The sequence below is a fragment of the Gallinula chloropus genome (genome assembly GCF_964237585.1).
Source record: "Gallinula chloropus genome assembly, chromosome: 8".
Lineage (NCBI taxonomy): Eukaryota > Metazoa > Chordata > Aves > Gruiformes > Rallidae > Gallinula > Gallinula chloropus.
The window spans coordinates 26,647,450-26,791,628 of record NC_140093.1 but is presented as its reverse complement, the minus strand read 5'-3'; the positions used below and the strand labels follow the sequence as shown (position 1 = coordinate 26,791,628).

Below are 144,179 nucleotides of genomic sequence, written 5' to 3'. Positions count from 1 at the left end.
CTCAAGAGATGCTACATAACATTGAAGTCTTGCCCAAAACAAGAGTGTAAACAGCAGAAACAGGCTTTATACCAGGCCTCTTGAACATATCACTAACTACACTAATGCCTTCAAACAACAGTTTCTAATCTTTGCCATTTAATTACCACAGCTGTAGTCCCTACAAAGTTCAAATGAGCTTTGGCCTCTTAAAAATGTAAATTGATTATTGCAGATGATAATTAACATTGTCAGCCTTTTGACTTTTTAATGTCAGTGTTACAAAAGTACTCAGATAATCAAAAGCTTGATCAACATCATTCTCTCTTTCCACATTACAAGCCCTGATACCAGATACACAAACACCCTCAAACTGGTTTTACATGCATCTGCTCGAGCCTCTGACTTTTCTCATACCACTGACCCAGGTACCTTGCCCCCCACCACAAAACAGTTGACAACAACTGTTAGAATTTCAGTCAGTATCCTTTAAAACCAAATTAAAACCCAAAAAATCTTGCCATACTATGTGTACCAAATTGCCAGGTACTACAGCCTTACTTATTAAGGTCCCTCCCAATACTCTTTAATTCCCAATTTAATCACTTTTAACATACATGCACCTAGGAACAGAAGCCCTCATACAGCACACATCTGTACAATAACCACATGCTATGAGAATGGTTTACACCATGATTAGAGTAGTGCTACATATCATAAATGGTTCCCATTATTAGGAGCAATCAAACACATCAGCCAAAACCCATTATGTGTTTGATTATAAAGGCAAAAGATATAAGAAACCAGTAGTTGTTTGAGAGCCTTCTGGAATGCAACTGGCTTCACATATATAGAGCTTTCAACTGTTTGAACATTCTTCCTCAGCCTCTACTCTGCTTATTACAAGTCTAATGAGGCTTGAAACAATTAAGCTCTTACTCCTTTTTCTGTTTTGAAAATCCACCACCCACTTCAAGATGTACAAATTTCCAAGAGAGAATTGAAATGGACACTTGTCCTGCAGCCAGGCTGCCACGTGCCTGCATTTTTGTCACCTACTCAAGATAAATGTCTGAACTAAACATTCTTGGAATTTTGTTTGTTTGTTTTGTACTGACAAAGTGCAAAGCATTTTAAGTTTTATTTTTACTGTGACAGCCCCCCTTGCTCACTTGGCACCCAGAAAGTATTATGACTTCATATTACTGAAAATTCATGTAACAAAGTAAATATTTTAGAAAACACCAGTTAGAATGAAATGTTATGCTGTCTTTTCCTATAGCTATAGTTTGAAGTTAGAGAATATCCCTGTACCCTTGATCCCTCTGCAAAATGGACAGAACGACCCTGAAGTTTTGATTACATGAGGCAAAACCCAGCCCAATGCACTTCTTGAAAAAAAACCCAAAAAAACTCCCAACACACACACCCCTCCCATATCTTAGTAGATTTTTCTGAATAGACAGAGACGTGAAACAGCTCATTCCCACCTAGTGTGAATGCAGCAGTGACCTCCAGATTTTGCTGTTATCTGCATAGCACATCCTGATCTTCACATCTGCCACCTTCCCCAGAACTGTTACATACCTCTCACTGCTCTGCAAAAAATTATTTGTAATGGAGGCACTTAAAACACTGTGTAACTCTTCACTGACAGAAAAAAATCCCAGACAGGAAAAACTCTTTTCTGTTCAGGAGTATGATTTTGAAGTTAATTTGCCCATTGTCCCCACTGTTTTCAATGTGATCCACACTGTGGAGCAGCCTGAGTGTTCATGAACTTGTCTCCTTTGAGAAGAAACTAAACTAGGAGATCAGTTACAGGGAAGAACCCAGAGAACTCCAGAACATCAGTCTATGTGTCCAGATTAGACAGACATAGACCAATGACACTTGAAACAAAGTGTGAATCTCGGATCCTGAGCACAAACTGTTTCACACTACTGATAAACCTCAACAGACCCACACCGCGGTCTATGAAGATACAGTCTCAGGGTACAAACACAACACAAGAATGAAACAGAAACACTGTTTTTAAGGCAAAAGAAGGAAGCAGAAGCAAACAGTAAACCCACTTAGTATTGCCCACAAAATTTGGGGCAGAGGGGAAAGCAGGCATAACAGAAAAACAAGCAATGCCAGAAAAAGCTAACAAGTCTGAAACAGTGATTCATCCTGTTTCTGTTTAATATGTATGCAAGGAGGTGGTCAGCCACAGTCTGTCAGTGACAATAAGCTTTGAAACATCCAGTCAATTGCACAGCTCATAACAAAAGACAAGGTTCTGGAACAATTACAGAAGTAATTACTTTATAAAGAATGACTTTTAGATTAATCAAATGTGCTTTTAAAGGGCATAATGTGCTCATTCACAAAGGAATACTTAACTTTAAACTGAAAAAAGCACAACATTTCAGAATTTGGTTTAAGAAGTCATAAATTGTTTTAAAACATTTGTATTACTGTTACATTTGTAACTGTCTTGCTAAGCAAGTTAAATACCAACATAAAATGACTGCATAAAAGGCTACATCACAATGTCTTCTTTTTCAGTCTTTAAATGTCTTTCAAAGTCTTCTGTAAGAACAAAAAAGTTGCTCTGCCTCTCTTTGTTTGTTTCAGCATAAAAATTGAAAAATTTTATAGTTATTTTAAGTACTACTAAAAAGAAAAGCCCTTAAAATAAGCTTTTAAGCCAACAATGTCAACATAAAACTGAAAACTGTTTTCTGAAGGGTGTGGCAATTACTATTTAGAGTAAAATACTTACACTTCTACAAAAAACAAACACTAAACAAGAACGATTTTTGACACTTTATCCCAAATTAAATGAAAGAGCTTTCAGAGGAAAGAACAGAAGGGACTAGGTCAAATTTCAGAAATTCACTTTTCAGGGTATCTCCTACTCTGCCTCATATCTTAGGTATGAAGACGAGACACTAAGCATTTAGGCCTTCAACTGCCTTATTAGTTGGCCTACTGCTATTTAACCTAACAAAGAAAAATGCTTAAGCCCTGCAACCTTCCCATCCTGCAGTTAAAATAGTGTTATTAAAATTGTTTCATTATAATTATTAACTTGCAATATCACTGGAAGCCCTGCCAATTTTGAACCCATGCTTTCCTTCACAAAAAATAAATCATTCTATATACCATATTCCTTGTCATCATATGATATTACTAGCATTATATCTAAAATGTGTTTAAGAAACCATATTTTACCTGTCTAGTCTCCTACGTAACATCCACTTCTATTTCAAAGTGTTCAAATTATTCAGGTCAGCTCCAGTGAAACTGAAGTCACAAAAAGCAAGACTTCCTTGCCACGCAAGGACACAGCATGTAAAACCAACCAGCTCCCTTCAGCCACTCTCAGGGAGATAGAAACTTGGAAGTTTTAATTCAAGCAGAGGTCAGTCTGATTGTCCACACAGCCCTTTGCTCCTAGGGAGCTAATCCACCTCCACATACAGTGAGAATCATCTGCTCTGTCAGAAGTTCCCTCAGAGACAAAAGTGATTAAATATGGACTGGAAGACTCATTCTGGAAACTGCATTATGTATTTCAGGCACCAGCTCAACCTTCAAGCTGATAGAGTGCGCTGCAAGCTATTTATGGGTCGGGCATTACACAGCAGTGACTTCAGCAGCCAGAATCTGAACAAAACCAGCATTCCCAACTCGAAAGAAAAATAAATACTAGTTTACAAAAGGCTAAACAAAATCCTCTAGCAGCAGTGAGAAAGATTATTTGATGTACCAAAGTTTTCAAAGCCTCTTCAGTTTGTGGAAAATCAGAACAATCACTGCAAACAACTCTACACAGTGATCCAGGAAACTGCTGAAAATATATTCATTATGTGACTAATCTACCACTACATTCCTTCCTGATCTTTCAGTTTCTCCATTACCTTTGGTAGGCATCCACTATGAAGTGGTTTGTTCACATGCCTCAAAACCAAGGCCTCATCTACAGCGAAGAGGATTTACTTGTAGCAGATATTCTAGTGATAGTTCCTATTTCCTCCCCTGGAGACAACCATCACACCAGCCTTCTCATAGTGCAATGAAAATCATCTCCTGAAATGGAACAGCCTAATAAAAATCCTTTCCACGGTAACTTATTTTAGTCAAGAAGCTGATAACAAACACACTGTCAAAAGGAGTAGGTTTTGCTTGCATAAATTTTACAGAATAGAAATTTTGCTGGAACTGCCAAATCAGTGTAAATTTCGTGTAAAACACAGGAAAAGCAAGAACCTTTAAAGATTTTTATGATTTACACTTATGTACATCTACATTTTAGCAACTCTCCTTAGAAATTACTAAATTTCCTTCACTGAAAAGAAGAAAAAACCCACAAAACTATTCAGGATCTATACAGAAGCCCTAACAGCAATGCATTGCCACTACTGGTTTTGGTTAGAAAACCTAAAATCAACACAGAGATAGTCTTCTCTTCCTCTAAATTTATGTCACATATAATCAAACAGATAAAATCATTTGTGACCAAGCTAGAAAGAAAAATATGTCAATAGTTAATTTCTTTATTCAATGCATTAGCTGCTGCCAAATCTCCATGGTCAGTTAGTCAGAACTACTTTATCATGTTGTGAGGTGAGATAATGGACATCTGAAGTCCCTTCCCAGTTTTCTGGAAGGAAAGGGACCTGGAAAGGTTTGATAAATATTCTCCCCATCTCATAACAGATAGTAATTAGTAACCAGCTCTCAAAAGGCTAGGATGCATCTACATGTAATTCAAGTTGAAGAAGTAAAACAAAAATATCTCTTGCTGAAGACAAGGGGATGTCACAGTTTAAAACATGAAAATAAATATATCTCAGAACAACAGCAGAGTTCAGATTGCACTACAGTTAGTTTTAACCTCACAGGTGTTTAAGAGGTTTAATTAGGGTCTGGATTTTGGTTTTGTTGAGGTTGCTTGGGTTTGTTGTTTTGTTTTGCCTTTTCTTTTTACTTGACCACAATACTTAATTTGTATAATCCTACAACTGGGTTATTACACCAAAATAACACCCTTCTCTATCTGAGGAATTTCGTAATATAATTAGAACGAAAGAGTCGATGCCTCACTGAATCACTTCACCCAGAAGTGGGAAGCACAAGGACCCTTGCAAGTTTGGTATTCCATTGTTTGTGTTTCTTCATGGAAAATTTGTCTGCAGTTAGCAGGAGAAAGGAAGGACAGGAAGCTTGCTTTCTAATGAAACCCATTTCCAATATTATTGGTTAAATACACAAACAATTCAAAAAGATATATGGTCTGGTGTTTGTTACATTGTAACTGCTTCTGCTACTTGCAACTCTTGTAAAAGCCTCAAATCTCTTTGAATCAACAACACGCAGCTCCAGGCAGACCACCACTGTACCAGCTAAGGGAATTCCACCAAAACAGGGATCTTGAAATATACTTTATAAACACTTGAATAACTTAAACTCAGTATTTACCAAAACGTAGAAAAGTTCACCAAACACAGCTGAGGGACGTTTGACACCTGCTTCTCCTTTGACAGCGGTGCAAACTATTTGCTGGTTGAGATAAAAGCTACCCCAAGCAAGGCAATAAAGGGGATATACTGCTGGTAGATTTTGAGGCAGCAATCAGCTGTTTATTTACAGGATTTGCAGAAAAAAAAGCCGAAGGAAACGAGAGTAAAGAAATAAAGTATTATCAGAGCTAACGTGCATTAAGATGCCACTGCATTTAACACGGGTTTGCTGCAGGTCACTGATAAGAGAGGCCTGGACCCCGGGCACCCAGCGCTGCCACATCCCCCGCTTCCCCCGCGACACTCCGCTCCCGGCACTGCCTCCTCACAGCGCCTGGAAAGGCCTCGCCAGAGCCCAGTCCCGCAGGAAGGGGGCTGTGGGAGCGGCAAGAGGTAACGAAGCGCGGAACACGACGTGGCTTTGCCATTTCTGGGACTCGCTTCGCCTCCCCGAACCTCGCCCCGCTCCCAGAGGCTCCGGGGGAAGAGCCTCCCGCAGCGCGTCAGTTCGGGCGCACCGGGCGCCAGCCCCGCCACACACGCCACACCCGGACCCGGGCTGCGCCTTCGCGCCCACCTCTCGCTCTCCGCCGGGGAGAAGCGGGCGCCCGGGGCCCTCACACCGCCCCACAAGCCAGCACGGAGGCCCGCCCGATCTCTACCGGCCCGAGCGGGGCGAGCTGAGGGCGGGCGGGGAAGCGGCGCCGCCGGGAGGAGGCGGCATGGCGCCGCGAAGCCGCGCTGCCGCCTCCCGCTCCCCGCGCGGCGGCTGTGGCGGCGCTCGCCCCCTCCCCTCCCCTCCCTCCCCAGCACTCACGTTCTCCAGCGCGTACGGCAGCGGCTGCCCGGGCCGTCACGTGACATGACGTGGCCACCGCCACCACCACCCCGCGGGGAGGGAGAGCGCGCCCAGGCCTGCCCTCCGCCGCGCACGCGCTAAGAGGCGGCCGGCCCGAGACGGGCGCCGCCTGTCGGGAGGGCGGGAAGGCGGCGGCGCGGGAGCCATGGCCGGTCGCGGGGGGTTATGGGGAGGAGGTAACCGACGGGTCGTGAGCAGATACTGAGAGCTGCGGCCTGGCCCTCCCGTCCTGTGCCTCATAAACCTTCTGCCGAGGAGCTGAGGCAATGACTGAGGAGGAGGTGGGCGCCTCCTCTCAGCTCTACCCCCACCACAAGCTGCGGAAGGGCGTTGAGGCGATTACAAACTAGCGAAGATAAGGGAGGGGGTGTGTTGAGGGTCAGTGAGGGGCACACAGAGACAAATCCTGCTCAGCCAGGGTGTGCTGGTGAAGGTGCCCAACTTCTCAGCTGGAAGACTTTGTGTTTATCGTCTTAATGCTGCTAAAAACACCGGTTGCTGGTAGTACTTGCCATTAAAACGCATCATTAGGTTCCCTTTGAAACTTTCTTGGTGCACATGCAAAATAGTAACTAGTTCTGTAAGTTTAATCCTTCAAGCTTTTTTGGTTTGTATTTTTTTCAAGCCGTAAAGGCAATGAGATGAACACATCAGTTTCACTTGTGTAGAGTGCTGGTCACTGGTGTTAAGTATTATTCCCTGAATTTGATACAAATATCTACACTGGGAGCTCTGTTGTTAATGCTCAGTAGGGAATACACAGAGCAAATTACAAATGCCTAAAATAATAGGTTATCATAGAAATGTTGGCAAGCTGATGGTGCAAATATGTGACTAGGAATGAATCATGCGAAACCCATAGCCAAAGCTACATGTAGATGGTCCTGTTTTGCCATCGTTTATGTGGCACTAAGGTTTCATAGAACATTTTGGCAATTCCTACAAGTATGTCATAGGATTTATAAGAAAATTGTATTTTGCCCTTCCAAAAACAGCACACAGCTCAGCAGACTGGCAGGCATGAAAGGGGCTGAGTTCCTAGAAATAGGGTGGAGATCGAGTTAAAGGAGCAGACTTTGCCAAAACAAGCAACTTCAGCATAGTCCTCTCTTCCAAGAACAAACAGAAGCCAAAAGAGGAGGGTGTATTCAGCGTGTGCCACCATTTAGACGCGTTATCTTGAGCTCCTTAGTTCTGGCGCATTTAGATCTGTTACCTCAATTAATGCTAATCATAATAATTCATAGAAATCACAGGATGTGGGAGTTATAAATGCCTAGACGGAGAGATTTTTTAACATACACCAGGTTTTCTATAATTGGCACCATTTTCTGTAATAGCGTACTCCATTTCCATGTAATCATAATTCCAGTCCATAATTCTTAAAGATGCAGTATTTATTGCCTGAGCACAGGTCCAGATCTTAGAATAGAATCATAGAATATACTGAGTTGGAAGGGACCCATAACGATCATCCTAGTACTGCATGCACAAGTCCTGAGGTTGTGGTTCTCTTCTGAGACCTAGAAAACTAAGATTTCGTTCATAGTTCACTTCCTGTGCCAACCAGAACAATCATTTATTAATATTCCATCTTTTCAGGTCCTTATTGATATGACAGGGATAATAGAACTCACAGGGATGATGGGAGGCTGAGTAAATGAATGTGTGCAAATGCTCTAATTAACGGGCCACATATGTAGATAGATTCAAAAAAACAACAACACTGATCTTGCACTTTTTTCAGAAGTGTGGGATTTAATACCCATTGAGTTTCTAGAATTTGTTTCTCGTTCTGCACAAATTTTGCTAAAAACAACTGAGATCTGGACTATTTTATACTTACATAAACAGCTGGTTGGAAAAATCAAAACACCTGCTGCTCTCTTTCTTTAATCTCATGCCACCTTACGGTTTTCTTTTACATCCTGTCTGAATGTTCATGTTTCTTATCAATGAAATTGAATAAAATGAGAAATACTTTTCACAAACTACAACTTGTTTTTTTGATGGACAGTGCCAAAACTGATGAAATTTACTTCTTTAGCCTTGCTCATACATGTCCCATATATGCAATTACCCAGCTTTCCTCCACAAGAAAGATGTTCCTGAGTAAGAATAGCAATTTCACTTGGCTGAAGGGCTGGCACATGAAAAGGTTGAGTTCATGTAAGACAATATCCCTTTCCATTTAAGTAACTGTTAACAGTATAGGTTCTGTTTCCTAGTTATGGCTGGCCTGATTAGAAAGAGAATTCAATACTTGGAAAGCAAATAAGAAAAAAATAAACAAAAACATAATTTTCATAACCCATGTACACTTAGCACAGCAATGACGCATAGAGTTAGCGCTGCTTACGCCTTGCTGCTAACTATATAATCCATGTAAATATTTATAATACAGCTATTATCAGTGTAAACATACAGCTTAGTCATATGTTGACCCATAATGAAAAAGTGACATTGAGATCTTTCCTTCACTTAACAGCACAGGGTTTAAGCAGGGTTTAGGAGCAGTAGAGCAGGTCTCAGAACACTCATTTTTCTAAGATTTATACTGAGGCTTTTCAACATTAAATAATCGGGAATGCATGGATGCAAATTAAATCCATATCTGAAGGATATTTTTTTAATTAATGCTGGGAATCTGATAGCAGCATATTTGAAATGTTGTTTATGTTAATCTTGAAGAAACTAGTTAGGACTAGCCTGCAAATGTAAGAATGTCAAAGCATAGTTATAGTAAAGGAACTGTGACTATCCTAGACTGTCAATACATGACAGTGTTTACAAATAGTAGAAGAGAGAAGCAGTAACCCATAATTTGATACATGGAATATTATGAGTCTGTCAGAAAATTAACAAAATTCAGATAATTAAAGGATCAGCTTAAACATATTAGTAGTTTATATACTGCTGTTGTACCATTGCTACCATTCTGGTTCTGAAAACAGCATCATGCTTTGGAAACGGCGGAGGCAAGCTGTTCTGAGAGATACATAGGGAAATAGAATCTGATAACAAATGCTGCCAGTGAATTCAGGCCTTACTCCTTCAGAGCCTTTGATCTGGCATTCACCTTGTCTTTGCTATGTAGCCCACCCATACTAACTTTTCCTTAGCTGGTGGTGTACTGTCTCCAGTTCCTCTGCCATCATCACCAACACAATAACTTTGTAATACAGTGTGGACAAATGTAAAAAAAGGGAAAAATGTCGATACTTTCTCCCCAGGTCTTAGAGATAAAAAGGAGAGGTTCTTGATCTGTTCAGATAGTCTGCTGCAAGGAAAGAGAGAAACATCTGGTGGAAAATTAAAGAGGACATTGGTCTGAACATGGGCTGGAAGAAATAGACTAACATCAAAAACGTTTCACAACACTTACAGCCAAAGAGGGCCTCTGATCATCTACTCACCTCCTGCTCATTCAGGTACTTCCACATAGCATTGTGATTTCAGTTAAACTTCTGTGTGACCAGAGGAGAGCAGACCAAAAGGTGATGTTAAGGAAATGAATGTGGTGTGAAGTACACCAAGTAGATGGTACCAGGCAATCCCTCCAAGCAACAAAAGGGGTGTCTGAAAAACGTTCCAAAATCAAATAGAATATAATTTCCCATCACTGGTGAAAAAGTATAATGCAGAAAGTTATTGGTTATGGGGTAACAAGACAATAACCTCCTGTCATCTGAAATGGATTTAAAAACATGTGTATGCAAACATCTTCATTTTGCATGACCACAGAAATGTTAAGTAATCATTACTAAAACAGTCTGAAAATTGTTAACCATAATAATACTATAGGCAGAAAATATTGTGTGGAATACAGTTCTTTATTCAGTGGCAACATAATTTACATCTCATCATTCACAGTTTATACAAATCATGAAGTTAAAGTATATTCTGCTGCTGGCAGGGACTTGTTAATACTGTAGCTGTGAAAATTTTGTGATTATTTCCCATTTCTGTAAAGCATTCACATAACGGTTTCCATTATGGAAACATAGGGTTTGATCCAATTTTTTATGATTTTTTAAGTGCTTTATAGCAGGGAAGTAACAGTAATCTAGTGACATCTTTGTGTGCTTTGTTAGCCTGCAGGATGCCAGGACAGTGGAAACAACGTGTTCCCCCCCAGGGAGATGAAGCATCAATCCTTAGTACACCAGGGTTCCAGCTCTGAGTTGGGCTAATCTGGAGGCAATACTGGAGGCCTTTATCTGGCACTCCTTGTGAAGAAGGATTTGTCAAAGATAGTAAAGGAAATTACATTAAGCCCCTTTTGGAAGTCTTTTCTTTCTCTGTATTTTCTCATGGATATATGAGCAGAATTCATGTTTTTTGTCTTTTTGTTTGCAGAATGCTAACCAACCTGACTCACATACCCTGCAGAGCGCTAGAGAGGCAGGAAGAAGGGTGATACCAGGGAAAGACTGATCCTAAAACCTTACTGCACAAGTCAGTCTTTATTTCTGCTGTTGTGCAGCAGGGAGCTATATTTCCCTTGGAAGTTTGAATCCCAGAAGCAGTGAAGAGGCAGAGTATGTCATAATACTCATAATATCAAAATGGGAGTTGATCCTTTGTTTTCATTTTTCATTGTTTTTAACTTAATGGGCCTTCTAAAGCTGCCTTTAACACACTAAATTTTATTTAACAAAACTAAGCCCAGCAAAAGCATCTGTCATAGCCCAGAGTGTCCAGATAGGCCTTAACTGCCCTGACCAGCCTCACCTGGGCCCCCAGCCCATTGACCCAGGAGTCCTATTTAAGTCCAGCCACAGGCCTTCTGCCCATCTTTGAGTGGGACTGTAGCAGTGCTGGTCATGAGCTCTACTCTGGCTTTGTCCTGGGCTTGAGCATTGGCTTTCCTGATGCTCAAACTGATCCTGCCTTACTAGCTTTGCCTGTGACCTGCCCTAGTGCCATAGGCTGTTCTGCAATCTGGGCTCTTGAACCTGGCTGCCAGCCCTGGGCCTTCCCTGCCCGTTGCCTGGTCACCTTAGAGATGGGCTCTTTGGTCCTTCAGCAGGAATGGGGCAGGTGTGATGATCAAGGCAGGGAAGTTGAAGCAGGCACTTCAAAATTGGTAAGCTCTATCAAAGTGTTATTTTAATTTTCTTCATTATTGGTTCTGTTTATAAAGCATTTAGTAGAAGTGTAAAAAGGAGGATGGTAAATGAAATTAAAATTAGACTGGCTTTACAAAGCATTTAAGCATTTTTAGCACAGAAAATAACGTGTGAAATATAATCAAACTAAGTAAAAGTACTGAACCTGGGAGCTTGTATTTTCTAGCTGGGTTTTACTGAGGTTACAGAAACTTGATTCTAACCTGGTAAATGTATTTTATTTGATCAGCTAGTATAGATGGGAAATGTAGACAAGCTTTCAACTGCACAAGGGTTTATTTAGGTCTGAAATTGAAGCAGTAGACTTCAAAGCTGACTGAAAACTGAGGGTCATTTTTCTTGTTTAACTTTAGAGTATACAGGAGACCACACATAGGAGGCGAATGGAAATAACTGGTGAGTCTGCTGGGGATGATGCTTTTTCTTATGTACGTACAAGAAACAAGCATCAGTCTTTAGCTTGCTTTCAAATAGCAAATTTCACCTGTTTTTCTGAAAGTTCTGCTGTAGCCGTAATGGTCTCCTTAAGACAATGACAGAAGTGTGTAGATAGATACAGTACACTTTGCTGGTAACAACAGCCATTATAGATGGAAGCCCTCCTTCAGACCTGGGGTAGCAGTGGGAGATGCTTCCATGGTGTGCTTCTGTCACTGCCTTTTGTGACACGTGGCTGAGAAATGGTCAGTCATTGTGCAGTCACTGTGCAAACAGCTGCAACAGGTTGCTGTCCTACTCCTCTAGTTGATTTTCTACTCTGCTGAAGATGATTGCCTGTCAGTCCTCTGCTGAAAGAGCTTTCTAATTTTCTTTTAAAAAAAAAATCTCACAAGGCTTGGGGCTGTCTTCAGGAGCTGGGTGGGGCTGGAGCAGGCAAGATTCACATCATCCTCTACATGTGCTGAGAGGAGGCAGTAGGGCTCCCAGCTGGAACAAGTAATGCAGCCCCAGGCAGTCCTGTCCCACAGGCCATCTCCACAGTGGGAATCTCACACTTCAAAGGCCACTACTGGAACAAATCAGAGATTGGGGCAGAGAGTTTACGATTGGTGTGGAATGAGCACCGACAAGGGCATAAAGATAGTGCTTGGCCATCTGCATGGGTGTTTATGTGGACTTTCTAGGCCTTGTCTGGGTTGCCAGGGACCTTCCAGCTTTCTAGGTAGAAGGGCAAGTTTTTCAGGCATTAGTAGGATGAGCCCTCCCACTTCCCAGAGTCAAAAGAATTTCCATGAGGATTGCCCCGGGGTTCTCTTCATCCCCTCCCAAAAACTTGTGAGAGTCTGTTTGAAGCTTTTTCTTTCAGCAGCTGAATAGTATATATTCATGCTACCTGTCACATTTGTTTTGATTACTCATTCTGTTTGAATTTTGATATGTGTCCAATGAGGTTGAGAAATAGATTTTTTTTAATTACTTTCCTTGTTCTCTTTGCTGGCTTTCTATCTGTAAAAGAATGGTTTCTGGCAGCTTTTTGGCTTTTGGCATAGCAGAGTACCTAGTTCAGTTACAACAAGGTGACTCAGCATTCTGTGCAGCCGCTTCTGAAGTTTTCAGCCAGGCCTTTGCTTGATTAATGAGCATTGGCCTATTCTTGAGATAAATTCATGCTGGATTTTGCCCAAGGGCTATGGAGTGGGCACTCCAGGGAATTTAGTGGAAGAAATCTGTACTTGAAGTGACTTTTCTTTGAGATCTGTTTACTTAATGATTGCTTGCTTGAAGGTAATAGCACTGATAAGGAGGAAAAGCTGGTCAAAATGTAAAGAGCAGTGCATTCATTACTTCTGTGTTCTCCTGCTTGTGCACTAAAGCCAGTTGTCTCTGAGGCAAGATTATACGGCAGACCCTGTGCTGGGCCAAGGTCCTGAGGTAGGTGGGAGCTCACAAGATGTTAGCTTGTGTCTACACTATGCCTTTCAGCTGTGGCGTTTGTGACATCTGGGACTTGTCAGTGGGTAGTCCCCCTCCTGTCCCTGCCAGACCCACTTTGCTCAGTGGTGACTGGCATATCCATGTTGATACAGATCACCAACTAAAATATCCTCAGGTATTTTGGTGATTTCCTGAAAAATTGATTTGTGGCATTTTTACCTGCATCTTGGCCTTTCCCAGTAACTTCTGAATGGATTGACCAGATTCAGTCTCAACTACCAGAAATGTGGGCTGCTGACAGGTTGCAGGTCCATCACCTCCTGCAGCTGCCTCTTTTTTGGTGAAGAGAGCTGCTGTGTGCCATGTGATGGGAATGACCAAGGGTGTATGTGAGAATCTGTAGCTCAGCTTACGTGCTGGAGATGTGACAAAAGATACCAGGCTTGTCTAAGGACTGAACACTCTAGCCATGCCCTTTGGCAGCTGGGGAGGTGTATTGGTGGATCTGTAAACTCACACAGCTTTACTTGCCCAGACCATGTGGTGTTTCTTTGCCAGGTCAAACAGAGATGGGTAGGAGATTTCCCCATTGGGTTGGAAATGGGGAGGGGTATACATCAGGAAGTATGTAGGGAACGTGTGGGGGAGCTGGGATAGCATTATGATGGAACCTGGCATTCAGAGAACAAGCTATTAGGGGTAATGTTTATGCTATTCATGACTTCTACATCTATGTAAGAAGCTGAATACCTGTCTTCATGCACTAGTGGGGGTGGTGCTGCAATACTTACAAAAAAAATCTGCCAGGTGTATAGTCTGTGCAGTATTTGAGAACTTCTGTTGGTGTACCAGAGAAAAGTGCTTCTCTGAAGGAATTGTATGTGATTCTGCAAATCCCAGGTTCATTTGCAGAAGGAGAAGAAATAAATGGATGTGTGCACAAAAAAGTCGATATACTGAAATGAAGAAAGCAACAGAAAACAAAACACAATCTGTGTGTTTTAGAGTATCTGTCAATCTAAAGTAATAATAAATAAGTAAACAGAACCCTTTTAATTTGTGTAAGTTAATCCCTTTCAGGGCTGAATTAACTAAAGCATATCCCTATGAAATAACCTTCATTATATAAATCAGTGTGCTGATGGATAACTGAGTTTGCAGCCAAAAAACTGCACCAGCATAGGTGTGAAGTTTCCTGATCATCTAATAAATTGATAACTTTGAAGCCTAGTTGTGACAATTTAAATGTCATCACTATTAAACAAGTTGCCAAAATGCAAACAACCATCCTAAGTCATTAAAATGTAATTATAAAGGACAGCTGGGTCTCCTATCAATCTGGGCTGTGGGGACTCATAATGTAGAAAAATATGAAACTTTCACACAAACAGGATGAGGCTGCTGTATGTGCCAACCAGAGCCTACACAGGCAGCAAGGAAAGCATGTGTTTTGGGCATGCACAGTTACTGATGCTTATAGGTGGCTTGCATTACTGAGGTAGACATCATAGGAGCCAGTGACAGCATAACGTCCAGCAAATGTCTTCACCTTCTCTGCCATGTATGAAAAGTCCTTCTGCTTATTAACAGGGTAGGCTTTGCTAATGAGAGGCTGATAGGCTGGGTGGCAGTTACAATCTAGCAGAAACGACTATGAAGTGGGAGTAAATTGCCTCTATTGTGGAATGGCTGCACAAGTGTTGTAAACCCTGTTTTGAGAACCAGGTGGACTTTAGGTGATAATGAAGGTTTGCTTTTTGGCTGAGAGTAATAGAGAAAAGGGACTACCAGGCTTTGCAGGCATGGGCCTGATATGCTTATGAAAGCTGTGGTTAGTCACATTGATAACTAAGTTATTGAACACTTTATGGTTTTTATTCCCTTGCTTCTTACTTACTTGATACTTGGAAATGGCCATGGTGTGGATGACAACCCCAGCCCCTGCTCATGAGATGCCTTTCCTGCTGTGGGTGGTGAGTTCTAATTTTGTATCGTTTCAGCTGCATCCCAGTAGGTTCTGTCTCATACTCTGTGATGCAGCGTGTAGTTGATTAGATTTACTGCTGGTAGGTATGGTGGAAATTGTGGAACAAGCTAGAACTGTGGTACTGCTTCATTAAAATGGGAACCCCAGAAGGCCCCACAGTCTTTTAGTGTGTTATTTATATGTATTATGGAGCTACAGCAGCTGTTAGCCTCTGTAATTAGGCCCCATTTTTTGCTTAAGTGTTGTAAGGAAGGTGAGATAAATAGGAATTGCTGATAACTGGTAAAATTCTAAAAACCATCTTTAGTTATGTATTGTAATGCATGTGGTAAGTATTGGGTAGCTGCTTTTTAGAGGCCTTCACAAATTTTTTAGAAGTATAACGTTGTTAAGAACAGAGTGATTCTTTTTTTCCTGTAATTCAGCCTATAGCACATAACTTTAAAAAAAACAGACCCCAAAACCCAAACAATTCAAGGTATGTTCTGATAATTATACCAAAATATTTTAGGAATACTGAGGTATTGAACTCTCCATGTATCTTTTTCTACTATGAAGTACATCCTTGGAATGCCTTGGGGCATTCATTGTGCTGAGAAACTTCATCACTGTGTGCTATGGCTTATGGGTGTTCACAAGCCTTAATTTCCTTCCTTTTGTACACTCAGAAATGATCCAATAACTTGGTCTACTAGTGTAATTACCTACCTTTTACTTTTGTACACTGTAATTTTAGTTTTGCTAAAAGAATCAGTTAGTATAGAGCTTACACCATTAAAGTTTACCAAGTGTTTCTAGGAAAGCCAAGTTGAGAGACACCTTTCTTTTTTATGCAGAAGGATGCAGCCTCTCAGTGCACTTTGTTTATATTTTGACAGATTTGAACCACCCTACTCAAAGCCTCAGCCTGTCAACAACAAAAATAGGACCCTAACCTGCCAAATGTAGGGAAATGGATAAATGGAAGAACAATAAAAGTCAGTAAAGTAGGATATCTCATGCAGTGTGAATGGGTTTTTCATATAGCATAAGCAAAATTTTCTGCTGTTTGTTTCACGCAGCTACACGATGGATGAATAAAGTTCTGTCACCAATGCTGTTATGGAAAGCGTGCAAATTCCAGAGATCACACTGGCTAATGGATGGAATGGTTGTTTAGAAAAGAAAAAGAAGCTTTCCTGTAATTTCTATTCATGTCCCCTGGATGTGAGAGGACAAATTTACTGCAGGTTTAGGAAATTAAAATAAAATGTTGGATTTCCAGGTGCACTGAAGAGGTTTTGAAATTAACTTTGCAAAGGTGAAGCTACATGGTATTTCTCACTGCACAGTGAGAGTCAGCAAGATGACATTGTAAAATATCCTTAGTAACAGTTAGAAAGTCTGCAGGGGATAAGGTCAAAGAAAGGTTAGCAGCTGACATCAAATCGGAAGCCAGATGTGCTGACCCTTAATCATAGGCTTTTTCAGGCTTTTTTGGACTGCAATTCAGCATAACATTATTGAATTCACCTTTAGATTAAGCTGGTCTGCTTTGACATATACAAACCCATATGCAAGTTAATGGCTGTGGCATCCACTTAATTATGCAAGCTATGATAACAGATCAGTGAGGTGACCTCTGCAAACACTGGTTTTCAAGGTCCTTAACCATTTGCATTTTCAACTAACAGAAAGTGGCACTCCCCATGTAGGGCATGTTGGATCATTAGCTCTGAGGGTACAAATTAAATCTGGGAATGGTAATAAGCAGGCACACTGTGTCTTTTTCCTGCAATGTTACCTAGAGCTGATCCCAGTCAGAAATGGGTTACAGTGGAAGTCATCTGCTCACTTGCTGGTGCAAAATCTTTGGCTTTGCAGAGAAAACATTCTTAGAGACAGCATTCCTAGCAAAGCCATAGGTATTACTCTGGGCTGAAATTAAGCACGGTCAGAAACTTTTGAAGGATTGAAAGCTCTTACAGAAAACCTCCAACATATTCATAAAGATCAGGAGACAAAGTTGGGATTACATATGCAAGCCCTACCCACTCTGGCTTATGTATGATCCTGCAGTCTTTGCTTGCGAGACCCTTCTGCAGAGAATTTTTGCATTCAAACCAAAGCAAAAGAGGGCTTCACATGCTGCAATTTCTACTAGATTAACACATTTTTTTTTTTGGTTCTTAATGTAAGCTTAGAATAATGATATATTGATGTAATGTTATCTTTATTCAGAGGATATGCCTCTGACTTGCTTACTCAACAAACTGCCGAGTAATCGGTAGTATTAAGGTCAATGGCAACAGATCTGTCTCACTGTGCACAGAAGACATTTACTGAATATTGCACTGGTGTAGAATCAAACTCATTGCTGATTCCACTGAAATTACTTCCCTTTCATGCAACTGTGGAAAAGAATTTAGCCAGGAGCTGGCCAGTGGGCTGATGCCCTTTGCAGTCTGCGTTGTGTGTGATCCAAGTCGCATACTGAGTAAGGCAGGTATGCAGAAGAGATGGCATGTTTCTTGAATAGTATCTGACCCTCTTCCCAGTGCAGTGACTTCCATGGGAATTGTGTGTTCCTACAGTGAAGGACCTCAGTGGTGTCTGGCAACCCACCTAAAATGTTATAATCACAGCTGTTAGCATAGTATCCCAGTTCTCAGATGCTGAAACCACAGAACTCAATGGTCTGGTCTCTTCCTTTCACAGGGCAAGGGGGGGCATATATAGAGGTCAGGCTTTTCCCATGTCCCAGTTAAACCTGAGTTTATGCTCCTCCTAATTTCATCTGAATTAGGAGTTTCAAGCCAGCAGGCTTGTTTTCTGCTCAGAGGACATTCATCCGAGAGGCTGGTCCCAAGGAATGGAGCTATCAAGGAATACTGCAATCATAGATTTTCCAAAAAGTCTTGGCTTTTTAAAAAAGCCTGCTTCCACAGAGCCAAGTGTAGTTTAGTTCCCCTCACAAGCCTCTGCTCTATTTTTTGATGAGGGCTCTGCACTTCTAAACAGAGAAATTTCACTTGCAAGTCTTAAGACTTCAAAGTATACGCCCATTTCATGTAGGCATGCTTCCTCTGAGGTCTCATATGCAGAAGTCATAGACATAAAATACAGGATTTAGAGTGTGGCTCCCTTCCCCATGGTTCATATCGCTGCTTTGGGCCAAGAAGCACCATGTGAATCTCCAACTGGATGGCAGATAAATTAATCAGCTGTAATCCTCAGAAAGAGGGTGTCTATAACTGATGGATTTATTCTCACTGACTGATGCCAGTACTGGTGTCACCAGGTTCAGCTGTGAGGGAGGGCACAGCTAGTATCTCCATTCCATGGTTCTGAGCGTTCTCTCTGGCAGTACAAGGGAGTGGGGTAACTCCTACTGAAACCAGAACAGGCCAGTCAGTAGGTTACTGAAGGTGAGCTGTGCTGTAGCACATACACACAGGACCTGGGGTTGGGGGGTGTGTTTAGGACACTAATGCTGTTTAGCAAGCTGGACCAAATTTACACCAAATTTGCTGTAGCACTCTGATGTAACATAAGAAACTGGATGCTCTACGTGTAGTTTAATTAAAGCTAAAAGAAGACATTTGAAGTTAGTTAAATATGAAATCCTTTCATAATGAGAATAAATTCCTCTGGGATATTAATTTTTTTATTACTTTCCCCACCACATGGACAGCTTTGGACTGGAGGTTAAGAACAAAAGCTGGATGCTTCTGCTGAAATTTTCCATACAGAAATAATTACTGAGGGCAACATTTTAACTTATCTTTTGGTTCCAGACTTGACAACCCTTTCAGATGATTAGGGGGAACCAGACCTCTCCATTAACTTTTTTCAGGTTGTTCTGCAGACTCAGGAAGACATTATTTATACCCTGTTCATGTATTTAAGTTGATCTTTGTCGTTATGTGGCCAGAAACATCTGCTTTAAACAACAGAAGCTGAGATTATTAATCACTATTCTATAGGAAGGAATTAATTCAGTAACAAATTGCATAGCTATACAATCATGCAATAATTGGAGCCTTGCTGATAGCATGGATAAATTGAGGGTTTCATTGTATTGAGATGTCAGTCTTGCATCTGTCATCACTGCTAAACAATTTTAAAGGCTTAAAAAGCCCAAGAGGTGTCCTGTCCCTGTATGAAATTCAAAATTCATTTGTTCCTCTCTCGGGTGCTGTTTTTAGAAGTAGCAGAGGAAACAGGCAAATCAGCCTAGTGATGTTTATAGTTTAATCCTATGGAAGGGGGGACAAGTAAGGCAATTGTCAGCTGCAGAAATTGGAATATCCATAGTAGCATAAGGGGGTTTTCTTTTTGCTAAAGATATTCAAATTGGGAAACTGTGTGATACTTAAAGTGAGAAGGCAAATGGACCTGCAGATGGACACAGAAGGGGTGTCTGGAGGCAGCCTCTGAACATTGACAATAAAAGCAAGAAAATAATAGGGTGCAAAATATAATTAATAAAGAAAAATAGTTTGCTTCACAGTATTTTCACTAATTTTGTGTTTGTAACTTGAAACAAAAAACCACAGAAGTGATCCAGAGAGCAAACCTGGTGCAAACCTGGGAGATCTTTGGGGAGTAAATAAGTGAAATAGCTCTATGTTTACTTGCAATCTGGTCCTTGAACTAAGAGCCTGGGAAGAAAAGGATAACAAAGATAGAATTCCTGCAGGGAGTTGCCTTGTTTGTTAAAAAAAATATGTAGAATGAGGAAACATCAACTCTGTGTTCTGCAACTCAGCCCTTGAGTTTTAGACCTTTAGCTCTGGCTTTCTTCAAATACAGGATGCAAAGTCAAGAGCACGGTCCTGCCTGTCTGTGTGCTGGGCTGAGCAGTCAGTGTCTCTCCTAATCACATCCAAGTGATGTGAAGCCCTGAAAATCAAACAAAAATAAGCAACCTATTTTACCACTTGCCCCACACGCCCTCCACCTCCTTCTCTGCCCCCTCCATTTTATAATCATCCTGTCTTTGCCAGACTCCACAACTGGGCTCTGCTGGCTCCTTTCCCCCTGCCTAAATCTATCAATTGTTAAATGTTTTCCTCCTGCCTACACTGGAACATAAATGCAGGTGTGATCTATTTTTGAGACCATCTTCTCCATAGCTGCTCTCATGTCCTGGGTGAAAACCAGCAACGTGCTGTACTTTCACTGTAAGCACCAGCATGTAAATCTTCATGAGGAGACCATGGAAACAGGGTGCTCACAGGCTCTGTTGTTCTGGACTGTACAGCAAAGACAGTGTGTTCTCTGAATCTGTTGGCTACTAATAAGCCCTGGTATTGCTTTGTAAAAAAAATAAATAAATCTAATTCATGTAATAACATAATAGGAGGGAAGAATGCATTTATGTAAATTAACTTAAAATCCTCAAGAATTAATGTATTCAAGTGGTTAGAGAAGCTAGCAGAGGATCCTGGGCAAGGAGACCTCCTGTTTGTCAGCAGAGACTGTTAAATGGCTGAAGCTGCTGTAGCACTGCGCATGCCAAATAGCTGCAAAATCATTTTCACTGTAGAAAAATCACTTGCTGGCAATAACTCTGGAGTATTATGTTGTGTCCATGTCTTTACCTTGTTGTATGTATTGATACTATTGTATGTGAATGCATAGCAAAAGAGAAGAAAGGTACTTATTTTACTTATTAGCATTAGCATTGCAAATTACTTATTAGCATCTTATTGGGCAATTTTTCCTGCAACAAACTTTCTCTATTCTTTTTGATATTAATGAGAATTAGGCACCTGGATTTCTGTAAAACTCTGGCTTTGTGTCCACAGCTAACAAAAAAACGTTACTTGGTTTTAAGAAAATGGATTTGTCAGCTCTTTTTTAATTTAAATTTACAGGAGCAGCCTGTGAAAGAGGTGGAAGTCCTGCTCTGTTTGTGTTGCCTAGATCATGCTGAGTACAGCACTAGGGCAGCAAGGAGTTTTTTCTAATTTTAGCATACACACTGAGGAGACCACATGCCATTTATTTTAGAATACTTGGCTTAATTTTTGAGAAAACCAATTGCTTTTGACATTAATAGTGGCTAGTCAGATTCTTTTTATCTATAATTACAGCTGTAGGGTTTGCTAAGATGCAGGTCTTGGGGGGAGTACTGATGCTGGCTGAGAAATGGGAGAATGGAAGAGCTCAAACTCCTGTACAGAAACAGCAGAGCCCCTTTATCCTAATTGTGTTGTAACTCCTGAGGATTGGACATGATGAGGTATAAGTCTTCTAAAAGAGCTTTCAGAACTTAAAACAGCCCCCACTCTTCGGTGAATGTTTGATCTGCAGTGTTTGCCTCATGGTTAATAGTCTCTTTGAATCACTCTACTCACTGAGATTTTCCTGAATACAACTAACACAGCTTTTCCAGAAAAACCTATGGGCATAAATTAGTAGTTCCTTTTCTTTCTACATATGCTACACTTCCCTTTCTGCTGGAATATTTTCACTGTAAACAGAAACAGTTTACCTTGGCCCTGGAATTAACAGTAACTCTGATCTCCTCAGTCTACTAATGAAACAGCATGAACTGATATAAAAAAAACTCATATTTTTATCTTAAAAAATGAGCTCAATGACCAGATCAACACTGTACTTGGATGACAGAGTGCTTCCTGTCTTCTTGTTACGTAAGGGTATATTTCTCTGAGCTCCCCAGTCTCAAAAGACAGTTTTTGGAAGGAAGTTCCATATCTGTTAAATAGCAATTCTTCAAAGGACTTGCTAGAAACAATGGAACAGCACTGTCTCCCAGATTTATTTAGGGATAAATGTACACACTAGTTTGGTAAACAGCTTTTAGTTGCATATATTCCAGTTCCCTGCTTTGCTCAAAGACAGAAGTGGAACCTTTTTAGTGATAGTTCAAACTACCTCAGATGGAAGCTCGAAGATAAAAACCAAACACCATTATTTTTCTATAGCCTTTTTTTGAGCCTGGTGGATCTTAGACACATAATAAACCAACTGTGTGTATTTCAGCAAGTTAATCTCTCTGTGATTCTATAATAATTTTGTTTAAAAAAACATATTAGAAATTGTAGCCTACAAGGCAAAACTGGCTTTCTGGGACCAGTGTCTGATTTTCTTGCCCAATTATCAAACATTTAACTTACTAAAATATAAATAGAGAAACGATGTTCTTAAAAGACAGGTAACATTTCTTCACACTTAGGTGTCCATTTGTGTTTTGGGGGTTTTTTTAGCTACTATTGGCATTCCTAAATCCTCCTTTGAACAGAGCAGCTTCCACCAGAGTCCTTTCGATTTGTGTGCTTCTGGAAACAGGATCTATATTCTTTGGCATTCCTGGGCTTCAAAACCTCAAGTCTTCACACCCATTAAGCTATTCTCTGCTCTTCAATCAGATCACTATTTCTACCCTGAGAAATCAGTATTTCTAATCACCTCTTTGGAGCATCCAAGACACTGAGATGCTTAGAGGGAGGTGCTCAGTCCTGAGTGACTGGTGCCATTTCAGGTGCTCAGCATACCCGAAGTGCTTGCACAGGACTGGCATGTGTCATCTCTGGCCCTCACAGGACCTTGGTACTGCTGGAGGAGCACCTGCAGTGGTTCCTCTCTGCACCTTCAGCTGAGCCTATAAAATCCCTCCAGGAAGCAGGATCAGTATGCATTTTGGAGGAAGTTCTAGCTCATGACCTCTTAATTAAATTTGACCGTATTTAAGCAATAATAGTAATGATGTTCCAAGTAAGTAGCAGTTATTAACTTCCATTAGGCTGAAACCAGTTCTTCAGTGATGTCCCCAAAAAATGACTGTTCTAATTTGGCATGTATCATTTCAGTAATTACTGTGGTAGCGTTTTAAATGCATGTGGTGCCTTTCGTTTTTGTACAGCAGACTTGCACTAAGCAGAAGTTGGAGCTGAGAGAAATTAATGGGTTTTGACTGGACTATTTAGAGCAGGCTAGAAAAGGAAACATTTGAATAGTGGTAGAAAAGTGCTGTATTTTTTTCATGCAGATGGAACTCTAAACAATTGATTGGATTTTTGTCTAAGAATTCCTAAATTTGCTTTTTGTCTGAGATCAGACATTAAAATTGAGTCCTTAAAGTATGAAGAAAATTGAATAATGGGAAAATGGGATTTAAATTCTCTCAGTGCCTGCCTTTGCGTGATAAAATGCACGCCTGCAAGTTCATACTGCTCATCAGTGGGCATATATGGAAGTAATTATTTTTAAGTGCTTCATACACCCCTTCATCCACCCTGTAAGTCTTCCCCAAATGCAGATAAAACCTTTTGGCAACTGGGGCAAACGAAAGCATAAAGCACAGTAATTAATGTGCCTAAGTGTGCTTATGCCATATTTTTATATTCAGTGTTTAGAGGGCTCTCTGAAAAACTGCAGCTAATGATCTGCACTCGAATCAGCTACAGGTGCATCTGGAAATCAAGGGAAAAACAAATTCCTGAGCGTTGTACCCTACAACTTCTTGATCGTTGATGTAAGGTCTCCTCATGGAGGTAATGGTTAAAAAGCTTTAGCAGTGATTTGCAAGTAGGAAGAAGTAGCAGATGAAGACCAGTAACTACTGTGTCCAGTTAAGATGTGTCTATTTCAGACCATTCTAGAAAGGCCATTTGTTATGGTGCTATGATGACATTTCCTGGGGTGTTGATTCTCATACACGAGGCCTTTTGCATGAAAGGTGTAATGAACAACAGTGTGTAACTGGTAACACTACTACCTCAGTGTTTGCACTGCACACAAACACAGGGATGTGTCTCATGCATTGCTGAGATAATCTCATACCTCTCCTAAGCCGTGCTAAGCAAGTAATTTAATTTGTACTTTGAATCATTCCTTGTCCAATAGCTCTTATTAAAAGAGAAAAATCAGTGGATTCCTTGTTGCAGTAACCTGCCAAATATCCTTCCTAAATATTCCTGCTGAAATAATGTAGAAGTAATATCACTGCTTACATCTCTGTTTCTTAAATGTGGAAAACTATTTTACAAATGTGCATGTGAGGTTCCCTGGATGAAGGAAGCTATTTGTCTTCTTTCCTTGGTGTATTAAAGCACTACAGCACAGTGACTGTTGGAAGATGGAAACGGATGTCCTCCTCTGTAATGCCTCATTTGTTATGCTGTAACTTTGGAGCCTAATTGGAATCTGGACTTGATGGTACCTCTCATGCTATTCCATGTATTCCAGAGGCTTTCTGGGATACATTCTGTGTGAAAGCTTGTGCTTGGAATCTCAACATTTCTTTGGTTTGCCTAAACTATCTGCAAGTTGGACTCCACTGACTATTTTTCATTAAAAAAAGCCGTATATACAAAAGGAATAATAGGGATTTATCAAAATGACAAGTCCCAAAAAGTTGTCCACTGAAAGGTAATGGTGTAGTATTGCCAGTATGATCTCAAAAGACATGGTGTAGTCTAATGCTGTAATTAAATATTGTAAATCTTGAAGCTGTTGAGATGAACTTCATTTGGTTCTTCCTGTCTAGGAAGCAAAGGATAGTAGACTGTGCTTTCTGACCAAGAAGATGAAGCATGGGAATAATAATTTTAAAATTTAAATACAGTTAGATTACTAATCCCCACTGCATGTGCCATGAAAATGAATTTTCGTTGAACTGAATCCAACATCTAGTTCTGCAGTCTATTTCAACTGAGGGTGCAATTGATAATATGGATTTCGAGTTGGATAATGGCTCACAAATAACAGTAGTTCTTACAGATTTTTGTCATGCTGTCTGAGGCTGTGCACACCCTGCCTGTGGATGCAAGCATGGAAAGTGTGAAGAGCTATCCATGGACTTCCAGGTAAGTGCCATTGGTCTTAAAAGCATGAGCATGTGGGTGCTGCGTTGTACCAAGATCCATTTAGATGGCTGTTTGAGAACAGTGGCCAACATGTGGAGGCATATGAAAGAGTAAGACCCATAATCAGTGGTGCTTACCCAGAACACAGTCCCACCTTCTGCAGATCTCTACCTCATGCTGCTCTGGAGCTGGCTGTGATGTCTTTGTACTGCACAGAGGGGCTTTCCCCAGTTACTTCCTCCAGTGGCTTGTCAAGTCACAGGATCTCATGGCAATGATTTCACGGGTTCAGTGACATTGCCTGATGATGTAACTTGGTGTTTGTTTTGACCCTTCTAGTTTTCATCTGTGTTCTTTATCTTTTACACTGGAAGAATCAATCATTTTTAGCCTTCAGACCAATAATGATATTTCTGGAGATCTGTCACATCCCTTCTCAGGCATGCTTTCTCTATCCTGAAAAATCTTACTCTGCTAGTTGTTTGAGCATCTTTGATCTTCTACTCTTATCATTTACCAAGACTTTAATGCTGTTTTCAAGACCAGAAAGTAGAATTTTTCCACAGTAGGTGAGGACAAACATGCAGAATAGAATAAACATCTAAAAAACGAAGTTGTTCTTTTGTTCTCTCTCCTGTACATGGTAATTCCTAATATTCTGTTTGCTTTTTGAGTATAGAGCTGCCTCTTACAATTCCAATACCACCTTCAAAAGCAGCTGTGATTAACTCAGAGCCTGTCACTGAATATATTCAGTCAGAATTGCTTTTTCCTGCATGCAGTTACACTTACCCTTTTATTGCCCAGCATCAAATAGTGTCAGGAGGCTTTTCTGCAGTTCTTAGAACCTTTAGTAATTCTTTGAAAGATGAGAGACCAAGAAAGTATGTTCCCTTTATGATCAGCAGGCTGTGATTAAGTTTGATCCTATCGCACAAGTGAAAGCTCAAGGAACCCTGAATCACAGTTGGAGCCTGTGAAATGAGTCTGTGCCTTCTCAGGTTGCTGAAAATCAATAAATTTTGTCTGTTCTCACTGGACATGAGTTGGCTTTTTATGTAAGTTCAACTGCTAAACTCTCTGAAAAAACACAGTATTGCTGCTTGTTCTCTAGAAATCATTGCTTACCTTCATTCTATTATCCCGTTTTTAGTCCTCCAATCCTGATTAATACAACTGAGAAATCCATAATGATCAAACACCAGCAGCACATCCTGCTTGGAAATAATCAGCCCTTAGACCAGACTGCAGCAGAAGCACTAGCAGCAAAGCCAGCCAGCCACAGGTACCATCCTTACAGCCTGAGGAAGGATCTCTGACTTGATGCTGCGTGCTTTCCATGCAGCTGCTGACACAGTCAACGACCAAGTATAGTTTGCCCACCTCAGGGGGTGTAGTAGGAGCAGATGGGTCAGTGCAGCTGGGCTGCATTCACTCCTCCCCAGCAGAGTGAGCACACAAGTAGCTGTTTGATGCCTCAGAAGGCTGTCAGCTGTGGGATGCTGTAGGGATCAACACCTTTTCTCCTGGAACTGCTAAATGCCACTGTGGGCAAGGACATGCATGTTACCTTCTGCTTTATCTGTCTATCATAGTTAAACACTCAGACACCCAAAAGATGAAATAAAGCTAACTCTGACCAAAACCAAGACTTGCTGCTACCAGAGTAACTGTGGTCAAAACCTTCTCTCTGGCTTTCATTTTTTTTTTATACCCCTGTGGACTTTGCCCCAGTGGTAAAAAAAAAAAACCAAAACAAAACAAAACCCCCTGGACCTACAAAGTTCTTTTCCTTGGTCAAAAAGTGCTCGAGACCTTTGCTTTGAGCTGCACACAGACAAAAATCACTATAAATTGGATAAAAGAGTCTGTAAGTTCCCGTTTGAAATTCATGCTCCAGGCAAGTTTCTGTGGTGAAGGAGACAGAATTAAAGCCAAAAAAAAAAAAAAAAAGCCTGTGAAGCATTGAAACATTTTCTGAACACATAACAAGATGGAAATCTGAAGATAATAGATGCAGAGCTGAAGGTTGATTGGTGCAGTCTGGGAATTATCCAAAAATATTGCTTAGCTTCCTGTTAGTTTAGTGATACCTCAGAGGGATATCTGTATTCCCTAATGGAAAGCATAGGAATGATGCTTTATCTTTTCTGGCTGTTCTAAACAGACCTATGAAGGTACATAGGGTAGTAGAAAAATACAAAGAAGTAGATGACCTGTATGAATTAATAGTGTGGTTTTTAAGATGAAAGCTGGTTAATTGATCACTGGAACATGACTTAAATATTTCATGTAACGAATGTATGGGTTCTGTCTAAATGCTGATACCAGTAAAACACTTTCACACATGGACTGGAAAATAAGTGAGGTATGGAAATGATGACTTGGACTCTTCTAGATCCTGTTGCTGTGATAGAGGAATACAGCTGCTAACAATCAGATACGCTTACTGTTTGTAAAGTAATACATTTGATGATTCTAATTAGTCATTCCATATGTGCTCTTGATTTGCCTCAGACGACAGTAGAAGCCAGGGATGTAAGATTTGTTGTTTGCATTACAACCCCTCCTTTAACAGAGAAATTAAACAACTTGTTTACTTAAGTAATGATTTAACTAGTTTAGAGTCAACCACGCTATTTTTGAAGGAGGAGTTACGCAAGTTTCATCCTTCCTGTTGAATGTAGAAAAGTAAATACTACAAATGAGCTTAAGCAAATAAAATATGCAATCAGATCAACCTTGGAATGAGGGCCAAAATGTAACTGCACAATGTGATGGGAGGGACAGAGGGCTGGGCTCTTCTCCATGGTGCCCAGCCTCAGGACAAAAGGCAATGGGTGCAGACTGAAATATGGGGAAATCTGTTTCAATGTAACAATCTTCCTTGCTGTGAGGGTAATCAAACACTGGAGCTGGTTGCTCATAGAGGCTGTGAGATCTCCATCCGTGGGGATATTAAAAACCCAACCAAAGACCTGAGCAATTTGCTGTGCTCTACCCAGATTAAAATGCAGGGGTGGGCTTGACAATCTCCAGAGCTCGCTCCCTGCCTCATCTATTCTGTGATCCTGACTTCTCTCCCCAGCTTGCCCACCTTGTTTGAATACAACACGAGTGCACAGTTATCAGGAGGTCACTGCCCACCTGCCTCACTGCCCCATGGCACCTGGCTCCTTGCAGACACCTTCCCTTGCAGAGCAGCGGCTTCTTCCTGCTCCTGGACAAGGTGATTCAAACTTGGAAGGAAATAATGTTCAGAAAGTTTTGATTTCCTGACCTGTTATTTTTTTCATGAGATTCTGCCCAGAGTTAGAGTTTTATTTATGAGTGTTCTAACTGAAGAGTTGGATATGGAAGATGACATCAAGTGTTGTAGGAGCAGCTGGGAGTAGGGGTTAGAGTAAGTAACTTGTCAGCCAGTTGAGTCTGAAAGGTAAATTGATGAAGCTGATGAAAAAGAGTCATGCTGCTTTTCTTACAGGCTTTGTGATGTAACTTCACTGTTGGGGAGTGTTTCCTGTGGTTTGTATTCCTGTGAGTGAGATTTTTGGTGGACCCTAGAAGAAAGTAATAACTAGACCTTTTAACAAAACTGTCTGGTGCATATCAAAGAGAGCTCAGTGCATAGAGATGTGCCAGAGGGGAGAGAGACTGGGGGGAGGAAAGAGCAATGAAGGTAGGTGACAGCAGAGGCAAAGGCAGCCAACAGCCTGTGACAGTCCCCTGAAAAATAGAAATGAAACTTTTTCTTCCTGCATTAAGGGTGCTTGTTTAATCTTGACATCTACTTTTATGTCATTTTTCAATCAAATGTAAAAACCCCAAAACCAACTAAAGAAAAAAAAAAAAAACCAAGGAGGTAGAAATATTAGAAAATACAGAAAAATTACCCAGACCTTGTTTGCAGCTAGATTAGAGTCTATTTGTAAATAGGTAAAGGTGGCTTCAGGGGAAACTAGCCTTTGTTGTAATTTAGAGTGGTGCTACAGCTTTAATTGCTTTTGGATGCTCCCAGTGGCCTTCCTGAGATGCCACTCCACTAACGAAGCATAACCGAAAGACAGTTTGGTTATCTCATGGCCTTTACCTATCTGCTCTGTTCACCACTGCATTCAGTAGTGAACAACAGGAATGGTTTCTAGCACTTTCTCATGGGATTACCCTGTGCTAAATTAATCTTACACCATTTACTACGACAAAAAAAAAAAAAAGGCAACTTTGGCCCTTACCTGGTCTGTTAGACTCCTTTATCTTCCCTACATAAGTATATTGTCTCTAAAGAATGGTTGGTTCTAGTACATGCTAAGGTGGGTGACCTGAACGTGGGGATGAAAGGTGCTGTATGGAATTTAGGGTTTGCACATGGATACAACAGCAACCTCCATTTTGTTCGTGTTTGTTGAAACTGAAATTCTTGTACAGAGAGACAGCGATGTGGTGTGACAACCATGGGTATTTATATATGGAATTAAACACCTTGATTATCTGCCAGGATATTCTAGTATGTGAACCCCTGTGCAATTAATGGCACAGCCTGAGTTATCAGTAACTCACTGTCGAAGCAGGGAGAATATATAATCATTTGTTATTGAAGAGACTATTCCCCAGGCGAGTGGAGCCCATTTAAACACACTGCCTGTATGCTGTGGACAGGACAGGGTATGAAGGAGCTGTGTTGGGGAAGTTCAGGTTGGATATTAGGAAAAGGTTCTGCACCAAGAGGGTGGTCAGCCTCTGGAACAAGTTCCCCAGGGAAGTGGTCACATCACCAAGCCTGTCAGAGTCCAAGGAGCACCCAGATGATACTTTTAGCCATATGGTTTAGTTTTAGGCAGTCCTGTGAGGAGCAGGGAGTTGGACTTGATCCTCTGAGTCAATATTCTGTGACTCTAGGACTGTGTCCTGCTATTACCCTCAAATCCGTGTTCCCTTGTGCAATACAATGAAATCAGGTGATGGTGTCCTCCATCAAGCAACTTTTCCACTTACATGTGCATGTCAGTGTATCACCTGCCAAGGGAAAGAATGGGGCAGAGCAAATACAATTTATTATTCAATAATGATATTACCTACTGGTGCAAAATGTTTAATTGAAACAGTGCTACATGTATTTTGTGCACAGGCTTGCATTCCCCTGCCAGTTGGAGGTGCAGGGAGGTGAGGTTCAGGAGTTATGTTCTTGCCATAGGACCCACGGCCTCTGTAGCCCATGCGGTGCAGTGTGTCTGTGGTGATGGTGCCCTCTGCCCACAGAACACACCTCATCCCTGATGGCAGCCACAATGGCTGATCTTAATGCACCTGCAGTTCTGTCTCCTGCTCGGTGGTGTGGGCTGGGGGAGCAGTTTCCTGTCATTCTACTTGCTGAAGATGGAAATATGTTTGGTTTGTGGTAAGCTTCACCGCAAGGTATATGTAACAAATGTATTTTCAATACTAGTATTTGGTTGTGTCATGACAGGCTGTGGTGTGGAGGCAAGAGGAAAGGCTGAGTAAGTTGGGACTGTTCAGCCTTGAGAAGAGAAGACTAAAGGGGGACCTAATTAAAGTCTATATTTATTTTAAGCAGGGGATGCAGGGGGAATCAGCCAGCCCCTTTTCAGTGGTCTGTGGGGACAGGACAAGGGGCAATGGCTGCAAGTTGGAGCCCAGGGAGTTCCACACCAACATGGGGAAGAACTTTTCCCCAGTGAGGGTGAGGGAGCCCTGGGACAGGCTGCCCAGGGGGGTGTGGAGTCTCCTTCTCTGGAGAGATTCAAGACCCGCCTGAACACCTATCTGAGTGATCTGTCCCAGGGAGCTGCTTTGGCAGGGGGGTTGGACCCGATGATCTCTCGAGGTCCCTTCCAACCCCTACAATTCTATGATTCTAATATAGGTTATAGTGGGGGTTGTTACTTCCCTTCTCATGTCTCCTCATAGGAGCAGGGTGCAGCTATGGTACAAACTGTGATCCTGTGCTTGGTAAACACCTTTAAATGACGCTGTGGTTTATGGTGCTGTCTATGGGATAACATGAGAGGGTGGCAGGCAGTGCTGCCTGTTGTCCTCTCTGGGTTCTCCCCTGTTCTCATGCAGTTGTTTCAGGGCACCTCTTCACCTCTTGACCCGTCAACTTCCCATCTCAAATAACCGTACAACCACGACGACTGACTTTGTAGTGCAGATGCATTGGAAAAGCTGCTGATTTGATTTTCTCCGCCTTTGGACCCGCATCGTTCCAAAGGTGAGTGTAATTCCCTGTTGCCTTTCCACCTCAGGAGCAGGTACGGGCGCTGCCGTCCCTCGGGCAGCCGGGGAACCGCCCGCCCGGCACCGGCTGCCCGGAGCCGCCTCACAGGAGAAATGGCGCTGGCAAAGCCCAAACCAAGCCCACCCCGGCCCGGGAGGCTTAACACACCTACGAGCGGGTCCTCCCGCCTGCATGCGGAGAGAGACGAACCGGGGATCGCTTCGAACCGTCCCGGAGGTGGCAGCATTGAGCAATGTATTCGCCAGGCTCGGCTCGCACCGCTTGTTTCCTACTCGAGGCGCAAGTTGGGCGTGCGGCGCGCTGCAGCGCTGTGAGCCGCCGCTTGCCTTGAATAGTCAGTTTAATTTAGCACAGAGCGAGTCGGGGGCCTGGAGTTAAGCGGGGGACGCGAGGCGAGCACAACTCTTCCGGGGCCCTCTCCCTCGGCTGCCCCGCCGCACGGCGCCAAACCGCCCGCTCCGCGCCAGCTCGTCCTGCGGGCAGCGGCCGCCCTGCCAGCGCCACGGACGCGCCGCGCCGGGCCACGTAGTAGGCGGAAGCGGTTCCCGAGGAGCCGAACGAGCCCGGGGAGGGCGCGCAAACCCCCAGCGGTCCTCCCGGCCCCGGAAACCAGCCCGGCGGCCGCAGCTCCCCCCGTTCCCCCTCACGGCGGCATCGCCCTGAGGGGTAGCGGGCAGCGGCGGCTCCGCGTTCGGGCCTGCGGGGTCGGCGACAAGGGCTGGGGGGGGGAGGAAAGCGTAAGGAGGCCGCTCGGCGTGGCGAAAGCCGCCACACTGCAGAGGCAGCCGGCGGCGGCTATAAATAACACGCCGCTGAATGGCGTCTACGCCTCCTTACTACGCGCCGCGCCTCGGCCCGGCCGGGCGCCGCCCCCCGCCGCCGCCGTGACGGACAGGCGGCGGCACCAATGGGGGCGCGGCCCCCGGCGGGCGGTGCGGCGCGGGGCCGGGCCCGGCGGTGGCGGCCCCCGCGGCCGCGCTGAATGAGGGCAGGGAGGGAGGGCGGGGAGCGCCGGGGCGGGCCGCGGGGCCGCGGCGCTGGGCTGGCCGGGAGCCTGGCGGCGGCGGCGGCTCCGGGGATGGTCCACGCACTGGCGCCGTCACGTGTTGTTCTCCTTGGAGTGAGCCTGAGCGGCGGCGGCGGGCGGAGGGGGCTGGCCGGGCGAGCGGGGCCCCCGCCGCCTGTTTTGGTGTGGGGCGCCGGGAAACTCCGTGAAGAAGCCGGCGGAGAGGGAGTCGCCGCGGCGGTGCCCGCTCCCCCGCCGGCCTGGGGCACGGGAGGGGGCCGCGCCGCCGGCCGCTGAGGCGCTGCCGACTGGAATGAAGAGGAGGAGGAAGAGAGGATGTTCCTTCGGCACTCGGGCTGCCTCCCCTCCCGCCGCTGCCGGGCTGCGCCGTGTGTGGAAACGGCACTTTCTCCGCCTAACGAGATGGGACTGAATGGGGTCGCCAGCCTCCTCCGCACGCACGAGCGGGAGAAGCAGCAGCAGCAGCAACCTCAGCGCTGATATTTGGGGAAGGGGTGGGGGCTGTGTTGTGGGCGGCTTTTTCTTGTTTCCCCCTCTATTTTTTGGGGGGGGGGAGGGGAGGGGGGAGAAGGGGGAAAGAAGCTTGTATTTTTGGGTGCAAACCCCGGACTTTGCAAAACAATCTCCGCCCCCCGAGAGGATATTTAATCTGCAAGAGAAATCGCCACTCGCGGAGGCAAACTTGAGGCGGAGAAGGGGCGCGGGGAGCGGAGGGAGGGGACCCCCCGCCCCGCTCCCGGCCCCAGCGGAGCCCGACCCCCGCGAGGGAAGATGCGTTTCTCTTTCCCGGCGGCTGCTCCTGGGACGAGACTTTCGTTTGGACTGATCGGGACTGGACTTTTTAAGGACGCGCTTACCCATCTAAGGGTGATTTGGGCATAAACAGCAAGGCAAACTCTGATTTGGTGCTGGAAGCTGCCTCAGCCACTGAACAGCTGCTCTCACCCTGCTTCTGTCCCTCCTCCGTCCCGTTCTCAAAAGGGGATCCTGAGCTATTTTGCTGCTTTTTTTTTTTTTTTAAATTTTTTAATTAATTTTTTGATCGTTGTTGCATGAATTTTGTTTTGGGTGGTTGTCTTTTCTGGCTGGCTTGGCTGTGTTGGGGTCTCGTGGACTGCCAGCTGCGGTAGCAGCTCCACTGCGGCTCACCATGGCTAGCCCCACAGATAATAACGAGGGCTTCTTCTCAGATGTCAGAAAGGTGGGTTACTTGCGCAAACCCAAGAGCATGCACAAACGCTTTTTCGTGCTGAGGGCAGCCAGCGAGTCTGGACCCGCCCGACTGGAGTATTACGAGAATGAGAAGAAATGGAGACACAAGTCGGGGGCCCCCAAGCGCTCCATCCCACTAGAAAGCTGCTTCAACATCAACAAACGGGCTGACTCCAAGAATAAGCACCTGGTGGCCCTCTACACCAAGGACGAACACTTTGCCATTGCAGCTGACAGCGAGCCTGAACAGGAGAGCTGGTACCAGGCGCTGCTGCAGTTGCACAACAGGACCAAGGGCCACCACCACCTCCACCACCACCACCACCACCACCACAGCGACGTCACCTTTGGAGGCAGCAGTGCGGGACTGGGGGAAGCAGGTGAGGACAGCTATGGTGAGGTAGCCCCTGGCCCGGCTTTTAAGGAAGTTTGGCAAGTAATTCTGAAGCCTAAGGGCCTAGGCCAGACAAAGAACCTGATTGGCATCTACCGCCTGTGCCTGACTAACAAAACCATCAGCTTTGTGAAGCTGAATTCAGATGCGGCTGCTGTGGTTCTGCAGCTGCTCAATATCCGCCGCTGTGGTCACTCTGAGAACTTCTTCTTCATTGAGGTGGGGCGCTCGGCTGTGACTGGGCCTGGTGAGTTCTGGATGCAGGTGGATGACTCGGTGGTGGCACAGAACATGCATGAAACCATCCTGGAGGCCATGCGAGCCATGAGCGAGGAATTCCGTCCCCGCAGCAAGAGCCAGTCTTCCTCGAACTGTTCCAACCCCATCTCCGTGCCCCTTCGCAGTAGGCACCATGTCAACAACCCTCCACCCAGCCAAGTGGGGCTCAGTCGCCGGTCCAGGACTGAGAGTGTCACGGCTACCTCTCCTGCTGGTGGAGGGGGTGGAGGTACAGGTGGCAAGCCCAGCTCTTTCCGGGTTCGAGCGTCAAGTGATGGGGAAGGCACGATGTCAAGGCCTGCCTCTGTGGATGGCAGCCCAGTTAGCCCCAGTGCTAATCGGACCCATTCGCATAGGCACCGTGGCAACTCCAGGCTCCATCCTCCGCTCAACCACAGCCGGTCCATCCCGATGCCTTCCTCGCGCTGTTCTCCTTCAGCCACCAGTCCAGTCAGCCTGTCATCTAGCAGCACTAGTGGCCATGGCTCCACCTCAGACTGCCTGTTTCCCCGAAGGTCTAGTGCTTCGGTTTCTGGCTCACCTAGCGACGGAGGATTTATCTCTTCTGATGAATATGGTTCCAGCCCATGTGACTTTCGCAGCTCTTTTCGCAGTGTGACCCCAGATTCCTTGGGACACACCCCGCCAGCTCGGGGCGATGAAGAGCTCAACTACATCTGCATGGGGGGGAAGGCCACCTCCTCCTGCTGCAGCCTGGCAGCCCCCAATGGCCACTTCATCCCACGCACCTGCCACCCGCAGCAGCAGACCCGCTACTCTAGTACGCCGTGCTGTCCCCGAGCTGGTAGTGAGGAGGCTGCTGACTTGGAGAAAACATTCAGGAAGCGGACTCACTCTGCAGGCACTTCGCCTACCATCTCCCACCAGAAGACACCCTCGCAGTCTTCGGTGGCCTCCATCGAGGAGTACACGGAGATGCTGCCTTCTTACCCCTGTGGTGGCAGCCGGCTGCCTTCCTACCGGCACTCTGCCTTTGTGCCCACGCACTCCTACCCAGAGGAGTGTCTGGAGATGCACCACCTGGACAGTGGCCATCATCGGACCAACTCTGCCCCGCACACGGATGATGGCTACATGCCCATGTCACCCGGCGTAGCCCCTGTGCCCACCGGTGGGGTGGCCCCCAAGGGTGGCGACTACATGCCCATGAGTCCTAAGAGTGTGTCTGCCCCGCAGCAGATCATCAACCCCAGCAGGGGCGGCCGCCACCCTCCAGCCACAGTGGACTCCAACGGCTACATGATGATGTCCCCCAGTGGCAGCTACTCCCCGGACGGCGGCTCTGCAGGCTATGGCAAGATTTGGACAAATGGTGCCGGCCACCATCCCAAACTCTCGGTGGAGAGCAACGAAGGGAAGCTCCCTTGTGGCGGCAGTGACTACATCAACATGTCCCCAGCCAGCGGCTCCACCACCAGTACCCCGCCTGACTGCTACTTTGGGGGCGCGGGGCAGGCGGGTGTCGAGGAGGCCGCCGCCGTGGCTCACCACAAACCCATCTACTCGTACTTCTCCCTGCCACGCTCCTTCAAGCACGTGCACCGACGGGGCGGCAGCGGGCCAGCGGTGGCAGGCGAGGAGGGCAGCCCCCAGCCCCACATCGCCCTTGGCTCTGGCCGCCTCCTCTACGCCGCCGAGGACTCGTCCTCCTCCACCAGCAGCGACAGCCTGGGTGGTGGTGGGGGTGCCGAGGGTGGCCCCCCGCTGCAGGCGCAGCCCCCGCGCAAGGTGGACACGGCCGTGCAGACCAAGGGCCGCCTGGCACGACCGACGCGCCTGTCACTGGGCGGCCCCAAGGCCAGCACCCTGCCGCGGGCCCGGGAGCAGCCCCCGCTGCTCCTGCCCCCGGAGCCCAAGAGCCCCGGTGAGTACGTCAACATCGAGTTCATCGCCGGCGAGAAGCCGGCTTTCCCCTCGGCTGCCCTGGGGCTGGGCGTGCCGCCGCCGGGCAGCGAGGCCGCCGAGGAGTACATGAACATGGAGCTGGGGCCGCCGCGGCCCCCCTGCCCCGCCGGCTTCGCCGCTGCGCGGGCAGCCTCGGCGGCCCGGCCCGGTCGAGGCGCGGCACCCGGGGGTCGGGACTACGTGACCATGCAGCTGGGGAGCGCCGCCGTCGCCGCCGGGGGCTCCTGCTCGGACTGCGTGGACAGCCCTTCCCCCTGCTCGCCCGCCCGCCTGCTCAGCTACGCCGACGTGCGGACGGGTCGCTCCGTCGCCGAGAAGCCCCCGCCGGCGTCGACCGCTTCCCCGGAGCTGTCGCGGCCGCCGGCCGAACTGTCGGCGGCGCCTCCGCCGCGCACCTCCTCCCTCCTCGGGGGGCCCGGCGCGGGCAGCGCCTTCACCCGCGTCAGCCTCAGCCCCGGCCGCAACCAGAGCGCCAAGGTGATCCGCGCGGACCCGCAGGGCGGCCGGCGGCGGCACAGCTCCGAGACCTTCTCGTCCACGCCGAGCGCCGCCCGCGGGGCGGTGGGCAGCGGCGGCCTCGGGGCGCCCTTCCCCTGCGGCGGCGGCGGCGGCGCGGGGGGCGCGGAGGAGGTGAAGCGCCACAGCTCGGCCTCCTTCGAGAACGTCTGGCTGCGGCCCGCCGCGGGGGAGGCGGCCGGCGCCCCCGCCGCCCGCCGGGAGCCGGGGGCCGCGGCCGCCCTGGAGAACGGGCTCAACTACATCGACCTGGACTTGGTGAAGGACTTCAGTCACCGCCGCCACCACCACCACCTCCGCCCCGCTGCCGAGGGCGCCGCTCTGCCGGGGGGGAAGCAGCCGCCGCCCCCGAAGCCCCCGGGTCAGCCTCGCGGGAGCGGCCACTCCAGCGACGACTTGAGCGCGTACGCCAGCATCAGCTTCCAGAAGCGGGAGGAGATGTAGGAGCCGGCCGCCTGCCCGCCGGGGAAGGTGAGCCGGGCCGGGCCGGGCCGGGGGAGCCGCGCCTCCCCTCGGGGAGTTGGATGGCCCCGGGCGTCTCTGCGAGGGAAGAGGGCCGGGCTGGGGGCCGAGGCTGCTGGCTGCCATTGCTTGCCGTGGGCACAGCCGGCTCGCAGGGCGGGCTGGAGGCGTGCGGCATCCTTCCCCCAGGAAGGCTTCGGGAGACGCCGCAGCCCGGGCGGGGTGGCTGTGACACGTTAGGTTGGTTTCCTGGTGCGGCTGCGGCGTGTTTTAGTGCGAGAAGCGGCCGGGAGCGCCGCATCCCTGCGGGTGTCCCGGCTGCTGGCGCTCACCTGCCCGCGCCGGGGGAGATGCCCGTGGAGGCGGGGATACGGCACCGCGCTCAGCGCCTTGCCGCGCTTCCCTGCGGAATTAGGTATTCTTCGGAGGCCTGCCTAGGGAAGGGAAAAAACCTCCTGAGTTGTGAATTAGCGGTAAAGATAGGACTGGGAGCAGGAAGCTCCCGTTGTAGACCTAGTTGGGGCGGTAATTACTCTCGTGGCCAAGGGTAGAGCAGTCAGCCGTGGGCACGGCTGCTTCCCCGTGTGCAGAACACAGCTAACGGCGTCTCCCTCATGGGGCTGCGAGGAGTGGTAATTTAGTTTTGTTTGCAAGGCACTTTGACCTTGAGAAAGGCTTCAAAGCATTGTGTTTGTCACCTGTGCTTTAGTTGATACTGCGGGTGGCTGTCCCGTGCTCACAGCGGTGGTGGAAGCTGCCTGAGAAACAGGTCGGACAAACGGTGTCTTTGGCACTGACCGATGTGTTCCTTGACACTTCTCGTTTTTATTTTGGGACAAACTCCTGCCAGGCTGTTGCATGTTGATTACAGGCTTGAAAGGTGAGTAGGAGCGATTGTTGCAAGAGATGCAGTGTTTCTGTTCTGTGGGAGCTTCATGCAGCACGCACCAAATGCGTCTTGTTACAGCTCCCAGGGTGTAGGGCACCTGTGTGAGTCCTTGGGGGAAAGTGAAGACTGTTCTGGTGCAGACAAGAGCTTGTAGATGGCCACCCAGTTAATCCTGCTGCCACTAGATTGTAGCTGTTCTCTACGTGCTTGACACCAGTAGCCACAGTAGTTGACACCAGTAGCCACAGTAGTTGAAGCAGTTACTACGGATGTGTGCAGTGACATTACAGAGTGAAATCTCATACCACTGTTTATGTTGTAAGTGTACTATTTGTATTGCTTATTTCCTTGGCTCAAGAGAATGCTGAGGGCTGGTCTTGATGCAGTGCTTGGGATTGTATGTTCACTGGTTTTATATGCTTTTCCATCTTTATAACCTGAAGAAGCAGAGCATTCTCTTCACATTTGCTATTTAGCACTTGCTACTGTTGCCTGTCAGAGCAACACAGTGTTATGTGCTAGTCTTACATGACCTACAAACACCAGGGTAACCTCAAAGTTAGAGGTAAGGTTTGAGATCAGTGCCGATCTGGCCTGGTTCACATGGTAACTGGTAGGAAATGATTATTTTTGTGGGCATCTGACAGGAGCGTGCTGGCTGTCACAATACATCCTCCCTGACCAGGCTTGGAGCACCACGCCTTTACTCTCTTCTGGGATGTGCTTGCAAGAGCCTGGCTAGACTGTCATCATGATGCCTGCTCCTACACTGGGAATCTGTATCTGCAAAGGGCAGTGTTGCTGTCACAAACTCTTTGGTGTGTGGGGAGGATTGTTGCCGGAGGATGCAGCCTGTTGTGCTGCAAGTCACGCTGCTGGGAGCACTGGTTTTTTTCTTCCCCTGTTGTGTGCTAAGACTGGGGGAGCAAGTGTGAGAGAAAATCCACCATTAGCATGTGGATAAATAAGAAGAGCGTGCAGGAGTATGAGAATGTGAGTCTGGTGGTGGGAGCAGTGTCATAAGTGTGTACTTCCACAGGGCTGTTTTTTCCAAATACACTGTTTACTTTTGCTGTAGACAACTTACTTAATGGATCCTACGTGTCACCTTTAACATAAAAAGGTGTGCCAATGTTCTCCATCATGGTGGGAGGTAGATATCTGCTGTGATTATGCTGTTCAGTGGAGGATCAGGACATGGAAGACCTCATAGAAAAACATGCTGAAAAATATGATGCTGATGTTTTTCACAGCAGAGTTGTGAAAGGTAGTGTCTAATAGAGTAATTGCTGTTTGAAGTCAGTTATTTCCCAAAATTAGGATTGGACTGAGCAAGCACAGCTTCTCCTGGAGGCAGGGGAAGAGTCAGGCTATAATTATACCGGGAGTGTGTAGCTGTGGCTGTTCCCTTTTCCTTCCCACTATAAAGCTGTGTTAGTTGCTTGTAGCTTTCTCAGACGTTAACCCTTGGCCTTGTATTTCCCAGGCCAGATTTCACACCGTCAGCTGCACCTTCCCTAGGAAAAATTCAGCCTGATTAGCTAATCTGTTGAGTACACAAAGGAAAAAAAGAAAAATCCATGTTTTGTCTGCGTTAAACCATTTTTACATCTGCTTTTTTACACATCCTCATACCTTTTTGTTTTTTGCTCTGGAGGTGGAACTTGGGTTTGGCAGGGGAATCGGCCCCTGTAAGTTATACCTGGTATCACTGCTGAGAACATCTGCCTGGAGGTGAGTGATTTACAGGCCTGCAAACGAGTCTGTTTGCACATGCCTGAGAAAGCTGTTGAGCACCTTCAGCTAAACTGTTCTTCTGAAAATGCCGTGTGAGCCAGTGAGGGTGCTGCAGCTCCCCAGAGCTCTGCGTGCCCCTCCGAGGCGCGGGCTGTGCTGCCTCTGCCCTGTGCTCCTCCTGGCAGGGCAGGCTGCTCAGGCTCTGGCTCAGTGCGAGGACGCTGTCATTGTTGTTTCTCCCATGAGCAACATGAGGAAGGAAGGAAAAGCTGCTTGGTATGTTTGCAGGTCTATGGCAGAGAGGAGACAGCATCTGGACCCGGGAGGAGAGAGTTGCAGCTGCAGGTATCAGAAAAAGTGATGGAGGAGGCTGTGTGAAGTAGTTTCTTTGCTCTCCATCTCTTCTGTGTGTTCTTGTTTACACTTTTGGTCTCAGAAGGGGCCAAGATACTGCATGTGGTTGCTTTTTGGGGTTTTTTTGTTGTTTTTTTTTCTTTCCATAGAACAGCCTTCCACCCCACCCCAAAGGCCAAATGTATCTGCCTAGCTCTTGTTTTATCCATTCTGGAATTTTCTGTTGTTCCAGACTATGAGACAAGGACCCCAAATGTTGGCCATTCATCTCCTAATGGGTAGAATGATTGTTGCTGTTTTTCTGCAAGCTAGCTAACTCCTCTCCTCCCTCCTCCCCTGTCTTCCCCCCAACCACCTCCAAGTTACTCAGACATTGCATTCTGAAGTATTTTTAACATCTTTGAAGTGTATTTATGTCTCCTAATGTTAAAGATAGTGGCTGAAATAATCAAGTAGTTTTCCAAATTTAATTAAAAAAACCCACTTCTCTCACACCCCCAGCATTCCTCCTCTCCAATCCCATTGCCTTCCTTGTCATATATTCTTGGCTGTTTCCTAACAGCTGGCCCTGCCCTGGCCTTTCCAGCTCTCTGCTCCTGTCCTGGTAGAAGTGCAGCCACATCAACATGGTCCTGCACGCTCCCCTGCCCAAACGCTTCCCTCTGCGTCAGAGAACTGGGTACTGCTGTGTGTGCCTGGCTGAGCCACAGACTCTGTGGTGCTTGGATCCTCTGCTAAACAGGCTGCTGTGCTGTAGCTGGAAGGTCACGCTGGTGCAGCGGCCGAATCCTGCTGGGAAACACCATCCTGTGGCAGGGGGAAAGCCAGGGGAGAGCTAGAGAGAGAGCGGTGCTGCAGTAAGGTGTTTCCCTCCTCCTCAGGGTTTTGCATGTACAGATGAGCAGATGTGAACATGCTGTGGATCCTGCTTTTGGGATTGCTGGGAGAATGCTCCTAGAACGAGCTCCTAGAAGATGAGCTGCTGATAGCTTCTGTTCTGAGTATAGAGTGAAAAAATATCCCAAAAAGGAAACCATTAGAGGTTGGCTCCGGAGAAACAGGAAAGGCTGTAGTAAGATAGTAGCATGAATCCAGGTAGGTGGCTTTGATCTGCAGAGCTTCAAAGCAAAGCCATTATTCCCCTGTCTCATTTCCATTTTGTTGATGAGTCTGAGAACTCGTAAGTGAGTGCTAATAGCACTGAATAGAATATGTGCGAGAGCAAGTGGTAACTTGGCTCTTTGGCAGCTTTAATGACATGCCTGCTTTACCCACTGCATGGGTGGTTTGGGTTTGTTGGTGATGTAAGAAAATGGGGAATACAGCACAATGATATCCATGTGGTGGTTAGGTCTTTTGTCTGGTTCCAGTTAAAGCAAAGCACTACTAAAGGGAAGAACTAAGCATTTGTTTGGGTCTCGTGAAAATGTACATGATGATCAACACAAAATTACTCATCTAATTCTTGTATAATACACCTGGACTTTTTGTTGTTGGGACATTGCTTGCTTTTTCATTCTATTTCTTTCAGAGTTTTCAATAATTGGTTTTGTTTCCTCAAGTTAAAAACTTCAGGTGGAACAATTGAAACACAGCAAATGCTAAAAGAAAATGTGTACAATTCAAGTCAGGTTTTTTGGGGGGGAGGTTGTTTCCAGAACTGAAAGAACAGAAGTTTCCGTAGTTTTGGGTCAGCACCAAGGTAAATACTGTAAGTTATGAAAGTTTCCTGTGCTTTATGGCTATTACTGTAGACAAAACAGAGCATTTCTTGCTGTATGCACACACCAGTTTTTCCCCATACCTAATTATTTGCCAAAATAGAGCCCGTGTCTCCACATACTTGTGTATTTGGAGTTCTTCTGTTAAACAAGACCACAAGCTTATTACTGGTGTTTTCAGGGTTTTTTGAGGCTTTTTTATATATATATATAATTTAGACAGTAGATCAGTTCCTTTAGTTACATTAAATTGTAGTATTGATTGTTTCCCCACCCTGGTTTTAATGACAAGTTTCTTGGGATTTTTTTGTTTGTTTGTTTTTGTGGTTTATCAGTGGGAACAGTATGATTTAGAGAGTAGGGCTTGTTCAGCTTGGAGGAGAGAAGGCTCTGGGGGGGACCCTATAGCCACCTTCCAATACCTGCAAGGTGCCTGTAAGAAAGCTGGGCAAGAACTGTTCAGGAGGGCATGCAGTGATAGGACAAGGGGTAATGGTTTTAAAGGAGAAAAGGGGAGATTTAAGTTGGATATTAGGAAGAAATTCTTCAATATGAGGGTGGTGGATCACTGGAACAAGTTGCCCAGAGACTTAGTGAAGTCCCCATCCCTGGAGATATTCAAGGTCAGGTTTGATGGGGCTCTGAGCTACCTGACCTAGTGAAGATGTCCCTGCTTACTGCAGGGGGTTGGACGAGATGATCTCCAAAGGTCCCTTCCAACCTTACATATTCTGTGATTCTCTGATTTATAAACCAATTCAGTCAATTATGAAGTACTAGCTGGACTTCTTTAGCAGAGGTTTTGTAGTTAGTCAAACGTTTAAGCTGTCTTCTGAATGTGGTTTAAATTTGAAAATGAAACAGGACATTGCAGGGCAGGGATGATGCTCATTTTTAACTCACAACTGTGGAGAGATCATGGGTTTCCTTAGATAAGACTCATAAATAGAGAATTACAGCTCTTAAATAAAGGGCAGCAGGCAGCTGGGAGTGGGAATGTTATTACAACAGTATCTTCAGTATGTCATGTTGTTTCAGGAATGCTTTCTAGTAGCTGAAATTTTGATATTCATTAGGACTGTGCCATTCCTATGACTTTGTAAATACATGAATGCCAAGTACTGTAAGCAAAATTTACCTGGATATTCTTTTGAGCAAGTTACAATAGCTGTGTAGTAGCTCATTTGTGAAGAAAGTGGGATTTTTTCTGAGTTTATCAAAGCTCTGAAAGTGGATCTGTTCAGTACTGATCATTGTGTAAATAAAGTCAGTACCAAACATAAGCTTTTTAAAAAAATAAATTTGGTGTCCAGTGATAACAGATACTATTTTCCAAAACTAATTTGATACCAGATTTAACCTCTGTGCCAAGTTTCATTGAAAACTAATTATTGCAGTTGACAGGGTTATGAAATATACAGTACTCTTAAGAGATAGGAGGAAGAAGGGGGGAAAGGCTGTTCACAGGACCCCCGTGCTGTGGCCAGAAGAGAGGCTGTGGGATGCTGACATAAGATAATGGAGAATTAGAGAGGTAGTTTTAGAAACTGTTATGGGAGGGAGGTGGAAATGAAGGGTAGAAATTCCTTAGGGGATGCAGAGAAGCTGAGAGAATTGCAAGGTGCTCATGAGCTGAAGGGAACTGGGGTGGTGGTATGTGGAAGTTTGAGAGTGAGGATAGAGAAATGTAGAGAGCCTGGGTGGATAGTTTGTTCCAGAGGCACTCGTTCTGCACGGTACTGCAGTTTTCTGAAGGAGTTTTTACTGACGTATTTTTCTTTGCGTCTTTATTACTGGTGTTTGGCACTCTGTTTAGAAGGCATGTGTCTTCCTTGGGATTAGATATTTTAAATTGTTTTTAAAAAATTATTATTGGATATTCTGCTGACGTTAACAGTTCCATGAGCCTAGCAAGGTAGGCAGAGTCTGCCTCCAGTTCTTCCTTCCTGAATTCTTTATTTTGTAGCATCCTTGTCACAACCACAGCAGTGAAACCACAGGTAGGAAGCTGAATTAAGTATGAGATAAATGAGTAAATGACAACATTAAAATGCCTTGTTTTCATAAAATGTGTACAATGAAAGGAGTGTTATGTTCACACAGTTGGTTTTTTTTTTAAACTGCAGGATTTTGTTCTTTACACTCTGCTACTCGGACAGCTATAAATTTGATTAAAAATGAGGTTCATTAGTTTCATAGTGTGTCTTATGGACTAGTAAGTATAGATTCCTTAAAGTTGTTCAGTTTGAATAGTGTTGTGTAAAAGAAAATGTCAAATGTGCAAAATCATCATGGCTTCTTACAGCAGATCTTGTGTTTTTCATTTTGTGGCAAGAGTTTCAACACAAATACATTGATGTTAACAAATAGATCTGAATTCTCAACTTGCCAGAATGCCAAAAGCTGGCTTTTGGTCATCTGTACATATTCTGATGTGTTAGAGCACCAGTTTGTAAAAGTGAATAGCATTATTCTATCTTTACATCATTCTGGGTTATTTTTATAAATGGTTACTGTGATGATTCTTATTTTGAATACACGAGACAACGGTAGTAAAAGAGAAATGATGGTAACTTAAAAGGATTCTCAAGTTTAACAGCTTTACTCTTCGCTTACAGAAATGATGGGAAATATAACAAAAACTGAGGTGTGAACAGATAAAGGAGATTTAAATAAGCCTGGCACTCTTAACTAACTAAAAGATGTCTTGATATATATCTCTCTGATCATGTTTGACATATCTAGGTCATGTTCTCTGAAGACTATTATTAGAGATTTAACCTTGGGTAATTGCAAAGTGTATTTTCTTCAGAGTAGTTTTTGATCAGGTAGGTGAGACAGTGAAAGTTTGTCTGTGATCAACTGCTTGTAATAATCTGTGTGTCTAGTTAGAAGCTCTGGTGTCAGCCACCTGAGCTGGAAGGTGAAAGGTACCGTTCCCGTGGTGCATCACAGAAGATTTGCCTGTGAACGTTTGTGAACTGTTGTAAAATTTCTTTCTTTTTTTTTTTTTTGAAGCTGAGGATGTGGAAGAAATGACCTATTAAGTTTTCAAAGCAGATGGGCTTCAGGGAGAACGGAATTACGGTGTGCACTGTACAGCTAGTGGGGTTGTTGAAGTGTACTTGTAGGCTTGAACTCTGCCATGAGAGGTGTTACAAAATGCAGGAAGGCTCTAGTCAAGGAACAGATTTAATTAACTGTGTTTCTTCTTTTTCAGATTGTGTAGGTCGGATATTTGTAACCTCCTAGGGGACTTAGGCATTGGGCAAGCTTTCTTGGAAATGCAGAATCTGTGTGAATAGAAACAATGTAAATTCTTGATTAGTTCTTGTCCACTTACAGCAGTCTGGCCTTGGGCATGGTGCTCAACTATGGGGCAGGAACACCATAAGCTGGCTTTGCCAGTCAGTAGAATACATGGCTGGTCTGTGCACAGGAGCTTCCTTCAGTGGCACAGCTCTCCCAAGGAAGAAAAAGCTGAAACACGTAAGGCAGTGATTGTATGGGTTCCTTCTGCCTTCACTGGATTGTAGATCTAAAAAAGCTAAACCAAACCCAACCTCTCCCTTCATTCTTCTCCCAAGGTACTGGACCACTGTATGTCACTAGTAGCATCCATGTTTAAGCGCTGTGCCCCGTGTTGAGGAGAAGGCATGTCTTGGTTGAGAAGTAAAAGAGCCTCAGGAAGTATAGATGGGAGCTAGAAGATGGAGTTTGTTGCTCTTCTTATAGCATGTCTCAGTTGGGGTCTCACTGTTGATCAGTTTGTAAGTGACAGCAGCTGAGTGGAAGGCAAGTTGGGAGCCTGCAATGCCACGGCTGAAGCTGTGACCTGCTTCATTTCTGACTCAAGTTTCCCCTGCCTTGCACTGTGTATGGGAGATGCAGAAAGACATCTAGAGTGACAGCTGATGTGTATCAGTGAGAGAATCCTTTATCATCCAGTGTTTTAATCTAATTCTTCTTCAGCATAGCTAGCTCTCATTTTGAAGCAAGGATTGCTGTGTTAGAAAAGGCATTTTTAACCCCTAGAGAACAAGGAACAAGCGTCAGGGGAGACCCCTCAGCTTCAGAGACAAGCTCAGACTCGGTATGTGCTGCACACCAGGGCAGTGCCTGTGCCCAGCCATCAGTGATGTTTGGGTGTTTTGCTGAAATACCTTGAAAATGACTAGCACAAGGAGACTGTGGTCTTGCAGTAACTTCCCAGTTTAGTTTGAGTCCTGTGCAAGTAGTCAACAAAGTGTACAGCAGTGATGCAAAGTGGTATGCAAGAACTCTCATACTGATATTAAAAAGAGAGGGAAGTTTTGCCTTTCCTTGTGAAGATAAGGTGTAAGAGAATGCCTGTGCTTGCCATGTCAGAGGGCTGGTAGGATCTGCTGCCTTCCCTAGCACGGTACAGTGTGCTTTTTCGCTCTCTAATGGTGTTACCCAGAGAAACAAAGCCTGTGTGCTTCTTCTGAAGTGATGGCTGCTGTTCCATTTCTCACTCTTGCAGGCACTGTAGGTAAATGAGGAAGACATTGGCTGCACAGTCTCTGCAAGACAGGATTCATTTCCTCAGAAGGGTTTGTGCTGTCATAATTACTGATTCCTCCTCCGATCACAAATTCTGAACTGCTTGTTACCTCAAGATAGCAAAAGGTAGCAGCATGTTGGGGAACACTGAGAAAAGAAACTAACAAGTTGTTTAGTCAGTTGAGGCTAGGACAATGTTCTCTTACTTCTCTTCTACTTTGGAAATACATCCATGAGGATTTTCCTTTCAGATACGCACAGCATAGTCCTTCAGGTGGAACTTGGCACATCCTTAATGTAGTTTGTTGCTGAACCAATGAGTATTTATCATGTTCCCTGCTTCACAAAGTCCAGTTGTATTGTGTGGAAGTGACCAGCAGCAGGTAGCCCAGCTGCACAGCCCTTGAAAGATGGGGGACAGCTCAGCTTGCCCAGAGGATTCAGAATGGCTGGTGGATGTCAGTATGGTAATGTGTTCCTTGGTTTGGTGGGAACAAAGATCTGTACAGTGCAGCTGAATGGAGGGAAGAAAGGAGCAACACCCACCTTCTTGCAGTGGTGGAGGGTTCACACAGGACCATTTTCACCTGGGGAAGATGAAGGTGACTAATTCAGATCATTTGGAGGACAAAAGTGTGTTTTGGACAGGTAGGAACTGCTTTGTTAAAAGTCTCTCTGGCCTGCTACACACACCCTGTTTCTCTTTTGGCTTCTTTTCTTGCAGAGTGTGGTCACAGTGTACTGTCCCTTCATGCTTTGCTCTGCTGTGGTATTTTTAGCACTTGATCCACTTTTGATTCTCTGTATTGTAGAACACAGTTGACTATTATTTTTTTTAAAAAACTAGTGGGAAATAAACTGCAGAATAATAAATACTGGGTGCCCTTTGAAAAACAAAAGGAAGTGCAGGAGTAGTAAACAGCTGTGTCATCACATAGGTGAAATGAAATGCAGGTAAGGAGACCTTAGCATTTCTAAGGCTTAAGTGTATTGAAAACCATTACAGAAGGAACTTGCTATCTCTACAGCACCTTGTTCAGGAATGTCAAAAAGCAGGCTGGCTGGCACTTCTGTGGTGGGGCCCTGCAAGATGTTTGGGCAGATTTAAACAGCTTGCAGTACTCAGAAGGCTGGTGTCACCTCAGCCTCCTGCACTCATCTGTGTGCTCCTGCTGCTTCTGTTTTCCTCTGTTCCATACAAGTTAATGGCAACTATAGTGAGACTGACGTATTTCTTTAGTAAGTGTTTATATTTCCTCATTTTGCACATAGTGGCATTCAGATTTCTGAGAAACAGCAAAATAAGATGTATAAATAGGAATTTAGTTTGTTTAGGAAGCTGTAGGTTGAAAACTGTAAATATTTTTCTCATTGAAAGTTAATATTTGTTCTAGTGTCAGTATTTTGGAAATAAGCTTGTATTTTGTTGACTTTATCATCATCTGGTGAACATGATGCAGAATGTTCTTGAATTCCTTGGATATCTTGATATGGGTGGATAGCCATGTGTGATTTGCATCCATCTCACCAGTTTGAGGTGAAAACAGAGGCAGATGAGCTAAAGAGAAGAGCAGTGATGGAAAGCAAAGAGCTCAGATCACCCTCTTTCCTTTTACAGCTGCTGTGTGCACTCCTTTTCCCATGCCTGCTTCTTGGGAGCAGAAGTTAAAGACCTGGCATCTGCTAACATCCCTGCGTGTTGTAGTTCAAACTTGTGAGCAACTTAAATGCCTTAACACAGCTGATCTGTTTACATGCAGGATGGACCTGAATACTTTGAGCAATTTAAGGGTTCTTAAAAACGGAACAAAAGCCTCAAATACATTTAATTCTGTGCTGTATGAAACTTCTTTCCTAGCAAGCTCTGGTACAAGGGAAAAGCCCTTCTGAAGGTGTGCAGGCATGTAGCTAGGGCATGTTTTTTCAGGCCTTTGAACTAGGTTAGGAATGTGTCTCAAGATGGAAGAATGAATAGTTACTCGGTGCTTTTAGCCTCCGGGCTTGAAACTCGCAAGAGGAATGTTATTGTGTCTTCAAAGCCTGTTTCACACAAGCCTTTGTTGAGCTGGAACTTGGAGAGGCTTTGTATTATCATGCACACAACAAAAACCGGCCAGCCACCCAATTTGATCTAATTGGGCGGCAGGGGTGAGATGTTTCTTCAGTCGGAAGGCTCTAGAAAAAGGGGTGCGTATTTTTAATTAGGAAATACCCTTCAGAGCAAAGGGATTGCCTACACAGCCTGATGAAACTCTCTAATTATACTGATGCAGCTCCCCATATGCACATCCCCTCTTTTCCCCTCTCTGTGTGTGCTTTCCCAGGAAGAGAGCAAATATTTACGTTTCTTCTAAATTCTGTTTTGACCCTGAGCTGGTGGTAGCCCATGGCTGGAGAAGCCAAGCTGAGTTGGAGGAGGTGGGGCTGTTCAGGCTGAAGTATTTTTTATAATGCTGTATCAAACACAGACCTGTGTTCAGGACTAAATGTGATGTAATAGACTGGTATTACTTACATTAAGGCAGACTATCAAGTGTTAGGAAGAAATAAAACCATTGCTGTAGCGAAGGTGATTGGTGAAGTGTCCAGAATCAGGGCCTGAAGCTCTAGAAAACTTATGTATCCAGAGAAATTTCTTTTCATTTGAGTTTATGACTAGCCTAACTGCATGATTAGTTTATTCCAAGTTGAGCAAGATCAGCTGAAACTGAGAAGACAGGGAAACAGATTTCCTTTCTGAAGTTTTTTAGTTAAAAATCCCATGAACTCACAAAATCTGAAATTTTGAAGTCCACAGTCACCAAGCCCACTCAGTTTCATCTGCTTACTGTAGGGGAGGCTTGGGGGAGAAAAAAAAATTGTCTTTAAACACAAGGTTTATTTTGTTAAGCAACTTTTTTATGTGTTCAGGATATTTTGTTAGTTTCTAGTTAATGGATAACTAAATACAGAGCATACTCTTGTACAGTCTAATCCTGATTTTCATTCAAACACATAAATATGTACTAATTGTCTAGCTAGGGACTGTACCAAGTGCTAAATTAAAAGGTTATATTGCAGATCAGCATGATTTAGTGGTTATCACTCTTTGAGAATGACCATTAAGAACATAAAAAGATAAGTTTCCTCATTTGCTAATCTAAATTTGATTACTTTAATCACTTCAATTTGAATTAATCCGCCGTGAAGCCAAGTGTCAGTATATACATGATAATTAAATGTATTTGAACTGATATGATCATGGAGAAATAAAGTGCAGGCACAGAAAAGACCTGGGTACAGGACCTTGTCTGCTCCAGAGGAGGAGGAGCAGAGAATACATGAAATGGAAGAGGTTGGGAGGGTGAGAGGAGAGGACAAAACCCCAAGTACAGAGAAATGGCCATTAAAGGTATGGAAGGATGAGAGTGCCAGGCAGGCTGTGTGAATTGGCTGGCCAGTTAGTGTCTTCTGAAAGAGAAGTCTCAGGAGGTTAGAGAGGGCAGAGTTGTGTGGGAAGCGGTACGGGGCAGTGAGCTGAAGGAGGGATTGGAATCGTGCTGGGAAGCTCAGATAGCAGCTGATGTAATTGGATTTTAATGGCTTGAATGGTTTATAATCTCTTAGCTTGATAGGCTGTTATAAAATTTTAAACAAAGGTATGAATGAAGTTACTTCTGCTGATAAGATTGTGGGATTGCAGCAGTGGAAAGCACTGATGTGCCAAGAATTGTTGGGGGGGGGAAATAGTGTAAGATGTTGGTAGAACTGGTGTAAACCTATTTTGGAGGAAGGTTTTAGTGATGATCCTTCTGCATGAATGTGCTGTAAAGTATTTCTCATCTCAGTGAGGAAGGGGAGGAAACTTCAGTTGATGTAAATTGTTGTACCTTCCTCCAGTCAGTGGGAGTAGGGCAACATGTCTTATTTTAGAATGTGTTTCTTTTTTCCTTTTTTTCCTTTTTTTTTTTTTTGTAAGCTGTTACTTTGCTGATCTGTTTGAATTAATAGCAAGGCCCCATTAATTTTAATTAGGTATAGTAATGAGTTAGTTCTAAAGTACTACAAAATGATCTGTAATTCAATGTCTAATTTATCTCCTACCTTGGGTATTTCATCTTTTCCCAAAATTCTTCTCCTGGAGATTGGTGAGATGTTTGATCTGTCTCCATTCAAGCTTGTTTACTTCTGTGTTTGTTAGAGTAGCTCATCAGCTTTTATTCCTTTATCAAATAACTCCTGTGATGTTAATTGTGCTTTATGGATTTGGGTCACATTTCAGCATTTGCATTGAGGTTGAAGGAACAGGTGAAAGCAAAGCCTGTTTGCAGGACTGCTCTGTGCTTGGAGTAAACAGGGCTACAGACACTTGGTGGTTGGCAGTCCCTGTGTTATAGGACTCCTGTTGTTTCTAGAGCTTTCCAACCTGATGGTGTTTTAAACTGGTACAGTGTTACAGGAGCTTCTTTCTGATCATCACTCTTTACGAAAGTTTTTGTTCTGGTTTTGTGAAGTCAAGAGTGATATAAGTTACTGTCTGGGATCTGTTTTCATGTCTCGGGCTTTTATCTGTATATCCTCTGGCCATACTTACAACCTGTACTGTTGTTGTGACTTTGTGTGTTCTGAGTTTTTAGGCTCAGTTCATGCAGGTACTTGTGATGGATTTAAGACCAGAAATGGTTCCATTTTGGAAGCAGAATGCAGGGCACAGCTTTGCCATCAGCTTAAAGCAATTGAAGGCCTCCCTGTTGTTGCTGTTTCCTTGACCATGTATTCCTCTGGAGAGTTGGTTTTGGCATCACCTGTGATTGGAAGTGTATTTAGGACAGAATGCTGGACTGTTTCTCTAGGCAGCAGCCTGCTCCTAGTTTGATTAAAACCAACTGTGAAACCTCCTCTGCAATATTCTTTCAGGCCTGGTTTGAACTTCTTTTTTCCCCCCGGTCTGGACTTGGGTTATTTAAAACTTCCAAGTAGAACACCTTATGTGATGGGTGCCTCGTAGTCTGACTGAAACCACTGTTGTCTTGGCCTTCAGTGCTGCTGCTTCTGGTCTGGGTTCTCCTTTGGCAGATGCAGAAAACTGCCTGTGAAATTGCCTGCCTGCACAGCTGCTGTGGGCCTGTGCCTTTAGAGGGGTCTGATCCCCACACACCGCGAGCTGGCCACAACCAGCTGTGCCACCAGCCCTGTGTCCCCAGAAGCCTGTGCAGTGTGCTGGGGTAGGATCAGAGAGGTGCTACCAAAACGGGTTGGCTTCTTCACCTGCCCTGCAGGTACTGCTTTTAAGTGTGAGTGCAGCATAGGTGTAGTTATGCTGTTGAAAAAAAACAGTTCTCCAATATGGCTTGTTTTGGTTCAGGTGGGAAATAGTAAGGTACACCTGAGAAAAGGCATCCTTTACTGGTCAGTCTGCACCTCCTGCTTTAGTATTTGTGCTAGCTTAGCTGTAGTCATCTTCTCCTTTACCACCAAAATCCACAGTGCTAAATTAGCCTTTCTGGCTTAGATAAGGTCATACTGTATGTGGAAAAGCTTCCAGATGAAAATGAAAAATACATATAATGGCTTCAGACAGCTGTCTTTCAGACCTTCTGATGTAGTTAGTCAAGATGTCAGATGAGAAACAGGCAGGGTTCCCACCTTTCTGCCCCCAATTCTTGTTCAAATTCAGTGTTTATAGGAGGATTCAATAAGTGACTGACTCTGATGGAAGGAAACATCATTCTCCTTGGAACATTTCCTACTGATCTCGTAGCAGCTCAGATGAGTCTGTGGAAGAAAACTTCTGTTCTTTTATTAAAAAATCTTTTGCATGTTATCCCTTGTGATGCAATACAAAAGTGAATGCGTGTTTTCCAGCAGATCCATGTTTGGGAGGATAAGACTGGCTTTTAACTAGTTGTTGAACTTCTAACATTATGACCTACGTTAGGAAGTAACCTCTTAAAGGTATCTCTGACTTTCTGCTGCTCCACACAGCTTCCAGATGTCTTTGAGTACAGTCTGAGGATTAAAAAGCTGCAAGAGTTATAGTCATCTGTAGCTTAGCTTTTTTTTTTTCCTCTTTGCTTCAGTTTTCTGTAGCTTTCTGGTTTAATCCTTATTTATTAAGAAGTACTACTGCATTCTGTTCAGTTTTTTCAAACTACTGTGTCATTTATTTGGCAAGAGAGGGGGAAGGTTAAAGTTCCTCCTTACCTCCTCCCCCTCTCCAGTGAAATTTTTGATTGTTCTGTTTAATGAGTCATTTTCTCTACAGCTGAAGTTAATTTAGTGGTTCATCCAAACAATGAGTTTTTTCTGAGCAAGGAAGTGAGGGAACTTTTGGTTCTTCCCCCTTTTTTTAATATAAAGGTGTGTCTTGGGTGTTTCCAAAAAAAAAAAATGGAAGAGAACACAGATACAGAGTTCTTAAGTCTTTTTAAAAAGTATCTTAAATTTTGTGTTGCATGAGTTTGACTTAGTGTCTTCAGATTATGTTCCTCCTCTTCACAGACTCTCAGAAATCTACTGATCAAGGCTGATGAGTAGTTTCTCTTCCACCTTAAGTAGCTTTGGCCATGCAGACATTTGGCCTCTTCTAGTGGATGTGTTTGTCAGTGCTACAGTTGTCCCAAGTTCAATCTGCTTCAGCAACTGAGGATCACACAACACACTCTTTTCACTTGCCATCTGGAAATGTATTATTAGCAATGGTATAGAAACCAGAAATAAGAAAAGCTGGACCTAAACAGTCAACATACTGTTTTGGGTGTTTGGTGCAAGGTCAGTTCACCTACACTGTGTGGTGGCCCCTCCTTTCCAAGGGCCATCAGCTCAGCCATTCAGCATTTGAAGCAGCTTCACCTTCTGCTGGAGACACATCTCCAGAGGGTTTCTTCCTCATGTCCCACAGTTGCCTTTGTATCCTGATGGCAGCAGGAAGAGGTGACTTGGCTAACGTGCTTGCACGCTGTGGCAGTCCATGGACTTCACTGGAGTGTAGTTTCCTCAGTCCTAGGGACAGAGTGGAGGGAATTAAGGGTTTCCAGTGCTGTAGTGGTACTCTATGTTCAGAAATGCTCTTTTCCAAGGGTTCTTTATCAGTGTTTGAAAGCTGATAGTGAATGCTATTGAACTCTTTGTTTTCTCTAGTTGGTTCTTTCCTGCGGAAACGTATGTGTGCATTAGAGTGCGAGTTGTGTGCTTTGTGCTGTTCAAGCCAGTCCCCAAGAGCATTGTTTTCCAAAGAAAAGGGTAATCAAAGATTTTGAAATGAAAATCACTTGTGAAATACTTCTGAAGTGTATGTCATAGATTTATAAAATCTGGTTTGTACTTCTGTCGAACATAGGGTGTTCTGATTTGGCTGAATAACTCCAAGTTATTGTGTGTCAGTGTCCTCACACACAAGGCTTTGATTAAGCAAGAGAAAAGTGCTATGATATTAACAGCTGGCCTACAGACAAACTTGCACAGAGAAACAAAAAGTGTGAATTAAGGAAGTTAGCATTTTGATACAAGTGTGTTAAGCCATGCAAAATAGTGACTGGTCTGGGCAAAGAAATATGATGGCATAAAGTGGAAGATTCATTTGAGGGAGACACAGAGACATTTCACACCAAATCAAGGTGGTGTGGTTTGCATGGTTGGTTGGTTTTTGGTGGGTTTTTTGTTTGCTTTTTGTTTGTGGGTGTTGTTTTGGTTTGGGTTTTTTTACAACTGGGTATAATTTTAACCAGGGTAAGTTCAGTGTCTTGTTTACTTCTATGGACTGCAGGTATGAACGGGCTATTCAGGGTTCAGTCATCAGCTCGAGTTCCATCTGATTAAACCAGCTTTCCCCCAGATTTCCCCCCTTCCCAATAAACCCTTTATGGTTTTGATCACAGTGTCTGGCATTATATTCCTGTGTTAAATCAGGCTGCCCTGCTGAACATGCTGTGTGATTTGGACCTCCAGATGTGTCTCTGAATAGCCAAGGGAGTATGTGCCCTGTCAGTGCAGAGCATGGATGAGAGTTGTGCACAAGTGTCTGTGCAAGGCTTTGGGCATGCTTACACACCACCCTCTCACTACTGCTTTTTAGACTGTCATTTGGAAGACTATTCTTACTCCTGCCCCCATGCTGCCACCTCCTTCGTGCAAGTACAAGCGTTCCTGTAGCTGAGCAGCCAGCTACATCAGAGTCTTAATCCAGGCTAAAAGTAACCTGGTTTGGGGAGGGGAGAAATCAGATTTTAATTGGGATCTCACTTATAATGCTGCTTCACTGTCCCTTGTGGCTGGGCAAAGGAGGGGGATGCTGTGTGCGATCGGGATGTGTGAAGTAGGTGGGAACACTTAAGGCAAAGCAGCAGAACAGACGAGTACTGGCTTCAAGTAGATATGAAATCATGATCATCATCTCCCTGCAATGTTTTCATTCATTTTTCAGAGTACTTATTTCAGTGGGGCAGGATGATAACTGTGCCTTGAGGCATTATACTGGTAGTGTGAAGCAGAAGGGGCTTGGTCTGTTCCTGCCTTAGGATCACAGAAACTTTCTAATGGCTGGAAGTGAGCCTTATGCACAAAGGTTCTTTTGTTTTGTTTTTATATAAACCCAATTGATGTTAAGCAGCCAAATCTCATCCTTTACGGTTAGTGGAGTGCATTTCTTTAGGAGCTCCCAGGCTTCCTGTTTAGGTTTCAGCTCCTGCTCCAGAAGGGTGTGCATCTCCTTACATGGTCCTGTCTTGTACCTGCTAGGTCAGGGATACTGAAATGGTGCTGGACATCCCTGGTTAGAAACCTGAATTCCTGCTTAGCAGTGTTACTCCAGTGATTTTTCTGTCTTTCAGCTATGGAGAGATTTGTAGGGGTTTTTAATTATTTTTGGTTATTAATAGAGATGTGAGTGATTGTGCTGAATTATGCCGTGAGATAGGAGATTTGCTGTTGTTTTGGTTTGTTTCCCCTTGAATAGCTGTCCTGAAAGAATATCTTATCTCCTCTGTGCTTGTGGAAACACGCAAGCTCTTGCTCCTTGGGAAACGTGTCACACTAAACTCTGGAGCTGTTAGCTAGTAGAACAAATACAACGTTTGAGCCTTATTATGTAAGCCTGTCATTATCAACAACAGATGAACTGGTCATTTACCTTGCCCAACATGTGACTTTGACATGCAGGGAACAGATCAGTCATTTACTTTGCTGTTAAGTGCTAGAAGGCGATGCACTTTTTTTATGCCACGAGGCAGATTCTAGGTTTTGTTTCTGCAAGCAAGTATTTTGATTTGGCCTTTTTGCCACCTTACCGCTTATTTGAGAGGTAGAAACAGATGTGTGCTTGTTTTTGTGAGTAAAACTCTAGGCATTCCTTCAGAGAAGGAGAAATAGAGAGGGCTTTTTTCCCCCCCTCATGTTTTAGAACTAGAAAGATAGAGGAGGGGAAAAATTTTGAACTTCAGAGAAAACTCTTCTGGAGCTTTTTAGGAGGTGCCAAATGATGAGCAGGTCCAAAAGACCAAAAGTAGCTGATGAAGTTTTTAGAAGGGAGAAATCTAGAATTTCACGTGTGGGATTACCTGATGGGTGAGCTCTGTAGTGGATTGAGTAGGCTGACTTTGGACGCAATAAAGGCATCATGTAAGGCTTCTGGCCGTGAATGAATTAATAGAAGCCATGCAACTGTAAGCCACTGCTCATCTTCTGATGATCCAAATGCTAATCTGGTGCATTGTAATAGTGAGGATGTATTTCTACAGTTTTAGATGATGGTTGCTTTAAAGAAAAGAGGGGGGAATGAAAACACCCAAGCCTAATTCCAAGCAGTCTCTTTGAGTGGTGTGTCCCCTGCAGTAGTCTGCTAAGCATATGCTCATTATGCTGCTAAGCCGTATGCTCATTAATTAATGAGAAATAGGCTTGATGTGGCCATTGGTAAGCTGTACATGTGGCTCTGACACGTTGAGAAATACCATGGTGTTGCTTCCATGTGCTCTGATGTAGTATCTACTTGTCTCTCTTTTTCTTTCCCATAGGTCTGCTGGGGCAGGGACTGTCCTTTTACTTTCTTTGTTCAGGGGCCAGTAAAGTGAGGCCTTCAACTGTGACCGAGGCTCCTGTATGCTGTTGCAGTGCAAACATTACAAATAATCATTATCACTGGTTATCACCAGTGCTGTTCCTGTACAGTGCGGGCTGGGCGTTGTCCAAACACATAACTTTCTGCCCCTGCTGAGATTCAAAGTCTTCATAAACCCCAAATCAATAAAGCCTCGCCTTGGTCACCAAACTCCAGCTGTCAAGGTTTCTCCCCGTCCTCCATCCTGGTAGCTGTTTGTGCCAAAACTTGTCCAGAAGTGCCAGCACCAGGGTTTTATTTTCAACCCTGCATCATAAAGGTTGTAACCAGGAGTATGATGTGTATACCAGCCCCCTTTCCTGTGTTTAACATTGAATCGCACGTGCGACTGCTTTCATTTCCCTGTAATCTGTCTTGCTGTCTCTACTTGCTACTCTTGGTATTTAAGGACAACAGCCATCTTAAAAGGCACATCTTTCATTATTTAATAAGAATTGGATCCTTTTTACTGCCAAGCGATACTTTGCTAAAAAGCAAATGACAGGTGATCTGTCTTTCCCCCCCTGCCCCCCTTGTATGGCTTTGTGTAGTGCTCCCTATACCTTGAGTGGGCTCCACGGGCAGCAGAGCTGGCACAGATGTGGATGTGGTCACTCCCTGTGAAATGACCTGGAACTGTAGCGTTGTGAAGAGGGGGAAGGAGCTTCAAACTCTTTAATTTTATTAACCCCCGACACCTGAATTTCAATCTTCAGTGATTTAAAGGATGATGAGGCCAGATAGCTTGGGAGGTTCCTCTTTTGGGGGCACCTGAGAGGGAGCACCGGCCAGACAACTGGTACAGACAAGCAAAAGGCATCAAAATTCACAGTGTGCAGGAGGGAGAGCTATATTTAACAGATACAAGTGCTAATGATGAGACTTCAAAGGGAGCACACCCTTTCCTTCCACAGCTGCGCTCTGCCGTGCAGAAGAGACGGGGTAGTTTTCCAGAAGTTTGCTTCGTGTCTTTGCCTTGGGGAAGAAGTTCAGAGAGCTCTGAAATTAGCTTAGAATTTCAGAAAGGAGAAAGGGAGGGAGAAGATAGGAGGGTAATTATGAATTTTGATGCCAAACCCATCATTCTGAAACAGAAGATTTTTTTTATTCTGTCTTGTACTTCAGGGGATAAAAAGATTTTGGGTTTTTTTCTTCCCCTCTGTTTCCTTTTGCTTTGAATTTTTACTTGCTTTTTTTACCTGCTGCCAGTAAAAGACCCCCTCTGTTCCTTGCTGGAAGCTGTTTACTTAGCTTTATTGAATCACAAATAGAGAGTTGGGCTATCTTTTTGGACAAAACGTTCACAGTCCTTCCATAACTGAAGTCCTTTCCATAAGGTAGGGTAGAGCTTTGATTCTGTTTGTTTTCAAGTGGTTTTTCCCTTCGCATATGAAGCCATAAACTGTAAAGGGAACTTGATATACTTGTACTGTATTTGCAATTTAGATTGTAGAGAGTGTTTTGGAGTGCACATGTTTGGCTGCCAGTGAAACCACTGGCTGTGAGTCAGAAGGCATCCAACGTTGTTTTCAAAAGTGTCCTTAAGGATGAGGTCACGTAAATGGTGGAAAAATATTTGAGAGTGTTCTGAGAAGCAGTAGAAGGGTATTTCTTATCCTGTGAGTAGGTGACCTGGGGGGGAGGGGGTATGTGTCGGCTCTCCTTGACTGTAGCAGCCTGATAAACCGTTTTTGAGGAGCTGTGAGGGAATGCAAGCCTTGCACTTGAGTGGGGCACCTTCAGGCTGGGGCTTGGTGGAGACTGAGTTCTCTGTGCAGCATTCCGTGTATTCCCACTTCAGCTGCGGCTCCATTTCTTGCCTTTCTAAGTGAATTTAAAAATATTTCTAGATCAAGGCTTTTTTTTTTTTTTGTGGTTTAGAAATCATCAAATATTTGCTTTCAGATCTATTTAGCTGTTCTGGCATTAGACACTTTCAAATGCCTCGAGTCAAGACCTGGAGCGTCGGAAGCGCAGGAGAGCTGTTAAATGAGGCCTGGTTGCGGCCTGGCTTCGCCTGTCCTTCGCAGGTACCTTTAACGAAGGACTGAGGTGGCTGGCTGAGAGGCAGAGAAAAAACATCCTCTTTTTCGTGCTACCTGTTCCACTGGTTTGGATTCTGAGCTGGAAGGGTGTCGCTTACGGGCCTTAAATGTGACGAAAATACCTCGTTGCCTGTGAGCGCCGGGCCCGTCTCGTTCCAGTCCCTCACCCAAAGCCGCGGGACGTGAGCGCAGAAAATGGGGCAAAGTTCAGTCCCTCGCCCGGAGCTGGCTGCGTCTGCGCCCTCCCGCCAAATGCAATCCAGCTGCCGCCTCAGCAGAGCCGGGTCCCGGTTTCTGCTCCTGAGCCTGTTTGTTAAGGTGCATGTTATTAATATTCTCCGTTGTTATTTTAAAAACGTTATTACAGGCTGAAGCTGGCTGCCAGGACAACTGACAGCTTTGTGTTTTGCTGCTGCTGGAGAGGCCAGAAAGAGTTTCGAGCAAGTAGGAGGAATCAGCTGTTGGCGGAAAACCTGTTCCATGGATAAAGGGGGGATTGCATTCTCCTGAGTCAGCACGGGCTTGAGTGCTCAGAAGTGCTAAATGAGCTTTGCTTTTGCAAAGTGCATATGTAAATTTGGCTGTTTTTTTTTTTAATTATCACAGTCTCTCTCTCTACATACACTGTTTCTTTTGCAACTTGGCAATTTGTTTTGCATTGTAATTCTTTTTTATTCCGGCTCTTTAATTAGTACTAGAATTCCTACCCCATGCTACAAAATGCCTTCCTTAGACCAGCAGATTTTGTTTTGTGCAAATCGTGTGGCTTAGATTTCATGAGAGCAAGCGGCAGGGTTATCTGTAGTAGGAAGCTGGAGGCCTCCACGTCTGCGAGGACAGTTCATGACAGTATCTGTGTCTGGAATGCTGAGGGTTTCTATTGTTTCAAGTTGCAGAAGCGTCTTTTTAGCAACACATATTGGCACATCTCTACCACAGAGGCTCCATAAACATTTTGTAGGTTTCCCAAGGCTTGGTAACTAGGGTGTAGTGATCTACTAGCAAACCCCAATACCATTTACTGAAGAGACACTCTTAGAGGCTTGACAGAGTGGTATCGTTTGGTCTTGCTGAAAACTCTTGAATGAAACTGATTTAAGTTTACTTCTCTATACTGTGTTCATTACTTTATAGTCAAACATAACCAATACACAGAAGATGTGGGATAACAGATAATCATCTTAGATGCACTAACCTGTCATCATTATACGCCTCATCTCCCTTAATAACTTAATGCCTTAATAGATGAAAGCCTCAGACCAGGGAACCTCAAATTAATAATTGGCTCCAGTGGAATAAGAAAGATACAAGTGAAAACACATGAACAGTGGTAGTCAGCTGAGGGAAGCTACATCCTCCATTCTGGTGTTCAGTCTGTGATTTTGAAACTAGACTGACCACTGAAAAGTGACCTCTGAAGATGTATGGGCAGGATGGACTCATTCCTGGGGCAGCCTTTTCGGAGCCACTAAAATGACTGTGGAGGTTTGTTTGCTACTGTGGATAGAGATATGAAACAAGAAACAGGACTGTTACAAGCACAACTTTAAGGCAGTATCTTAATTTGACAGCTCCTCAGTTTTCTCTTAAGTACTGTGTTTTAAAAGGAGTTTCATGTTTTTTAACGGTGATTGCCGATTAGAGAAACCAAAAGATTTGATCTAATGAATATAGAATTGGAAAGAGGAGAAAGGTGGGCTCTAATATTTGACACATAGCCTTTGTCTGTCTTAAACAGATTATAAATGATATTTATTGCCTCTGTCTTATGTAGGCAGATTGCTTTTTAGGGGAGGACTCTATATACATGCCAAAGTAAATGTGATAGTAGTAGTCTTTTTCTGCTTTACTAAGCTAAGCAAACTTGGGATGTGCAGGGTAAAGAACCAAAAACCCTGATTAAGCATGTGCTTGTATTGCAAATGCCTGTATACTGGCAACTTACTAACAAGCTGCTGTTGCATATACAGATTTCAAAATGCTTAGAAAATAGATTCTCCATACAAAAGTTGTAAGGAAAGTAAAACTTGAACAACTGAAATGATAGCTGTGTTAAGATTTCAAAGTAAGAGACTTGTCTCTGAAGACTTAAACTGTCCACAAGGAAAAGACAGCAGACTGAATGGGAAGACAGCAGTGGAGGTTTAGTGCTTTCTTCAGTTTGTAACATGGCATCTAAGGTTTTCTGACACCTTGTGTGATCGAAATGCACAGAAGATCTAGAGTTGGACAGAGCAGGAGAGAATTTATAGGGTGAAAGGAACATTGTTTGAGAATGACTTAATTTTAATGAGCTAATTTGTGCCTTTTGTAAAAAAAAAAAGGGAACAGATTTGCTCTGACTGCAAAGTTTATTTAGGTTGTATGGAAAGTGGGAAATAGAATTTTATATAGGTGGGAATGTCTGTTTTTTTCTTCACAGAAAGAAGTATATCCTTTAATAATAATAAAAATTGTTTTTAATTAAATGTTGAGCCAAACACCATTCCCTGTTTAGAACTGGAAAAGAAAAGCATGTTAAGTGAAGAAACAGTGTTGCAGCTGAATTGCTCTTTCCTGATAACTCACTGGAAGAATTTGGAGCTGCTGTTTTCGTGGTCAACATTGTGCAACACATGGCACCAACCAGCTTAATGCTTCAAGCTGTTCTTCCTTCAGGTGGGCACTGCAACAGCACTAAAATCTACTTTGTAAAATTCTGTATTACACAAATCCTTCCTGGTTTTTTTTTTTTCCTTCTCCCCCAAAGTTAATGATTATTTAATTTGCTCCTCTTCTGAACTGGCCTGTTCATTCCATAGGCTGGTTTGCATTTTTTGTCTGCTTGGGAAACTGAAAGGCAGCTCTGGCTCCTTCAGAAAAGCCCTCTGGCCACTGTTGCTGGTGGAGGAAGGAGAAGAGAATCTGACACGTAACCCCCACTTCAGCTTCCAGGCAAGAGAGCATCAGAAAGATACTTCTTTCCTGTTCTGAGGAGGCAGGCTACTAATAGCAAGGCCACATATTACTTTTCATGTAAGAGTGGAAGTGGTTTTTGGTTTTCTTTCTCCTGGAGTGTTTTTTGAACATCCAGCTGTTTGGTGACAGATGTGTGGTGAATATGCCAGTAGTTTACTCAGCAGAGCAGCAGGTGCCTCATCGAGAAGAGCTGAGGAGTGACATCACTGCGCATAGCTGCCTGCGTGCTCACAACTTCTACTCTGCACTGGGCAGCCTTGGTCCTGAAGGGAGGGCTTGCTGCCATCACTGCTAATCAGGTTCCAAAGCTGCTGTGTATTTGCTGTGACTTTGCCGTACCCATAGCTGGGCATGTTTGGTTACTTCTGGCTGGCCGAGTTGGAGGAAAGCAAAACAAAAGCCATTTATTGAAGGGACAGTGCACAAAAGTTTACTTTATTTTTTTTTATGTGAAACCCCAAACTTGGTTTTCTTCTTTTGTCAGTTTTCTCCTTGCATTGTTTGTTATGTCCTGCTTTACATTCATACTGAGGAAAATAGAGGTAAGGTGATGGAAACTACTCTAGGGGACAAACAGCAGACTTGGTGAAAGTGCAGTGCTTTTAACAGCATCTGGATGCAGATGATAACACCCCATTGGTACCAGGTACTCCAGAAGCATTTCTTCTGGGCTGCCTCTTAGCATTCAGAGTTTCAAGAAATGCAAATCAGTACCTATCCATCACCTGATCCCAAGTGGACGGTTCTTAGGGAATTGGGGCTTTGGAAAACAGATCTGCTGAGCAAAACGTTCAGAAGATACTAATAACATTCCCATTAGGGAGGATGGAGAAAGATTTCAAACCTAAATCTGTTGGTATCGGAAATTTATGTGGAATCTGGAAGTGAGTGGACTGCAGGGTAAGGTACAGGTTAATTGTTAGGAACAGTGTATAAGCATCTTTGAAGATGCCAAATACAAACTAGAAAATGCAATGCTTCCATTTGTAGGAAGCAGCTTCTGTAAACGAACCTGGAAGTGATTCTCAGCTCTACTAGGTATGGCTAAAGGTAGCTTTCTCTTGTGAAATCACTGACTAGTCAACAGAATCTGATGAAGTTTATTTCTGAAATTGGGGTGGTTTTTTGTCTGAAATTATTTAAATGATCAAGAGATTAGCCATAAACCTGTTTTACTCCTTTGACTGATAGAAGTGGGCATCCAGTTTTGATAGTTAATTTAAATTAACTTTGCAGTCTGAATAAAGGTGTTGTGGGTGGGTTTATTTTCCTTTTCTTTCACTGAGCAATCGGCAGTTATCCAGAAGTGGAAATTACTGGGGCTTTTTGTTTGTTTTGGTGGGTTTTTTTTAACTTTGTCCACTACTTCTACCACATGAAGTTTCTGTGATACACTTTAGGGGACAGCCCTTGGCAGTGCTGCACATGAGAGATGATGATGATGATTTCTGTGGTGCAGTGGAGCCTTTAAAACACTTATTTTCTCAAGAAGATCTTACATTAATCACAGAAGTTCTTAAGGCTCTTTTCTACAGTTACTAGTTAATTTTCTTGTGTGATAACCATTGTAGCCCTACAATTTGAGTAAGGTTTTGTTTAGTTTTTATTGGTATTGTGGCAATTCAGCATTACCTAAATGTAGAATTCTTTAGCAGAATAATCCTGCTTTACTCTTTCATATGAGTTTTAATTAGAATTTTTTTTTTTGTCCAATGTTGCTTGGATTTGTACAAAAATTTCTCAAGGGTAGTTTTGAAGATTACTTTGTCAGTAATTTTTTCCATTTCAAAGTACAAGTGAGAACTGATAGCTGACATACAAAATTACATCAAGAACCCTGCTGCCTGCTTGTCATTCAAAAAATTCACCAGAGCTGGTGTTACAAGAGATCTGATTTCCTCAGAAATAGTGGTGAAGTACCTACATCCACAACTCTGTGAACAATCCATTGCAGGTTTTGTACTGTTCTCCATCATCAGTCATGGATGAGTGAGGTGAGGGGTTATTTTGATTGGTTTGGTTGGGTTAAGTTTTGCACCTGATTTGTGTCCTGCTTAGTAAGTCTCTGGTAATCTTCCCACAATGACAAAAGACCCCACTTGCTCTAGTGGTCTTGATTGATCTCAGTTGTCTTCCCTGTGTCTTCTAAATATCACTCAAACTAGCAGCTTGACTGGTTAATTTACACCAGCCTCAAATTAATTCCACTTCTCATGGGGATGGTATTACTGTTGCTTTTGGGTAGTTGGATGCTGAGGAGTGTTGAGGAATTCCAGAAGGCCATTACATAACTGAGTGGGCAAAAATGTGGTAGACAGCTGTCAGCATAGGTAAACAGGTTTTTAAACATAAGTTTTTTCCAGTAAGTTAAAAATAAAACCAAACCATGCTTGTGTGATGCTGAACTCAGAACTCAGGGCTGCAGCTTGGAAAGGATGCCCTGTGGTTGTCATTGACAGCTCTCCAGCTCTCCAGAGTCATTGTCTGACGTGGACCTGCAGCAGCCAAGAAAATAAGACAACCATGGGCTGTGCCTCTTGGCACCACTGGAAAAGGCTACTGAGAACAAGAAAGAGGTGTCATTCTGTTAGTGATTCAAACACTGGAGTGCCCACTGCACTTCGAGCACTGGGTGCAGCTTTGGTGGCCACATCTGAAGGAGATACAGTTAGTACCCTTAGTTTAGGGAAGGTACAGGGAAGAGCAGCCCTCATTCCAAGGGGAGGGTGTTGCTGCTTTGTGTGGAGCTGTGTCATTAAAAAGGCTTTTTGGAAGGTGAGGCTGAGGGGTGCAATGTGATCATGGTTTACAAAATCACGAAGGTGGTGGGGTAAGGTGAATGCAGAACTTGTGTTGACAGAAACCTTGCAGTACCAGAATTACAGGACCCTTGGTGACACTGGTTGGGAATCAGTTTAAGGCAGATTAAAGGAAGTATTTGTTTACACAGCAGGTAGTGCATTTATGCAACTTGGAGCCCCGGGATGTTTTGAAAACAGGCCGTATAGGCAGGTTCAAAACAGTGTTAGGAGAGTTCATGGTCAGCAGGTAGACTGTGAGGGGGTGTGGACTGCAGAGTTTGTGGCTTCTCTCTAAGTAACACCTTTTCTGCCCTGTTGGAGATGCCTTCTGACTAGCTGAACCATTGGTCTGACCCAGCTGGGCACTTCTTGTATTCCTCAGCTCTCAGGCTTCAGGGATCATTTCTTGTCATTCACTCAGAATTCCATTCTCATTCACGGCAGGGTTGGATGGAGGCATGAAGCTGCTCGCTCTCTCTCTCTCTCTCTTTTCTTTTTTTTCAGTAAGCTGCACCTCCAGGGGAGACTTTTGATCTAGTTGCTTAAATTCATGGTACTGCAAGCTGAGATGGCTATTGCCTCATAGTAAGCTGGAAAAAATTTCCTTCTTTCTAGCCAGGAAAAAAATACTGGGAAGTCCATCTGGGAATGTGATTCATCAGGGTCACACTCATCGTTTTCCTTTCAGATTACAAGGAGAAGTTCAGGATAGTTCTCAGCTAACAACGATAAGGTTTTATTTAGGCTTAGCTGCCTGCAGTTTGTGGTGGTGAGCAGGTACACTGTTTATGCAACAAGGCTCCAAACAGGCTTTTTATCACTTCATCTCTGCAGCACGTTCCCTGGTGCTGGGTTCTGTCTCAGGGTGCTTGAGACCTGCGAGTTCTCCCTCTCAGGTACCCCTGCTCTGTACTGATGCAGGAAAGTGGGTGGACCTGGCTTGTGAGGGAGAAGAAAACCCACATCTAGAAGGTATTGAATCATCATCTGAAGAATGCCAGTAGCTCTTTTGTTAGGGTCTAGGATAGTACATTATGGGATTTTCAAGTAAATGTGGTTGGTTTGGTTTTTTTTCAAATCCTGACTAAGTTAACTTGGGTATAGCAGTGGCTTGTAGGGTGGTAACCGCTGGTAACTGGAAGACAGTGAGTCTAGTGCTGTTAGTGGTTTTCTTTGTTATATTTTTAGAATGAGTTTGGGTGGAAATCATTTAAAAGACACATTAATAAAGAGGACTTGGAGTTTTTGCATAACTTTAAGAATGGAAAGGCTGCAAGGCTGAAAAATAGCCATTTGAACAAATGCTAAAAATGGCATAATAATAATAATAAAAAAAAGAAATGGTTGAGGCCATTCCTTTCAAAAGTGGTGGGTTCTTGTTTTACTTTTAACTTCAGTTTCTTAACAACAGGGAAACAAATGTCCCATTTTTAATGTAATGTTCTACAAAGTATTTTATCCTGCAGGAAAACTTCATTAGTGCAAAGAGCTAGGTTATTTCTAAATCTGGACATGGTCAGGCTTCATCTTAATCTACTGTCAAACTGCTGTAGAATCTGTCTCTGAGGAGGCTATGCTAGCAATACTTATCCATATGAATGTTTCTTGTTGGGACATACTTGTCTTGGAAGAACACTGAGTATGAGCCTGGGAGAATTTGTCTTCCTTTCTGCCCTCCCTGTCCCCTCTTTCAATTTCCATAACTCTGCAGTAAAATTTGATAGGTCAAAGTGTAAATTAATCCAAAGTTATATGAAAGTCTTTCCTTGAAAGAGACTGTAAATCTCAGCAGTACTCTTCTGCTTCTTAGAACACTGAAAAAAGCCTCTGGGTTTTTTTTTATGGGGGGTGGGTAGGGATGGTTGATGGGGTTGGTTTTATTTTAATGCTGAATGAAATCACATACAGTAAAGCTTGCTTGCTAACTTCAGAACCAAATAGAAAATAATGCCCAGTTTTTCTTCTTTGGCTAGGAGGATACTTTCTTTTTAAATTATGAACTACGTAGAAAGTCAATATTTACTATTCTGTGTACAGTCTTTTAATATTTGCCATTTGAACCAGCTCTGTACTCTGCTCATTTTTGAGTGTCTAGTGTTTCCATCCAATGCAATGGAAATACTCTGAGATGTTGATACTGTATTTAGTGATCAAAATAAAGGAATTTGAGCCTATCAAAGCCATTCTTGGTGCGTAGAAAAGAAAAGCACTGAAAGAATGCAGAGTTGTTGGTAGCATGAGTGTTGGCACTGTAGACCTGAGCTTAGAAGTATTAGGATTGTGGTTGGTTTGGTTCCAGTCATGGCACACAACATGAGGAAACAAAACATATTGAGGGAAACTTTCCTTTTTGTCCCAATCTAGGATGCACCTGCCTGAGTTACTCCAGAGAAATTTACTTTCCAGCTCTCTTACTGTATTATTTTGCTGCAGCAATGGGGAAGGAGGATGCTGGTGATATAGTTTGTCTCATGCTCCCTAGAAATAATAAGCTGTAAGGAGCTAAGTAAGTGTGTGTCTGTGTGAATGGTCTTCCTCAAACCTGTTTGTTTTTATGGAAGGCCACAGCATAAAGCTCCTTAGATTGCTCTGCTGGTCCACTGGTAGCCCTGCCTGCTTCTTGAAGTACTCCATTGCTGCAATTTGGTCTGTGCTGGGATAGGGTCCTGGTGATGGCTGGCCAACTTCTGAGGATCACACAGAGCCCACCTCTGTAGCACAGGGAAGCGTGCGGAGACCACCTGATCCCGTGTGTTGCACACAGCTGCTCAGGGATAAGTGACAACATCTTTGGGTCAAGGAGGGCTGTAAGTACATGTCTGAGTACACCTTTGATGGAGAGAGCACTGAACAAGTGCAGCATAGGAAGAGCTGCAAGGTGTTGAGATTCTCCCTGTGGCTAAGTAGAGCTGTGAACTGTTTTCCAGCAGTTATTAATTCTGGGCTGTCGCTACCCGTTCAAGTGGCCTTGCTACTTAAAGCATAGGTGTTACTCCTCTGTGGATGGATGCTTACTGGTAACACTACAGCCTGATGACAACTGAAGGAAGAGAGCTAGAGTTTGCAGCCAAAAGAGCTGCAGTAACTTTGTTTAGTTACTGTTTCTATGGAAGTTGGTTTATTCCTCAACTGTATTTGTAGAGCAGAAACTGAAAACTTCCTAATACATACGTGTTCCTATTGGCTTTGCTTGGTTATTTAACTTTGAATGGTTGGCAAAAGCTGTCTGAAATGCTCCTCTCTAATAATGAGGTAACTGACCATAATGTAGCATGTCAGGAAGGCAGCTTGGGTAGCTGCATCCTACAAGCAGCTAGAGGCATACGAGAGGCAGAGAAAAACATGCGGATCCAACCCAGCTGGAAAGAGGGGACAGACAGATCTACCGTCCCCAGCTGCTGCTGCAGGCTGCAGTACATTACCCTGAACAGAAAAGATGCAGCTTGGTAGTGTCAAATGTGAAAGGAGACTCCTAGAAAGCAGAAAACCATCTGATAAGCTGTCAAATGAGCTGTATTTCGAGTTCTGGTTAGTGCAGGGATGGCAACCTGTCTGTTGCATTTGAGGTTAGAAAGGAGGAATCATTTGAATAAAAAGATGAAGTGCTGAAGGCTACAAGCCTCTGTTTTGCAGGCTGGATCCCTGTCCTCTCCCTCTTGCAGGTTACTGGTGGTGCAGAACAGCAAACATCACAGTATTCCCATGGCAGCCTCGCTAACCCAGCTGCTGCAGTTAGGGGCGACCGTAGCCCAGTCACAGGCAGAGATAACTAAAGCTACTAGCTAAAGTCTTGCTGGTGATACTGTGCACAGATAAGTTCTCCTCCCTGAAGTTCTGCAAGTAGAAAATTCCTGCTGCTACTTGTGGAGAGATATGTGAATTATCTACATAGCTCTCTTTAGCCTCTCTGTTCCCACAAGCCGCAGGGTGCTTTGATGGGCATGGTTGTCCTTTCCTGGGTGTTCTGCAATAATGTGTTCATTATGAGAAGGCTGAAGTCTTGTTGTACAGTTTCAAAGTTAACTTTAACACCTCCTTGGAAGTTATCTCAGACTGTGAGCTTTGTGGCCTTTTATATTTAGCTCCAATTGTCTGCTGTAATTGGCGTTTAGAGTGGTTGTGGAAGGGTAACTGGCTCCCCGTGAAATGCGCTTGTATTTCATGTTACTTAAAAACACGCATCAGTCTTTTCGTCGTCTCAAAATCTGCTTTGCAGGGTAAGATTTACTGGCAGAACTCTTCAGTTTGCTTCCTTCTATTTCCTTGCTTGAGTAGGAATGAGATCAGTCTCCCCCTGCATCTTGTTACTTGGCTACACACTTGCCTTGACACCCCACCCCCTCGATGGTGCTCAGCTTGGCTTCTAACTTTAGTTTGGCATAAACAGCCAGCAGTGAAACCTAGAGGTATTGGTTTTCCTTGAAGCACATTGGAAAACTCCAGCAAACATCGAAGCTCTGCTGAGAGGGACACACACAGCTGTGCTGGGGAGCAGGCCCTTACACTGTGCTCTGGTGGCATGCTGCTCGAGGTACTTTTACCCCTGAATATTGGACCTTCTAATTATAGAAGAAAGCAGTGTTACAGTTACATAGCTGCATAGTTCTTGACTTTGACCTTTTAAGAAAATGGAAATACCTGTGTGGCTGTGGTGTTTTGTGTTGGTAGCTGTTCTCAGGGCCATGCTAAGGCCTTTGGGTGATATGAAAAGAAAAACCAGGTTTATGAATTCAAAATACTCTGTGGCTGGTGTGAAGACAAAACGCAGGGGAATTCATAAGTTTCTGTCTTTCACCCACCCCAGTACATGTTTTTTATTAACTTGCAGTTCAGTTGCACCATTTGAAGGTTAGTTGTAGTCTTTCCAGAATTACAATAATAGATAGATACGACTAGAATGATGGTCCCCAACTGATGTGCAGGGATGTGCAGAAGAGCCAGCAGGCTCTTTTGAAATCTGAATGCTTTGATGTGCTTTGAAATCTGCAGTAAGTATAGCTGTCTTGCTGAAGTGTTGCATTTGGTCAGTAAACACACATGTGGAAGGGCATCCGCAGTGTGGGTAGGGACATCATGGACATCATGGAACAGTTATGGGGTGGAGGGGGATGCTGGGAAGAAGCACTGCTCAGGAGAGTTAGGTACATGGGTGTCAGGTACTCATCTGGTGCAAGTCTTGGTTTGTATCAAAAACAGTGTGGCCAGTAGGTCTGGGGAGAGGATTGTGCCCCTGTACTGGGCATTGGTGAGGCTGCACCTCAAGTGCTGTGTGAAGTTCTGGGCTCCTCACCATAAGAAGGACATTGAGGTCCTCGAGTGCGTCCAGAGAAGGGCAACCAGGCTGGGGAAGGGGCTGGAGAGCAAATCATATGAGGAGCGGCTGAGGGAGCTGGGGGTGTTCAGCCTGGAGCAGAGGAGGCTGAGGGGAGACCTTATCACCACCTACAACTACCTGAAAATAAGTTGTAGAGAGGTGGGCGATGGTGCCTTCAGCCAGGGGACAGGAGATGGGCCAGGGCAGGTTTAGATTGGATATTAGAAACTAATTTTCACTGAAAGAGTTGTCAGGGCCTGGCACAGGCTGCCCAGGGAGGGGGTTCAGTCACCGTCCCTGGATGTGTTTAAAGAAAGGGTAGATGAGGTACTTAAGGACATGGTTTAGCATAGGACGGGAACGGTTGGAGTCTGTGATCTTAAAGGTCTTTCCAGCCTTGTGATTCCGTGAGTCGTGTTCAGGGCTTTGTTTCCTAGAGCTGTGAACTCGTGTTGTTTCCTCGCGCTGTAACTCTTCAGGCAAATGTTGGCGTGTTTGTGGGGACTAGAAAAATTGCAGCACAATGATCCTGTCAGTGACATGCTTCATATTCTTGCTTGTTCTTTGTTGTATATAGTTAGTATAAATACCATGCTGTACATGAAGCCATGCTAACATCATCTCTTCCCTTTCTTAAAAAAACCCTCCCTCATTTGAGGCTTATGCACTGTATTAGAAACCTGCTGCTGTGGGTGGCTATTGCTCATGTAATTCTTCCTTTGGAAAAGCCATTTGGCTTCATTACCCTCTGTCCATGTGATCTTTGTTCAGTTGTAGCGTAGAAACAATTGGTGATGGGTAGCAAAGCACATAGGAGGTGCAGCGGGGCTTCCCAGTCTGCCTTGCCGCAGCTGCCGTGCCGCGGTGACCGCGCCGGGATGCTGCCCAGCTGCTGGGGGCTGTGCGCCGGCACCCGCGGACAGGCCCACGGCTCAGCCTGGGCGTGCAGCCCGGGGCTCGGGATCGCGTGGTTCGTACCCGAGTAGCTGCTTCATCCGGGAGGTGCACGTGGAGTGATGGAGGGAAAGGGTGAAGCGGAGGACTGGGTGGCGGTGTTTGTCCCCGAGAACAGACCGTGTCTAGCAGGGGCCTTTCAAAAACACGGTCTGTGTTTTTCACAAGCTGGAATGTGGTTATAAACTGGGTAATCTGCTCCAGTATTTCTTGACTCTCCACCACCCAACTGATTAGTTTAAAAATAAAGTAGCTGCTGCAGAAGGAGCCTCATGTTGTGGAGCAGGGAGTGCAGTTTGCTTCCTGAGCTGGAAAGGGGCCAAATCCACAGAAGGTGAAGAGGGGCTGGTGGGGCCTCTTGGCTGTAACTCAATCTGAAGAACAGATAAATTCTTTACAAAGTCAGAGTAATGAGTTCCCTCCTGGTATACCAGTGTTACACTGATTTATAAATGGCTGCTGGTTTCATGTCGTCCTTACAGCCTGTAAGATGGAGAGGCTTGAAATTATTTCTTTTTATGTGTGTAGACACTGGATTATTTTTTGTATTTCAATTTCTGTTGGCACGTGTGGGTACTAGTGCTTCATTTGATCATGACAGAAGTCATTGCTACCGACCACAGAGAATGGTTTAAAACTATAGGAGTGCCAGAGATTGCTTGTTAACGTAGTTTTATTGTAACAATGTGTATTCCAGTAGCTCTTTTAAGCTTTTTTTGCTGATAAAAGTTCAATTCACAGAAAGTAGAAGTCAAGCTATTTTCTCACAAGAGACCTGACCCTCTGCTGAAGCTACTTTTTTATCAAGTTAAAATAAAAACTATACTGAATAATTAAAATTCACAAAAGTATTAGAAACGTTGTTTGCGAGCGAGTTGCCAACTCCATTAGTTGCCAGCAGCGGCTTGTTTTGTAAGGTGATAGTGGAGATGGTATTTGGCAACAACAGGTAATGTTGGGATACATGGGGAAAGAAAATCATCCATTCCTGTTGATTTCAGGTGGGTTTGCAAACAGTGAATTGATATCCTGAAACTCCAGCAGCGAGTTCTGTGTGGATTTATTTATGAGAGTCTGCAGACATACAGAGGATTGTATCTGTGGTGGTGCTTTTGGGGAAACCTAGCATCTTGTCTCACCCCAGCTTCTTCTGGAGGCTGTTATAGCGTGGGTTACTGAATTATATTTGAACACTGATTTGGAGCAGATGGAGGCAAAAGGTAAGCTAGCTCCAAGTAATTAATATCTTATGGAGTGCTGTTGATCGCACAAAGGCTGTCCCTCAACTCTTTGAGTGATTTTAGTGTTTCTATTTTATCTCCCAAAAGGTTAGCATGTAAGTTCCTTCAGGACAAGAGGGATGAGAGCTCTCAAAGCTTCTGGATCATCTGTTTTGAGTGCATTATTTTTTAATGATTGATAAATCTGCACAGGTAATTTTCACTTGGAGTTGGTACTGCCATGAAGATGGCACCTACTGCAGAGATTTGAGGGAAACGCTGAAATACGGTGTGCTGTATGCAGACCTGTATCCACACAGGAAGAGTGCTTGGCTATGTTGAGTGGGGAAGGAGGTAAAAACTGTTGTAGCAAAGGCAACCAAATGGGCTAGCACACGCAAATAGCACATTTATAAATGATTGCAATATCCAGGTTGCTTGGGTGCTGGGGTGAATGGTCTGCAGTAGAGTGAAGCATGCCTTTTCCTCTGTCTGCTGACAGCAGTAACCTTAAGAATGTTGCAGGAAATGTCATGTTTCAAAACTACTGTTTCTGTTTTGTCCTTCATTTTGGCACAACATGTTTTGATTTGTATGAGGAGTCTTTTAAAGGCTGGATTCTTCAGAAATATAAACAATTGGAACAGGGAAATGCAGCTGTTTTCTGCGCCTGTTCCTGTGGCTGTTATGCTCATCTGTGGCCTCCAAGTAACACATACTGTTTTGCATATTGCAGAACATGGATGATAATTTTCTAAACACATTGTTCATAGTTGCATATTGGTTAAATAGAAGAAATCCATGGAAGTATTTGCACTAAGACAGAGTACTGAAGTCAAAAGAAGCAGCTAGCAGACAAGGGTGGGAGCGGGAGGAGTCTGTGCTTCATGGACTGCCCCCCTTTCCCATCGCTGGGGTACCAGCTCACTATGCTCAAATCTGTTTGTTACTACTAATTACTTCCACTTACTGAATTTAGGCTCTGTTGTAAATGAAGATTGCAGCATTCTTTTCCTGTGGCTGAACCTGACTTCTAAACCTTTAAGCTAAGGGGAAAGTCTTCTTTAAACCTTGTAAAGCAAAATCTCCATAGACATCTGTGTTCTTCCCTGATTTAATCACTACATCTAAATTGCAACTGTGTGATGTTTCCAAAACCCTCTTCCCCTGTCTCAACTTTCTGTTAATTCTGTGATCTCACTTTTAATGAAGCATGGCTCTGGTTAGTGGAGTGGGTTGGTATTGTCTATATTTCACACACATTATGTAACTGAAGTAGCCAGTTCAACACCTAAAATTTACAGCTTTAAAATCTTACAAATGTCTGAAGATGATGCTGCTGTTTGTTGTCATCAGATTGTTCTGACTGAAAGAACAGTGCAGAAATATTTGGTTGTTTACTCCTCTCTTAAATGTTTAAACTGAGAAATAATACAGCAGTAGCAAGGAGGCATCTGAGCACAGAAAGGGAATTAAGAGTATGGGAGTCTGTGTGGATGTGGGCTTAAGCCCATCTGGAAGACACTTGACAAATAAAAATAGTAGCAAAAGAGGGGGGGGTTGTGGTTTTTTAATAAAAAGCTGTGTTACAGTTATGCAAAGATCGTGTGAGCAAAAATTTGATTGTCTAAGATGAGGTAGCATTAAAATAATTATGCTGTGCCCTATAAGGAGCTTTAGGGTGTAGTAGCTAAGTTGCTCATCCTTTTGAAAATGTGTATTTACAAGATTTTAACTTGAAGTCATGTGGATGTTTGTATTGTCTGTAATATTTTGGATGGTAAAGTAGCAGAACATCTAAATTGCTGATATTTTTGACAGCTTTTAGTGCTTAAAGGCAGATTGTTACAAGTCCATTGGAAAGCCCTATCTAAAAGAATGGAACCCTCCTTAGTAATCACAGAATCACAGAGTTGTGGAGGTTGGAAGGGACCTCGAGAGCTCATCGGGTCCAACCCCCCTGCCAGAGCAGCTCCCCAGCTCATATTGCACAGATGGATGTCCAGACGAGTCTTGAATCTCTCCAGAGAAGGAGACTCCACCACCTCCCTGGGCAGCCTGTCCCAGGGCTCCCTCACCCTCACTGGGGAAAAGTTCTTCCCCATGTTGGTGAAGAACTTCCCGTGTTCCAACTTGCAGCCATTGCCCCTTGTCCTGTCCCCACAGACCATTGAAAAGGGGCTCACTCAGCCTCTCCTCATAGGGGAGATGCTCCAGGCCCTTAATCATCTTTGTAGCCCATGTTTGGACTCTCTCCAGGAGATCCCTGTCCTTTTTATCCCAGGGAGCCCAGAACTGGACACAACACTCCAGGTGGGGCCTGACCAGGGCAGAGAATGCTATTCCTTTTTCATCCCTTCCAACCAGGCCTTTGGACAGCTGTGATGTTTTGCAAATTTTGAAGTGACCTTGAAGTGTTGGGAGGAAGCAATCACTGCATTTCAGGTCTTCTATTTGTTTGAAAGCCCTGCTCTGTTATGTCAATACTCTAAGGAACAGAGAAATGCCAAGTTGCATTTACCATAGAACTCACTACACCTTTCAGTTACTCTTTCTAAAAGCTGTGGAAGGAAGCACTGTGTGCTCCCTCAGACTCTGGTGCATCTTCTCCCAGCAGCTGGGGCTTTCAGCTAGAGGAGAATCACAGACAGGAGGGGAAGTTTGAAAGGTTGTTTTACCTTGCTGAAGTGCCAGGACTCTGACTGACCGAAGGAAAACGTTCCTGTATTTGTGTCTGTCCGTGCTGTCTCCATAGAACAAGGTGCCTCTCTGCAGAAACTCTGAGTGTTGTGATCCTTAATTAAAATTAAACGTGGCATTAAGCATTATGCATAGTTGGTAACTGGAAATGAAAGGAATGCTTTTTCAAGAGACATGAATATGCAGCTATTGAGACCACAGAAAATGTAATAAAAAACCAGTAATTACCCATATAAGATGTATTTATCTATAGAACATCAGTGTTCCTTGTTTTTCCTTCTCTACCTTCCAAGGTGATTCTTATTTCTACGAGTCCTTAGAATTTGAACTGGGAATCATCAGTTGTGATGGAGGACTGGGGGTGGGGTGGGGTGTCTGTCTGTGTGTGTGTTTTACAACCGAGGCAGGGAGCTGTCCTGGTTTGGGAGGGTTTTTTGGTTTTCCCCACTAATGCAATTGAACTTTTTTTTTTTCCATGCCACTGTAGCCTACTTCAGCTCCTTTTTGCCCATGTGCATACTTCCAGGGGCACTGCTGCTATCCTCTTAAGTGTTGTGCAATGCGTGTCAAACTCAGAAAACTGAGGTTGCAGAAAGGGAGAAGTGATAGACCCTCTGATAAAATTCAAACCCACAAGACTTGTATACATATTTTCAATATGATGGCATAGTTGCAAAGTTGCTTTCTTTTGTTCCTTAAGTAACTGAGAATTATGGAATGTACTTTCAAAAAGCCTTTTTAATAATATGATAAATCTGCTGTTGTTGGAAAATAGATGGACAAAATAACGTAGACTGAGATCTCTTTGGTTGCCGTACTGTCTGTGGTTGTGTTATTTGATGGTGGGTGTTTTTTTCCAGAAGGCTGTGAAAATAGAAGTTATATAACAAAAAAATTATAGCTTTGTCTTAATTAAAGCCTTCATTTAAGAGAACTGGACCTAAAATTAGACTTGGTGTATTTTTGGCTCTGGCATTAATATATTGATGGAAAGTAGAAGTCATGATGCTTTCTGCTATTCTTCATGTGGTGTTCTTCTTACTGCATGTAGCAAGGACTTTCAGAGTCCCTACCACTGCAGCTGCAGTTTCCAAACACATACAGGAATTTAGAAAACAAATGCAATGTCTGGTGGGTAAGGGAAAAGTTACGGGGAGAATTTTGTCTAGAAAGCTGCTGAAAGCAGCAAAGGTTTTAAAAGGGACCGTGCTGTAGAGCTTCCTTACTGTGGATGGAGAGTTGGCTTTGGAAGTACCTTATTACTGAGTGTCACCTTACTGTGGCTTGGGTTACCTTTAAAACAAACATCAGAGTGATGAGAACCTCCTTGAAAATTGCAGTGTTGCTTGTCACAGCCACAGATTTTTTAAAATTATTTTTTAAAATTTGTTTTATTTTTTCCCCTCTGCTTTTCAAGCCTCCTTCTCCCATCTCAGGCACATGTTTGATCTGCACTCCTTCCCCGAAGTGTAATGCAGGCTTCTCTCTCTCAGTTATATCTATAAGGCTGAATGGAACATTACCCTCCTTGTTTGACCTCCTACATGTGATACACAATCCATTAAATCTCATGTAATATTTAAGAATTTAATACATTCTTTGCATAACATAACAGCGATAGTACTGACAAAACACTGCTCCAAGCAAAACTGCTTGTATAAACAGATGATCTGGGAGCAGTGGAACTAATGAAGCCCTGTTTCCTATGGATTTGTGTTTCATGTATTAACTGTCCCTTTTGTGCCCACAGTACCATCACCCTCTGCTGCTTTTCCTCTGCTGGGGCTGTTGAGGACTTGGGTTTGGGGGGGCTGCTGGTGAGTGCTGACCACTCCGCTCTCTATGGAACACATGGGATAAAACTGTGCCTCAGAAAAGGAATCCTTTACTCAGCTGTGGATCTTTACAAAACCTACAGCAGCTTAGTGTATCTGCTGTCTTTGACAGCATTGAACTGAATTTTGCATCCTGTTTAGAAGGTCTGATCTGTATTGTTCCAATTCCATAAGCACCATTTTGTCGGGAAACCAGACCAAAGAAACCAGTGCAAGCTAAGGACTCCTCATATGGCACACCATGTTCTGCTGTCCTGGTGACTGGTACTTGTGCTGTCCTGTCCATCTTGTTCTCCTTTCCTCTTCTGTCCTCTTCTGTTCCTCTAATTTATGCTTAAATTAGCTATTTTCAGGGTGTTTTAGGCAATGGCTTTTCTGTGGCACGTCTGAACTAAAACGTAGACTTCAATAGGATACACACTTGTGGGAAGCTCTCATGGTGGAAGGAAGCACTAGGTAATATCTGAGCAGTTTGTCTTGAGGACCTTTACTTCTGTCTGCCAAAGTTCATCCTTTTTCCTAGTCTATCTTGCTTCTTCTAGCCCATTTTAGTATTTGAAATGCTGAATGCCAAAAGGATGCCTGGTTTCGGACACCAAGGCAGTTGTGCTTTGTCATCAATGCAAATTTAACCCATGCTGTAGCCAATAAGACTGACAGTTTCAGTAACTACTGTGAGATACTGTTTTGTCAGAGTATTTCTAAACCCCTTGTTGGTGCTTACTAACTAGTATGTCATTAAACTACTTCTTGTTTCAGGAGGAGACCTTGTTCTGTGTAATGTGCATTTTGAGTAACTTCTTGAATTAAGTTGATAGTAAAGGATGATTACTAGAATTTATTTTGGGGAGAGGTTTAAACATAGCATCAATTACTTTTGCAATCAGTGAGGCTATCAGCAATCCAAGATAGTTAAAAATACCTTTCTTGGTTAAGAAGATTGGGTGTTTGATAATACAAGATTATATAGTATATATAAAAATATATTTTATATATATAGCATGTATAGTATATATATTATATAGTATGGTTATGCAGTGTAATAAGGCTGAATTCTTTACATATTCTGCCAGGGTTAATGTTTAGTGGATGTTTTCAGTCATTGATTAACCAAGATGTCTTAATGAGACGTGATATCATGTACAGATCCTTTTGTGTGCATGCTAAGCCTTTAATCTGTATTACTATATGCATTTAATTTTCAGTTGACTTAATACTAAGAGCTTCTAAAGGGTTATCCTTAATAACAGATTGACAACTGAGGGAAGATTTGTGTCATGATAATACACCATCTATCATCTAGTCAGATTCTTACTGATACTGTTACAAACAACTTTCATTGTAGGGGAAATCTTCCTACCTTGCATGGGTTTTAAAAGAATTTAAGGAAGAATTACTGAATTAAAATGCCTGACTGCAAATTCTGAGTTGAGAAAAACTTTTACCTACTTAGACTTTTGCTTGTGTAATTACACAGTTTCATAATGTTAGATCAGTGTTAAAATTATATCAGATAATTAATGTGGCTGTTGATTAGCTTCCCATGGCAACTGAACAAGTGAAGATTAGTCCATTTAAGCTGTTAGTAACTTTAAAATATGATATTGGCAGTCGTTCAGGCTTTTAGGATTTCACTGAATGAAACTCTAAAGAAGGAGCAGTAAAAGACTTGGTTTGTCTGGTTGGTCTTTACAATTTGGATTTTGTTCACAGCTGTATCCAAATAGGGCTCCCCCCTCCCCAAGAGGCTGACAGGTGCCGCTTCCTTTTATCCACAGGCTTCAAACTCCAGATAACTCTCTTGTTTTGAACTAGAATTATGTTTCCTTTGTGTCCTTTCATAACTTTTTTTTTTTCCATATTTACTACTTTCTTGTTACTATGGTTTCTGGAAGTAAATTGGAGGACAGTTGTTTTGAAAACCTAATCTATGTACAAACAAGTATTCTGGTGTTTAAATGGTGCAGTGAATAGTTTAGCCATGAACTACCTCCCAGCTCATTAAAGTGCTCAACATTGTTCTTGAGGTTAATCCCATCACAGTCTAGAGTATGGTGATTGCTGAATCAGTGGGAGTAGAAGGTTAGAGCTCCTGCTCTACCAGTAAAGGCTTATTTACTTCTGTTGGGATTTTGTTTCTTTTTCCAGCTAAAAATTCTATTTGTCTGTAGAGTTTACGTAATTTTACAACTGTTCTAGTGTGGCATAGTGCTTGGCAATATATTCAGTCACAAAATTCTCAAATGTTTATGTTCTTAAGCTTTGATAGTTTTGCCTCCACCCTCAGACATATGTAGTAAGAAAGTAGTATTGCCCACATACACCATCTTCTTCTTCTTCTTCAGTGTGTTGGCAGCGTTCAGGGGATGAAGCATTTTTTCAGTTCTCTTTACTGTCACGGGTATGGCTGGGCTGGTGTTTTATCTGTAACACCTTGTGCAGACGCTGCCCTGCATCTGTCATCATGTGGGCACTGTCAAGACACTTACCACCCTGCTGCCTGGCCCCTGGCACAGCTTGGACCCCACTGTCAGGCAGCAGTTCTCATCTCTCAGTCAAGAGGCTGAGATGCAGGAGAGCAAAGGCACAAACCTAATTCCCTAAATGTTACAGTCTCTCTGTGTTTGAGACATGAGGACTTCCTCCTCCTCACAAGAAAACTTCATATAGAAAGTGGATGAAGTAGAGGTTTTATCTGTTTGATGTGAGAACAAGACAAACTAAACTGAGTAAAGCTCTATAGCAAATCCAACCAAGAAGCAGAGTTAGATTGCAGCTCTTTCTGCATCCAGTGGTGTGCTTGTCCACCTTGCCCCTCAGGTTGTGTGTACTCCAACTTTAATGTTGGGGAGCTCCTTTGACTGTGGCTGATGCTTTCAAAGGATTCTGAAGTGCTGGGAAAAGGAAAATGCCATGTGAGTCTACCTAGAGAAGTTTCACAATTTATGGCAGAGAGAGAGAGAGAGAGAGAAGGTAAAAAGGTCAGGTCAGATGAGTGCAAAGGCACAAATTGTGGGTATGTGTGGATGTACATGAAAATAAATACTTTCCTACTGAAACAAATTTATGTCAGATGTTGTAGACTTGTAAGATTTGTATCTTCCTCATCTGCAGAGGAGAAAACAATGGGTCAAAGTAATTAATGTAATTCATTTGATGTCAGACCGATGGTGGTAGCCTGGAGAAAGGCTAAATCTGTGGTTAAATAATTGTTTTCTAGTCCAGCTTCAAGTTACTACAGACTTTCCTGTTGCTTTTTTTGCCTTTTACTTTATTACTGCTGTTTCTGCTCTGTGGCACAGTTTTTGTATGAAGGCATGGCAAACAGCATCAAGACAGTGGATGCTTTGTGGATGCTTTGTATCTACCTTGGCTTTCCAAACTTCTTGTTACCATCTTGTCAACTTCATGACGTTTCACTTGCTCTTATCCCCTCTTCTGTTTTCTCGGCCTGTTTTTCAGAATACATCTTCCAGCACCTCCTCATTATCCTTTTCTGATGTTTAATGCGCTGTTGTTGGGAATTGAGGAAGTGTTTCATCCCAAATCTCTGCACAACTTCCTTCCCACGATGCTGCCAGAAGTGCTGCAGACTAGCTACTTAATTTGCACTGGCAAAATTTCAAAGGGAAGGTCAGCTGGCCAGGTTACCCCCCTGCAGGGCTTTTGTATGGTCTCCTTTTAAAGACCATTTATCTTCTGTCTGTTCTACTTTCCCCCCTTACTTGTCCATCGGGAGGAAAACAGCTCCAGCTAAGCTGATGGTGTGAATCCTTGCCTTAAGGTGGAACTCCCACAATTTAGGGTGTGTAATGAGAATAGTTTCAAGGTGGTTGAGACTATTTATACAAGGTGTTGTTAGAGAAAAGGAAATCTGACTGAAAAGAAGCTTTCTAAAGTAAGGTCAGAAAAGCACAAGAGCAAGGGGCAGTGTTTGGCTGCAGGACTGGGGAACCACACTGCTGTGCCAGAAGGGTACAGAATCCACAGAAGGGCAATGAAAATGTAACTTCAGCAGCTGAGATTTGTTGGGGTTATTTGGTGGTGACACTGGCCGTTACGCGTTGCTGAGCTCCGCTGCTCTGCTGCATCATCCGCTGCTGATGTAGTTGAGCTGATACAACATGAGCCCAGCTCCAGTGCACTCAAGTTTGCTCAGATTGAATTGTGTATGTTTAAACTGCTAACCAGCTGAGGGGGTGTGAGTGCATCTCAAGGCACACTGATGGTCACCCCGCTTCCCTGCAGGCAGAGCCGCGGTAGTGACTCCCAGCACCGGTGAGGTCTCTTCTTTCAGGGGTACAGCCGTACAACGTGCACTTCACCATTCCTTTCCTGAACTGCCAGTGGGTTCCTGGGTCACCCAGGAAGCCCCAAATTCTTCAGGGTTAGACTGGAAATGTGGTGAACTGAACAGTGCAAATTCCAAAATAATGAATGACCCTGGTTGTTGAATTGGCAAGTTTCTTTGAGTCTTGACAACAGCAGCATTGTTGTCCTGAGAATGCTGAAGCTATTAACTAGATGATACACATTTAGGTTTTGATAAGCCTTCTCATTACTGCAGCCTGGGGGAAGGGAGAAGACCCCAGGCCAGCAGTGGGTTTGTCTGAGGGACATCAAACACGAACAATGCTGCCAAAATTGTTACAGAAGCGTTATGAGAAGATTTAGGAAGAACTTGGAGTATTGATCTCATGAGATCCTGCATTCCCTTGGCTTCATAGTAACATTGTTGTTTTCAGTCCTGAAACAAAGGGAATTTCTCTTCATGCAAGCTGGATTCCCCCTTTCACATATTGCTCAGCTGGACTGTCAGTAACAGAAGGGGAAAGATCCAGACCTTCCTCAGTCATTACAAAACTGTAAGGAAGAAACAAACATGAGAATCCCACTTACAAATGTAGCACTTCTTAATGAGAGCGCCTCTTCTCTTGTTTTCCATTTCATAAAAGCCAAACAAACATCTATGGGCTGTCTCTTGGGTTTTTGTAACTTGCAACTGTTGGACAGTTGTTTTATCACTTTGCTGCATCACTGCAAGAGAAGTTGTTGAATTCCTTTACAGGACAGACTATTGAATTTAACCTTTTTCTTTCTAGACTTAGTCCTATCTTGTTTCCTTCAGTCTCCAAGAAAAACAAAAACTAGGTAACTTTTTTTTCCCCAAAAAATTGAGAAGATGGAAATATTTAATCAGAAACTCAGTACTTGGGTCAAGTAAGTTTTGTAACTGCTGCTCTTTCTTTCTTCCTACCTACTACTTTTAGGGAAAAGAGATCTTCCTCCTGGTGAAGATGAGGTTGTTTCAGTGCTATATGCGAAGGGAACGAACGTTGACTGAACTCACAGCAGAAAGGTTGCACTGTCTGTTAGTGGTCCTTGGTTTCCTCCATCAGTGAATGAAACCTACATGGAGAGGAAAAAGGGGGTGAAAACACCAAACCCAGTTACTCAGCCTTATGGGAAAGGACTTGGTGAAACCAAACTGTCAGTAATTCCCTTCTTACATTCACAAGAAAGCTGAAATAGTATTTTGGGGTGCAATGAAGAAAAGGTTATCTAGGCTTATTAAATGTAGATTATAGCCTGTCAAGTTAAATGGCAATGTTGTAATTACCTTGTTTAGTTCTATTTTGAATTCCTTTTGTTAGTACTCAGGCTTCAATTAACATACTAGAGCAACCATTGTTTCTTCTTGCATTCCTTTACTCTTTCAAGGTCCGTGTGAGATTGGGGAAGCTGTACAATGTATTTGCATCTCTTTGAAAAGTTATTTGAGCTAGTTTAAATTTTGGTTGATGTTTTTAATTTACCTGAATGGGCTACTTCCCGTATCTGTGTGCAGGTTAGTAATGCCAAGAAAAATGTAAACAGGCACCGCTTATGATCATCAGCATGGTGAACACAAAAACATGGGGATAAATTCAGCATTTAAGTAGGTGTGCATCATTTCATCATAATTAGGTGATGACTCATGCAGATGTCACAAAGACAAGAACTGTAAATGAGCTTTTCAGGACTACTTAATGTGTTTACTTCGTGTCAGATCTCTAAAGACACATTTATACCTGCCCAGACAAAGGGTGCCCAGGCTGCGTGCAGCCCTTGACTTGTGAAGTTCTGCATGAGTCTGCCGGTGTATTTTCATAATGTCTGTCTTGTTACTTTCAGCTTTTGTTCCCCAGCTTTTTGGTTTTTATTAGCCTGATGTGTTCATTATGCAGTAAATTGCCATTTAATCTACAGACAATGAGATACTCTGTATGATCCTAAAGTAAATAACACATGCATTTACTTTTAAAACCTTTTATTTGTAACTAATACATTGGGCAGAGGAAACTTCAACCAGTCCTTGTTCACTGTTTCAGATGACACGCTGGTGGGATGTGTAAAGTTTTAGAGAACACATTTGATTTAGGAAGGTTGATGCAGAGTTGGGAAATTACCTGCCTTTGGCAGATCTGGGAAAACCTGTGTTTTCTTCAGTCAGGAGTCATCTTTTCACTGACCTGGCTCTGTGACCCGTACAGTTGTTTCCTCACAGTGTCCGGGTAACACGGCAGAGCTGTGGTGGGGTACGAAGCAGGTGTGGTGTCAGGGAGCCACGGTTTGCCCTGCCATATTATCAGTGGCACAATAGCTGTGTTCAGTTGCTGAGATGATCATGGAGCTTCAACTGCATCTCCACGTTATTTTCCTTCCTTTGAAACAAACTGAACCTTTGGGAAGGGCACTTTAGGACAAGACACATAGTCCTTATTAGCAAATAGACGTTTAAGTTAGTGACTGGAAACTCTTGAGTTTGCTTGAGTTTCCAGTTTTATTTCTCATGATGTATTTGTTCCTTCTTGGTTAGTTTTCAAAGAGAATGGATTCTAAGTAAGGGGCACAGGTTTCTATGTTGTGCATTTTAACCACACATCTCTTTTCTGCATGAAAACTCTGTTTACTTCAGGAGAGATACATTATTAAATTGTTAGATGCTTTGCTCTCAGAGACTTGAAGTTTTAAGTACTCCTTCTCCAGCTCTTTGATATTGGAGTATCAACTTATTTGGATTTAAGAATGAGACTTGGGCTGTAGTAGGAACTACAGTTAGTTGTGTCGTATCCAGCCTGGGCTAATAGATTTGAGAGGAAAGCGCTGCCAGCTGGAACGTGCGTGAGTGTTATCTGCATGTGTATTGTAACAGATGTTGAGCAGAGACTGCTTGTCAAAGGTACCTTGTAGTAACTTTTAAAGATCCCTATTTGTTTCAGTACATTTTTCTTGCATCGCTAATTTTTTCCATAAAGTCAACCACAAACTGCATTATTGGGGACTCCAGCTGAAGCTTGTGGTGAAGAGGAAATAGATTAAACACAGGTTTTCCCTTTTCTCTAGTTGCCAACAGTGATGTCAGTAGTTTTAATAATCCTTACCTCAGCTTGCTGCAGTCCTAGCACTCTCTATTAAAGCACTTGTCTTCTACACTGTTTTTGTGTGTTGTTAAGGAAATGCTGATGGCTGTTGATAAGAAACAATGAGGTATCCACCAGTGACTAAAATACCGAATAAGGTACTTCTGCCTTGAAACACACTGTAATAGTTTGCTTGAGGGGTGAGGAGATTCAGATTGTTTTGTCAAGACAGTAAGAAATACTCTCTTAAGTCCAGCAAAGAACATTTGTACACTAAAACAGAGAATGGGGCTTTTGACTGTAAGTTATGTGCAAACAAGAATTCCCTGGATCCGAGGCCTTACAGGTCGACTGTATTTCCAGTGACCTCAGAGGACCAGGTTTGTGCTCCAAATGGCTGTTTTCTAGGCAGCTTTGTGTGCAGTCAGACAGAACAGGCACCGCTGTCCTGTAGCGTGGGCTGTCATTCTTAGTTACACGACTTCGGTGTTGTGGAAAGAGATTTGTCAGCGGAATTGGAGATGTGAATACAGATCATTGCAATAACTCATCTCAGAGGGTCTGTAGCAGAGAGTCTAATGTTTTTCCCCTCACAAAACCAGAAGAAACCAAAAGCTACTGATACATTTTTATCCAAGGGTGACAGATAGATTTCCATGTTGTGCTTTTGAAGATAACTGGAGGTGTAATTACATGTTTGAAGCTGCTCCATGCCCTGCATCCTGCCATACCCGCAGCTGAAGTTTGTGTGTGAAAGCCAGTCTGTGCCAGTTTGTGTCCTACGTGATTCTGGCTCTTCATCACGAGTCTTGAACTCCTGGATGGTTCAGCCCTCTGTGGTTTTTTCCCTAGTTTTACATGTGCACAGGACTCTCATATGTGAGCGTCTGGGTTTCTGTAACTGTGGGTTTCCTCAGGATTATTTTCTTAGTGAATTCCTCTGGGAAATGTTTTGTTTTTCAAATAGTCTTATTGCTCTCTTTCTGCCTTTGCTCTTCTGACTCCTGAATTTAGGAATGACTGCCTGCTGGTAGCGGTTGTGATGATGTCTTGCCTGTACTAGTTGACTTGGTGAGGATTTGTGTGGGACAGACCATGTTGTTCAGTACATGGTGTATGTCAGTTCAGGTGGCCCAAATGCTAGTGAGGAGGCATCGTGCTTGGGCCAGGCATATTGTAAATAATACTCTTAGCAGAATTAGGTCTAGAGATGTAGAAAAGCTGCATTTGCTTTCCTTCCACTCCCCTGTACGTGTGGTAAGGGTCGGGCTGTCGGGTCCTGCTGCTGGGCACCCAACTGTTCCATTCCCCCGGCCCCGCCGGATGGGAGACGGGTGTGAGACGCCCGCCTCAGATATGCAGCACGCAAGTCACGCACACTTTGCCTCTCCATTTAAATGAAGCCGTTTCTCCTTTGTAGCTCGTCTTTATTCATCAGTATGGCATTACTGGCTAATTTTAGGTCGAACGTAGTTGAATGCTGCAAAGCTATGTGAAGCTGTGTATAGATATTTGGGTAGGAACATTCCAGTAGATCGCAATGTGAGTGCAGAAGAAAGTTGAAAGTAAATAAGAGATCTGTGAGATAATTCTCCAGGGAGTTTTCACAGCATACCACACATCACTTGCAGGGATAGGCTTTCCTTTCACTTGAAGGACCACACAAAGTAAATTCTGTTTCTTGGGCAATGAAAGAATATAGGACAGGAGATCTTTTCAGCTTTTTTACTTCAACGTGTCTATGGGAAGCCTTTATTTGTACTGAGGAAAATGCCTTGTTTACCTATCTTTTCTGGAGCATAGCTAATATCAAATATAGAAATAGACGCACTTTTATGTAAAACCCAACTCTTGCTCCATCAGCTTTTAGATGAAGCTCCTGAAATGTAAATGAAGGTAGTTCTCTAACCCCCCTGAAAACAAAAATCGTATTCATTTCACAGGTGTGTTGTTCGGTCCCCAGTGGGTATGGCTGCCTGCGACTGGAGCGCGAAGGGGGAGGACGGGGCCGTGGTCTGCGGTGGCTCGGGGATCGCGTGCTTGTGCGGCCCCGGCAGGCAGTGGGGCTGAGGCCGGGGGGTGTGCGCTCTGTGTGTGGCCAGCCTTGGGGACAGGGCCTGGGGTGCAGCAGGGAGGTGACCTGTGACACCTGGGTGTGCCACCTCACCCCTGCATCCTCCAGCAGGGACACTGCTGCCCACCGGGTGATGAGGACACGAGGCAGATGGGCACCGGGAGCCCCTTGCTGTGCACTATATTGTTTGTGATCAGAGCCCTTGTGCTGTTGATCTGCCTGTGTAGCACCAACTGAAGAGTTTGGAGGACCTGTTGACAGAGACAGTTTCCCTGTGTGCTGGGTCAGGGAGGCTGGAGCCAAGGGACGAGGAGGACTGGTGGGACAGGGTCAAAGGCAGCTTCTGACGTTCATTCCCTGCTGTGCATTATTAGCATTGCAGGACCTTGTTACTCACCCAGTCCTCTCTCAGAGAGAGAAACAGTGTAAATAAATTTATGGACTTGAACAGGATTGGCTGGATACCTTTTTTTTTTTTGGTAACTTGTGTGTCAATAGGGAACAGTAACGCTGCATCCCTAACGTTCCGTTCCTTGGTTGTGCTTCTCATGCAAGCTGTGGCATTTGGACGTGGCCAAGAGGTCCTGTGAGGAAGTCTGATATCTAACAAATCTTTCTTGTCGTGGGTGCAAACACCAGCAGCAGGCTAGGTTTGCACTTTTCTTTCTCTTGTCACAGAAGCTTGTCAGAGTTAATCAGCATGGACACTGAAATTGTTTCTGTTGAGGTGAATCTCTTGCAAGTTTTAAATGTATTTCTGAGTGCTTTGAATTTTATTGCCAACATCTGTTTTATATGCTTTGGGGATTCAGATGCTCGAGTACAGTTCAGCTGTGTGTGCTGTGTTTTTTCACAGCACTAACGTTTTCAGTTTGGATGATAACTTTTTTAAAGAGAAGAGGGGGAGGGAAATAATAACATAAAAGCTTTTAAGTGCCCATGATGCTAATTTTCTTTCTCTTTCAATTACAGAATGATGACCTATACAACCTCAGCAAATCCTTCTTTTAACTCATGGGTATCAAGACTATAAATGTTTCATGCTATCACAACTAGGACCTCACCTCCTCCTCCTCCTCTGTAAATGGGTACGATGCATCCAGTTCAGTTTGTTTACTTTACACAAACCTCAGGAGTTAGTTGACTGAGCTGCACATCCTGTGTTGTGCCAAGCAGAAGCACTGTGACACCTGGACAATGAGTCTCTCTTACTTCATCCTCTACCATAAGGACTTAGCTGGCCACAATGAACTGATGTGCCCACCACTATGTCATGGTGAGAATGGGTATTTTACTAGCACATTTACACAACTTCATTTGCTGCTGAAAACCTGTATGACAAATCATCATTGTAAATTATTACATACAAAACTTAATGTTGGTTGAAGAGTATTAAATATTTAACATAGGTTTTGATTTATACATGTACTTTTTTAATTAAAATGTAACTTTTCCTACAGCACATCTTTTTTGATGTGGAACTGAGGTATACTATATTCTGTTGTAAACAGAGTGGGAAACCTGCTTAAAACAAGGCTTCTAAGAATAGAGTAGGGTACTATTCTTGTTTTAAGATTGTAATTCAGAAAATAATATAATATGAGTCATTGGTCCCTGGGCCTTGATTGTACAGTCATATTTACTGATACTATCAGTTGTAAGATAACCCTGATGTTGAGCTGAGTTCTTTCCAAAAGAAAAAATAATTTTGTACTCCTTGTAAAATAATAGTCTGTATTAACTACAATGAAGACAAACATTACTGTACATGGTATTTACAAGTGTCAACTTGAATCATCAATTGCACAGGAACTGACAAAAAAAAAATCAGAAAAAAGAAATCAAAGTCTTCCACTGTATATATTGTAAAGAAAAAAACCCAACCAACAGAAAACCACAAAACTAAATGAAAACAAAAACAAGGGTGAACTTTTCAAATTGACTTTCCCTGGAATGAAAATGTGGGTGTTTGTAAATTCTGGAAATCTCTTTCTATATGTAATAAACTAGATACTGTTTTATCTGCTGTAGTGGTTTTTGGGGTTTTTTTGTTTTCTTGGTAAGCTGTCTCAAATATCTCCAAGTGTCCCATCAGGTTTTTTTGATGTTTCCATTGTGTGTAATTGAGAATGGCAGTGGGTCACCATAGCTTAAGAATAAAGTCAAGTGTAATTAGGTGTAGTAGGGAGTATCCTTCCTTGAATTATTTCACTAAAGCTCTCGTTTCAGTTTTCTGGAGAATCTTCAGGATACAACCCTCCTCCTACTCAAGTACGTGGAAGAGTTCACAGCAAGTGAAATCACTGGAAGCCACAGCAAGACTTGAACATAAAATTTAAAAAGAACAGCTCAGATAATTGTTGGATGTGGAAGAATTGTGCTGTGTTCCACTCTGGTTCTGTGCAGATAGAAATTCTTTTATTCACAGCATTTGCACAGCCTTAATTCTTTCTTTTTTTTGGGGGGGGGGGGGCGGACTGGAAAAATACCAAGCTCATGGATTTCCAAGTAAAACGTTGTTGAAGTGATAATTGCACTTGAAGCCATGTCAGGTCCCTGTTGGTCCCTCCTCCTGCTTCTGCAAAGCAGCTCCATGGGCCAGTGCACATTCAGCAGGATTCTTGTTATCAGGGAAAGGCAGGCGCTCGAAGCACCAGCTGCTCTCCCTGCAGGATGGCTCTCAAACCCTCAAAGAAGGGGTTTCTTTCCCCTGAGATCTTTATGAAGTCTGGGCTTACGCTGTGGCTAATGCAGCGGCCTCTTCTGACTACAGTGCAGGTGAGGGGGCCATGGCACGGCTCTCCTTCTGCTGGAGGCTTACCACTCCCTTAGAGCTGCTGCTGTTATTGCACATATATACATACCCACTTGAACCCTAGCAAGGCAAAATATTCAAGTAAGAGTTCAAACAGGAAAGGACTGGCAGCTTCAGAATACCTAAACCACCCCAGATCCCTGCGGACAATCCGGAGTGGTGTTGCTGGCAGGTGTGTGGATGTCGCAGGTTGAGGCAGCAGCCTGAGAAGGCCCCACGACTGCCCAAGGTGCTGCCTTTGGACACCTGAGCCTCCCCTGGCAGAAGAGTCTCTTCCCAACAAGTCTGATACTAATCAGTAACAGATACCAGGCTTTGCTGCTTTTTTTTTATGTAGGAAGGGGCAAGTTTGATCCACAGTAGCTTCCCTATTATTCTTGACGAGCATTGGTGTTTATTTTCCCAAGGAATGATTAATATCTGAAGGCAGCAGCACTTGCTTTTAAAAGAAAGCCACATGTATCAGTCCAGTGTTTACATTTGTAAGTTGCCCATATTAAGATCCTTCTTCTTTTTGTTGTTTTTTTTTTTCAATGGGATTTAGTCACAATGAAAACTTGCCTATGTTCTGAAGCAAAACCATAAAGCCTGCTCACCCCCAGCCTCTCTGCCCACAGCCTTCTCCAGCTTAACGAATTCACATCAATGTTCACTGTGTTGATTTGGTTGCTAAATATTAGCCCACGTGGATGTTAAAGTACCTTGGATGGAAGAGTACTTTATGGTCACCGTGCTTTGCATTGTTGCAGATAATTTGCATGCTCTAGCAATTACAGGAATAAGAAGTTTGTACGTAGGGGAAGCTACTGTTCAGTTCTAAAAGACATTAATAGGTTCATTTAATCCAGTTTAAAGTATTTCATGGTGATACCTTTATGAGCAAATTTTGTTCATACAATACAAATGTTAAAACTTGTAAGAATTGGTAATGGTTATTATGGAAGGGAATGGTGGAAGAGGATAATGCTGATCTGGTGGGTTCCCATTAATGTTCATAGTAACACATGGCCAGAGAAACAGCTTGTTAATGATGTCAACTTGCATGTTTTTTATGTTGTTATTTTTTTCCTAGTAAAATTAAACGTGCCTGTTTAGCAAATGTTTTGAAAGGCTTTTGAAACAAAATGCATTCATAACCAAACCTGAAACTCCTGATTCTTTTCTTGCTTAGGTTATTGTTATTCTTGTTAATAGCAAGCTTTTAATAAATAGACCATTACGAAGCAAACCCTTTTAAATTAAAGCATAAATGCCTCAGAAATATGGTACTATCCTATTTTACCCTCTTCAGAATTCATCATTTTGTCTGCCACAGAAGAGACTATAATTTCTCCATGTTTGAAAATGAGCAAATGGGATCAGTCCCACATCAGCTTGTAAAGCTCAGATGCTCAGGAGTTTTATTTGACTTTGAATTTCTTTCATATGGAAGTTTCTGGTTATTACTTGAGTTCTTTTCTGGGTCCACGACTGGGACAAGCTTCACTTTTCAGAAACTCTGTACTGAATGGATTTATTAGTGCTATTGGTTGAAAATGAATGGGGTTGGTAAAACCATTGGAAGCTGCCTCCAGGAGCACAAGCAACACTCACACATGGGTTTTTGCAAGGATTGCTGTGTTCGAGCTCAATTTGGGGTTGAGTCGTCATGTATGTTGTGGAACTCTTAATTTTCATTCTTCTAGGCTTTGATGTTAACCTCTTAAATTAGTATTTAAATTGTTGTGTGGCCTCCTATAGTGTTGGTGTTTGGGGTGTTTTTCCAGCACAAGTTCAGAAAGGAAGAAGGAAACTTGGGCCATGTTTATAAGCATATTCTAGTGCTGTAACCTTACTTTCTGCATGTTTAAGAACTAAGCATCCGTGTCCATCTTGCTACCAGCTGACTTTCAGCTGAAGCTATTACTCATGCCCTCTATTACACTCAATGGCTGTGTAATGACTAGTATGTGCTTAAATGGGATCCTGTCAGCTCGGCGTGGGCCATTTCTGTATGTTACATAACTCTGCAGCAGTATGAACAACCTCCACATTCGCCTGTGACATGATCAGCTGAAGCTACTACTTGGTAGCAGCTTAAGTACAGTGTGTCAGCTGTTAATTGAATCAATCTGGATAGATGTGTGAGTGCTTTGTTCTGCAACTTAAATCAGCTAAGCTAGCTTAGTTTAAAGAAGTAATACTTGCCGATCTCTTGTCTGATCTCCAGTGCATCTTTGGGTGCAGCTGGTGTTTCTTTGGGTTTTGGTTTGTGGTTGTGTTTGTTTTTTAAACCTGCAAGCTGTGAGGCTAGTTCACTGGTGTAAAGGGGCAGTATTCCATCTCCAGTTGACCTTGTATTTACCTGCTTATTCTTTAAGCTGTGACTTAATAAGCTGTTTATGAACTTTAGGATGCTTGTATGAAGTTATGCAGGCTGTAGGATGGGGAGTGGAGAAAAGTGGAAGTGAAAAAAAAAATCAGGTCTGTTAGTTTGTAGAAACGCTCACTCTCTTTTTGTTCTGCTGAGGTTCATCTCAAAAAAGGTGAAATGAGGAATCTGAGATGAGGAGCACCGTGATCTGCCAAACTTGCTTCTTTCCAAATCTATGTTCTAAAATAATGTTTATATAGAGAGGAAAATGTGGAGGCTGATCAATGACTGCTTGAGAAAGCAGGTGTTATTCTCACTTCTGTATTTAAACACTTTTAGGTTGGGATTTTTGTGTTCTAACTTTGGACTAGCAGCAATGGGTTAATTAAATGTTAGTGTCTGCCTGGGATGGACAGGCTCAAATCTTACAGAAAACAACCCAAGAACTCTGCATCTGTACTGAAGGCAGAGTAAAGCTGAGTGTGGAGCACACCCTGTGCCTTCTTCCAAGGTTTGCTGGAAAAGCTTTCTGTAGAAGGTTCTGTGCCATTCTGAGCTCTCCTCTGAATCGGTGCATGATCTGAAGAGTGGTACTTTGCATTGCCCAAAGTGACTGCTGGGGGGTGGCCCTAACACTCCACAGCCTATAGAAAGGCTTTGTATGGTGGGTATCCCTCTAGATCCCCAAACCTCCCGTTTTGGCTGCATTAGGATACTCGACAGTTATATGTGGAGATAGTTTTTATTTTATTCTCTGACTAAATGCCTTCCAGAGATCAAACCAATGGAATACATCTCAGAGAAATCAAGTTACCTGTAGGCAGATAAACTATACTAAATCAGAGCAACAGGAAGAGGAGTTATTCTATGGCCAGGCTTGAAAAAAAAGTGGTTATGCTTGTTCAGCTATGCTGAGGCCCTGCTTCTGTCTATAGAAATAGAAGCACTGGTTATTTAGATGAGAGACACCTGACTGTAGAACTCCACAACTGTGTTTGTAGAGGTTAGAGTGTTGTAAGGAAAAGCCATTAAAGCAGCAATGCTGTTAAAGAATGGATTAAAAAAATTAAAAATATCAGATAATACCTTTGATATTTTTGCCAGGAGTTTTTGGAAAGTTCTGCCTTAGAGCTTTCCTCCTATTTACTACCCATAGGGTTGTGGCATTACAGTATATTGTATGTGGCAGTCACTATCTCTGCCTTCTATACTTTTATTTTTTAACTTCAAAATCAGCCTGGCATGGTTTGGCTGTTTGGTGACAGGATTGAACCTTGTTGGTATGGAAGCAGGGCTGTGCTGGGCCCAGGCCGGGGCCTGGGTGCTTTCTGAGGGCCCTCCTCTTTGAGGAGTCACAGCTCCTGCCTCCCCCCCTGCAGTTTTTTGGGGGGGTTTGGTTTTAATCTGATTATTAATTAGACTGAATAAAATGCCAGTCATGCCATGAATTATTTATTGTCAATGAAATGGAACAAAGTTGAACTGCCAGGGGGTTTCTGCTCAGTTTGCTGTAGTCAGTGTTTTTCCACTTTTTGATGGTAAAATGAAGAAGTTATTATTACAACAATTTGTCAGTTTACTCTTTCACCTTCAGTCAGGGAGTCTAGAATAGCATTTACTTTTTTTTCAAGCTGTTGTTAGGCAGGATTTTGAGAACAACAAAACCATTTCTCACTCGGCCTGATTCTGCCAGCAGTCAGCCGGGGTGGGTGCAGGGCAGATTTGTCACGTTTATTTCCTTAGGCCCCATCTTCTGAATCAACCACAGGTTGTTGGCTTTTGTTTTTAAAAGGCTGAATGAGGTGAGTGTGCATTTCCTGTGGTCACGGCCTCAACCTAAAACGCAGACTGAGCCCATGAAAGGGCTAAAAGTGGTTATTAGTTCTTTAAATACAGATACAGCTAACTTCAGAGAAAAACAGCCTTCAGATAGTCCTGAGATTTCAATAACTAGGATTTGATTACTTTTTCTCCAGAGCAGCCTGAAGGCCCTACACCCTGCTTCTGCATGCTTTTACCTCCAGGGAGGGGGAAGTCATTGCTGTCCTACCCAGCCTGCCATTTCACCACATCTGGCTTTCCTCAGCTACATGGCAGAGCAATCTAGCTCATACTGTCAGTGTGCCATTATCAGTAGCACATTTGGCATTAATTTCAGCTTCTTCACAGTGTGCCTGTGCCTGCCATTTGTGTGGCTGCCTGGCAGAGTTCCTACCAGCTTCTCTTAGACATGTAGTCTGTCGTCTTCATCCACACCGCCAGTGCCACCTCGGCGAGATCCCACAGAAAAAGGTAAGCTGAAATGCTCTGTCCTAAATTTGCCAATGAATGACTTGCCTGGCTTCTTCCTTGTCAGGCTTTCTCTGTGTGGAGTGGCATGGTAATCTGTTGGCTCATCACCCATTTCCCAGTCATGTGGCTAATCCTGAGGGTGGTCATCTGACCTGAAAGATAAGGAGAAGGGTCTGAACATGACACATGTATGTGAAAGATCAAGACACTTCTGCCGCAGTTATTTTTAAAACTAGAACAGCAAGACATGAGCTGTTTGTTCTTACCTCTTCCAAAACATTCTATGAATGGAGAGAAATCATTTTATATTACTCAGTGGACAAAATGAAAATGATTTTCTACCTTCTTCACTGAGTTGTTAAGATAAAGAAGTGCTTGACTCCTGCAGTGTTGGGCAGCTTAGAAAAGTTTGTAAAGAAACTACGTAAACTTTCTTGTTGCAGAACAGCAGTACTATTAAGCCCTCCTTTATCTCTCCAGATTTCAGTGCCCACTTCAATACTTCCTCTGTTTTTATTTAATATCATCTTGCTCAGTCAGAAAACCGAAACTTCTCCCTCTGTGTTCAGTCCAGCAGTCCCTTCCACTCTTGAGTTTGTCCCAGTCAAGGTCTTCTCACCAGAAGATAAGCATTTTAAGCCAGGTCTGCAGTTCTAAAAAGCCTTTGTAATCTAGTAATGGAAGTTGCACTTGGCCCTGAGGCAGGAGACCATTGCTATTGAGGAGGACCAGTGCAATGCCTGCTGGAGTGATTAAAGTGAGCTTTACTAAACAAAGCTTATAAACTAAACACAGAAGCTTAAAGCAAATATATCCTTAAATTAAGAATGGCTGTATACACATACATAAGTGCTTTGGGGTGTCTGTGTTTGTTTTTTCCAGCAGTTTCATTCTGAGAGCTAGGAGCTGTATGAAATTAAGATCTTCAAAGCTTCCTTGAAGATATGCTGCTCTTCTCCACTAGTGTCTTCACTTTGTGCCCTGCCAAAACAGAAGCTAGTCACAGTGAGCTAGTTTCCTCGGTCTTAATACCAGTTCCCATGGATGTTTCAAGAAGGGAGCTGCTTCTTGTTGAGCTCCGCAAAGTTCCACCTCTCTGGCAAGATCCTCATGCCTTCCTGAAACTATTTTTCTTTGCTTTCCTCTTCTCTGTGAAGCACTTGTAGCACCTGAATGTTCTTTGGCTGCTGTGTGCTGACTCTGGGGACAGCACAGGCTTAGTGAAACCTGGCCCTCTACAAAGCTACTGCTGCACTACCACAACATGCCAGCAAAACTTTCTGGAGACATACTGTGAGCAGTGTCACTGAACTGACTTGGACTTAAATGACCCAATAACACGGGAAAGGGTGAAATCCTTACCACTATGGCCAGTGGCTCCTGAAACTACAGCATCTCTGATTTTACTGTGAGTAAATGGACTCGTAGAGTTACAGGGGGTTTTGGGAAATAAGACCAGTTTTCCATATAACGGAATTATTTTGGTTTTAAAAGGCTCAGTTCTCTGATATCTTCAGCTGGAAATTATGACCTGATGCAATACTTGGTGGTCTTAACTGGCTTTTTGTTCCTGACTAGATATATTAATTCATATGTGATCTCTGTGTAGACACTTTAAGTGTCGCTTTCCAGCAACCAGTAGCTCTTCTAGCTCCAGTGATCGCCAGAAGCTATTTTGGGAAATTACAGGAAGTACATGCTTAGTCTGAAAATAGTGAAGGCCAGTTCTTAAAAAGAGGAGTTAAGCCATGAATGACTTAGAATTCACATAGATAACTCTCATTACATAAGAATACTTCCATCAAAAGTATTTCAATAGCTATAATGAGAAGGAAACAAGAAATGAAACTCAAAGGAAATAAATTACAAGTCAAATGTACTCAAATTCTCCCTTTATCATCTTTGCCTATTTTGTTTTCAGTATTTCTGCACATTCTTTTTAGAGGCAAACTTTACCCAGCAAATGAGTCAGATTTCTCATGCCTATCATTTGCATTCCTTGTGTTCTTCTCTGTTGTTTTTTAAGGTTGGCAAAGATAAAATTAGACTGGCTTTTGTTGATGTAGCAGCCATAGCATTCTAGTCTGATTCCACCTTCAGTATACCTGTTTGGTGCTGTCTCAGTGCTGGGGTCTCTATAAGTGTAACACTGCATTTTCCTTTATTATGAAGGGTAATGATTCAAAACCAGAATTGTGGGAGCACTGAAGGGATGTGCCTTCAGAAACAGGTTTTACCTCCTGTGCTCCACAGGTAAATGAAAGGTCAGGAGAGTTAAAACAGGAGTGCTGGTTTTGCTGCAGTAAAATACAATGCTTCTGTATGATCATAATCTTAAATTACTTCTCCAACTTTGTCACTGCCAAAATTAATCAGGATAATGTATGGCAGAGTGAACCAAAATACACAAGCACAGTAAGGCACCCCAGTTTCCTAAGACAGAAAAAAGCACGTTTGTTTCTGAGAGGGAGCTGAATTAACAGCTAATTATCTGCCCTGGGATTTAGTCCATAGGATGCTAGTGTGTTGTTTTGTGTTGTGTTTTGTTTAAAGAATGAGGATTACAATGAGGCTGCTTAAAGGAAGAGGGAGTTCAGTGTCATAGGAATTCTTTCTTTGGGGTAAGGGGAAAAATTGTGGTTCCCTGCCAGTTGCTTTACATGATAATGGGAACTGTACGTGGGTTGAAGTGGGAGTGTGCTGTGCACAGGCTTCTATAAACCAGTCAGGAGGCACACAGCAAATAAAGACACTGCAGTTTATAATTATCATTTAGTTGATTCCCTGTTTTAGAGCCAGCTTAGAGAGGAGAGGTAAACCCTTCCTTGAATCAGCAAAATTTGGAGGAGTGGAAAGTGAGGTGATAGGCTCGAGGTTGGACACATGCAGGGAAGCAGTGGGTTAAAAAAACATAGCCAACAAAGGTTGGAACAAGCCTCAAAAATCCACAACTGTGATCTTTGCCCATGGAAGTGGAGCTTGGGTGCTGAACTTAACCCCGCTCACACCAGAGGGATGATCCTCTCCTGACTGGCCTTATCTAATCTCCCCTCTGGAGACGTGACCTGGGCAGCAAGGTGCATCACGTCACCGGTGGGCTTAGCCAGTGGTCACTGCTGTCTGACTGTGCTGTGGGCCCTCCCTGTGGACCATGTGTGCCTGAAAGGGGTGACGCGGTGGCTCTGCTGCCCCAGCCTGGGCAGTGTCTGCACCCAATCCTGCTCCAGCAAGAAACCATCTGAATGCCACTAACCACTCACCCCTGATGCATGGAGGTAAGGTGCCACCGGTCAGGTGTACAGCGGTAATGAACCTCATCAAAACCAATGGGCATTTGGCTGCAAGCTTCTGAATGCCTGCCTTGGTCACAGTAGCAGGCAGAACATGTCATGACTAAGTGAATTCCTACAGCCCACATAGCCAAAGTGGTCCTCTTTCGGTTTTATAATTTATGAATATGTTGCTGGGAATAAACATAGGACTTGTGTGCTCCAGGCAGTGTTTAAAGCTCTGTCTTGCTCTTGTTTCACTGCATAACAAAAACTCCTCCACAGATGGTAGCCAGGCCAGAGACAAAGCTTAGAATCAATGGATGCTAATCCCTTTTTTTTTAACATGTACAGTTAGGTTTTTGTAAACATTTCTTTATTCGTGCCTGCTTGTGTACAGAATACCCCTGTGTCCCCTGCACCTGTGAGGCAAGGCTGCCCCTGCTCCTAGAGTGACATGACCTAGATTTTAAACCAAGAAGTGAACCCAAGAGGTTTTCAGCTGTAGGCTTACATTTTCAGTGGAACTGAACTTTCCCAAAAGTACGTTGGCCTCGATCAAGGTCTGGAACGGGTGAGCCGAGGAGGGAATTCTTGCAACTCAACCCTGACTTTCAGATCCAGCTAGCATAATTATAGTTTAGCTACTGGCCAGTAGTACTGCTCTGGATAGCATCAAAGCATTCCTGTAAAACATTTTGAACTCCTCCCAATGACCACTTCTGTGGTCGGTATATAGTAACTTCTGAGCACATATTCAACTGAGCCTCATCCAGAGAGTTAGGCAGTTTCTGTACACAGACACCAGCAGAGATCCCTGTGAACTGCCCTTCTCCCAGAAAGCTCAGTTGTAAAGACTCACCTGGGCACTGTGGCATCCAATGCATAACTGTACTTCAGACACTGTCTGGAGTCCGTGGCAGCTTCCCAGGATCTGTCCTATCGGCTGATGCATCCGGAATGGGCCATATCAAAAGCTTTAGCAAATCAATGGCTGCAGAAATGAAATCTGACTTTAATCAATGTTATTGTTAGAGTGGAAGAGGAAAATTTAGACAAAAGCTTTAAGAGTATGGAAAGAAAAAAAAATTAATTCATAGGAAACTAATTAACTTGTTTTTTCAGTCTTGTGGTGGAGTGCAGCTCGTTTAAAGAAACTGACTTGCTGGAAGGAGAAGTCAGTGTCCACAGCAGTGTTCTTTCTCTATGCAGAGGCTGGTGCCAATTGTTTGTGTTTATTTTCTATATTCTCCAAGGACCTAAAATACACTAGATTATTCAAAAGAAAATAAAAAGAAGGAAAAAGGGAATTAGGTGGAACTATAAAAGTTAAGGAAAGAGAAAATAGGAACAATCTGCAGAGAGTGGCTTGTGTCTAACAAAGCGTGTGTGCATGTCTAAAACCAGCACATGCTCCAACAGCTCTGCCTGCAAGCTCACCAAAAGCCACAAATCACCTCTGAAAACTCAGTTCTAGTTTTATCCTGCCTTAATGTGTATTTAGTGAGCATTCATTCACTAGTGAATTACATGAACTGACGGGGTTTGTATGGGGTTAAAGTTATGGTTTGCTTTATGTTGTACTTGTGATGCACATGTTCTGTGGGATGTATTTAAAGATGAATATCTGTTGGAGGAAGTGTTGAATTAGTGTTTCAGAGTATGTTAAATAGTCACCCAGGGTTCAATTTCGGTAATAGAAGTGTTTCTATGGGGTTCTGTTGGACCAAATTATTTTCCTGCAGGAGACCCTGGATCTCCATTGGTGTTAAAAAGGTCAGTGTATGAGTCTTGCTCCTATAGCATGCTGCTTTGTAGATTGGATAGTCCTCCTCTTGGTTTGAGGGATATTATCTGTTCTGGAAAAGACAAATACAGATGAGTCTGCATACCCATTTAGATCATATCTGAAGAATGTCTATGAAAATAAGAACCCAAATATTTACATTTAACTGTAGTCATTGCATATTAATTCCTGTTCCTATTTATAATGCTACATGCAATGAGAGAAATAAAATAATGACATTTCCTATAGGTGTATGTAAGATTATCATAGCTGTCAGTCAGCCTATTCAGAAGCCACTGTGCATTAATTTTCCAATGCTCTCCTTTGCCTAGTTTTCTATCAGCTTGTTGCTGCTATTCTTAACTCCTGAGCAGTCAGCATTTGAGTTGGAGGAAGGTGAAAAGTAGGTATTTCATGTCTGTGTTTCTTATTGAGGGCAGCTTAAAAGCTGGAGAGCTGCGTCTGAACGTTTGTGGGGAAGACTGTGGGAATACAAATCAGAACTAAGCACAATGCAGTTTCTATCTATTGTTTTTGAAATAGGTGAGATTTTTATGAAGTCATTAAGAATTACTTCAATGCAACAGGCATAGAAAGTATCTTTATTTTTTTATTTCCATCTTTTAGAGTTGGTCTGATTTCCACAAGCACGAGGCAATGACAGATGCTTTCTTTTACAATGGGCTCTGAGATTAGGGTGCACTTGTGAGAACCAAGCCATTTGCTGCTGCTTCTGCACTTCTGAAACTAACTTCTTAAGGTATTCAGGACTATAAAAAGTGATTTATACCATTCCTGGATATTGTGAACTATTTGCAAAAAAATTCTATTTTCAAAAAAAAAGTTGCAATTCTTACAGCATCATTAAAGAGCAACAGACCTAAAAAAATCATGTTTGCTTGAGCTAACATGCATCATTTGGGATTTAAATCTATCATATTTTTATTTTGTTATGATATGCAGTGCTTTTGCTGTTTCATTCAGTTGAAAGGAGGTAGTACTGATAAAGGAACAGCTCGTTCCCCCTGCTGCTTGGTGTGAACTCTTGCCTTTAAGTTAATAATGCACATATTTACAAGTGTGCATCTGTGCACATACATGTGCATGCACATAAATAACAATTTTTAAAAGGAGAGAGAGAGGGGAATGCTGTGAGAACTGCCTCAATAACTTTGTGAACTTAAGTGCTGACTGCTCTTAAGAGTTATGATCCTTCTGTTCGATGGTGAGCATTGCTGTAGTATCATATTACTTCTTTGTGCTGTATATATTTCCTCGCCTCCTTGCAATAAAAGAGCCCCTGCTTTTATTGTAAGCATTTCCAACCCGTAACAGATCAGCAACCCGGTGGTGTTTCTTTGGCAGGGTGAGGCCATCAAGACCTATCCTTTATGGGACTTTTTTCCAGGTGATTTACTAGCTATGACTTTCCCCTTCGTATCACGCTTGAAGTTTCACCAAAATGATTTGGAATGTACTGGGGCCAAATAAATGGCATAGGCGAAAGAATCTGTTTGCCAAGATAACCACACTAAAACTTGCCAAGCCAAACATTATTGTTAGAAACATAGCTCGACCACAATGCCTATCTCTGAACTGGAGTGGGAATGGTTTCATGGGAAAAAGTTTGCTCAACAATGTATGGGCTCATAGAACCTACATTTGGAGAAGAGGCAGCATGCCTAAATTAAATAAGTTTAAACTGCAGCCACTACTGTGGTTTGTGTCTCATTTTTATTACCTGCTATCTTTTCAGATTCTACTTTTTAAATTTTTTGTTACCTAAAGATAATTCCCCCTCTTTCTTTTCTTTTTTTTTAAACTTGTTTCCCCAATTGCTGTTGTTGATGACTCATTAGAGAAAGAAAACTGCATTTCCATCAACAATTCTTCTTCCTTTGAATTTTGTGACTGTAGGATTCCTCACAGAACACACAGATGATTCTTGATCTTCTAGTGTTTGGGTAGTTGAGCTTGAAGCATCATTGCAGAATTTGAAGTTAGAAAAAAATAAAGGTTACATGATGACGTCATTGGAAAAGAAGAGGGAGGAGATGGACTAGATGTTGCCCTTATCAGCTTTTCATTCAGTACTGGCGTCAGATTCACAAATTTAGTATTATCATCTAAGAAAAAGCTCCTACCTTTTAAGGGGCTTCAAGGCCGAGGCTCTGAGAGGCAGTTTCCACACTTTTTATAATCTACCATGATTTGGAGTGGATGATCCTTATGGGTTGCTTCCCACTCAGTATATTCCATGGTTCTATATTCTCGTCTACCCGAGGTTTGTTAATAGAGTTATGTTGGTCATGGATGGGAACTATGCGGGGTAGATTCTTCAGCATCCAAACCTTGCCTCACAGAGGAAGTTGATAAAGTCAGCTGCTAAATGAGTTGAAAAGTCTTTTCCATTCATTTTTGTGAATTAAACACTCAGGTGAGACAAGTGCTGTGAGGAACGTGGTGGCAGCAGGAAGCCATGAGAACAGGTTGTCTCCCAGGGACTGAACTGCAGTAGTGCGGATGCAAAGCACCAGATCAACAGGATGAAAGGGGACTGAGTAACCAAGGTAAGTTCCTTTTCCTGATAAACTCCATGGAAACTGCTGTTGTTTCCCCTGGTTCTTTAGCAAGGAGAGAGCTAAGATTAAATACCAATTGTTTCTCTCCTGTATGGAGTTTGTTCCAGTAGGTTCTGAAGAGGGAGGGTTGGGATGATGTAGCATTAGTCTGCCGTGCTTTCAGCTGGCCTTTCCCTTCCAGTTAAGCTTTTCTATCAGGGATCGTCCAAATATATGCCACCTCGCCTCATGAGTGTGTCTAGTGTTTCATTTTGTCCTTGGTTCAAATTCTCAAGTGGTTTGTGTTTGGCTTTTTTTTCCCCCAAGCATCAGTGCCGCTTGTGTTTTGTTCTTCCCATAGTTTCCATCACACTTTTGACAAATTTTGACTATCCTTTCACCAGCTTTGTTGTCACTTGTCTTTGTATTACTGTTTCTCAGCTTGTCATTTAATAACTGAAATACTAGGACATATAAGAACATGGGAAATGACATATATCACCCAGTTGTCATGTTTGGAATTGTAGCGGCTCTGTTGCACATGATACAGTTGTAAATTAAAATTTTCCATTGACCTGGAGCTTAGAAGGGTATTCTCAGTACAGTATTTGCTTAGTCAGTTTTGCTGCTCTTGATATATTTATATCTGGGCTTTTTTTAGATTCCTATTTCTTATTTCATTTTCCTATTACTAGTAAAAAATCCCTTTTTCTGGCATGTTCTGGACTTTCTGGGAGGTGACGTTAGCAACCGGTCTTGAGATTGGGTGAAAGGTTTTGATTGTAACTTACTGGCAAAAAGTATACAAAATCCTGCTAGTTTTATCTACGTAGGAAGCCGACTTTTCTTAATATCAAATGAGAAAGGCAGAAATTACATCTTTTAAAAATGGCTGTATCTGAAATAATTCGTGAGACCGACCTTTATAAACTCTGGGATTGATATATTTTTCTCCTTAAAATTTAACTACAGTCAAGAGGAAAATTAAGGATTCTGTAGTTTTGATAGTGTAATACAGAGCTTTTTTTGGTAGCCAAAAAAGCTTGTCAGAAGCACCTGCTTTCCACCGGGATGAGCACACTGAAGCCAATATGGGATTTGAAGCCAACCCATCTTTGAGTTGTGACAGGCCCAAGATGTCTTTTTAAAGTTTTTGAGGTCTCAAACGTTTTCTGATTGGTTTCAGAATTTACAGGTAAGTTCTGCCTTGAGATAAGGTCCTGAAATTTCAGACAGGTTGCTCTTACTTTGCTGGAGCTGAGACTGCATGGGTGGAAGTAGGCTTTTGAAAGGAAGGAGAGTTTCAGCCTTCTCTACGGAGAGGCTATTGTCTCTCCAGAATAAAGTAATAGATATTTCAGGAGTGCTTTGAAGTTGTGCCAGCCTCCTCACAGAGCTGTGAAATGTGATACCTCCGCTTTTAAGCTGTTTGTGAAAGTACAAACTGTAGGACTTGTGGAATTCATTCACTGACTTCCAAACTTGAGTCTGGCCTGGGAATGGGAAGAAAGAGTTTTAAAAAAAAAGGGAGGGAGAGCAAAAGACTTCAGCAGTAAGTGGCAGTTAACTGTCAACTTTGGCATCTTTTCAGATTTGCGGCTTCATGCTTTCTAGAGATAAACTGTGACTTTTCCCTAAGGAATGGAGGATTTTGTTTTCTTTTCCACTGAAGCTCTTTAGATTGTATGACTGTAGGAGCTAACCGAAGTGCAGAATTACCAGCAAGCCGCCTGCCATGCTCTTAAATAGTTAATTTAAGGTTGCAGAACATTTCTTGCAGCTTGCTCCTATTTACATTACTTTCTCAACATTTTCCATTTATGGAATAGATAAATAGGATCCCTCTGTCTGTACCACCATGCCTTGTCATGTCTCATCTGGGTTAGCCTGAAACCTTTTGTCTCATTAACAGGTGAATAAAAGATGTTCTGTGTTCTCAGAGCATTGCTGTGCACCCTCTGTGACAGAGGAGCTCGTGGAAAAGCACTGAAGAGCAGCTCTTGAGAGAGTCAAGCTTTCTTACCCTCTTCATTACCATCAGGCCTCAAATACAAGCAGGTGGCGAGGCCTTCGTTTCCGCAGCGCGGCCTGTTGCTTGTGGTTTATTGCAGCAGAGCTGAAGGAAAGTACCTGCTTGGGTCTCTTCATGGTGCTCTCCGGGCTTGTCCTGCCTGTGCAGTACAAGAGTCGTAACTTCAGTTTTGCCCCAGCTCAAGTCTTGTCCAAATGCAGAAGCCTTGAAGTTGGTGGTGTTTTGACTTGAAGTGACTGGGCTGTCCGGTCCCATCGGCCGCAGCTGGAGGTAACGCAGTTTGTCAGCTGCTAACGCAGCTCCTCTGTGCAGTAATCCAACCCCCTGTGCGGTGCAAGGGTTCTTTTGCAGTGTGGCTGCTCTTGGCTAAGGGTTCTAAAGAAAGGCAGTGAGAGGTGAGCGTGGTTACTGTGCTGGGGAGGGGATGGAAAAGGTGCATTTCTCCTTGCTGATGTGGTGGATTTCATGGACACGCAGGGAAAAGTCAGAAAGCTCAGGGTGAGACTGAACTGCAACTGCCAAGGAAGGAAGAATGGCAAGGAAATACTGGAGTAATCAAGGTGGAGGAGAGTAGAAGTTTATTAATTAATGTGGAAATGAGCAAGTAATAGGTGATCTACCTGATACCCTTCTCCTTTCAACCACCACAGGAAAGGTAAATTATGACCAGATACTTGATACAGTTAATTTTAATAAATATAGGACTGAAAAGGAACAGGTCAGGTGGACGTGATAGATAAGAGAGATGATGCAAGTCAGCAGTACCAGATATCATATCCTATAATAGGAAGAATTTGCCAATACTGAGCTGTCTGCCACTCTCTTAATGTGAATGAATCTCCTGATGATGTCAAGAATGCAAATGCATTGCCCAAGTTCAAAACCACAAGGGTGGCAGAGGGAAGGAAGCAGAGAAAGCTAATGCACATGCAGTATTGAAAATTAATAATGCTGTAAATCATTAGATGATACGTTAAAAATCTTTCTTGTCCTTACAGATATGGTAGGTAACTGTCATGGTGCCACTACGTACTGGTGCTACTGGTCTAGTAGAACTGGTAGAACCTTTTTTCAAAGACAAACTGGGACAGAGTCTCACACCACATTCTTTTAAGCAAATTAGGCAGGTTTTATCTATTGTGAAAATGTGGTGAGGTGAGCAGACAGCTGACTGAGACATCCTGGGATGAACAGGCAAATGGGGATTTAGAATTTCTAATCTGAAGACTGCCCAGGGAGGTCATGATGACTTTGCTGCTGGAGTCTTTTAAAAACAGTGTAGATATATGCCAATTGATGGTCCCTCAGAGTGGGATATAGACTTGATGATTTCCTGTGATTCCTTCCACTTCTCTGTTCCTGTGACTCTGTGATGTGAGGCTAACTGGGGAGATATTAGCTTCAGTGCAAATAACTCAAGTTAACTGTGCACTGAAGACACAACCCTCAGTTTAATAGAGGTTATTTTAAAACCTGCTGGAAAGATGTGGTTTCATATGTGGTAATAATGTCCAAAGAGGACATCCCAAGATGAATGGTAGGTGGAAGAATGATGTGGACTGATTGGAGAGGCTCCAAAGTGTGAATTATCAAACAACTAGGAAAAAAACCTAGAAGATAGCCTGAAACAATTTAGATTGTGTAGAGAATAAAAGACTAGAGGAAACATGAGTCTCCAAATACAGAAAAGGATGCTCTAAAGAAGGGCAGTGTGAGTGTGTTGTTTACAGGGAGTAAAAACTCTGCAGTAGATGGAGCAAGAATTAATAGAACTAAATTGCAGCAGAAAAGACTCAAGGCATAAAAATAAAAGCAGGGAAAAATCAAAACTCAGCTATGTAAAGCAGGGAGAGCCATGCACTGTAAAAGATTACTTGGGTGATTACAAAATCTGTGATGATCTTAAAGAGCAGGTTAGAGAAATACCTCTTCACAAAGGACAAGGAGATAGTTGTTCCTACTTTGAGACCTGGGATGGACTGGATGTCCTTTCTGTGTCCCTATCTGATTTCTTTCTCAAAGATCTTTTTTCTCCTGAGGAGGAATGCTTTGCCTTGATACTTGAGGTAGTTGGGGATTACATTTGTTCATTTACTTTTCAAAATAGAATTGTTACTCTCTGTTCCTACCAAAACTGTCTGGCTAGCACATAGGCAAAGCAGCCAGGACTGCATCTAAGGTTTTCACCTTTCTGTTCCTTGTTTGTCCGTGACCAGTAACACAATCTGTCCTCTACCCCACTGCAGCCAGCATTGCAGCTTGTGTAGGGGAAGAAGGGTGCTGTTTCTTCACATGAGATGCTATGAGCAGCGAACAAGTAGGCCATAATGAATATCCAGTCACTGCAGATGAAGCTGCTTTATGCAGTTGTTGTGTCTGTGGATCCCTAATTAGCATTTGCAGTGGTTCCTCAAACACCCAGACATGTGTTAATTGCACATACTTGATACTGTTGCAAGTAAAATCCTTCCATAGCCAGAGCTTATGTCTACATTTTCTTTGTTTGGGCACTAAGCTGTTGGACAATGTGATGTAAATTTAAAAAACAACAAACCTGGATGCAAAATGTAGCTCATGTTTAGGCAATGTCAGAGGAGTGTTCTGAGGCGAGATCTGTTAAAAATGACAAAATGATCTGTCATTTCTGTTCAGAGGTTCAGAAGGAAGCAGACAGTTTGGATCAGGCAACAGTCTGCAGTGCTGTGTCCAAAACAAGAGCTTTTGTTCCAAACTGGGCTGATGCATGCCACCAAATATGCCAAGAATGCAGGGCGGTTTGTGGTGCTGCTGCAGATAGCATCACCGGAAAGCTCAGCACCCAAATTCCTCTTGAAATAACATTGCAGTTAAGATGGAGGCAAGCAAAATAAGGCAAATCCAAAGCAGGAGGATGCTGTTGCCTGCAAGTACACTAATGTTTGATATAAAATGATCGCTGCTTCTCTTTGAAATCCGACATTTGCAGATCTCTCGCTCAAGCCAGTGCGTCGGCTCAGGCAATTAGCTGTGAAACCTTTCAGGGTCTCGAAGGGTCAAGGTTAGTTACAAGAAGGAGGTTAAGGATTTTTGAATCAGCTAGTGTGATTTCAGAGAAGGATCTATGAAGCCTACATCCCTTACATCAGGAAATTATGTTTTTCCAGTTGACACGATTTCCAAAATCAAACATAGCCACACATGTGAAAGCTCTGTGTGTAAAGAGGTGTCAATTGGACAAGTTGTTAGACTGGCTTGTGAAAAGGCTCTACCAATTGCTCTGAGCAGCTCTCATACCACCTCAGTGGCAGTTTTGTGACACCACAACAATTAACAGTTCAGATTGTATTTGTACTTCAGAATAAAGCAGCCTTGTTTCTTCTTGTTCAGTATGAAAACAGTGATTGGACATAACCAAATCGAACACTGTTCTGGGGGAAAAAGTTTATCTTATTGGAAAAATGTATGGAAATGTATCCATTCTTTTGGGAATTCAAAGAGTCACTTTCTTTAAATTTTACAATTTCTGGAGTAACCCTTGAACCGTCAGGACAATTTAGTGCTTGATGTTGTAGGCAGGCATAGATTGGAATCCACTCCAGTAGGTTGACTACCTTGAAAATAGTTTAACTGAGCAATATTTCTAACGTGACACTTCATTAGTAGCAGCTAAAGAATTAAAAATATCCCAAACCCACAGAGCACCAAACCTGCCAAATGGCACATCTGAACTCTGACACTTGTCAGTTTTGGAATTAGCTCCTTTGAACAGCTGGTAGAGTTCTTCAGTAAAGCAAATATTTTGCAAAAGCAAGTTTATCTTCTACCCCAGAATTTGGGGCACAATAAGGAGCTGCGTTTCACAGGACCATGACTGGAGCTTGCTCAGTGTCAGGATCACCATCTGCTGATGTTTGTCAGTGTGCTGTAGGGGAGGTATTTTTCATCACCCATAGGGGTGAGCTAAAGTAAATATCTTCTGCTTGCTGTGGGTAACCTTTAAAAGCTAATAAGCTCAACTGAATGCATCTGGAGAATAGCTACTAAACCCCTTAGTCTTGGCTGGTTACAAGCTCTCCTCCTGCTGGAGGGAAGCTAGAGGGGCCCTTGGCCTGACCCAGGCTGGCACATCTGATGCTGGAAATCCAAGCGATAGAAGTCGGAGTGCCTCCAGGTTACCTGAACGGGTATTGCAGAAAAGATGCCCTGGAAAATACTGATTAACATGTAAAAACAGGTCGCTGTTGCAGCAGCAGGGGCTGTCACCAGCGGTGAAATGGGAAGCAAAGCAGATTAACCTTCTTCTGGAAAGATCAGTTGGTAACGGCGATGATTTGGATCCCAACCTGCCTATTAACCCATCTAGAGGAGTCACTGCAGAGGATTCCCCCAGCCTCTCGTTTGTTGAGGTAGTTACGTGGTATAAAATCACAAATTCAACACAACTGCTATTTTACTGTTTTTCATTCAAGCCATTTTCCAGTTACTCTGCTTTTCCTGAAGCTCTTAATACAGGCATGAGATTAACAGATTTTCTTGCCTTTTGAGCAGGAAACTGTGCTGACACTAAACAAAAAATTTAGGCAAGAGGGACAATGTCTTGCCAGTGTCTTTATCTTCCATCAATGACGAGATGGATAGTAAAATCTTTCTGTCTTTGCAGAACTGAGTTGGTGCTGTAATGGGTAGGTCTCCTCGGAGCTAAGAGGAAATTTCACAATGTCTTTTTGGTGGAGAAGCCTCCCCATGCTAATGAGCAGCCGAATCTGTCTCGGGAAAACAGTTTGTTGCTAAAAATAAAGTGCTGCCTGGCTGTAACTAAAATCAGATTGCAGAAAGCAAGCTACTCTGATTCCTGATTTCTGCTGCAGAAAGAGATGAATCTATTACAAACAGCTCTGATTATTACATAGTTTAAAATGTGCCAACTGAGCCCTGTTTTGAAATTAATCTGCTTGTGAGCTTCTATCACACAGGCTTGCAGCATTCTCCAGGCTCCCCGAAGCCGGTGAGGAACCAGCTCATCGTTATGAGGCCAAAAGGAAAAACAGTGCAAATGAGCTATTTATAGAATATGAAGCAAAACAGTGTGATAAAGGGCAACTGAAAGCTTTCAGCAAGAGGCTTCTTTTCATTCCCTATCATGTGGTCTTTACATGCGATTTAGTTTTTACTATACAATGTGGCAGGGCAATGAAATCACTTGACAACAGCCTTTCCCTGGTGCTCACTTGTGGCTGTTGCTGTTTGAGAGGGGTTTGGGGTTTTTTTTTCCAGAAATTTCTGCAGGGGCCAGTACTCTTTTGGCAGATGCCAGCAGCAGCGGTGACCAGAGGTTGCCACAGGGACCATTCGGTGTTCAGCCCTAAACCCCACTGCTGCCCAGGGCAAAATGCAGAGCTGTTATTCATGAGCTGCTCCCCAGATGTTTAGGACAAGAGGACAAGGATCCATCTGCTCTGAAGCTTTGACATTTAAAGGCAGTAGCAGAAGCAAGTAAAGAGGAGCCCAACCTTCCTAATGCAGATGTCCCTGTTCCCTATTAGTGCCCTTTTGTTCTCAATGCAAAGAGCAGAGGACATTTCTATCCTTGGAGTTCATCAGCCAAGCCTTATCAAGGTATATTTTGGATATATTTCTTTCAGTCCTGGTTAGTTTGAGACCAGTATCTGTGCTCAGTCTCCAGAGGGCCCCTTTAGCCAACTCAGACCTCAGGAAAAGAAAAAAATCACTTGACCTGGGTGCCAGTTTGTGACTTGGCCCCAGCACCATGTTCAGCTCTCTCAGAAATGTAGGACTTGCCAATTTTTTGACACGCACTTAAATTAGACACTTTACTGCCTAAGTGTGCTGTCTCCAGGAGGGGAATGGTGCTGAGGAGAAATAGCATGGACTGTGTCTCAGAGGTCCAGGCAGATAAAAAGAAGTGGCTTCAGACAGATTTTTGTTATTTTTCCTTTTTCTTTGTGTCTGTGATTAACTATCCAGTTTCTTCAGTCTCCTGCAGACTTTACACAGAGAATTATAATGTTGTTTCACAATATTTTCACAGACAAGGTGATTTATGGCAGCAGCCTTTTTTCTTTGACAATTAGTGGCACATTTGTGGGTTTGCAGCCTGTGTGCTGCATGAGCTCCTCACTGCTTGGCTAGATCAGCCCGTCACCTAAACTCTCACATCTCACCTTTGCCAGATTTCTCTTCAGTCCTGGGAGCCCAGGTGTCTGCTTAAAAATATGAATACTACAGACTCATTCTACCTTGTGACAAGTGAAAGAGTGGATAAAATATCAAGGCTTTAACACCTAGTGATGCTGGATGGGAGCTGAAGAGTGCAGCTAGGAAGCTGGGTAGCAGGGATCAGTGAATGTGATGCATCTATCTGTATTCCCATATGTCAGTCTCTCAGACAATTTCACAGATTTGCTAATGGGAACAAGGCTTTTCAGTGAAGTTTCTTCAGGGCCCTTACAGAGATGTGAATGTACTCCAGAACCTTGATGAGTGATAAGAGGAAACACTGAAAGACAAATTTCCACTGCTGCTTCTCAGACACATGACCTCCTTCATAAGAAGTCAGGAGTCACTCTGAGTTTAAAGAAATCAATGCTGGCTCCCTCCCAGGACGCGAACTCTTAAGAACTCTGTTCTCTGTGTGTGTATATATGTATATACATACATAATACTATTTTCAAATACCCAGTGGAAATTTAAAGGAGTTGCAGGAGCAGAAGAGCAGAGAAGCACTAATTCTATATCCAGCTCATAACCCAAACACTGCTGCTGAGTTGATCCCCAAGAGGAAGGCAGGGTTCAGAGGTTGGACGCTGCCCTGCAGAGCATGGTCCAGTCTAATGGCTAGAAAAAACCTCTACCTTCTCTGCAGCTGTTCTTGCTGCACCCTAGAACTGACAAAGGAAAAAAAGAAATGGAAGAAAGAAGAAAATGGAAAGTGTAGAGGAAAAAGAGTTAATTTCAGCAATGTATTCCATGGAAGACTTACTTTACAGGACAAAAATTAGAACAGAGATTTTGAACTTCTGAGGTATGCCATGATGGCATGTTGCAGTTGTTCAGAACCCTGTGCTCCCCACATTGGACTTCCCAGCAGACAAACAGCACCTCTGGTGGGGTATTGCCTTTCCATCTGCACAGAGATGAAGCAGAGAAGTAAGTAGCTACTTTGATGGATGGTTGTAGAGTGTGCCCAGCTCTGTTGTGTGAGGTGGGAAGGTGTCCTGCTCCATTGCACTGTGTCCAAGTGCAGCAGGTCCTGGGCACCCTGGCCATGAGAGATGGTGGCAGGTGTGCAGAGTGTGGGTCTCTGCAGCTGCCTGAGCTTGGCTTTGCTTCCCTCAGGTGTTGCTGAGCACATTATGGAGTCTTGGCTCATCTGTTCCTGTCTGCTGTGGCATCATTGGTACTTTTTCACTTGCAGTTATTTGTGCATGAAGCCAGTACAGAGCTCTCCTCCTAATTTCCTAACTATGACCAGAACTACAGTCAGTAGGTTATAGATGGAAAAATAAAACAGTCCTCCACATGCTAGTTCTCTGAGGAACAACCTGGAGCTAGGGTGAGCCCGAGAGGAGGACTTTAAGGCTGTGGGTTTGGAGGACAAGTGGACACAAATCTGCCTCACTGCACTGCCTGCCTCAGCCCAAGACTCACTTCTCACTAGTGTGGAACAGGCTGATGCCATTCATTACTGTCACCTTCAAATATAAACCTGCTGGAACAGATAGCTCGTCTGTAAGCCATCCTCTACTCCCACTATGTGCTAACAAACAAGACCGTGCTTGTAAGAGCACACCATACACTGGCAGAGTGTGCTGCTTTGCTTTTGTTTCAGTTTGTAGGGATTTTCTTAAAGATCATCAAGAGGGACAAGAGACACAGGAGACTGGCTTAAGGATATTCAGTTCAGGAGACTTTTTCATGAAGAGAACATGCAGCTGACTGCGTTTGCTGTTCCAGAAGACTAAATGCCACTTGTAAATACCTAGCCCTCTCGCCATCTCTGAAGAATTTCTGCCAGCTGATATAAGTATCTGAGGAAGAATTTGGAAAGCTGCTGCCCTGAGGCTGCCACCCTTGTGTGCTGGTATTGCAAAGCAGAGCTGCCTGCAAAATCCAGGGCATGGGAGGATCAGCAGTGGGGACTATCCTGCTCCAAGTTCTGCTGGATCATGTGTTGTGAGCCATGCGTCCTACTGTGTGCATGCAAGAAGTGTATGCACAGGCTCACAATTTGCAGTAAAGACTTAAAGGATGAACCTTAATGGGCCCAGACCTGTTTTAAGAGGTCTCTTAAAATGTGGGACTACATCACATGCTCTTGTGTGTGCTCAGCTGTCTCAAACTGGCTTTTGTCCTGACACTAGATGCAGGGCAGTCCTTTGGCACAGAGGGGATCCCCTGGCACAGCCAAGGAGGGGGGGGGGGCAGTACCTGGCAGTGCAGGTGGCTGTCTGGAAGGGCACCCAGTGCACAGATACTTAGCTGAGATTTCAGCCCTAGGAACTCTCTGGAGCAGCCTTTACTCAGAGAGACTTCTCTGGCACAGGGCAGTACTAGGCCTGGAAGGCTGCCAGGTCTGCAAGTTTTACTGTTAATAGATGTGTTTTGAAGCAAGCTTTGATTTGTAAAGTATTGTGTAAAGTGATAGGTCTCGTTCCTGAAGAGTCACTGAGGCTTCAGAACAGTGTTGTGACTTTTATGTGTTTCATTTTCCTTTCTTGTTACTGTTATAAAGATTAATGCAAGAATAGTTTTAGTTTTGCTATAAAAATTCATCTACTCCTGCCCCTCATTCCTCATCTGAAGTCAGTGAAGTGAAAGTTCAGGTAGCTATCCAGGTATGCTTACCCAATTTCAGGTCCAAGATTTTCCATGATGCACCAGGATTGCTGGCTTGAGACTCCAGTCCACAGGCACACAGGATTCCAATAGAACATGTCTGATTCTCTGCATTGTTACATCCTCTTTCAGTGCCCTGCTTATCCTTCAATAAGATTGAATGAAGCTTAACTATAGCATGAGTCATAAACGAGCACATATGCATGCCTGTATGTACACAGAAAGAAGGAGCTAGGAAATACACTATGATACTTACAGTGCTCAGTATCTAGATATTTGCATAACAAAATCCTGCCTATTCTGTTTCCATTTTTATACAGACTTGTCTGATTCCTTAATCCAAACCCCCATCCTGTGCCTAGTTACTGCTAAGGTGAGCCAGCAGGCAGGAGGTGAGTTGTATTTGGTTAGTCCCCATGGGAGTTGTTGCTTCCATCTCCTCTCTTCCCCTTCCCTTCCCTTCCCTTCCCTTCCCTTCCCTTCCCTTCCCTTCCCTTCCCTTCCCTTCCCTTCCCTTCCCTTCCCTTCCCTTCCCTTCCCTTCCCTTCCCTTCCCTTCCCTTCCCTTCCCTTCCCTTCCCTTCCCTTCCCTTCCCTTCCCTTCCCTTCCCTTCCCTTCCCTTCCCTTCCCTTCCCTTCCCTTCCCTTCCCTTCCCTTCCCTTCCCTTCCCTTCCCTTCCCTTCCCTTCCCTTCCCTTCCCTTCCCTTCCCTTCCCTTCCCTTCCCTTCCCTTCCCTTCCCTTCCCTTCCCTTCCCTTCCCTTCCCTTCCCTTCCCTTCCCTTCCCTTCCCTTCCCTTCCCTTCCCTTCCCTTCCCTTCCCTTCCCTTCCCTTCCCTCTCCCCCAGCTTTGCTGTTCACTTGCTTTTCTCTTTTTTGCTTGGGTGGTTTTTTTTTTGGCTAAGTTCTGGGGTTTTTTGGTCATCATTTTAAATAATGAACTTCTTGGGTCAGGAGGTTCTTCACCTACATGTTTACAGTGCATCTGGTAGTATTGGGCTCTGACCCCAAACTTGGGTCTGTGTGCTACTGCAATCTAAGTAATACGGTGTTGCTGCTTTCGCAGGCAGTCGGAACCACTGCAGCTCTGCTGTGCTTGTGGGCACTGCCCACTGCAAGACAGTTTTCCTCATTTTTGCTTGAATGTTAGGCTGTGTGCTCTACAAAGAACCCCCAGCACAGCACAATAATAAACAGCAGCAGCAGAGCAAAACCCTTCAGCTGTGCCAACGCTGGAAGCCTTTTCTTGCAAGAATGCAAATGTGCTGTATCACTTCTTGGTTTGTTAGATGTCTTGGGATGTGTAACTACAACTAAGCCCATCTAGGTTATACAGGGAGTTTATTGGTGAGTCCGAGGTCAGAAACCCCCTGAGGCTTGAAGAAGGATAAGAGAAACAGGTGCTTTCCCAGAGCCTTAGAAGTCATGCTGCCATTAGTTTCTTCCTTTCCTTTGTGCTTAATAATATACTAAAGTTGGTATATTATAGCTATGGTAACGCTTCTAATAAGAAAATATGCAAATACATCAGCAACATAATTTTTCCAGACTGCTTAGCAAGAAAATGGCTATGTACAGAATGGCCTTCAATTCTATGAATATCTTTGTCAGAGGCACCTCCTGCTATTTATGACAGTAATAAAGCTACTGATTATTACTGGACAAATTTCTCAGCCATGAAAAAAAAACTTCAGACATTCTACTTTCAAATCTTTCAGTATGTAAGAAAAGGTTGGGGATTTCAGAAGTTTAGTCCCTGGGGATAAACAAATAAAGTTGTAAAGAGCACACCTTGCTAATGTGATTGTTCCTTATTAGCATAATAGTTTTAAAATAAACAACCTGCTAATGTCTCTAATAAGCAATTACTCTATGATGAAAACTGCAAATGGAGCCCACTGGTGGGTAACAGATAACAGTGAAATCTGCCAATAACCAAATATTGTTCTGCCTGAACAGCTCTCTCCTTCACTCCAAGAGAAGAACAGACCAGGTATTTTTATAGGCTGGTACTTGACAGGCAGGCATGTTAGAGCAGTGCCCTCCTGATATGTTGCTAGGAGGTTATTGGAGTTTTTACAATCTTAGTGTTATAACAAAATAAGGCAGAGATCTTTACTTAGCTGGAAGCTACCTACTTTAAGTATTGAGTCAAATAGGATGAGTCTTTGCCCAAGAATACTGATTTGCCAGATTATTGGGTTGGTGAGGGTATTTTTTTTCATAAACTGAGGATCATAATTAAAAATTTGGAGCCCATCCTATCTCTGAAACATGCAAATGAATGGAAATTGTGTCTCAGCGTTCTCTTCTTGCTATTCTAAAACATAAAAAATCATTTACAGTGGCAAAAAACTGTTAAATATATGCAATGATCTCACTTTCCCAAACAGTGAAAAGTGTGAAAAAAATTCATAATTTTTCAGGCATAGTTGACAAACTATTTTCAAAACATTTGCAGATGTAATTTACATACTTGCCTAGTTGCTTTACCATCGATTAGAAAGCCATGTTATGCTTGCTTTTGTCTCTGTATTTCTGCAGTCATTTTCCCCAAATCATTTTGCATATGTTCTCTTCGTTTTCAGGAAATAAGGATATGGAATATGAGACGTCCACAAATCCCCAGACTGGGTCCTTTCCCAATTCCCTGGCGAGTATTAGGTTTTTACTTATATATAACTTTTGAGAAAAGGGATCATTTGAAGGAAAATCTTGAGCCATTCTTATCTTTGTTCCACTTCTGGACTGACATCATGGTACAAAAATGCAAGGAATGTACAGTAAAGCCTGGTGTGGGAAGAAGATCTTGGCAGAGGGATGATTAATGGTGTCTAAAAGAGGGAAAACAGTTATGTAATAAATACAGCCCATGAGATTCAAGCTGAAGAAACCATCACAGGTGCAGACTGTAAACAGGCCCCAGAGGAAAGAATATTGGTCTTTTAAAGGTGGACTCTGTAAACAAACAGATGAGGCATAGGAAATACCCTTTCATATAAATTTTTATGGTACAAATCAGTATATGGAGCACATAAGCACTGTAAGTGTTTATAAGCTCAAAGAACATCCATTCTGCAGTAAAGCAGCACGAATAGTGCCACGGTGTAAATTTATATAGTGTGGGGAGGATGTGTGGTCTGATGGCTCAGGGGTTTTTTTTCTGACTTTCGCAAATGACATGATTTCTGCCTCTCTGGTTTTGTTTTGTTCCATTTAGCTGCTCTCAGCTACATAATTGTTCTTTTAGCTTGTAAATATTATGGTCAACCTCCAGCAAAGTTTAGATGAGGCCAGTCCAATATAAACAAGCGTGTCTGCGCCAATGATGTGAGTAAGCAAAGTCATCTCTTGTGATATTTCCTCCCCCTCTTCCTAGCTCCCCTGGGACTGCAAGAGCTTTGCAGAGCCTGCCATTGTAGCTCACAGCCTGGAGTTTAACTGCCTGTCTGGGGCTTTTTTTCCTTTTATTTATTTTTTTATTCTTTCCCCTCTGGTGTTTGATGTAGGAAATATCCAGTGAAATGAGAACAATAGTCCAGAACGACTTCTGGGGAGCATCCTTGTCTCTGGCCATGCTTCTGGTCCCCCTGGTCCAGAGATCACTGTCTTCAGATGCAGTGCAAAGCACAGGTGTAACCTGCAGTGCAGAGAGAGGCCTGGAAGGGTTGAGGATGAGTAGTGAGTCCTGATTAGCCTTATGCAGCGTTGGTGTTGCAGTGGTGCTGTGGCGAGCTCAGCCCCTCTGCTTGGCTGTGCTGGCTGCAGTTTTCCAGCAGGGCTTGGGCTAACCTGTGCTGCTTTCCATTCCAGCAGATAGGAAGGCCAGCAGTGCCTGTGGCTCCATGGCTCTGTCACATCTGTTATTGGCAAGGGTCACAAGTGCACAATAGTCAAGAAACCTATTGCTTGGAAGGCTGTGAATTCAGGAGGTGTACATGGCATGTGTTTGCCCTTGAACATTACCCTCGGGTGAAGGGGTTTCACTCACATTGCTCTGCTGTTTCAGCCCAAATCCAGCCAACCAGATTTAATATTCCACTGTCACTCTATACAGCCCCCAACCTATAGAATGTCCTGTAAACACCGTAAATTAATCCCATGGGCTTTCTGCTACATAAATGCAAACACAAACAAGCAGGTAGGTTTTCCCAGCACGTGAGCTTCTCCTAGTTACTTTGGAGCCCTTTGCTGCTCTGCACTGAACACAGGTGCTGCCTGCTCCCCTGAGCTCAGCCTTTCACCATCTCCTGGCCTTGCCTTCCCACCCTGGTTTTGTGTCTTCCAAGTGCCCAAACCCTGTTGCTTTTTGCAGCTGTAGCAGTTTGCTGTAGTGGCAACCTTGTGCCCCACACCTCATCCTCCCATAGGCTGTGAGCTCCATTTGGTGGCTGTTGGGTCACGATTCGTGATTAGACATAAGCTAACCTTTAAGGAAAAATCCTACCAAAGTAATCATTGCAAAGCTATTGATCTCCTGGGAATGGAGGCTGGGAGGTGTCTGACATTTTGCATTATTATCTATGGGAGAGGAAGGAGCTGGGCTGGGTTTTCCCACAAGAAATGTATCTATTTTTGAGTGCAAAGTACTTTTTTTGCCATGGGACCCAAAACAGTTTTCATTCACTGACTCATAGTCTCTGGAGGCTTTTTCCCTGAGCTCAGGAGGCAAATGCTTTAGTGATTTGCAGCTGGAAAAGTGACAGCCCAATTAGCTCAAACTGCTCACTTAAAGGTAAAGATGTTACCTGTTTACAGCTCTCTTGGCCTTGAAGAACCAAGTAGTTTCCACTGGCCCCATTCCTCTGTGTTTACATACAGAGTTGCTGTAGAATTGATCATAATAGCTATTGGGTGAGAATGTGAGAGTGATCTATCAACAGCATATGACTTTTTGTGTAGTTCTTGTGCAGAAAGCCAAAATAAGATTTCTTGCTTTCCTGTTTCTCTTTAGGGTGCTTTCTCTCTCTTTTTTTTTATTTATTTCTTTTTTGTCATTTTATAGTATAAAAATAACTCATTAGCTAACTGATATTTTATTGAATTTGTCCAATGGCCTGTTTACTTAATTATGGATAAATGCTTACTGATTAATCTTTCCTTCCCAAGAGACAATCTCTCCAAGGCCCAGGCAGAAGCTACAGGAAATGGACAGTGTTCAAGTTGGCTATTTTATTGTGGTGTATGGCAGAGCCAGCATGGGTCAGTTTGGCAGCTCATGGCCTCAGATTGATCCATAGGATGTTTCCATGTGTTTGTTGTGGGTTTTTTGCCTTTTTTTTTTTCCTAAAGAGGAAGAAGGTGTATAATCAGCTCAATACTCTTTTCTGCATCTGTGGAGGGCCTGATGGTGGGATCCCAGCCAGCTTGTCCCCATGGAAGAAAAGAACTAGGTGACAAATGTACTCTGGGAGCTGCCAGTGTGGGGAGTAGTGACAGATGGGACCAGACACCTAAGCATGCTTTTCTGTTTGTTCATAGATGACATGGGAGCTATTTAACCTTTAGACAAAACCTTTCCAAATGAAGTGTTTTACCAAAGGAACAAAGTACCAGGGAATGGGATATAACAGTATGTAGGATTCCTCCATGTTGCAAAATCTGTGCAATAAACTTCGGATGAGTCACTGCCAAATGTGCACAGTAGCACTTCTTCATATTTGGAGTTGGTTTTAAATCTATATGGTTAACCACTTGCATCTTTTGGGGTTTTGTGGGGTTTGGGGGTTTCAGTTTTTGGTAAATGAACTGCTTTTTCTCTTGTTGGGGGTGGGGGGGGTTCATTCACTCGGATGTCTGTCTTAATGCAGTTTATAAGTTATTGATAGTAAAGGAGATCCCAGAATGACATGTTATCAAGGAACATTTTAATCTTTATATATCATAACCCTCATTAACCCAAAAGTCAAGATGCAATTTTGGATTTCTTGCTTAGGAGGTGATATCTTAATTGAGCTTCGCCTGGGAGATGTCTGGGTAGAGTTCATGTGATGTTTGTGCATCAGGTGTGTCTGTCAGATGCAGTTGGTTGTTTTGAGAAACACAGCAAAGAATTTCTGTGCAATTAAACTTTTTTTTTTCTGCTTGTTCACCTGTCTGTTGGCTTTCTAGAGCTTGACTTGCCTGAGGCTCACTGCCACCATATGGCTGAGGGTCCACGAGCTGATGTACTTCTAGGCACATTGGCAAGCAGATCTACAGAATGTTGGCAACGACTGAGCTCCCTGCACCACCATTTTTACACTGGTGGGCATGACATGGGCACAGAATGGTCTGAAGTGCTGTGTGGACAGAACTGGCAGTCAGTACCCTGTATCTTTAGTGAGGAACATCTTTGATTGCAATCTGTAACAACTTCTGTATGCAAAGGACATAACGTGGCTGATTATGTGCTCTTTCCTCCCGTTCTTTTGAATCAGCCTCATGTGCAGAGTCTTAGCTCAAGCTCCTCCTTGCTGATGTTTCCTGATGTTTCACACTTTCTGCTTTCCATTATTCGCTAATTACTAAGAAGAAGTCTTGTAACTGATAAAGCATTAAGAGTAGATCTTCAAACAATCAGTAGTTTCAGCAACTCTTTCTATTCTCCCTGGTTTTGTGGCTTATTATAAAAGTGTCAATCTTTCACTGCTATCTAACAAACAAACTTCTGCCCTGGATCCATTTCCTTTTGGGCAGCTTGCCAGGAATAACAAATTTAACTTCAGCTCTCAGCTTAAGAAGTTTCACTTCACTGAGTAGAGTTCAAGTACAGTCTATTACCCTGACTAAGTGATAGAGAAGTCCTTTGATGTTTGCTTCTTGAGTGGCTTATACAAGCCAGGGCTTCCTGTAGGAAAAAGAACTGCAGCTGAAGGAAATACTTCATTGATCAGGTAACCTCTTCCTCTCACTCTTACTTGAGAGTGCCTGAGTGCCCAGCGACAGAGTTATGCAGAGACACAGAGACATGGTACGTGCTCCACCAGCAGAAGTTTATCAGGTGAGAGGGAGCAGTCCTGCTCCTTCCACCTTCCTGTCCTCCACTGAGTTCTGCTGCTTTCCCTGCATCAACCCTGATAACCACCATGGCTTGGTCCATCTGCTTGGTTTGTACAGCTTACCAGCTGAAGTTAAGTTTTCTGCCATGCCAGGGAGCTGAGCTGGATAAAGAGTAGGGCTCTGAGCCCAGAAGGGACAGGGCTGGGCTGCACAGGAGAGAAGAGAATAACAGCACAGGGGAACAGGAGTCCTCCATCTGCAGCTGACAGTCAGCAGGTCAGCCTGACTGTGTCACTGACCCATGGACCAGGGGTCCTCCAGAGCCCTTTAACCTTCAGCTGGGTCCCACTCTGAACTCTTCTGAAAGGTCCTGTTTTTCTCCTATGATCACAAGGGGCTGAGTTCTCTCTGTCATGTAAACTGTCCCAGTACCATTTTGTCTAACAAGAGATGCTGTCATGCTTCATTCCCAGTGATTCTGGCATGAACGCTGGAGGAAGAGATAGAAGTTGGCTAGAGTATATGGAAGAAAAATAGGGAGTGTGCATTGAAAAGGTGATCAGAGCATAGAGACTGGCTATGAACATGGAGGAGAAGGAAGAGCTACCAGTAAACTTTATATTGTGTAAGTTGTTTCAAGGTACCCACTGTTCTTTGGCCAGTGGTCATGAACTGCTGTGCTTGATCTCTGAGCCTGTGTCTTTAAAGGCTCCCTTTGCTAGCTGGTCACTCTGATTAATTTCTTTTTTTGGCCAACAGTATGTTCATGAAAACTTTGCCTCTCCCTGATCTTTGTAACTGTGGTGAGCTAATGTGTGGTGAGAGCAGTGCTGCTTTGCTGGGCATGCTGGAGCTCCTGGGCCCATCACTGACTCCTTAACCAAGGGACAGCTGAGCAGTCTGTGAGTAGCACTGCAGTGTCAGAGGTGGCTACACTAATAGCTCAGTATTACTGACAGGAGAGGTCTTACTCCTGTTCTTAGCTCCTGGCATTGCAATTCTGCTGTTTCCCTTGAGCTGATTCAACTCACCAACTCCAAACTATCCATCCCCATGTTTCACTGTCATCATTGGCTGAGAGGAGGTTTGGAGGAAAACAGCCTTTATTTTGCAATTTGGTGTTGCAATACCTGTGGATGTTGCATGCTCCACGGTGTTGCAAGAGAGTCCCTTGAGCAGAACTCGTTGAATTTGGTTTGTAAAGGCTTCTTTTAAGTGTGGACATTGGAAGTTGTGAAATTACCCATTATTCAGTGCATGCAAAGTAACAAGATATTTCCTAAACTATTTCATTACAACCTATTTTAGATTGTGTAGAAGTGGCTTTTCCTTCAGCTCTGCCCAGACCCAAGTTCCAGAACAATTTTAATCCTCTGAGCACTCTGTCTCTCCTGAGCTCCTTCGTTGTATAGTTCAGCACTTTAATAAGTCTAATTTTCTGTAGAAGTGCAGATGTTGGAGACCTCAGCACTTTCTCCCTCTGCAGCCCTGGTGTAGCAGGCAGTTTCAGAGTACCCTCGGGATGACTGAATGAACCTGGGAATTCTCTTCTCCCCAAGTGATCTGCTGTTGCTATCCACCTTTCAAGATTTAGACTACCCCCGTGGAGAACTTCTGAACATTTTTGCAGTTAGCCCCAAGAGTGTGTCCTGCATCATGGACATTTTCCAATCAGTGATGTTATTTTTAAGCTCTGCCATGTCATCAGCTAGTCATGTATCTTATTGCTTCACAGACCTTGTGGCCTGCTCATGCCTGCAGACACAGCTACTACAGGCTAGGGTGAGGGTAATTCCTCCTCCTCTGCCTGCCTCTTCCCCTCTTACATCCCCAAGGTCTATTTCTAGCTGGGAACATGGGCTGATTGGAAAGGACAGGTGACAATATGTGGCTATGTGTATGATAGTTCCTCCCTGAATCCAGGCAGCTCTGCTGGGTCTCTTCCTCGACTACGTCTCTTCTCTGAATCTCTCTTGTAACCCACGGTGCTGCTTCTTCCCACACTGGGACTTTCAGCTCTAAAGGTGCTGTTAATTTTCTTGGGAATTATTTAAAAAGGAATTAAGATTTTTCCCATTATACAACCAAAGTGTTCTTTCTTTGAAAATCCCATGCATTACACCTCATGTGGGCTGTGAGGTCATTGGTTTGACATTTTGGTTCTCTTCCTTGCCTTCCCATAGAAATGCAGTTCATCAGCTAGTTCAACATTTGTGCATTCATCTCCTCCTAGGGAATGATACTCATTTCTCAGTCTGAGGGTGGATAAAGTGATGGTCCCTCACTAAATCCAAACATATTTTTCCTCTCAAGAGATTTGCTTTTATCCAACTTGTTTCTCGAAGAAAGACAAAAATGCCAGAAACAGAGATGTGAGCTGAAGCAATCTGTGTGTCTGACTGCAGGCTCACCCATACTTCAAAGTTCAGTATGGTTGTGTGGTCAGATTGTCAGGTGCACATCCTGAGTGTGAGAAATGAAGTTTACAATGACTGCAAATGGATAAGCTTTTAAAAAAGTTAAATTGGCTGAGTCTCAATCACATTTCTCTTGGTTCTGCTCATTAAAAAACATGTTCTTACTTTCTCATGAACTCTCTTCTGGATGAAACATTAGAATGAATTCCATTATGCTCGTCCTATGCAGGTAATAAATATTGCAGGACTCCTCTGGAAAAAATAAGTGATAAAATTCTGGTGTCTTCGCCAAGATTCTCATTTTTGCATTCAATGAAACACATTCCAAGGTGATGGAAAAAAGAGTTTCTGGTTTGTAGAAAATGTTATTGTTGGTGGTTCTTAATTTGGTTTTGGACCTCAATTTTTAGGATCATCAGCTTTGATGTGGGAATCCAGTCTGGATCCTGGCTCATCTGGCTTCTAACCTGGGGGAACAAAGTATTTCAGGTGAACAGAGTTTTCTTTTGATAAATTCTGTCAATTTAAAATGTCTAATGCTTTATACTGCTGGGCAATTTGATTGTTGTGCAGACAGAACAAAGTCCCACCTGGGACAAGGAAACCTTGTATTTTCCCTGGATGTGGCCAGGGAGACACAAGAGCAGGAACCTCAGTATGCCCTCCAGAAAGTCACCTTGGCACAGAAGTGTGGTATCTCCCCTTGCAGCTGCAAGGCTGAAAGAGTAGCTTTTGTGGCTGACTGCAGCTCTGATAGTAAATATAAAACACACTGAGGATTTACACTGAGAAACAGTGTCAATTCCCTACAGCAACAGGACTCCTAACTGCCAGTGTTGCTTTACTGCCAATCCACTTCTGTAGTAACTGGGATAAGGCTGGAGGGGAAAAAAAACATCATAAGGAACATGGCAAAATCTTAAGCCCCTTTTCTTTAGTAGCAACTGCTCTCTTCCCACAGTTGGCAGTGAAGGAGCAGATGTGAAGAGAGCCTGCAGCTTCTTTGTACCCAACCTAAGCTTGGTGATGGATTTCCCCTTCTAGCAAAGGACATATAAGGAACTCTTGCCTCCACATTGTTCCTGTCCCAAAATTTTTAGCTGGCATCATGTCACACAACCACTGCACATGCTACCCTGCAATCAGTCATACCACTCTAAGTATCCCTGTGTCCCTGCACAGTCACAGCACACCTTGGGCAGCCAGTGCAGCCAGTGGGCACATGGTCTTGCCCTCTGTTTGCCAAGTAGCATCGAGTGTCCCATGATGCTCTTGTTCATTGTTCTCACAGGTGATGGTGCTCAGTGTGCTGAAGGGTTGGATGTTTTTCTTCAATGAGAGAAAAAAGACTATGATAGGATCACTGGATTAAAAGAGGCCCATATGCAAGGAAGGGGAGAGGGAGAGGAAACACAGCCCTAAAAACTCTCTAGCAAGAATGAAAGAGGAAAATGATAGGTCCTTCTCAGGAAGGCTGCTTCTTAAGAAAGCTTTGCTGTTTCCTTAGGAGTCACTTCTACTGAGCTGGAGGGCCTTGTGTTATCTTTTGCCCAGCACAGGAGGAAGTCTAAGCATCTACCACAGAAATTGGGGGCCTCACTAGCCAATACTCATTGAACTTTGTTGTGCCTCTCTACACGCTGCTGCTGAAGGCAATTACTTGTGAATCGGTTTTGAGACTTTCTGGCTTTTTGGTTTTCACTGTTATGGAAAAATACCTTTCTTAAAACCTTGGAGGGAAGATGTGAGAAAAGGAAAAGTGAATGCAACAGACATTCTAACATCATTATTGAACTGTTCAGATGAGAGAATCCTGAAAGTTCTCTGAAGATTTGAAACAATTTAATTTCTTTGGAAAATCTCTTGCAGAAGTCACTTCTGGGTCGTTTTTTGGCTGGCACTGCCCAACAGCTGTTGCCAGCTTTGTTACAGGTCTGGTTGAAGGCACATAGACTCTGGTGTGCTGCAGGACTGTGTTTCTTGATGTGTTTTGTCTCTGTGACAGTCCCCAAGCCGCATTTCACGTTCTAAAAGCCTGTGCAAAGGTGAAGGCTTGGGCATCACACTGCACAAGTGTAAATGGAAACCACCTTTGTTTGACCCCTTTAATGCCCACAGCCCTTGCTAATAAAGATTCACTGTGTAACTCCCCATTAAAAAGTGACAGTTGGAGTCCAGGAAGAAAATCAGTTATCCAGTGTTTGAAATATCTGTTTAGCTGCTAGGAGCCACCATTTGATCTTGAGCAGGGTACTTAGATGTGTTCATTTTTAAGTGTCAGGTAGTTCGATGACTTCATTCAGCATTTTCATTTTATGGGAGTACATGTAACCTGAAGAACAAAAGGAAAGTTTGCTATTTCCTGTAAACATTTTTCTATAAAAGTGTCACATGAAAGGCTGTTGGGTGAAAAAAATATCGTTGAGTGCCTGGAAAAAATCACGTAGGCATTATTGAATCCTTGGCAGTAACTATTCCAATGTATACTGTTTGTTTAAGAAATCTAGAACACCCTTTCTGCAATTAACTTAGGACTTGTGTGCACAGAGCCAAGTACAGGGAATCTGTGTATGGACAAGGAGACAGAGGCTGTTCCCTTTGGAAGAGTAAGGCCGTGTCAGGATGTAGAAGGATTCTGACCATTTTACCTGGAATTTAATTCAAGGCATGTTGGGTTAAGCAGTTGCAAAAGCCTGTAGCCAAAGCAAGTAAGCCCAAAGGTCAACAGTTATTAGGGGATTCTTCTTATACCACAACTATATGCATTGACAGAGAATTCTCTCTCCTTGTCTTCTCAAGATCTTTAGATTGGTTGAAAAGTGTTAATCATACCACTTTTGTAGGGCTTCCATCTTATGAGGACAATGCTATGCCACTGTCCTTCTGTAATCTGACTCTGTCTGAGGAAAAAAAGTGGAGAAGGAAAGAATCCAGAAAAGCTCAAAGGCACCCAAATGAGAGAAGCAAAACCACGTTTTGGGATCAGGAGGTGTAAATCACAGATCTTGGAAATATTCAACAGCAAATTTCATCCTTTCAGGTGGCAAAAGGATTTTGGTCATTAATTTTGTGTTTAATCTTGTATCCCACCACAGAAATAAAAGTTGAAAGACTTTTCTTGCCTGACAACAGAAACAGATTGAGAATTTTGAGCCTTGATTTGTTCCTAGTGGAAAAGAAGTGCCAGTAAGAAACAAAACCATCCCTTTAATAGGGAAATTGGTGGCACAGGTCATCATCTATTTTGGCAATTCTTTTTCTTGTGTGTCATTTGTTGTTTTTGCTGTTATCTGTAGGAATGATCAAGGAGGCTGATATGTCATTGGAGAGCAGGAGAGAGGTCGCACATGAAGCACATCTTCTATACTGCCTTTAATTGAACCTTCCCTGCTGCTTTTCCAGGCTGGTAGCTTTTCTGCACAGAATTAGCTTCAGGCAGTGCCTCCATCAGAGAAGCCAGGTTAGCATGACAGCTTGGCTAGAGCAAAAGTCTTGAAAGATAACAGGAGAACTTAAAACATTGATGGAGGAAGAATTTTTGAGAATGGTAGATGAAAAACAGATACATATAAATAGAGGAAGGCTGCCATAAAAGGTCAGTAAAATACATAATGGAGGAAGACAGGACACAGTCTTTCAATGTTTAAATGACCTTCTTTATACATGTGACAGTTTTGGACACATGAGCTAGATGCTTTTCCCAGGATACCTTTAAACTGCTTAAATGTTCTCTCTTCATTTTTGTGGTGCTTTTCACAGCAGCTGATTTAAAGATCTCAGGCAGCCTGTGAGTGATGGTTTTAAGAAAATATGAAGTGGTTAACAAAATGGCCAAATGGGATGACTGCATTGTGTTTACTGAGACATACCTGTACTAGTCTGTTTTTAATTCAAGAATATTTAGTTACCAGTTGCTATGGTGAAGACACGCAGATCTGAGGAGGAATCAGTATCTTTCCTACCTCATGATGCCATTGTCCCCAAGGGGCGAAGGGAAGAATACAGAGCCCCTTATATTTCAAATATCCCTCTCCTGGGGCAGTCTTCTCCAAGACTTTTAAAGTCATCTCATTTATCTCTGTAACCCTGGTTTCACCTTTTCCTGGAATTCTCATTGAATAGTGATGACTGATTCTTATTTACCATTTCTAATTTGTTGCTCTTTAAGTGCTTTACGGTGAAGGTCAAGATGGCTCTCCTTGTTTTACAGTAGAGAAGTAAAAAAAAATATCAAAATAGCCTTGACACTGTGATCCTATTCACTCTGGCCCCTCTGTTGTACCTAGAAGGAGGTTGCTGCTAAGAAATATTCAGAGGCTGATTTCCCACCATACCAGAGGAGCTGGGGAGAAAGTTCCCTCACCTTTTTGTAGGCAGGTTAGGTTGCATGTTGTCCTCATAAATTTTCACATGCTGGAAAAGGTGAACATACTGAGGTGGTGAATTAGCCACTTGGGGATACTTCTTCTGCTGAACTTTTCTTAAATGCTGGTGTAGTGAAATGCCATGGGACACTTATTTCTGTGTACAGGAGAAGTTACAAGTTGAAGTTGTATGGTATTGAATTGCCTGGGCTAAATAACATACAGTGACTTAAAGCCTTCTCTGTAGTCTCTGCTTATTTCCAGCATTTAAAGTTTTTTTGGTGGTATTTTATTTTTTGAAGTTCTTGTTTTCCTGATGTGTCCCCAAGCCTTCAGGAGGGATAAGAAGCAGTGCCATCTTCAGACCTTTATTGATAGCCAGAAGTAGCAAACCAGTAGTGTTAACGATCCAGTGCAGAATCATTCCTGTGTTTGACATTTATATAACCTGGACAAGAAAGCTGTTAAAAGCCATGTAGAGGATAAATATAGAAGGTGCATTAAAGCACTAGTGAGGTATTGAAGTCAGATATACAGCCGGGTTGTCAGAAGCTAGAGTTGCTGTTGTATGCTCTTACAGTGGACAACTTGCTGAATGGAAGCTTGATCTGAGCTCTGTCCTGACCCCCATGCTTCGCTGCAGTGGCTATATCTAAATTGCAGTTGTTCCCTCATGCTTGTAGAACTGCCCTTTCTGGGTGTCCTTCCTGATGCAGGAGCATCAAGTCCTGCTGGCTGTGGCCCACTGCACTCAACCCCTTTGTGCACTGTCTTCAGCACCTGGCCAGGGTGAGCCCATGATACTCCCTTCCCAGTCCCTCACCTGAGAAAGTGGAGAAGGAACTCTTAGTCCTGACTGTAGGAAAAACCACAGAGATTTTAGGCCAGGTACTTTATTCTGGTGTTGTGTTTTGTGCTACACCGCTCAGGACAGAGCCAAAGTCAGGCAGGTGGGTGAAAGCAGATCTAAGCTTTTCTCTGTCACAGCAACTTGTCAGAGAATCTCTAATCGCTATTTTTATTCTCACATCAGTTGAGTCAAATCCATTCCATTCAAAATTACTGCCCTGACATTTGAACCTTTCAGGCAGACTGCCAGTGGCAGCACCTTATTTTTCTGTTGGAAAAGGAGAAAAAAAAAATCGTTGACATGTAATTAATGGAACTAGGTAGAACTTGAAATCTGAATGACACCCATTATTGAATAATGAGTTTCAAATCCTTTGTTACAAATTGCTTTAACATAGCAATTGTATGGGGGGGTTCAGAGAGGATAGTAACTTGTTTTGCTTAAGCACTGATTCCGTACATAGACAAAAGCTCATGAGTCTTGTTCCACTGAAGACAAACCTCTGCTGAGCAGGGAAAGTCTTGGACCAAAATGACAAAACAGAGGACGAGTGAGCCTATGCAGCAGTAAGAGATCAAACACACCATGTGAAATCAGAGCAAACACTTTCAAATCCTGTATTTCTGTTTGCTTGCACTGTGGCGAGGCCTGTGCAGATGCTGCCTGGGCCTACTCAGGCCCAGGAAATCCCGTGCGCCCTGGGTGCTCGAGGGGCTGCGTGCATGGAGGGTGCTGGTGGAGCAATATGCTGTGTGTCCTGCAAGTTGCGCTTCTGCCAGCCTTCTGGGATGGCGTGTGTGGGGTCTGTGACCCGTGTGCTGCACCTAATCACACTGGTGGCAGAAGAGGGGGGAAGAGAAGAAAATCTTACATTGCCACCTGCAACTTGTTGAAGCCCCACCAGGATTTTTTAGGGTCGGGTGAACTCTGTCTTTTGGGAAGAATCCATCCACAAATGTGTTTCTGTCCATATAACTCTCCTCTCAGAATACAAAATATTACTAATGCATACCTTCTAATTGAATACTAAGCTATGATTAATTCATTCTTTTCACTTAATGGAGACCTTCAGTGTCCCAAGATCTCAGGATATTGAAAGTAATTAATTGTAGATTAAATTAGAAGCCAAATTAGTCTTAACAAAACAAAATTCAAAATTGAGAAAATAGTTTCATGCTGTAAAGGGTAAATGGTTATAGTTATAATTCCAACTGAATTACCTTTTTATCAGTCCCAAAATATCAAGTTTCTATGTTATGTGAAACCAAGGGAAGTTTTGAAGGCATTTTATGTAGTACTGTGGGGTGCAGAGAAGATAGATAGGGGTGTCAGACGGGTGCTGGAGAAAAACAAATGTAGGTTAGTTGAAATTCTAGGGCAGCTCAGAGATGTTTTAAGGAAGTGTGATTCTATAATGTTTTTAAGAAGATGAGAGAGGAAAAACAAACAAACATTTGCCTGTTTTACTAAGACAGTCTGCAAAGATTTTGACATCAGTTTTTAGTGGTAACTGAAAGCTGAAGGGTTTGGGGGAATTGCTGTAACAGACCTGTCTCTGTGGGTAGAGAATGTTCTTTAATGTCACATCTCAGCATCTGAGCTGGGAAAGCTCATTTCTATGCAAAATCCATAAGACACAATCTTTTTAATGCTTTTTGTAAAAAATGACTGGACCTCTAGCAAAGTGACTGCAGTGCTCCAAAAGCTCAAAGATTTGCTTGAGGTAGACCCCCCTGTGATTCAGAAAACTTGATTTTTTTCTTTCTTATCTCTGGAGAAATCCCCTTGCCTGAATGCCAGCCTGCCCAATGTGCTCTTGCTTTGACTCTTTCCTGATCTGAATCAACTCCCACTCAAACTCTCTGTCCATCTGGCCTGGCAGGCTGCTGCTGTGTATCCGGCATCTTCAGGGACTTTTCTCACCATTAGAAAGGTACAAACTCTCTTCAGTGCCTCTGAAAAGCTTGTCAGTGGGCAAGGTTTGGAGACAACCCAGTTAAGTATTATTGAGTCTGCTGAGGCAAAACTGTGCGATTCACAGAATATCTGCAAAGGGATCCCCCCACACATTCAGATAAGAAATGGCTGGGTGATTATATAATAATATGTATCCAGTTGGACCTGTCTCTGGAAAATGTGATTTGGCTTATGGTGTTGAGAAAAGTCAGGTTCTAAGATAGTTTTATCAGTGTCCTCATAATTCTCTGACAAACGTCTCCCCTGACATAATCCTACCTTCTCTCTTTCTTGGATCTTAGTTTTGCGGGTACGTTGGACACCAAGAAATTAGAGCCCAACTCAACGAACTGAGATGCAGCACAATGGTGTGTGAGTGTCACTGAATATTCAAGTGTCCCACGTGTCCTGGGGACAGATCAGTGCAGAGCTGGTTAGAGCAGTTTTTATGTGCTTCAACTCCCGCAGCTTGTACCAAATCATGCAAGAGGCAAAGGAAAGCACCTGAAATGTAAAAGAATTCATTCACTTGTAGGAACAATTTCTGGGAGACTCAAGTACTAAGAACTTTTACTACAGTCTTGCTTTAATACCTGACAAATTAAAAGGGAACCTTTTTCTACACATCTTTTTTATGTAGCTTCCAATTGAAATGGTTTTATGTCTGATGCAGAGGCTTCATAGGAATAGAATTTTTTTATTCTTAAAAAAGAGTAGGGTAAAAATGTCTAAAACAGTGCCTCTTAGTGCTTCATCACTTAAAACAGTAATACAGTAGTTCCATGTGCTTCCTGCAATTACATATGATATGTCCATGCTAATATTGCAAATGTCTTGTGTAGTATAGACACACTACTGGTCTTTACGAAGTGTGGCACCGATGAAGTGTACATTAGACAGCTGTGTTGTGTTCTGACATGAGACTATTTCAGTTTAATATTTTTTATCTGGTCAGTTATGGTGTTCTGATGGGACTGGAGAAGATAAGGTTGCAGGAAGAAGCTGATATGAGAAAACCTTATGTGCTACATTAGATTGACTGGGTCAAATGCATGGCATCATACACAGATAAAGAAGTCTATTCTTGTTTGTTAGCAGTTACTTTTGTTATGGAGCAGAGGAAAAGATAGTGCTGCTTCATCCCTGTTTCAATCCAGTAGAAGTCCATTCCTCATCTAAGCTTTAGTGATTGTTTATTCATTCTGACATGATGTCTTTGGGAAGAATGACAGAAAAGAAATGTCTGGAGAGGAAAATGCCACTTGACCTCACAGGCTTGTCCCCCCTTAAGTTTCTCTTAACCCCCAGTTTTCTGTGTTGTCACTGTATCCTTTAATCCTTTCTCTCTCCATAAAAGTGCCAAGATGTCTCCAAGCCACTTAGACGGCAGCGCTTGTTTCCATGTTCTTACTTGGCAACTAATTCCCCGAGTTCATTATTCTGACCCTGAGCGAAATCGTTTGAATTTCCGGTATACACAATTATTTTGGGTTATGACTTCTGACTTTTGAACCCTTCACCAGAATGCACCATTTAAATCTCTTCATCAGCTCTTAGTGCTGTTACCGGGTCAACTCAGCATTAGGCTAGTCAGAATTTCTTGCTATGCCTTCTTTTGGAACAATTGCAGCAGAATCTGGGATCTTCTGTTCAGAGGGCATGATCCTTCCACTATTATTCATGTTCTCCAGAAGCCATGGGATTGTTTACAGCATATGAGACAGTTAGGTGCTTTATGAAAAGTAAAACTGGACTCAGTAACTAATAGTCCTTGTTGTGTGTTTCATGCTCTCAGCAACTGTGCTGGACTGCATTCTGATCTCATCGGCAGCAATACAAACAGTAAGTAGCACAGGCGATTTTAGTACATGATCTGAGTGCAAAAAGAAGTACAACTTGAGAAAGCATTCAGCACTCTGTTATTCCCAGTCTGTAGTCATTCCTCTGTGTAGTAAAAATACTCTTGGATGTATTTTATTTTCAGTGTTTAAAACATCTACAGTAAGAAGAAAACCGCAACCAACCATCATATATTAAATATCCGGTAACTGCACATGGAAATAGATCATCTGATTTATTTTATTCCTTCTTTCACACATTCTGCTCTGTAGCTGTAGGAAGTAATAAGATATTAAAGAGTAATTTTTTCTTCCTGTTGTTTCATCCATTTATTGTATTGATATTGCCAAGTCCTCCTGTAAAATAAACTAGCAGCCCAAACCCACTTAATTCAGCCAAACGTTAGTCTACCAGTATATAACTTTAGTGAAGACTGATTCCGTGGAAATGAGTTCAATTGAGGGTGCAAAATGGACATACAGATGTATTCCCAGCTGGAACTGTTTTGAAGTTTGTGTAAAAGCCGATAATAATCTCCTAAAATGCATTCTCATCCAAAAAAGAGCAGAAAAGGGCTTACACCACTGAAGTGGTATTTACTATTTTTTATTTCCTTCCTTAGCTTACTATCAGCCATGGGAATTTACAAGCTTTCTAACAAGGCTGAAGAAATCCAGGAAACCACAATGACAGATCCACTTGAAAAGACCATTTCATCAGAGTGAGTTGAAAAACACAAAATATTTTTTATCAGTGCCTGAAGATGTCTGTTAGAAAGATTGCTAATAATAAAAAGTTCAGTGTAAAGATGGAGTGTTTCCTATGCTCAGTTGGCAGACATTTGTTTGCATCTAAGTTTTGGTTTGGGAGGGGTTGGTTTTTTTCACATGAATGCCACTATAAGCCATCCAGGTCTCTCAGAAATGAGTGTAAAGTTACAAATTTTGGGCATGTTATTTAAATAAACAATTTCTTATTGTCTTTAAATATTATTTTATATGCAAGAGATCTGCTAGGAAAAAATCTCTTGTGTTTTTGTGAGGGTTTTTGACTATTCAAGTATCAGTAAACATTGTGTAAAAAGTTTGACTGTGTCAACAACATAAAGTATTGAACAGTATAAGAAAAAAATCTCTTGTTCTGAATTTGTTTGACTTGAAAATTCATGCTTCTATTTTGGCCAGAAGTAAGAGGTAGCATGAGGAAAGAAGCCTTCCTAGAAGTATGTTAGTATGCATAAGCCAGAACCAGAAAATGCAGAAGCACAGAAAAATGAACAGGAAAATAAAAAAAAAAGGTATGAAATTCCTTGCAGAACTCAAAGAAAGAAGTACAAAATAAAATAAAACCCCTTGGCTTGAGGTCAGGGTAAGGATTTGGTGCTGTTACTCTTCATTGTTCCAATTTTAGAGGAAGATTTTTATCCCCAGAAGTTCTTTTTCTTTCGTAGCACAAATTCAGATAGCAGACTCCTATTCAGATGATTTTTGAGAGAACTTCTAACAGATACAGTCAAAGAAAGCAGAAGAGTTAGCCCCACAATACTGTGTATTTGAAATGCATGGCTACCCAGAGGAGTCAGTGTCTGCCAGTGCTGTGCCTTTCTGTGTGGTATTTGTTCCACCTCCCACTCCTCTGAAGGAATTTTTACTATTGGTTTAAATTGTGCTTCTCTGAGAAGTGATTCCCTTAACCCAGTGTATCACATCGTTGTTGTGTAAAGTTGCTGACATTCCTACTACTTAGTAATTCTGTAGGAACTGTTCAGAGCCTGGCTTTGAGAGGGAGCGTAGTGTTCAGTACCATTCTGTGCAGCTTCCACAGAGGTGTACATAACGTCTCACTCAGGTACACAAGCCTTGGCCTGAGATTGCATGGGTTTCATGGAGAGTACAGCAGAGGCACTCAACTGCCACATTTCTGATGGGATGTGGTACACTAGGAAGAGACAAGGTGTGCTGGGAAAAGATACGGTGTGTGAGGGAGCTTAGCAGTGAGGACTTGGCTGGACAGTCTTGTGTGTATACGCCCAACCCAGGTGGTTGGGGAGAAGTCCCTCAGCAGAAACTGCCAGTGTTGACCTCTGCTCCAGAGACCATCCTATCCCCAACTCCCACTATTCCTCCACCCGCACCAGAAACTCAGAGTTCTTTGCTCCTTTCCCACAGTTCATCTTCCCACAACCCGGTCTTACGTCTCCACCTTGGGCTTAGAGCCTCAGAAGAACAATTTATGTACGTATTGAGACTAGGCAGGAGATGAGTTCTGGATGAAAAGAATCAGTTTCTAAACAAAATTCTGGGGCAGAAGAACTGGCAGTATGATAGTCTGGTGCAAAGATGTAATCAGTGTCCTTATTATGGGTTGAGATGGAGAAAGAAATTTGCCAGAATGATTCTCAGATCCCAAGCTGAGTTTTCAAAACAAGCAAAATAAAATAAAATGAGCACAATTTACGTGGAAATCAGTGTGGAATCTCAAGTGTAATACTAGTGGGAATAGCCAAACTCTTGTAGTTAGTGAGGTATTGCTGTATATCTAAGCATGTGGCTTTTAGATTGCTGGTGGAAAATGCTTTTTGTCAGCTATGCTATACTTTTTTTCACGCTTTGTGGAGTCCTCTGCTTAGTCTACTTTAGTCTCATGAATGGGAGTTTCCTTGACTGCTGCCAGCAGGTGATAACACTATCACACACAAACAACATATGGGTAGAGATGCCCACTCCAACTACGTGTTTTTGGAGTAGAGCTTCATTTAAAACTAGGTTTTGGCCCAAATGAAACCATACAGGCCCACGCTCTCTAAACAGCCATGTTTCAAGGGGGATTAAAAAATTATTTATTTTACTTTTTTATTCCATAGCATGCTTTCCAGTACATTGAACATCAAGAGTTATTAATTTAATGGGACTGAGACTGTTTCCCATAACACAGTGCTCCATTGTTTCCTTGTAAAAAATAATCATGTGGGGGTTTTGTAGGTTACATGCAGTCCTCAGGATTTTGTAATTTCTTTGGAAGATACCTACAACTATCAACTAACTTCAGGCTTAGTTAGCTTATTAGCTTGTCTCTAACTTTGCTTGCCCTTTAATGCTTCAGCTTTTTTCCAAATGTTGGCCAGAGTGTCATTTTGTACTTCAATTTTGCAGATGCTTGGTGATGAATTCTTCTTGGTTTTGAATCTAGCTTAATAACTATGCCTATTCAGAACCTGGTTTGCTCTCTGTAAATAAATACAATAAAATATTGTACTGACACCAATGCAAACAGGGCTGAAATGGCTAGCAGGCCACTGCATAATAAATCAGAATGATTAGTTGTCCTCCTGGGACACAGATGAGACAGCTTAGGTCAAGACACTTCTGGGAAAACTAGATAGCTGGTAAATGTATTACCAGCTGACTATCAAAGTCCCTGTGCCATACCAGGAAATATCCCTGACTTGGGCAGTTCCAACTGCTTAACAACTCATTCTCCTACCTTCTATTCCTTGCTACCAGTTTTTGGCAAGCCATACACATTGTTTCTCCGTGACATTCTGTATATCTGTGGGCTAACAACAAAGCTTTTTATTAGATGAAATACTATCTGCAATGTAACATGCAGCATTTCTTTCTCTTGTAGTAGACAAGAGGCAGGGTTACCTCATCATCTTTTCAAATTTATTTCTTTAATCATGTTTTACTCTCTTTTCTAATGAGGTCCAGATTGTCATTTCAGAATAAAGCAGGGGCATTTTCTTTCACTGCTCTGTGTTCTGCCATGACGTGCAGAATCCCAGCTTGTGTGCCCACCTGAGTAAAGGTTGCCTTGTTTCCGCCACTATTTGGATGTGCAAACAAAAAAGCATCTGATCTCATCAACTGCTCTTCCTTTTCATACCGGTAGTTAAGAGAAGACTTGTAATGCTCTGTTTGGTCTAAATGCTAATGCCTTGAGGTAAAAATGTTTCTTAATATGGGCTGGAAATATCCACATCTTTTTATTTTGACAGGCAGAGCTGATCAGCAGATTCCCCAAGACTCTTTGCTGCTTATTTTGTTTTTATAAGTAACTACTCTCCAAATTAAACATAAACTCCTTCTACCTTAGCTTTTTCCTATCATCTTATTTTAGATATTTCTAGATATACTAGAGATGCCTACAAACAGAGATGGACTTGGTGATTTGTTCATGACTTCACCAGGGATGAATTTACTAGGGAGCCTGTTAGTTCTCTCTTCTCCCTCCTGTCTGCTTGTGCCTATTAGCATTTCTCAGGACGTCTCAGCCAGGACCTGTTGAACATTGCAGCTGGATCCAGGTCTGATCTAATCACTCAGCTCTGTCATCCATGCTGCTGAAGCTTTGGGTCATAACCTCATTCCAGTGTGCTCTTTTTATCTTGCATGTACCCATGTGTCAGGGGTGCAGTACCATCCAGAGATTTGGGATGAACAGAGCCAATGGGAGTGAAACTGTCTGGAAATGTTCCAATGACGCCAAGGTCTACAAACACTGATCTGTTGAGTCTGAAATGTTTGGAATTACATGCATTTTTGCTGAATTTCTGTAGCTTTGCTAAAGAATATAATCTTGCATCTGGCATATGGCTATCTTGGGAATGTGATCTCAATGCCTCTTGGAGCCTCAGATCTCAGTCTGACTGATAGTGGCCTGCCCTGCATCAGGAGACTTTGGGAGCTCAGCAGAGGAGCAACCCAGCTAGGATATGTGCTCTGGAAGTTAGTTTCCTTGTGTTTGGTGCTGTTGCCAGCTGCAGAGCTGTAGATCTCAGAGGCTGCAGATACTCAGCCTCACATGTGTGAGTATATTCTTTGGCAAAGCCTCATACAGTGCCAAAGCAAGAAACTGAATGTGTTTTTTTATACCTGTAGTGTGTGACTTTCGTTGTATATGCCTTTTCAGATTCCACCAAGATAAACTTTTATACAAAGAGTAATTGTGACTCAAAATTTCTTATGTTCTGTAAACCATATCAGTCTTTAGAGGAGCGATCCCCTGTGTGCCCAGCGCTGCAATAAAGAATAAAGCTTAATAGTCACCAAGGCTATTGAGTTTTGATTCTGGCTTTCTGAGGCATCAAAGGAGTTGCAGCTGAAGACAGATAACATACATTAGTGCTGACTTTTTCCTTTTTGAGATGTGGGTCTATATAGTCTTTCATGGTACATCTGAGAATTTTGCAATGTGTGGACAACTTGTAGACATGGAAAAAAATCATTAGATGGTTTAGTTAGATCCAGTATGTACATGTCACTGATGATTTGGTAATAAATATCTTTGACCACTAGATAAGTTGATCTACAATGCAATATATTTGTGTGCATAGCCCTTCATTGCTGTTTTGGTCACTTACCTACTGCTAGAAGTACACTTTCTAAACCCATGAAAAACTTATATTAGTTTCAAAAGGGAAAAAACATTTTGTCATAAATATTTATTCCACTCTGGTGGAGATCATGAAGTATTTGAAATTGCTGGCTTAGATAAGTGTGATTCTTAGGTTTTTCTGAGAAATCTTTTCCAAGCTCAACATTTAGAGAGCTTGGCAATGGGCACTTTACAAACCTTAAGGTAAGATGTATGTCCTGTGCCTGTCCAAGGCTCCATTTCCTGGGCTGGATGGGATTCCGAGCCTTTGGACAGATAAATCATGTATGTGGCTCCTGGGAGATTCAGATATTAAACATCATCTTCTCCTGGTGATAAAGCTCAGGTAAGTATCCCTTAAAGATTTTAAAGTGTAGGCCTCAGTCCTACAGTGTAAGGCACATTCATTCACTGGCTTCAGGTAAGGATTTACTTATAACCTAGAGGACACCTGTTTTTAACATGTGGCAGGATTGAAGAGTTTGTCCCTTATTTTGGTTTCTGTGAAGCTTTTACCTGAGAACAGGGAAAACGGTATTATAGCCATACAGATACTGTTCTTGATAGCATAAAAATCCTAGTGGTCTAAAGAAATTGAATGTGCCTGGTATTCTGTCTGACTGAACAGATCTAGATATCACCTAACATTATGGGGTTTTTCTTCTAATGCTGCAGTTGTGAATGGGACTTTAGAAATACAGGCAGTAATTTCAACACCAGAGACTGTATGTCTGAAATTGGAATGCTATCTTGGTCCTGTGGATTTTAGTGTGTAACATAGATCTTAGCTCTATAAAAAAATCCAGGTAGAAGTATGCTTCTGACTTTGCACATCTCTTTTGGACTAATTTCTTGCAAACAGAACTGCTCTATTAGAAAACCCTTCCACAGAGAACTCTTTGTAGGATTAGGGCTGTAAGCAAGCTGTGACTGAAACGCCAGCTGTGACAAGGGATTGCATGTCAGTACTGTGGGAAGATGGCGAAAGAGCCTAGTTCCTGCGCAGGACTTCTCATTCATAGATTGTGAGGACTTCAGTGTCATCTTACAGTGATATCCCAAGGTTGCTCAGCAGATAAATGACACAGCTGGGAATGAAGACCAGGTGTCCTGATCCCCAGTCCACTGCTCCATCCATCCTGCCTCCAAAGGCTTTACAGAGAGCTGTAGGAAATGCCCGATTTGCCTGTGTTTCACCCTGGGAATGGAATGCTAGGTCAGCAGTATTTATTTTCTTATCTTGATCCGCCTAATTTTTACTTTTTAAAGAGCTCTTCTCTGTGACGGAGCCTCCTGCAAACTCAAAGCATGTTGCTAGTAGAGCTTGCAAAATTTCTTGCAAGTTATTGATGCTTGTAAAAAGGTAATTCCCAAACTTTGCCTCTCGAGCTTGGAAATTGGTGGTGGGAGGGACCAATTTCCTGGCAATGTGTCAGCTATGGTCCTGCACACTGCTCTGATCCCACCACGGATGGATTTGAGAGTAAAGTATGGCTGGCCCTGCCTCTGCCCTGCACTGGATTTCACCCAATTTCCCTTGCTCTGAAGTTAGTGGGGTTAGAGATACAAACTCACTGTGTGTTGCTCAGTCTGGCACTAAACAGATTGCCGCACTTAAAAGCCCACCACCCATTGCTACAAATCTATTAAACATCTCCAGTTAACCATACAACCTCCTGCTTCAGCAGCTGAGCATGTAAATTCCTGTGACCAAATAGCTGCACAGTTAACTGCTTTCACATGTGCTCCCATCATGTCCATCTCAAAAGGTGAAATCCTAGCCTTGCTGCACCCCTTGGGCAGCCGGCTGGTGACAGGATGGGGGTGAATAAGGCACCCCGGAGCCTTAGTCTCTGTGGTTCGCTGGGAGTAGGACAGAGGATGAGTAGGCAGACACAGCCCAGGTGATGGTGAGACCCGGCATGCCCTTGTCCTCCTCTCCCCCAGCACTAAGAGCCAGAAGCCACTATGGGAGGCCAGACTTGCTGCCAGGTTTCCCCAGGACCTGATCCTGCTGGCGCTGGGTAATAGGGGTCGTGACACCGTGTCCTTGGGGTTCTCCTTCCCACAGCCCCACTCCACTAATGGGAGGGGAAGCCACTTTTATTTTTCTACCTCCCAGGCCGTGGAGGGGCATTTGTTCAAAGCGAAACAATTCATATCCAGGCAGAAAGTACTGTGGCAGCTCTGAGGGGCAAACAGTTCCTCCCGGGCCCGTCCAGTTGCTTTGCCTTGTCTCCTGGAGGCTGTGCTCTGCATGCTCTCGCCCTTGAGGGTGGCATGGAGGGCAGTGGGGCCCAGGTTGACCCAGCACAGAGGCCCAGTGGTGGATACTCTGACAGCAGTGCTGTAAGTAACTGGCCACAGTAGAGACAAAAGGGCCGCGTCTGGAAGCGGGGCTGGAGAGCCCTCTGTGAAAGGCAGTGGTTAATTTGAAACACAGGCGAAAATCGTGGCGGCGCTGGGAGCGTGTTTGCCTTGGCTGCTCTGAGCCCCACGCTGCAGCAGCGAGCAGGCCCCTGGCTGCCGGCCAGGCTGTAATATTTCCTTTTGCTGTTGTTCATAAAGGCATTCAGGAAAACAATCGAGTGCAATGAGGGCCTTCCCGTTCCGGCGGGTGCGTGCCTCTGGCAGGCAGAGCCCAGGCCGTGGGGACCCTGCCTGGCCTGGGGGCAGTCGTGGGGCTGCAACCAGGCTCTCTCAGCCCTGGGGCAGCCCGGCCAGCTCTGAGGGAGCTGCCTTTTGAGTGCTGCTTCTCCCACTCCTCAAGGCACAACGGGATTTATCCTGGCAAACAAAAGGAAATGTCACAGCCGTATTTCGGTGTTATGGGCCTGCAGTTTAAAAGGATTTATTGATGCAAGAGCTAAGAGCTGTGGCTTTTTAAAGTGCCCAGATAGCAGGGGCCACACCCCCCCCCCCAGCACGTACAGCTGCAGCCCTGTGAAGATGATGGCATGGTTTTCCTCTGTGGAAAAGTGCTACAAAGCACCCTTGTAGCTGGGTCTGTCTGAGAGGCAGTGCTGAACGAATTGCTTGAAAATAAAAAAGCCACTCACCTCACACTGTTTGTTATATGGATATAAAGTCTGTGCATGAAGCAGGCCTCAGGCTACCCAAGATGTCAGCTATGCAAAGGAAATCATATGGAACATAAACTAATAAGGACAGAAATGCTCAAATTACAATGCCGTTTGCATTACCTGGGGCACGGCAACAATAAACGTGAACACGAGGGAAGTTTGGCAAGTCTCTCCCTTCTTGTACATGTAAAACCACACCAACTGTAATGGAGCCAGCCAGGTGCTGGGAATGCCCCTTCACAGCTCAGGGAAGCTCTGAGGTGGGCTGAGACCTTGCAGGATCCTTGCTCTTAGTATCCAGCACTTCCTGAAGTGTTAAAACACCACTGACTTTGGAAGAGTGGCTTAATGTCTTTATGTAGATTGGGGCAAGTGTATTAAGGCTGTTTTTATGATTGTTAATAGCCCTGGTTCACTGCTAAGAGAGTAGTCCTTGGTGTATCGGTGACAGGACAAATCTCAATATACAGGCCTTGTGTAATGGAATTAATGGAAAGTAAGGTTGGCAAATCTTGGGTGAATGACATCATCTAAGAAAGAGCCTGATGTTTCTCATCTGGGATGGACAACTGGTACTCCAGGAATTGAACCAGGTCACAGTGTGGGCTTTTTTTTCTGGCTGTTGAGTGTACTGGTCAGTTCACATGAATGCTTTGGTGGGCTCGGGGGGAGATGTGTCATGTTCTGCCTCCTCTTAAAGACAAGCAAGCTGGAAACATGACGGTTTTCATCTACTGTAGCATAGCCCAAACATGTCCTCTGGTGTTCTTGCCTGCTGACTCTTTAGCTAGACACAGAAATTCTTTTCCCTGCACAAGTCAGCCATCTGTGTTTTAGATGATGGGAGGAGTGAGGGAGGTTGTCTGCATTTCAGTCACCCTGCCTCTGCTAGCTAAGGCACTAGCAGCCAAAGCTGTAGCTAGTCAAGCTAATGCAGAAGGGGATAATCAGTGGTAGGAGGGAATTGTGTAAGGTAGAGGACTAGAGGGCTTGATGATCACTTGTGTGAAACTTGTTCAACTAAAATTTTTTGTGTCCTAACACTGTAGAGCATTTTTTATTACAGTGATCTTACATGTATGGGGTTTTTTTTACAGGTGATTTAGGCCTTTTCTAGACCCATGTCATGCAAAAAAACCCCAAACTACGCAAAGAGAATCAATACCTTAGGTGGTGGTGTTCATGCAATTCAGAGCTTCAGGTAAGCACGATGAATTGAGTTTTAACACATGTGAATTTGTTGAGAAGAATGCTGCTGGGGAGTCACTGAGATTTTTATCCTGGACTTTAGGAGGAGCTGAGATAGGTCTGTCCTGAGATTCCTTGCAGATCTGATTTTATGGGCCAAATTTGGCACAAGTGTGCTACGATGTGTTCCTGATGCCATGGTAATTCAATGTGGTCCAGGAAAGGCTCCAAGAGGGGTTCATCAGCTCCTGCTAATGCCACAGGGAGAGGTGCTTGCTTTGACTCAATGCAGCCCAGAGAAGATAGGCAGTCAGGAAAGAAGCAGCTGTCTGGGCTGGTATATAATAGTCAAAAACAGAGTCAGGAATCTTGGCTGCAGCATGTTTTCTGACCTCTTTCTAGTTCCCTCCCCTCACTGTAGCTACTGCCTGCTAACTTACATCACATGTAAAGGTGTTTTCTTGTTCAGGAGGCAGGAATGCTAAAATTGTAACCTTGCATGGTTAAGTAATGCCTCTCATCAGAAGCCTGCTAGGGTTGGGTTGTGCACAAGTAACCATTATGAACAGAATAAGCTTTTTTTTTTAGTTTAATGTTCACCTGACATCTTATTACAGGAGTTTGTATTGGAAGTGCCATAGCCTGGTTATACAGGGCAGCATCCATTTTTTAGTTACAGTGAGTTTGTAATGTTCCTTTATCTCTGTGAAGTGTTAGGTTTTCCTAGAAGTTGTGGCAGCCCATGAAATGGACTTGGTTTTGGAGTTACAAACTCTGAATTCAAATTTATCACTTCTTGGAGTTTAACAGAGCCCTAGGTTTGCGATTTTATTCACAAAGCTATGGATCATTGCAAATTGCTTCCTACTATTTGACAGCTTCCTTTTTAGAAATTTCAACACTCCAGCTATCTGCCTTCAGCAGTGTATGATTGTAATCACTGCTATGATATCATAATCCTCCTTTAATTCAGCAAACATTCCAGATTACCAACGTATGTGATTTGTATTTTAGGGGAGGACAGTGCAGCAAATCTTTCCCATCGTCAGGGCTTTTAGATTTTGTAGCTGAAAGGTGCATATTGTTAAACAGGGGTAATTTCTTAGATACAGTTTATAAATATATGTAACTATTTTGGGTTGTGTAGATGACATTCCCTTCAATGAATGTAAGAAGTAAAGCCTTAGAGTTTAAAGCCAAATTCAGCAGGAAGAAAGAAAATTGCTTCCATATATCTTCTGTATGTCATTAAATGGAAAATGAGATAATTCTTCCGTACATTTGAAAACTAAATAAAGAGGTCTATTCTCCTCTCAGTTTCTGTGGATAACTTGGGCTAATTTTTGTGGCAGTTATGCATATTGATGGGAGAAAAGATGCCTCAAGTAGGATGATACGGTATCCATATATTACTAAATAAGATGCTGGCTTTAGTTAGGATAATCCATCTTTGTTCTAGATATATGTGTGCATTCTTCTTACAGCAAGTATTTCAGTTGTCAGGATGACTTGATACATTTGTTCTTTGATGTCAAATTCAGCTGCATCACTGTGGAATGGTTGCTACGGAAACCCCACCCCAGTTTTTAAATGTATTGAATTCACTTCTTTTGACTTAGAGAAGCTGGATTTGATTTCTCTCCTGTAAAGAAGTTCATAGTAAAATGGGTGAAACCTCTAAAACTGCAGCAATAAGTGTGGCAAATTACCCAGATAGTGAGATCAGAGACAATGAGGAAAAAAGCAATTTAAAGTCCAACAAACAAAGTCTATCTCTTGATAAAATGCTCCCCATTGTAATTGAAACCAGAGCTAAATTAGATCAATACCAAAATATTAAAGTGTGCCAAACCTGTTTTCTGTAGGCTTTGCTATAATTGGATTCTGATGTGAGAGATAGCTTAAGTAGGCAAAGTCTGTTGACTCAAGACCATGATTATTCATAGAAAAAGAGCTTCCTGCTAAGGTATACGGTACTTTTATCTGGTGTTTCTTGAAGAATTAATACATTTCTATCCTTCCCTTCCATGCTGATGCATTTGAAGTCCATATCTTGCCTACAGTAAATCTCTGTCTTGCTTAACAAGAAACTATTTCACTGTGCAAGAGAGGCATATTGACAACAGATTTAACCAGACAACTCAGCTTTATTCAATCAGAAGAATGCTGGCCTGGTTTCAGGTTTCTGGGATACAGGCACAAATGGACATGCCCCAAGTAGAATCCATTTGTTTTCCCATGAATGCACCTAGTAGGAGGTCAAATAAAAATAAATATTTTGGCTGTTCAGAACAAGATAGATTACTGGAGTATTTGTGATTCGAGCTGGAAATGTGATTACCCCAAGCAGAGGTAGCATCGAAAATATGTTCTGTTGAGAGTAAAAAAACCCATTTTTTTCCCCTTGCTCTGTGTTTTAAACTGTGGTTGTTCCTTGTCTTCACGAATCAGATTTATGAGAATAACTACATTTATTTTAGTGCCCCTCACTTCTTTGTAGAATTTGTTCGTTCAGGAGTTAAGGAAAAGCAGACGTTTGTGTAGCCTGTTAGGATTTTATTTAACATAGGTATAACTTATGCAAAGGAGTAGTTGATGGACTTCCCCTGTGGCAGTAAGAATACATCAATTTAGATCCAGTGTACCAGGGCCCCAGATTCTCTGTGGAGTTCTACCAAACAACGGAATAAATTGTGCAAGGGCAATTTGTCCCTAATATTTTTGGCTATTTGATTTTGTTGAGGTTTTGTCGGTATTATTTAGATATTCACTGTAATTTATACTGCAGTGTAAAAAAAAAACAACCAACAAACCAACAAAAAAACCCCCTCTGCATATTTGCCTGCAGGAGAGTGAGTGCTCACTGAAACAATCCTTTGAACATAATAAAAATGAAATCCCCAGGTGATAAAAAAAAATCCCCAGCTTTTATGAATAATGCATTTGTAGAGCAGGGGGAGAGGAAGTGCTCTTTAGATTTATTCCCCCCTTGCCCCCCACTCAACCTGTTGGCAGAAATAAACTCTAGCTTGGGAAAGGGTTCCTACATTGTGAATGTGTTCTCAGGCTTTTTTTTTTTGTATTTTTGAGGTCCTGGCCTAAATGCTGCAGCACAACCAGACACTCAATGCTGGTAATTCTGATTTATTCGTTTGTTTGTTTGTTTGTTTGTTTGTTTTTAAAGCCTGTGGGTGTCTTCCCCTGTGTATTGACCATCTGGTTGTGGGTTAGACTGTTTGGGATATGCCTGGCATGCTGAAAAGCAGCACAAAATTGCAAAGTGGTTTGGAGGCCCATCGCCGATGGTTTGTTTGGGGTCTTCAGTGAGCTTTGACAGAGAGCAGGTGTTGTGATGATAAATTCAGGATGGGATTGAGGGTTTCTCTCTTCAGCTGGTAAATGTGTGGGAAATGCTGGAGGCACACTGTAAAAATAAATGGTACTTACTCAGGAGATACTGAAATGGAAACACTTTTTGTGTCACAGTCTCAGTGCGAAAGCGGAGGATTTGAATAGATGTCACCTTGCAGCAGCGGTTTGGGTTCAGCGTAGGACGATCCAGTCTCAAAGCTGAATTGTGGCTGTTGAGCCCAAGTGAGACTTAAAAAGTGGAGTTGCAGTGTGATTTCCATACACAAGTGTCTCAGTGGTGAAAACTGTGACAGCACTTATCGCTGTACCTTTGGTTTTTGGCAGTGCAGACCCCGTGCTCCACAGCCATTGCAGAAACCCCATACCTCTTCCAGCATTCCATCCAGCGCTTGGACAAGCTGCTCTTTACTACTTCTGTCTCTCACTAACATAACTGTTTTGTAGGGTGGGAGAAAAGAAGAAAAACCTGATAGTTTCCAAAGTGAGGATCCTGGAGGAAATTTCTGTAATGTGTGAGGGGTGGACACCAGGCAGTAGAGAATCGGTTCTCCCAGGGTTCAGTTTCTAAGAGTCCCAGCGGATGTGGCGCTCTTACAGCCAGTTAAACTTTGAATAATCCTTTCAGGAATAAAATATATTTTCTGTGACTATGATGGTGCCAAATCATTTTAAGTTGCCAAAAAGCTGCTTTGGAAGGACTTGAGGAAACCACAGCTGGGAATTGTGTCACAGATATAAAATGAGATTTATTTACTCTTCTACATCCAACACTGAAATAATAAGGAAGACAGGAACAGATGAAAGAAACATTTGTTTTCTACAGATCTGCTTTCTTTTTTCAAAATTTAATTTATTTTTATAGAGTTTCTGTAGCAAATCTGCATTTTCAACAGGAACTTAACGCTCTTCTCACTGAGGTCATTGGCTCAATGACTGTTAGGAATGAGTAGGAATACATTGTATGTTTTGGGGGTAAG

General features: G+C 43.2%; 1 protein-coding gene and 1 long non-coding RNA gene across 2 annotated transcripts; both read left to right on the top strand.

Moving 5' to 3' along the window:
* The first annotated feature begins 33,056 nt into the window (after window positions 1–33,056).
* On the top strand, window positions 33,057–87,862 carry IRS1 (insulin receptor substrate 1). Its single transcript, XM_084267656.1, has 2 exons — window positions 33,057–37,244; window positions 86,809–87,862. Exon 1 carries the CDS (start codon window positions 33,597–33,599, stop codon window positions 37,215–37,217), a length of 3,621 nt encoding a protein of 1,206 aa, XP_084123782.1. The 5' UTR covers window positions 33,057–33,596; the 3' UTR covers window positions 37,218–37,244; window positions 86,809–87,862.
* Window positions 87,863–114,362: 26,500 nt separating this feature from the next.
* Window positions 114,363–130,821, top strand: LOC311194227. Its single transcript, XR_014617434.1, has 3 exons — window positions 114,363–114,429; window positions 121,585–121,663; window positions 130,806–130,821. It is a non-coding gene; the product is annotated as an uncharacterized lncRNA (long non-coding RNA).
* The last annotated feature ends 13,358 nt before the right edge of the window (window positions 130,822–144,179 follow it).

Coding starts and splice junctions, on each gene's coding strand:
- IRS1 (XM_084267656.1), top strand. CDS start 33,597: ATGGCTAGCCCCACAGATAATAACGAGGGCTTCTTCTCAGATGTCAGA.